The sequence below is a fragment of the Polypterus senegalus genome, chromosome 6 (assembly GCF_016835505.1).
Source record: "Polypterus senegalus isolate Bchr_013 chromosome 6, ASM1683550v1, whole genome shotgun sequence".
Taxonomy (NCBI): Eukaryota; Metazoa; Chordata; class Cladistia; order Polypteriformes; family Polypteridae; genus Polypterus; species Polypterus senegalus.
In genome coordinates, this window is record NC_053159.1 from 108,338,261 (window position 1) to 108,482,439 (window position 144,179).

General features: G+C 36.8%; 1 protein-coding gene across 2 annotated transcripts; it reads right to left on the bottom strand.

The window, feature by feature from the left end:
• Positions 1 to 10,641: 10,641 nt before the first annotated feature.
• Positions 10,642 to 117,367, bottom strand: tbx4 (T-box transcription factor 4). 2 transcript variants are annotated; one of them, XM_039756730.1, is made up of 9 exons: positions 117,285 to 117,367; positions 106,466 to 106,612; positions 98,551 to 98,645; positions 47,927 to 48,046; positions 40,916 to 41,063; positions 28,365 to 28,517; positions 19,588 to 19,676; positions 19,152 to 19,375; positions 10,642 to 15,228 (listed from the first exon to the last, which is right to left on the bottom strand). In XM_039756730.1, exons 2-9 carry the CDS (start codon positions 106,607 to 106,609, stop codon positions 14,570 to 14,572), a joined length of 1,632 nt encoding a protein of 543 aa, XP_039612664.1. In that variant the 5' UTR covers positions 106,610 to 106,612; positions 117,285 to 117,367; the 3' UTR covers positions 10,642 to 14,569. The 2 variants fall into 2 exon arrangements, with proteins under 2 accessions (XP_039612664.1, XP_039612665.1); XM_039756731.1 differs by lacking the exon at positions 117,285 to 117,367 and adding an exon at positions 113,176 to 113,370.
• Between the last annotated feature and the right edge of the window lie 26,812 nt (positions 117,368 to 144,179).

A 144,179-nucleotide genomic window follows, 5' to 3' on the forward strand; every position in this document is an offset into this window, starting at 1 on the left:
AAATGTTGTACTGTTGGGGTAATGATTAGCCCTTGACTTCTATTAGAATGTGTGACCTTTTCAAACATAGCCATCGGGATACAAAAGCCTGACAAGGATAGCCGTTCTTGGTTTTTGCTAGATGTTCTAAAGTGTAGCCCTTTCAGGGGAAGCAATCTGAAGATGGAGCGACACATAAGTTAATCCCAGTAGGGACACCTCGGGAGCAGTGTGGCTTCTAGCCCCTGGTAATGTATCAAAGTTGAGGTAGCTAGCCTTAGCCAGTGTTGAGATATTCTTGCTTTGTATTTATGCTTATCTGTGCTAAGTGAATGTTAAATACATACATTTTGCAGGACATATGTGGGAATCAAGGCTAATAGTTTGGTCATTTCCAGTTTTAATTTGTCTGCGAATATAAAAAAAAACCTTAGAGGTTAAGGTGCCTTTCCTGGACACTTTTACACCACAAAACAGAACCAATCATAAACAACAGACCCTTCACAAAGGTATCTGATGACCCAAATGATTTAGAAGCGCTGCTACCCAATCACTTACTGCTAATGACGTTTTTCTAAAAATGAGCATAGCACCTGTATGTAACACATCAGCCGCTGTAAGTGTAAGAGATGACGTGTTGCAGGATTGGTCGTAAGATTTGTTTCGCCGAGTATAAGAGACACATCTTGCCTGTAGGGGTAATCTTTAGACTCAGTGGTTTGGATAGCAAGGTTGGTATAGTGATTTCTCTTAGTATACCAAATAGTGGCTTGTGCTTTGTTTGTAAATATTTTCTTGCATATAAATAGATATTGATATCTTCTAATAGTAGCAGTTTTGGTGATGGACGTATTTATACAGATTTTAAGTTTGCAGTGCACTTTGTTTTCCTTGTATATACACTTTATTTTCTTGTAAATATTTTTGTGATTCTTTGGACTGTTTTCTATCTTTAGGAAGACTACCGTTTTTTGCATACACATTTTTGTCTTAATTGTTAATTTTGGGATTGTCAAAATTCACTGTAAATATTATTCACTATTTTTTGATTGGGACATTTTTTGGGTTTTTGTGCACCTGTAAATAAACCCACTTTTGTTTTGGAAAATACCACATCTTTATGCCTGTGTCTCCATGTCTGAATTCTCTCAAGTCTGATCCCATTCGGTCCCGAACTACAAGACGCCCACTGTGTAGTCTGGTGCCAACCTTGCCACTACACGGGGTATCACAGGCAATAGCACTAACCGATGTGCTTCCAACTTTTATATTGCGTATCCCAAAAATATGTCTCTGTAACCTATTATTGCTTCTTGAATATCTCAAGTGAAATTTGTTATCCTCTTCTTTGTCTGCTTTAATAAGTGAACTATGGTGTTCCACTTGTGTCCACGTAGGTTTTTCACCAATTTGTTGTCAATGATGTGCATATTAGGTTAATTGACACTTGTACAAATTGGTAATTGTGAATGAATATGTCCTAACTGTGATAATGATGGCATCCCATAAGGTACTTTCCCAATGCAGGAATTTTTTTTCAGAAATCAGGGACTTTTTAGAAACTCAGGAGCTTTTGTGGCATTCCCACTGCAGGATCTCAGGCCATTTGTAGTTCCTGGTACTTTAGTTAGCTCCTACTCCAGAATATGTACTTTTGATTCAACCAGGAAGTATAGTGGGTGATGAATTGTGCTGATTGGTTGACCACAAGCATTGGCATCAATTTACAAATTTCTTAATAGTTTGGACTTTGGAGAGTTATCAGTGTAAATCGAGCATTGCACTCACACTTAATAGCTGCCTCCCTGCTGTGCCGTGCCACCACATAGAAGCGATAATGAGGGGAGGGAATCTGTAAACTCCTGAATGTGCCTTGTTTCATTTCTTCTCTGAATGTCACATATTTTGCATAAAGGTTATAGTTTGTGTTGTGCGATAGAAGGCAACACACGAAAACGGCCAGGGACCATGAGTGACCCTTTGGTTCCTGAAAACAAAGTTCCTATGGTGAGAAAGCACCTATACATGGTTGGTTCCTTCCTTTTTCCTGATGTCTCTCTTTTAAGAACAGTCCCACATGTGGTTTTATAATAGAAAAGCAAATGATAGATAGCTGTAGATACTGTATGTCTGCACTTCTTGTTTAGGTGGGTTACATTTCAAATCACTTTCAGACTACAAAGATGGTATGCTTGCTTCTATTCTGCTTTGTGATTTTCATGTATTTTGAGGTGCAGAAAGTCTTGGAGAGCATCTGGTTTAGAAGGCTGACGTCCTTCAACATATGCAATAAGATGCTGCAGATGTTCTATCAGACAGTTGTAGCGAGTGCCCTCTTCTACGCAGTGGTGTGCTGGGGAGGCAGCATAAAGAAGAAAGACGCCTCAAGCCTGGACAAACTGGTGAGAAAGGCAAGATCAATTGTAGGCATGGAGATGGACAGTTTGACATCTGTGGCAGAGCGACGGCTGCTGAGCAGGCTCCTGTCAGTCATGGAGAATCCATTGCATCCACTGAACAGTATCATCTCCAGACAGAGGAGGAGCTTCAGTGACAGACTGCTGTCACCGTCCTACTCCAATGACAGACTGAGGAGATCGTTCCTCCCCCACACTATGTGACTCTTCAATTCCACCACCTTAAATTTTAACATTATAAAAAGTTATTGTCTGTTTTACCTGCATTTTTATCACTCTTTAATTTAATATTGTTTTTTATCAGTATGCTGCTGCTGGAGTATATGAATTTCCCCTTGGGATTAATAAAGTATCTATCTATCTATCTATCTGGCTTGGGGACCAGAGGGTTGCAGGTCTGCTTTTCTTGTTTTTTGGATGTCCATAGTGCATTTGGTCTCATTCAGATATAATCAATGGTCTGTGCAGGGGCAACATGAGAATCAGCAAGTTCATATTAGAGGTCGCAGTTCTCGAAAACCTCTTCATTTAAGACAGCTACTCTTCTATTTTGGAGTCTTATTCACATACTGGAGGTAAAGGAAATTGTGAGATCCACTAATGGACTGATGTAATACTGGTGTTTCAGAGCCCAGGAGAAAGTGAGTCTGTTACAGGATCAGCATTCACAGTCAAAAACCTGGATTGTCACTTCGGCAAAAGGGTTATGGAGGACAGGACACCATCTTTTACTTCTGTGGATTTAAAAGGAGCTATTTGAGATGTTTTGGTCATCTAATGATACATTGTAGTAACAGGAAGTGCACAATGAGGAGCCAGAGGGTGCCTGTGAGATGTGCTCAGACTATGCAAGTGAAAGGAAAATGAAAATCAGATGGAAACATTCTCATTTTAATCCTTGAAAAATTGCAAATTTTAATTATATTACAATACATCTGTGTCATTTATGTCTGTATTTCTTATCTACCTTCTTGGCAGAACCTGTTTCACAACATAAGGTGGTGTTATCTTTCTTATAAATTGATATCCAGGATTAAATTTCTTCAAAGAAATGGCAAATGAGCCATAAATAAAATACATTTGGGCTATGCAGGGCTTTATGACAGTGAGGAAAACTCAGTTTAATGCTGCTAAATTCCAGCAGATTTTGGTGCATGTGGATCACATCAGAATTACCCATTAATTGAATTTTTACAAGACATTGAAAGAACATAATGGACTGGATGTGAAATCCCCCAAGCATTTAAAGGCAGTTGGGCATCTTTTGTAAATGGCAATGTGGGCCTTTTGATTGCTTTTACAAGACTGTTGAAACTTAGCTTTGTGCGTCAGACATTTGCACAGTACAAGGCGGTAATGTGAACTTGGTAGCACAGAGGTAGACTGGAACAGGCAGTGCTGTTGTCAGTGAGATCCAGGAAAAAATCTCCTACTAATCTAGCAGACATGCACCGCAAAGGGTGTAGGCAGCCGAGCTTGGCTGTCTTTCAGTGAAGTCTGTTGGTCCATGGTTTATTTTAAATGCTATGTAAGACTGATGGGAACATATTATTTAATTTATACTACAAACAGTGTGAACTTACTTTCTTGTTGTGCAGTCTGTGGCACATGTAACTTGTGAAGTGACAAACCTATTGAGATCATGTTATTCCAAACCTGAAATGCTCTGTTCCCACTAATGTTGAATACAATTTTTTGTGGGATCTGAAAGGGAATTGTTTTCCCCCCTTAGTGATACAAAAAGGTCCATTCCTGGAAAGATGCTTAAAATAAAAGGAGAAAAAGATTAGAGAGACTCTAGTTAATAACCAAGTGTGAGTGCGAAGAGTAACACCATTATTTCTATACCTTCACCTATTGCACCACCCTTGTAAGGAGACCTCTTTGATAGGTAACCAATGTAATGAAGCAAATTAGTTAGTTCTCTCTATTGTTTATTTTTTCCTCATATTTCTCTCTTATAAGACATGCCGTTTTCACCCAGGTCTTTGATGATGAGGGTGGAGTGTCCAGCGATCCATCTTGTGAGTTCCACCTGGGCTAGATTAGGTACAGTATATATTCACTGAGAAGACACCAAACATGACATTGGCACTACTAACAAGTGAGTGCTAAATCTGTTCCATGTTTTATCTGAACATGTCCCCTTAAAGAAAACCCTATGAAGGTTTTGACAAAGCAAACACTCTGCATTTTCATGAAACTCCAATAGACCCCTACATCCACTTCTCATAGATGCATATGTCTTATTCTTAACTTGTGGATTTAGTTTGGCTTTTTTGAAAGTGAAAATGGGTCTGTGCAAAGTGATCTGAAATAATTGCTAATGTAAAATACAAAATAATTGATGGCATAAGTATTAACCCCCTTTAATATGACATATACAAATTATCAGTGGTGAAGCCAATTGGCTTTATAAGTCACATAATGAGTTCAATCGCGATCATCTGTATGTAGCTGAGGGGCTTCATTGGATTGTCATCTAAATGTACCTTATCTTGAAATTCCAACAACTTATGTTGAATTAGTATCCTGACCTAACCAAAGCAATGAAGACAAAAGAACATGTCAAGCATCTCAGTGGAAAGGTGATTGAAAAGCACAAGTCAGATAATGGAGAGAACAACATATCCAAGTCACTGAAAATCCTTAGGCTTACAGTTAAATTAGTCATTAAGAAATTGAAAAAGTATGCTATAGCTATAAATCTGCTCAGAGCATTCTGTTCACAAAAACTGAGTGATCATGCAAGAAGACTAGTGAGGGAGGCCACCAAGAAACCTCTGATAACTCAGAAGGAGTTACAAGCTACAATGAAAGAGGCTGTAGGGACTGTGCAGACAGCAGCTGGATCCAGGTGCTTCATCATTCAAAGCTTTATGGGGGAGTGGCAAAGAGGAAGCAACTAATAAAAAAACCCATAAGACATCTTGGCTTGAGTTTGCCAGGTGGCACATGGGAGACTCTGAAGTTAGCTAGAAATAGACTGTAATGTCTGATGAGATCAAAAGGGAGCTTTTTCCCTATCACATTAAACACCATGTTTGAACATTGCACATTAACAAAAAAATGCACCATCCCTACCGTGAAGCATGATGGTGCCAGGACCATGCTGTGAGGTTGTTTCTTTGCAGTAGACACTAGAAGGCTTGTGAGGGTAAAATGAACGCAACAAAATACGGGACATCCTGGAGGAAAACATGATATGGTCTGCAAGAAACTAGCATCTTAGTGGAAGATTTCTTTTTATTGGCAAAAAAAACAACGTTAATGTCCTAAAGTGACCAAGTCAGAGTCCAGATCTCACTCCAACTGAGAATTTGTGGCTGAACCTGGGAAAAGCTGTTCACTTCTGATCCCCACGGAACCTGACAGAGTCTGAGGAGCTCTGCAAAGCAGAACTGGGAAAAGATGCAGTGTCTAAATGTGCAAAGGTGATAGAGAAAGAGAACTGTGCACACATTCTCAAGACAGTCATGGCTGACAAATGAGCATCTACTAAATACTGACATGAAGCGGGGGGGAAACTTGTTTGATCAGTTATTTTGTGTTTTATGCTTGTGATTGTTTAGGGGCCATCAAAGGGACCTGTTTTCACTTTAATACTAAAGAGTTTTTGTTTTTGTTGATATTGTTGCAGTAATGTGTAAGAAAAGAAGAACTACAATTGTGTAAAAAGAAAAATAATCAATTGAAATGCAATGAAAAGTTTGTAAACATAAATTACTATAGGCAGACATAAATAGTAAAAAAACTACATCAAATTAATATGCAGTGAGACCCCTAATTCCCTTCAAAACTGCATCAGTTCTATAAGGTACACTTTTGTGTTGTGCTGTTTTATTAGAAAGGAAGTAGGCTGCCTGTTCTGGGAGAACTTACCACAGTTGTTCTGCGGTCATCTTGGTTGCTTCCATCTTTCCAGTTAGCCCCAGATAGCCTTGATGATAGTGAGGTCAGGGCTCTGTAGAGACCATACTATCTGTTACAGAACATTTTGTTATTCTTTTTAATTAATATATTTCTTTATGATGTTGGCCTTATGTTTGAGGGCCATGATCTTCATACATAATGATGCTGGGACCAATCCTACGTCTCCCTGATGGCATTACATGATGGATGAAAATCTGGTTGTACTTTTCAGTATTGAGGATTCCATTACATCTTACCAGATCACCAACACCATTTGCAGAAATGTAGCCCCAAACCTGCAGAGACCCTCTGCCATGCCTTACTGCTGGCTACAGGCACTCATTCATGTAGTACTCTCCAGCTATTCTATGGACAAACTGCCTCCTGCTTGAGCCTAACATTTCAGTCTAGTTTAGCACCACAGTCCTTATGTTTTTTATGTGTAGGTAAGTGTTTGTTTCCAGTTCAGATGAATTTTTTATTGACTTATTTTAGTAGCAACTCTTCCATGAAGACCACTTCTGACAGGACTTTTCCAGACTATAGAGGAATGTATGTGAAATCCCATGGTGTCTGTGATTTCTTGTAATTTCTCAATGGACATTACTTTGATGGAATTCTCATCTCCTTTACTCATTGTTTATGGCTGACTACTGCCTTTCTTGTCTTCAGCCTTGTCTAGTTGACCGGGCTTCTTCAGAAGAGCTTGGATATTACCTTGTGCTGATAATGAGAAATATACTGTAAGTACATCTTATTACACAATTATAGTTTGTCTTTGCTGTAAAAGTCACTAGTTACATTTTGAGTGAATTAATTTTAATAGAGGGTTCAATTTCCATTTATTCAACCAATCCATCCACCCATCTTGCAAAACCACTGATGCAGAGTAGGGTTGCTAGAACCTATCACTGGGAGCATAGGGTGCAATGTCAGGAACAATCCCTGGACCAGGTGCCAGTCTTTCTCAGGATGAACACACACTCACAAACACACATTAGGGCTAATTTAGAATCACCAATCCACCTAACATGCATGTTTTTGGTCCGTGAGAGAAAATTAGAGTAGCCAGAGGAAACACACAATATGCAAACTCAGAGTAGGAAGCACCCAGGATATGAACCCTGGTCTAACTTGTTGTAAGGCCCCAGTGCTACTACTGTGCCACCCCACCCATTCAACCATTTTCTGAATATGCTCATGAGGCTTTAGAATTGTGTTTGATTAGAATCACTATAGCTTCAAATGCAAGACAAGAATCAACTCCAGGTGAGCACCCAAGGTGCACTGATGTACACTCACTTTGACTCACAGCAGGCCAACTTAGAGTCTCCAGTGAACTTTACAAGCTTGTCATTTTGATAGACCCATGGGCATGTAGGAAGAACCTGCAAACTCCATGTAGATATTCACCATGTAAAGATCGGAACCCTTGTCTTAATCATTGCACTATCACCCAACCTCTTTACTCTTGAAAACTTTAAAAAATCAAGGAAACCTTTATTATATCATAATGATATACCCCTCTATTAAATAATTTGCTGTTGCTATGGAATTGATATTGAAAAAAATATTGTTTAACCTACATTTTTGCTTGTTTTTTTGACAGTGAAAAAATCTGAAATAAGTTACAATTAAAAAATAATGTTTTTTTTAAAACATGGTAACCTAATTATAAAATGAGCCATGACCATTTCTATGCTATAATATGGTTTTGTGATATATCGAGATTATCAAAGGCAACGACAAACTGCCTACAGCCTTTAAGCTTTTGGTAACAGTGAACTTTATGAAATGTGCAAAGTCATTAGAAATTTTTATAATATAATAGCAGTGGTACAGAGCACAGTGAAATTCTTACTTGCAGGTTTTGCCAACATGCACCATGTCACCACTCTCCAGCACTATGATAAGTAAATGCAAATAGTCCTGTGCCATTTCCCAAAAATGATGAGTGATGGAAGTGATTGTACAAGATGGTTGAGGTCCTTGATGATCCTGTTTTCCTTTCTAATGCAGTGCGTGTAGTATACAGTATGTCCTGATGAGAAGACAGCTGGGTGTCATTAATAGTTTTTTCTTCCTTCATTACGCTTTACAGTTTTGAGCCAATTAGGTGCCATACCAGTATGTTAGGCTGCCAGTGAGGACAAAATTCCACTGTGTACCTGTGGAAGTTAACATGAACAGATGGAGAAATCTGAGCGTTCGCCAGACATCTAGTTGTCATCTTACTGGTAGTGTGTAACAAAACCTTAATAAATGCTTTGTTTGGTCCTAATAAGACTTACAAAGCATCGGTAATTACACTGTAGAATAGGTGTCATGTGTAGTGCATCCATTAGACACTCACTGCTATGTAACAAGATATTAAAAAAGGCTTTGTTAAGCAATAAGTGTCTAAGAGATGCAAGCTCTTACAGTTCATATTCTAAAGTTTGGCCAAGCGTTCACTGAACGAGGTGTGGTCAGATGAATTCCTGTGTGTCAGTGGCCCACCAGCAGACAACACTGTTAATGTGATCTCACTTTCAGTGAATTCCTAAAGTCATTCTAAAACTAGAGAATGACCCCGTCAAACATAGCAAGAGTTTACATGATAATGTGAAGGTGCATATTTTAATAAGCACAGAATTGAAAATGCTTGTTATATTTTCCAGTCAATTAAAAAAAAAAAGACATTTTACTTGTTCCTGTTTCTAAAATAGTAAATATGCGCCATTGACAAACAGAATTGCCATCACAAATGGTAGCTTCCTGGTGGGATACTGGACAGTCTGTAACTCTGTACTCCCCTACCCTTTAATTTGTGGCCAGTTCAACAGTGGATGACAAGTAATGCAGTGCACTCTAAGGCTCCCTGTGGTAAATGAGTGAGCTCATCTGTTGATATGACTAGATTTATTACAGTAGAAAGAATATTACAGCAATGCTGTCAGATAAACTTTCCTGGTAGACTAAAATAACATCAGCAAGCTTACTTAAAAGTGGTCTTGGTGTTTTCTTTTCTTGATAAACCCCTTGTGCAAATTGTTTAATGACAGCACCTACAAAGATAAACCTCAGCTAGAGCATGGAATCCAAACATGGTTCTCCGGGGTGAGTGCTCTTGTGCTTTTCTTTCCAGTATGAGTTTATAATTTATTGAACTAATTTACTTATCAATTAATTAGAAAAAAAGCATTGTCCATTTTTTTAGGAACATGGTTTATATGTGTTCAGTCTAGGGAAACCTATAGCAAGCTGTAAAAATATTAAATAACCAGTAATTGATATGTAATTTGAACATGAAGTGGTTTTTACAAACCAAAGATGTTAGCATGACCTGCTCTTCATTGCAGTGTGTGCATACTACTTTGTTTTTACACAAAAAGCCGTCTGAAATGTTTTAAAACAAAAGTTTCCATCGAGAAGCGTCACAAGTGTGTCTGCCATTGTTACATTACTTAATCCCACAGAAATTGCCACCAAACCCAGTGATCAACTCCGTTTGTCATAACAACAGCTGGAAAAAGTCTGTGTGTAAGCTCGTTCTCAATCACTTGCCTACTGCTGAATTCTTAAGTCAGGTCAATCCAGTCCAAGCTCCTTTAAATTCTTTTTATCCTTAATTGAGCGATTTATGATGGGGTGTTTCATTAAAGAAATGACAAAGTTTTCTTTGATTTCTGAAATTCAGTTTGAAGTTGCCATCTCCTTAAAGTCGCACTCACTTTCTGTAGTTACGTAACGTTAAAGGCAAGTGTGAACTGTGAATCAGTGACGTCAACATAACATAGTGCATTGAGGACTGTCCAATCACGTTACATTAACAAAACTTAAAACAATACTAATTTGCTGCCAATAAATGTAAGAAGGAAAATCTGAAAGTGACCAATTAAAAAGGTGCCTCAGGTCACCTGCTTGTCAAAATATCAAGGACCTACATAGACTCTCATTTGGCCGGTGTCCTTCACTCTGGAAATATAGGTATTCACACAGATTTTTTTTTTTATTCACACAGAGATTAAACAAATACAACTCAAAACCAATTTTTAATGGATGTTGACATGCGCAAACAGCAGCCACGTTGTGCAAATAAAGAAATTTATTTCATGATTATTTCACAGTTCCTAATTAATTTATGTAGATTTTTTTAAAATATTTGGTGGGGGCAGCATCCCAGCACCCAGCATTACAAATACCACTGTTACTAATACTACTAATGCTACCATTTTTTCATGGCATTTGGTATTATATTGTTTATTCACAGCAAAAAAGTGTGCTTAGAAAAAATATTTACTAAACAATTCACATTTATGGAAAATGATTAAGAAAAACAAACAAAAAACAGTAAGGAGAGAATAAAGTATATTTATTAAGGTGATGGCATGTTAATATTCAAACCAGACAAACACACAAACAAATATAAAATCAGTGCAGATGTTACATATACAGTTACGGTATAATGGCAGGAGTTTATATGCTGACAAAAACATAAAAGGTTCATTGCCTCACCAATAAAGACCTTAGGGTTGCAGTGCACCTACATAAATGTATGGTGGGAGTGCGCTTATTCACGCTGAATGGTACAGACAGCATTAGCTGAACAGCCATACTTTCAAATTGAATTCTGCTGTTAGTGTGAAATGCCATTATTTAATATAAATGTTATCATTCAGTAAGTTCAAATCACAGAACAGCTCCTGAATTTGGACACACTACTGTAACTGCAGCTGAATATTCTTTTTTTAGTTTGAAGTCATATGCATCAGTGCAACTATGTCCGTGACATCATGGAGTCTCTTGCAAGGGCCGAACCTACTTGAAAGTTTGGTGTAAATCTTTCATGGCACTCTTAAATGTCTTGATATTTACTACTACACCACTTCTGGTCATAGTCAAAAAATAATTTAAATTAATACTGAGTACTGTAAATAATTTAATTACAAATGCTACCCCAAAAATCTAAACATGTAAAGTAAAAGTCTAGTTAGTTTAACTGAAACAATTGACACCAGCCACCCAGTAAACTTGTCATCAAGATGGTTCTGTAATTCTTAATACCAAATGCTTTCAATGACTACATGCTGGAAAACAGAGAAGTTGTTTTTGTTTGCATTATTATTGTTTTGCGTTAGATTTTTCTTACTGATATTTCGTTTAATTTTTGTCATAACAATGAAAAGGAGACTTGTTTTTTTAATATTTTCAAAATTGCACTCTAAAATATTTCCCAAAAATATAAAATACCTCTACATGAGTCTTTGGGCCAGCTCACACTTTCAAGTGCTTCAAAGTGGGTACAGATCAACAAACAGCCAATCCATGCATCACTGTCTAGGATCAAGCACTAGAAAACATAACAGACATCCTCCTTTGAAATATTACTGATTTAGGCAGCAGGCCTTGGCAGTGCATTGTAGTTGAGTAATTGAGAAAAATATGTAGTTAATGTACTGTACTTAACTGTAAACAGGAAATGAATCCAATAAAGCAGCACCTACGCAATAAAGTAATATAAATATATATAGTAAGTCTGAAGACCAAAGCCGTGAAGGCATTAAATTGAGCCAGCTGACCAGTGACATATGCTAACATCAGACCATCATGAGACTTGCTTGTAACTGCCCTGTAATAAGGGGTTGTGTGCCCAGTTGGCTTAGGTACACCAGACCTTTTCCAGGAACCATGGAGCAACACAAAGTTTATTTTCTATATCATTTTTATCAAATGAATTTGTAACTTTACACTCCTCAAGGCCTGTGAATCTGATGACGCATAAAAAACTTTCAAAACTTGTGATATGTACTTACTTCCATTATGCAGTGTGGGTATAAATATATATACTGTATGCAATTACACATATGTACATATATGCAGTAATTGTCTACAGAACATTGTATGATAAGTGACAAGACCTTCTCAATGTTGCTACACAGCAGAGGTGTCTGGCTATCACACACAATGCTATGTCACACTATGATAACTGCTGTTGTCTCGTGTGAGGTTTCACTATGCTAATTAATGTCATCTCCATGTGTGGATCTCATGATATTTAACACCAAGATAAACATGGGACTAATCACAATTGCATCTAGGATGCAGTTGATGATGATAAGTACTCATTAGCATATAAAGTCATGGAAGACTCACTTATCTGAAATATCACCACCCAGTCAGGGTCATAACCCAACAAACAACCAAGTGCACCAGCTCCATATGGATGTTACTGAATATCATATGATCTGCTAGTCCTTGCTCAGTTAATGTTCATCTACAGTATGTATCTCAGACTCTGGGGTGTTAGAGCGTTCCTGCAACTGCTGTCACTGGCATTGATTGACAATCATGGCATATATGCTGCAATAAGTCATGGTGATCAACCACTGATCTCACCCCAACAAACTCACCTAGTCGTTTTTCCAAAGCACAAAAACATAATCAAGGCATTTCTGGTGTATTGCTATGGCAATGGCAGTACAAGCTTCCAGAGGTCATCTTGACTCTGTCGGCCTTTTCAGCGTATAGCTCTTTAGTGGCTTTAATGAACCAAAAAAACCCCTAAGTCTGACAGTTTGAAAAACTGACCAGGCTGATTGCTCTTGTCCACTTCATGCAAATTGGAACCCTCTTCTTTTTTATCGCTATGTGTATTAGATTGTGTTTTTCTCTTAGTATATATTAGTCACAAGTTGGCATAGTATGTAGAGCTGTTTAATCTTAGCACCAGAGCCATGAGTTAAATTCTTGGTGTGGTCACTCACTGTGTGACATTTCCACAATGTTTCTGGAAGTTTTCTCCAGTTTTCTCCAGTTACTCCAGTTTCCACTCAGATCTCAAAAACAAAAAGATCTGGAGTGAAATAGTGGGCCTTGTGATGGAATGGCATCCTATTGTATCAGTACTGCAGGAATTGACCCTGCATTGAAAAATGTTATCTTGGAAAATGAATGAATGAATGCATAATTCTAGTAATGTATACACATTTTAGTATTTCATGTTTTATTAATTTATAATTCTTATATTGAGTATAATCTAGCCGAATTTGATAAATCATGCTTCTCACTCTGCTCTCAATAAAGAACATAATATAGGAGTAAACTAAAATTAATGAAATAATCAGTATATTTAGGAAGTTATCCATAAAATACATTGCTTCTGCATTCTCAGATGGCACTCCACAAACATTACCAGTGCTCTAGATATTACTCATAGTATATATGGTGCAGTAAACGAAAAACAAATCAATCATCTATCATAACAAAAACCACTGTAGTGTTCTATTATATCAATGTATTTCCTTAACTTTACGTCCCATCTTAGGCATATTAATGAGAATTTCAGTTTCAGACCTGGCTCTGTTTCATTGTCTATCATGGAAAAGTATTCATTCTAGAGGGCAGCACGAAGGAGTGACGGTTACCACAAATGTTACATTCACATAGTTTTATGTTATTACACAAAATTATAACAAAATGATTTAATGGCTTAGGCTTGTTTGGTTAATCAGAAATAAAATTTGCATACAGCCATGTTTTGCATTTATACAATCATTTTCTAAATAAAGCTTTAGCTCACACTCCATATAAATCCATACATACTGATCATACACAGAGTTTTCTAATCTGTTTAGTTCACTGAAGAAGCACAGGGAGCTAAAGCCTGCCCCAGGACCACTGGGTATAAAGCTTGAAAAAAGCCCTTTATGGGACACCATGTGATTTATTTATTCAGCATGAATACTCTATACTTGTGATGAATGTATTTATATATGATGAATGACTTAAATGACTATTTTTATTTCTGTTAAATTATGTTTGAAGTATTCCAAGTGCAAAAAGTCAAAGCTTGTTGACAGTAAGTTTACATGCCTACTTTTGTCAGTTCCAGGGTCTGCATTCATCTGATATATATTGTGAGCAATAATTGAAACATGTTTTACATTTCTAAATAATGATTGTTACAAAACAATTAAAATAATTTATTAAGAATCTTAATACAGTATTATTATCTTTTAACATATTATCCTATTAAGAATGACCCATCTCCTTGGTTTTTGTCTCATCTTCCGCTCTTTAATATCATGAAGTCTGTCCAACTAGTTAGAGTCAAATATACATTTCTGATGCATATAGTGCATTCAAGTTCAAGTTGAGTTCTGTCGTCAAGCTTAATTAAAGCTAATGCTCATCATTTTCCAAATGGCCATTAGAAAGTAGTGCCTATTAATTCATGATTCAGGATGAGCTGAAGGGTGGATGAAGATTCATGTGGTTATTTATTTATCTTCCTTATACCCATCTATCCAGTTGTCAGCACTAGTTCTCAGCCTGGGATGTGGATAGGATGACCACTCCCTGGAAGAAGAAGTACTCTGGGTGTATACTGGAAAATGGTTTGTGTCATTACCCAAACAGGACAAACTTGGCTTTCTTTCATACAGGAGGTGTGGAGCAACACGATTTCTGGAACTTTGGTTAGGAGAAGATGATGGTGTTGTTCTTTGGCAAATCTCACTTTGTGGAGGAGGACTGTAAATGGTCAGGTGGCCATCCGTAGCTGCCTGTGACCGCGACCCTGACATAGGGGTAGCAAGACGAGGCATTACAGAAGCAGTGCTGAAGTGAGTAGAGAATGTTGAATAAGCCATTGTCTCCATCGTCTGCACATTATAGCTTGTGTATGGAGAAACAGATGCCCACATGTTGCAGTTTAGCGATGACAAAGTTGGATGATCTTCTGCTCCAGGGCTCCCTGAGATGTCTCCCTCAGCAGCTGTGTACATGCAGGCTTCACCAGATCCTGCCGGATCATTAGAGTTTGGGTAATTTTGTGCTGCCTGTTCATACGATGCTGCAGGATGACAATAGCGTTCATCAATGATGGAGGAAGTCTCCAAATAAGGACGCTTACAAGTGAGGTCCAAGTGCCTACCATCTGCAATACAAATATTAAAAAAATAGCATTTATTTTAGGCAAACTTGTTTGCTTTAGTACAATGTAGAGAGCGTTTTACAATAAAACCTACAAAAAATTGATTTAAAGCCTTTTGCTAGAGGAAATAGTAAAGTCATTTTATTACTAAAGCATTCAAACTTTATGGCTCCGAACTGAATGATGGCTTTTCAGAGTTTGGACAGCACACTTCTGAACTGTATTCAAACTTAGATCAAGGTGTCTGAATCGCTATGCCTAAATTGTGCAGCTGGATGTCTGTGTTTAAAGCCCACCTCATATCTCTGCAACACAGTAGCTCCCATTTAACATATTTAAACACACAAAATATTTGTGGCCTCTTAAAAAGTTACAAACTATGTAATTTATTAAGGCAGTGAATGCCAGACCAGTGTACATTGTCAGGCCACACAACTGCTCTAGTCAATATGTCCTCCACTTCAATCCCATAGAGCAGAGGTGCCCACACTTTTTCGGCTTGCAAGCTACTTTTAAGATAACCAGGTCGAAATGATCTATCTACATTAAAAATGATATATATATACAGTGCATCTGGAAAGCATTCACAGTGCATCACTTTTTCCACATTTTGTTATGTTACAGCCTTATTCCAAAATGGATTCAATTATTTTTTTTTCCTCAGAATTCTACACACAACACCCCATAATGACAACGTGAAAAAAGTTTACTTGAGATTTTTGCATACTTTATCTGATCATATACATGTGGAATCCTGTTGTAATGAAATTCATGGAACCATAAAAATATTTTGTTACAACAGAAATTTCATTATAACAAATATGAAGAAAATACATATACTGTTGTGACTGTGTTCGCTGGCAATTCACCATCTCTAATGGTAGTGGCACTAGGAGAGCCCGTTTCTGCTCTGTTGCATCTGGTAAAGAGTAAACCGAGGGCAAACAAATTGGTTGTCCTCTGTAGGATCAGGCTTACCGTATAACGTGCTTGTTGCACAATGTTTAGAACATTTCATACCGGGGTTTGGCCTGCTCTTTTTTGCACACTCCTGGTCTGCCACAGTGGTGATTTCAAGCCCGTGGTGTTCTTCAAATCTGAAGGTGGGAGCTAAAGCAGGACGATTGCCCTCATGTTGAAGCTCCTATCTGATGTGCTTGAGTATTGAAATGATAGCTCCTATTTTGAATGAAGTCTTGAGACTGTACCTACTTTCTCTATACAGTAATAAAGTACCTGTATTTTCCTTGGAAACTTGGACTCACCTTCCTGTCTTTCGTGTAAATATGTGACCCAAGCTTGACAATACTTGTATAAAAAACAGCACTACTTAAACTGCAAAAATATTTTGTTTGAAAAATATATGTTAGATAACAACTTTTTTTTAAATAGAAATACGGGTATGAATACAGAATGAAAATGACACATTAGTCAGTCATTTTCCAACCCGCTAACTACAGGGTCACGGGGGTCTGCTGGAGCCAATCCCAGCCAGCGCAGGGTGCAATGCAGGAAACAAACCCTGGGCAGGGCACCAGCCCACCACAATGCACACACGGGACAATTTAGGATTGCCAATGCACCTAACCTACATGTCTTTGGAAGGAAACCAGTGCACCCAGAGGAAACCCACACAGACACAGGGAGAACATGCAAACTCCATGCAGAGAGGACCCGAGAAGTGAACCCAAGTCTCCTTACTGCGAGGCAGCAGCACTACTACTGTGCCACCATACCGCCCTATGAGACATTAGATGTAACTTTTTTTCAGCATAAGCTAACGCCATTTCTCACTTTTTTTGTTCACCACAAAGAAAACTTTGAGAAGCGCTAGAAACTCGAACAGTACAGTATCTGCACACAACACAACTACTTGGTGGAGCACTGCCTCAGAATTTGACTATACCTGTAAGATTTCGCTTCTACACTCTTCTCGAGCCTAGTTGAGATTGCCTGAGACTGGAAATTTCACAAGTTTGTTACTTTCTTTTGGTGTAACAAGAAATAGACAGCCTGTTGCAGGTTTCCCATGATTCGGTGAAAATGTAGGAGCAGCCTTAAGTATTTTTTACATTACATTATTTTCTTCAGTGGCCATTTTTGGTTGAAAAAAACATTTGTTATACTGAAATTTACATTTCATCACATCAAAATCCATTAAACATGATGTTGTATAAAGTTTTGTCCAGGCCAACAAAAAGTATTGATTATTCTGTAAATTTCATTACTTCGTTATTCGCTATAATGGGGTTTGACTTGTATATCATTGTATGTAATTAATTGCGATAATCTCATCTAACATTAAAAGATGTAATCATAAAATAAGTGCTTAAATCATAAAATAAATACACAGTGAATCACAAAAATAATGTAGAATCAATACAAATACATTTAAAATAAATAATGGCATTGCATAAACTTAAAACAATGACCTTAAATCTGAACTTTTAAGAAAATTCAATCTCAATTTGAATGCTTTCCTAAAAGGTAAGTTGAAAAGAAGGCAGTAAGAAAACAAGACCAATGTATTATACGCACCTACAAATACAACAACAAAAAAATCCTAATCCTATGACTGTAGATTTTGAATGCACTGCTAAAGATTGATTTAATTGAAAGTATAAACATCTCCTAAATAGACATACATTAAAATTATGTTAATACTGCACAAATACTATCCTCAAATTGTTCATCATTATCAATGACTTTGTAATTATTATACTCTACACAAGTATTTTTTAACTGGAGCTCCGTAAAAATAATAGTGTAGTGCCTCTGGGTCCTGACCTGAGAGAGAGAGAGAGAGACACACACACACACACAAATCAGGTGGTTGAGACCTGTCTGCAGGGGTGGACTGGCCATTAGGGCATTTGGGCAAAGCCTGGTGGGCCGCGGACTCTGGTCTGGTCATGGGTCATCCGTTTCATGAAATAAATTTTATATACTGGTTACTGTTTGACATTAAAAATAATTTTCTAAACTACTAAACATTATCTGTCTGGTACTGCGATTTATATAGTCCTATATAATATGCCGTATTACATCATCAAGTTGTTTTAGTTGTCAGTACACAACGTTGAAGTGAAAAGTTTGGTCAAAACTGCCTTTTGCTGATTTCTGTTTCGATATGGCTACATTTCAATTAACATATACATTATTGCAATTTATTTTATCTCATATCTAGTATTTAAATTCTTCAGTACTAATAATTAGTTTAGATTATGTATTATGCATTTTATTGTTCTCTGGTCGTTAGCGTGAGCGATAATTAGTGGTTTTCAGCTGCCATTATTAGTATGATGAATAAAGTTATAAAACACAGGATAGAAATTTTTCATATTAAGACGGAACATTTATAGTATCCTAGCCAAACTTGACACTAACAGTACTGTTGATGACGTGGCTGCTAAAAGCAGCGAACCGCGTAAGCTTCTAGCCTACTAGGGTACTGGCACTTGGACATGACATTGACATTTGACATTTACTCTAATAACGTGTAAGCCATGTTACAAAATTTTTATTTTTCATTATATTTTATTTCTAAACATGTCGTCAATTTTTAAGTTGAGTCTAAACAACAGTGTACAGATTAAGTTTGGCACCATTTAAGGTAGAATTCATATCATAGGCTCATAGCAAGTAGCGAGCTGCGTACTCATCACAAATTTTAAGAAAATTACAATGAATAAGGGGCCGAGTGGGTCAACCTCGTCACCTCACTCGTTGAAGGACGCCTGGGCCTGTTTCAAGACCCAGTCCGCTCCTGCCTGTCTGAAAAGGATAGGACTACCTGGAGAAGCCGGCATAAAAGCAGTTCCACAATCACAGTTTATACAGACACAGCACTTAGAGTGCTTGAATTATGCGGCCAGAGTGATTTACTACGCATTGCCACATGTGATTAAAGAAAGAAAACTGGTCACCTGTGCGCTTGAAGCAATGGTACAGCAAGTTAGAGTCCCGAGGAGTTGAGAAAGAATTGAAGGGCAGATCATGGGTGTCCAGGGCACCTAAAGGCACATGAGTGCTGATGTCACACTGTTGACTCCCGCATTGTGGACTGCTGACTGGCTTCCCCAGAAACTGTGAGTGAGCTGAAACAAGTGTTTGCCTGACGATGTTTTTGGAAATCACTGGATAATCTTTGCTGAAAGATAAAAAACGTATTTGTGTTTAATCAAGCTTAACACTTATAGCTGCCTTATGATGGTCAATTACAATGCATTAATTCAATCATCTATCAGGAATGGTTTACACTTCTGTTTTCCTTTCCAATGAAAGGAATTCTGCACATTTTTACAGACTTCAGTACTTCAGTTGACTTAATGCTAAATGCTTGAAGGTGACACTGCTACTAACCTCTGCAGTCGGGATAATCTCATATCACTCTCGTCACTTCCTCTGAATCCTTTAGCAAATGGATTATTTTCAATTTTTAGCTGGGTTATCTGCAGTAAAATGAAGACTTAATGTTAACTTACACAGAAAATGTTTCTAGTCATTTCCCCCCTCAGATTTACCATGCCAATACTAAAGACTTCATTGAAATATTGCATAATGTATTAAATATTTTTTTTACCAATTTAACATATTCATAATGTACTACCTGGCCATTTATCATTTCAAATTATTGGATTTCATATGGAGACAATGATTCCATCCTTCTATTAATTTGCTTTTTAAGTTGCTTTAATGAATAATTGCTGTTATAGCAGGCACATGACAGGCATCACCCAGCACAGGACAGCACTCTTTGACTAGACCCACTTTCAAACATCCACATCAAGTCTTATGTCAGGCGAGTTGAGATTTGACAAATAATCTAACATGCATGACTTAATACTCTAAAAGGAACAAGTAGGTATGAAGGGGAGTCAATATTAACATGCAAACAACCTGCTTCATGCTGAAGGCAACCCAACTGGGAATCAAAAATAAAATTCTTGAGGCCTAGTCATTCAAATGTAAGTAGTTTTATCAGATTTTGTTTTTTTATTTTTCCTGTCTAGTTTGAATGATTTTGACAACACTAATTTAAATCCACTTATCAATGGTGAAATTAAACTGACTGCCTTTTTGATGATACAGTATGTACAAGACACCAGCCCATCATAAGGCACAAATGCCCAAATAATATCCGTTAGAATTTTGACCAGTAACATCATATAACAGTAGGAGTACCATTTATTTCTGGCGTTTCTTGTAATTTAACAATAATAAATAAAGTATTATTTATATAGCACTTTTCTCATGTCCTAAGGACTTCACAAATATTTGAACTGGTACAAAAGGAATAATAGCATGGAATAAAATCAAATTAGTAACACTGAATACAAACTAATGTCAAGCACAAAACAATAAATAATTAATAGGAACCAGAAACAGATCAAGTAATTTGAGTCAGGTTACATGTTGGAATATCAACGTAGATACAGGAATGATTGTCTAGGAATGAGGACTTAACTGGGTTTGTAGTTCGGTCAGATTACAAATGCTGCCCTTTGAGTTTTTGAACATACCTGAAATGTGTGTTTCCAATTTCTGAATCAACAAGTGAGTCTGTCCTCAATAACCAAAATGCCAAAGCTGCATCTTTCGATATCCTGAATTCGGACTACACATTGTACCTGTTGTACCAGTGAGCTGCAGGGTTTAGTATGTGAATATCAGACAGATCTGTGACTTAGTGGTTGTAGATTTTCCAGCATACTTGGTGTAATCAGAATATAAGTTTATATGTCACTGTGCTCTGTGCAAATATTTTAAATCTGCTTTTCTTTTCTTCTCAGATGTATAGCTAACACAAAGCCAGATTTAGAACAGGGGCCCAGCATTTAGAATTGCTAGGCAAGCATCTTAAGACAAGACAAGTTAAGGACAACTGCGACATGGGCAATATGCACTATTTCTGTGAGTCAGCATGAAATTGGATCTTCTTTTCCTTGTTTGGAATGGTATAATTTACCTAAGTGGGGACCTGTACATGGACAAAAAGTATAAAGCCTTGGAACATTGCCTGGCACACCTTTGAAGCCGATGGACGGATGGGAGATGCCGTCATCCGATCCTGAAAATCCTTCCAGCGCATCAACGAAAATGGCAGACTCTATACACTGTGCTCAACTTCGGTGACAGTCTTGTAATGTTTTCCTCATCTGTTATGCCGCATAAATCATCGTTAAAGAAAGCCAAGTTATTTCTTCTATGTGACTTCTTACCGCCGTATTGCTAAGGGAGGGGTATCGCCTTTTAATATTATATCTATATAGTTTCAGGTTATGTAACACGCCACAATTACAAAAGCTGGATTCACTTGGTAGCAGTGTTGGTTTCAAACCCAAAGTTACCAGAACAGACTCTGGAATATTTTGCAATTCTTTTTATTTTGTTTCCCTAATAAAGCCTAAAAGGGTTGTTTGTTGAGGCATCACTCATTCTTACCATGTCTTGTTCACATTTCCCTCAAACAGAACATACCTACATTACAAGTAAATTTAGTAAGTCTATTAGTTTAAAGTCAGTCTTTCAAAATATTATTATTTAGATGTACTCCGTTCAATTACCATTCATATACATCAGGACTATTCAATTACAAATTCAGTTGGGTCAGATTTTCAAACTCAAGAAATTTAACTGGGCCACACATTTTCAGATGCCGGTAAGCAGTAGTTAATGAAAATTTAAAACCAACACAAATGAATGTATTGAAAAACAAGTAATGTTTATTCATTGTTTCCCTTTAAAATTTGCTCACATCTGACCCAGGCACTTCTCAAGGTGCGTAAAATCATAAAAAGTGCACAGCATTAGCAATACCATTTTGTTTACCTTTTGAAATCAAATAAATATTTTGGTCATATATGAACAGGCACATCACAAAGTGCTTTTAGCAGAATAAAAAAGAACTATCAAAGCTATCAGTGCACAACCCTGTAACAAGTGATAACAGTAACTAACACAAATGGATTACAAGGTCTACTGTATATTGAGGGACCAGAGGTTTGTTTGAAATCACCATATATGTGATTAATAGTGCCTCTGTAAACAAAAAGGTGGCAGTATGCATATGTTGCGTTTGGATCAAGTTTGAAGTACTGTAAAGGTATATATAGGCCTAGTGTTAGCACTATACAGTATGTTTTGTTTATTTGATGAAAAAGCATAACGTTTAAAATTTGAAATTAACAAATCATCAATTATAATAATAATTCTTTACATTTATATAGTGCTTTACCTGCTACACAAAGTGCTTTGCATACTCCACGCAGGGAGGACCCTGGATGCAAACCTATGATCTCTTTATTGCCAGGCAGCAGTGTTACCAATACACAACGTGCGTAGGTGTCCTATACTGCATATTGTCCTTGATGTACAAAAATGCCACTTATTGATAATATTTACAGAATGGAGTGTCTTCTTCTTTCGGCTGCTCTTGTTAGGGGTTGCCACAGCAGATCATCTTCTTTCATCTTTCTGTCCTCTGCATCTTGTTCAGTTACACTCATGACCTGAATCTCCTCTCTCACCACATCCATAAGCCTTCTCTTAGGCCTTCCTCTTTTCCTCTTGCCTGGCAGCTCTATCCTTAGCATCCTTCTCCCAATATACTCAGCATTTCTCCTCTGCACATGTCCAAACCAACGCAGTCTAGCCTCTCTGACTTTGTCTCCCAACTTTCCAACTTGAGCTGACCCTCTAATGTACTCAATTCTAATCCTGTCCATCCTCGTCACACCTAATGCAAATCTTAGCATCTTTAACTCTACTACCTTCAGCTCTGTCTCCAACTCATATAACATAGTTGGTCTCACTACCATCCTGTAGACCTTCCCTTTCACTCTTGCTGATATCTGTCTGTCACAAATCACTCCTGATGCTCTTCTCCACCCATTCCACCCTGCCTGCACTCTCGTTTTCACCTCTCTTCCACAATCCCCATTACTCTGTACTGTTGATCCCAAGTATTTAAACTCATCCACCTTCACCAACTCTACTCCTTGCATCCTCACCATTCCACTGACCTCCCTCCCATTTACACACATGTATTCTGTCTTGTTCCTACTGACCTTCAATCCTCTTCTCTCCTCTCTAGAGCATATCTCCACCTCTCCAGGGTCTCCTCAACCTGCTCCCTACTATCGCTACAGATCACAATGTCATCGTCCATGGGGACTCCTGTCTAATTTTGTCTGTCAACCTGTCTATCACAATTGCAAATAAGAAATGGCTCAGAGCCGATCCCTGATGTAATCCCACCTCCAAATTGAATGCATCCGTCACTCCTACCACAGACCTCACCATGGTCACACTTCCCTCGTACATATCCTGTACAACTCTAACATACTTCTCTGCCACTCCCGACTTCCTCATACAAAACCACAACTCCTCTAGGGGCACCCTGTTATATGCTTTCTCCAGGTCCACAAAGACGCAATGCAACTCCTTCTGGCCTTCTCTATACTTCTCCATCAACACCCTCAGAGCAAACACACATCTGTGGTGCTCTTTCTTGGCATGAAACCATACAGCTGCTCACTAATCATCACCTCACTTCTTAACCTAGCTTCCACTACTCTTTCCCATAACTTCATGCTGTGGCTCATCAATTTTATCCCCCTGTAGTTACTACAATTTTGCACATCCGCCTTATTCTTACATTTTCGGCACCAGTACACTTCTTCTCCACTACTCAGACACCCTCTCACTATCCAAGATTCCATTAAACAATCAGGTTAAAAACTCCACTGCCATCTTTCCTAAAAACCTCCATGCTTCCACAGTATCCATTTTTCATTCTCTTCATAGCTGTCCTTACTTCCTCCTTGCTAAGTTGTTGCACTTCCTGATTCACTATCTCCACATCATCCAACCTCTTCTCTCTCTTGTTCTCTTCATTCATCAGCCTCTCAAAGTACTCTTTCAATCTGCTCAACACACTCTCCTCACTTGTGAGTATCTTTCCTTCTTTATCCTTTATTACCCTAACCTGCTGCACATCTTTCCCAGCACAGTCCATCTGTCTAGCCAATTGGTGCAGGTTTTTTTCTCCATCCTTAGTGTCCAACCTCTCATACAACTCATCATAAGACTTTTCTTTAGCCTTCGCCACCTCTCTCTTCACCTTGCACCTTATCTCCTTGTACTCTTGTCTACGTTCTGCATCTCTCTATCCCACTTCTTCTTTGCCATCCTTTTCCTTTGTATACTCTCCTGTACTTCCCCATTTCACCACCAGGTTTCCTTATTCTCCTTCTTCTGTCTAGATGTCATGCCAAGCACCCTTCTTGCTGTCACCCTTACTACATCTGCTGTCCCAACTGTTTGGTAACTCTTCACTACCACCTAATGCCTGTCTCACCTCCTCCCTAAACTCAACCTTGCAGTCTTCCTTTTTCAACTTCCACCATTTGATCCTTGACTCTGCCCTCAATCTCTTCCTCTTCTTGATCTCCAACATCATCCTATAGACCACCACCCTGTGCTGCTTAACTACACTTACCCCTGTCACCACTTTGCAGTCTTCAATCTCCTTCATATTGATTCTCTGCATAGGATGTAATCTACCTGTGTGCATCTTCCTCCACTCTTGTACATAACCCTACATTCCTCCCTCTTCATAAAATACGTATTCACCATAGCCATGTCTATTCTTTTAGCAAAATCCACTATCCTCTGACCTTCTTCATTCCTCTCCTTAAGACCATACCTACCCATCACCTCCTGGTCTCCTCTGTTCCCTTCATCAGCAGGTCCATTGAAATCCACCCCAAATACAACATTTTGTCCCTTGGGTACACTGTTTATCACTTCTTCTTTCTCATCCATTGCACATCCAACTTGCGAGACATATGCACTAACAACATTCATCATCACACCTCCAATTTCCAGCTTCATAATCATTACTCTGCCTGACACTCTTTTCACCTCCAAAACACTCTTGACATACTGTTCCTTCCGAATAACCCCTACTCCATTTCTCCTCCTATCCACACCATGATAGAACAATTTGAATCCATCTCCAATCTACCTGGCCTTACTCCCCTTCCATTTAGTCTCTTGCACGCACAATATATCAACCTTCCTTCTCTCCATCATATCGGCTAACTCACTCCCCTTACCAGTCATACTGCCAACATTCAAAGTTCCTACCCTCAATTCCACTCTCTTTACTTTCCTCCTCTCCTCCTGCCTCCGGACACGTCTCCTCCCTCTTCTTCTCCTTCTTCTTCTTCAGCCAACAGTAGCCTAATTTCCACCAGCACCCTGTTGGCTAACAGTACTGGTGGCGGTCATTGTTAACCCGGAGCTCGACTGATCCAGTATGGAAATTTATATCGTTGTCCGCATATTGATTTGGCAAAATTTTACACCGGATGCCCTTCCTGACGTAACCCTCCCAATTTATCTGGGCTTGGGACTGGCACAAAGAAACACACTGTTTTGTGCATCCCCTGTGTACAGAATGGAGTTCAAGGTGTGTAAATACTTTGGAAGGTGCGCATCCATCTATACCATGTTAGTGCTGGTCTGATTCATTGGTAACCAAGGTGTATATATGCGTATGTGTGTGTGTGTGCTATTTTCTATGGATTCCTTCTGTAATCCTTTCACATATTTATGGTAAATGCATATTGAATTCTAACAGCTACTTTATGATATGCATTATTTCACACCACTTTGATTTAAAAGCTTATGTGATTGGCACGTCTTCATTGCTTGAATTTATTAGGTATATATGTTGTACTGATGCTTAAATTACTTTTGTACAGGGAAGTCTCTATAACATTCATATGAATAACATTTTTAAATTAACGGACTACTGTTTATAAATAATGCATTACTTAGCAATACAATTTTACAGGGCAAACACATTAGGACCCAGTTAATCCAGACACCAATGGTACAGACTTTCAGTTAATACGGACTGAATGTTCCATTGTAGGAAAAACTCCAATTATTAAGAAAAAAGATATATTTAAGGTGTTATAAAAATAACTTATTTATGTGTATTTTCCTGCAAATTGTGCAATATATTTATGCCCATGTGTACACCTTACCTTATTTTTTTGTGTTTTTTTTTCTAGGTTGGGTTAACATAAGATGCCAACAAAAAGAAAGTGTTACAATGTTGATGGAACAAAAATGTGTTGCTTTTTTCACATTATTGGGGGAAAGTTTACAAAAGATTACTTTTGAATTAGGTGTGGCAAAACAAACTGTTTCCAATTGGAAAATATATATATACTGTATATATGTATACTTTTTAAAAAACTATGCTTATATTAAGTTAAAAAGTGTACTAAAAAGTAAAAAATAAGTCTCTCATACATCACTCATAAAAAAAATAAAAGCATGGGCTCTTTTTGAATGTTGATTGATGAAAAGTGCCCACGCTTTTAATTTAAAAGTGATGTATGGGAGACTTATTTTTTACTTTTTAGTACACCTTTTAACTTAATATAAGTGTGGTTTTTAAAAAGTATGTTTTTATATTTATATTTTCAATTTTTTAGTCTTGAAAATTTTTCAAATATTCTCGAATGAAATGTTCTAACCGATGCTAATGCCATCTATTGCATAATATTTCTATCCTTTACTAGCGCCTTCTATTGGTGAAACCTTGAACTATTCTTCATATGAAAAAATAATTTCTTAATTAACATGGATTAATTGATCAAATAGTGAAACATGTTATTGATTTGTGTGTTGTCATTGGAAGTGAGTAAGTGTGCAAAATTTCAAGTCATTTGGACAATAGGAAGTGGGTTAAATATCGATTACAAGATTTGTACCAGACAACAAACAGGTGAAGTTAACATAAGTGTGGTAAAAAATTGCAAAGTAACTAGAAACTGTAAATGAAAACTGAAATATTAAAGATAGCTTTCCAAACTTTTACTAATCCACACTGAGTGCAGTCTTATCAGTTCTAGATTAAAAAGGCTCTACTGTAAATTTATGCCACAATGTACAAGAATATCTTTGAGTTCATAAACACAAAACTCATGCTTTAACTGCTTACTTGGCTTCATTATGACATCAGGGCTTCGGACACAGACAAGGACTAGAGTTGCTGGAACGAGGTGGTCTAGATGCATCAAAGAGTGTTTTCCTCATGTAAGGACATGAAGTCAACTGTACTGCACCACACACAGGGGAGGTCTGTAGAAGAATGGCCTAAGACCACACCTCAAGCCACGTGACCGAGGAAAGGCCTTTGAAAGAAGCTTTCACAAGGCATGAAGGCATTTCATGTCTGGCTACAGGTGAGAAAAGAACTTTGGAGGTGTACTATGTGCATTAAATGGGACCAAAACCACAGAGAACAAAACAGTCAGCCTGACTGTCTAAAAGAGATACTTTGAAGAGCTATGTTCGAGTGCCACTGCTATTAGAGAAGCCTTGTAGGCTATTAGTGGCGCTACATAAAACATTTTATGTTTAACTAAAATGGCATGGGAGTGGTGTCAATTCTCTTCCTGTGGTTGGAATGCCCTATAGAGCCTCCACTTGTTTAGACCTAAATGCTATAGATACAATTTCAAATACTATTCTTGATTGTATTAATATTAAAACAAAATGCCTGATACAGTGCATCACATTGCAAAATTTCAGACACAAAAACATTTATGGCCAACGCTAAAGTTAATTGTTTTTTTCAGTTTTGTCAAAACTTCATATTTAAAATTAAAATACAGACTATAAGTGCTTTAAAATATACAGCCATTTCATAAAATGTTAAACAAGAACATATGTTAGACAGCCTTTTCTGGAAATCACAGCATGAAAATTCACAAATGTTGACATATAATTTGTTAACAATCTTTTTATCCCTTTTAACAAAACTGGATTTTAATGAATCCTATTTTTTATGTTTTCATGGCTTTATGCTTTCATTTTTTCAAACAATTTCAGCAAAATCTGTTATAATCAAGTCCTCAAGTTTTTGTTATAAAACAGAAAGCTCAAACAGTTGATGGGCATGATCAAACAATGTCTTTTTGCAGAGTGTTATCTAAGATGAAATTTACTTACACGTCGCTTCATTCTTGAATAAACTCTTAAACGGAAATGACAACACCTTGAGGAATGTGCCTTTTTAAAAATTAGACTTATTGAAGCATAAAAGTTTTCACCTTGTGATTCTGATATGATGTTACCGAGATGAAAGCTGTCTCATGGAAAATATGTGTACAAAAGGCCGTGTTCTTGGAGCTGAAGCCATTGTTCTCGTCGGCTTTCACAATATGGAGCCGTGGCTGATACTTGTGCATAGAATTGAGAATAATCTGGAAAAAAGAAAGAATACAACAGTTGCTCAGAAAGTTGAGATATGGAACTGAGGAATAACTAAATTTCAAATACTTTTTCACACAGCAAACTTTAGATGTACATTACAAGTCACTTGGCAGTGCAACTGATAGCAAGTTGCATACTATAAAGGCCCACCAAGTTGGAAGTGAGTTACGTCCCAAGTGACAGCACCACACTGGCAGGGTACAGAAACTAGACTTGCCATTATGATGACACAGGAGCCAGTTGTAAATCCTGCACATGTGCCAGATGTGGAAAGAGGATCAAGTACAGCAGAGAGATTGAGAGTGATAAAGAACTACAGTGTGGCTGGAATTATGTAATGTCCTCCCAGGATGCTACAGGGAGGACTGACATCCTATTTAAATACCAAGGAGGGCTAAACAGGTATGGGGGTATCCAATGAACAGATTTTTAAAAAAAACAATGTGATCTTCAGTGTATAGTGAATCAAGTGGCAGAAGTTTGGGAACACAAAGTGATTCATCAGACGTTTGTAAAGAAGTCAAAACAAACCTCAAAGTCTGAAACTAGCAACCTCAGAACAAGAAATTCTTAAGCCTTTTTTTTTTTTTTTGCTTTCAAAATCAAAAACAATCGTCACTGGGAATCTACAATCCATCACCCTTAAATACAAAGGCCACTGTCATGTCAGAAAACAGTATTTTTCCAAACATAGAAACAAGCAACATGCTAACATGAACGAAGCTACTGTTAATGCAACAGAAAATAAAATAACATAATATATAAGGACAAATCAATTTTGTGTAAACAAAACAGAGGCAAAGTCCCCAAATGACCAATGGGAGTATGTGGCCAATATGTCAGGAAGCAATGACCAAGTTGCACATTTAGGGGTAAACTTGTAGAGAAGAGCCAAGCAAAATGACACCTTTTATTGGCTAACTAAAAAGATTACAATATGCAAGCTTTCGTGGCAACTCAGGCCCCTTCTTCAGGCAAGATGTAAACTTGGAAAGTACAACAGGAGGCCAGTACTATCTTACATAAAGTAGGAATTTCCTTGCTAAAAATTCCAGCCTGGATGTCTGCAGTTTGGTTTCTGCCAGTGGCATCTATGAATCCACAATGAATGAATTGCAAAGGTGCTTAGCACCTGTTCTTTAACGCTTTGATCAACAGGAGGAACCTATATGCTTCTGTTGATGTCAGCTGAGCTCTGCTTCCACAATACATAGCATCAACAGCTGTAGTGAACATGCCACTGCACTCCACCCACCCACCTATTGTGCAAATCCTACCGACTACACCAAGTGTATTGTCATGGAGTGGTTGGAACACGTTCTGCAAGACTGAGAAAAAGGCAGGAATTATTTTGGTAAGGATCACAAGGTAAAACATTAATCAGAAAATGGCTAAGAATTCGTAACCAGAAAGTCAGAAAACATGACCATCAAAATTGAAAACTAAACTCAAAGTCAAAATATTGAAAACAATACATTTGCTTACCAGGAATGCTAACTAAAGAAATACATGCAACTCTTTTTTGTTGTTCTTGTAAACTCAAATGATTTAGGATGTCAAATACTGAATATTGTATGATTATTTCTGAAGCAGTACTGACCGCTCAAGAAAATAGTGATGAAAATAAACTTAAACAGAAAATAAACAGAATTGGAATCTACATGCATTAAAACCTAATATGAACCTGAAAAAGCCCACCAAAGTACCACAGGAAAGCCAAAAAATATTTTCAAATGAAACTAAATTATAGCAGGACACCCCACAATGTATCCGAGTCTAAACATTGCCACTAGTGGGCAGTTATAAACCTTATACAAGTTACAGAGGCAGTGTGAGGCAGCTCCTTAATGCTTAATATACCACCCACTCTATGATCATGCAAGGTGTGTCACTTATTATCAAAAAAATCGACTTGGTGGGCTCTTTGTGATTTTTTTTACACTTATCCGCCCCTGGTAAATTACTGTGCACCTCCAATGCCTATGATGCTTTGCTTATAGCTAAGTTAGATAATAAAAGGCAGTACTTTGTAATATTTTACATAACAATAAAATGTGTTTTCCCCTTTGCTTTCAGGCATATATAATGTGGTATGTTCCCAGAGCCCCAGTCTACACTACACCCTGGAGCATTTCATGCAGCCATCTTGCAGACAGGTGACCCTTTTTTTCTGTCACAATATTGTAATGTGAGTACAACTTATACTCCCATTCTAAAGATTAGAAAGAGAAATACTGTACACACAGTTAAAAACCAGTAGAGCAACAAAATTTGAAAAGAAGCAACTAAAATGAACATATTTGAATCATTAACACCGGGGAAAATTCTAAGAATCATTTAGAGTCATCACAGACTAGTCGAAAAGGAAAAAGTGTCAACATTTTTCTGGTTTAAGAAAAGCAGAGGACATAGAAATATGCATTAGTCAAAATATTACTGAATATGGAAGAATGTTTACTGTTAATATTGCATATAAAAAATAATAACAAATACATAATTTATTAGACATAAAATTGCTTTGTTTTTGTCCTTTAGTTTCATTCATGTCATCCTATAAATAAAACAGAATGTCTGTGTGTGTCAGTGGCAGAAAACTACCAGTTAAAAATTTTGTGACTATATTAAGGCAGTCTGTAGGGAGTGTAGTGCAAAGCTGAAGGGAGATGAGCATATTCTGCAGATAGCTGAATGTATCCAAACATCGCTTAAAGTGGTTATTTAGAGATACAATGTTAAAAACACTGCAGAACTTGATTGTTAGACCATGATGACTTCTTTGTGACTATCAGAATTATCAAGTTTTCAAATGCATCACAATATTAATGTCTCTGAAAAAGGACTCAAATTTGGAATGGGAAAAAGGCATGGGACTTGGAATGCTGGGAGTGAAATGAATAAGAAGACAGACAATACATCCCTAACATTTTCAGACCTTCTCAGTCCAAATTAAGTTTGTGAGGTGCTGGAGTCTATGCCAGCTGCACTGGGTGTAAGGTTTGAAACAGAACTGAATATGGTACAAGTTCATTGCACACACACACATTCACTGTCATGAGCCCACTTTACTTTCACCAATTAGCCTAACAGGCAAGCCTTTCACAGTGGTGGGAGATAAAGCCCATGTAGGTGAGGGGCACCTGTGCAAACACCATACAAGCAACAACCAGACAGGAGACTGAAGCACAGGATTCAGCATCCATGAGGTGGTAGCGCTATCAGCTGTGCCACTGTTTAGCCCATGAGGCATTTGGGAATTCAGGATGTAGGAAATAAAAATAATCTGCATTTTCTATCAGAAGGGACAATTATATTATTCCTGAAGATATTTTTAATTTTGTTGTTTAATATGATGAATAAAGAGTGGACTGGGAGCATCTAGGAATTCTTCAGCAGAGATAAAGAAGGTTGCAAGGGATAGGGTAATGTGATGAGTTTAGCTTGGCATGTTTACTCTAAGAAGATTAAATGGAAACAAAAAAGTCTTAATGAGGAAAATTTGCTACATTTCTTTATTTATCCTTTCCAGTGTTTAACAAAAAATACTGCTTTTTCGTGCATTTAAGAAAATGCCATGTACAGTATTCCCACTAGCAAGCTCTAATGACGTGTTGAACCGCTTCACTTTCCAATTTATTTTGCTGTATGTGTGATGTTGGGTGGATCTCTATCATTAGCAGACAAGAGACTTGTTATTTTTTCACGCCTGGAAGTAAATTCCAGGTTATGCTCTGTAAGAATGGAAGCAGTAAAGATTTGGGGTTTGGAGAAGCCAGTTCTCTTACACCTTTTTTCACTGCTGACACTACCGTATCTAAGAGATAGTAGCAGGTTAATGTTGCTTTCTCAGTCCAAAATGAACTCTGATGGCAGTTTTTCCTTACTGCCACTGTTATGCACTTGTGAACTGTTCATTTTAACAGATTATCTCTTTGTAGTTCATAGAGTACTGTAAAAGATGCTTGTCGAAAATACATTTAATGCATCATGCAATCATTTATATGGGATGACATCCAGCAGCAAGTGCAGATTGGTGGCATCTTTCCAGGGAAACAAAATGCAGCATGTAACTGTTGATCTCAGTTTCTGAAATTGGCTACTTATTTAAAGCTGCTTGATGATAATAAATACATGCAGAGGACTAGCAATATCTTTATAGACCTTTAACTAGGATAGCAGACCAAAATTGCCATTCCTACTTGTGGAGCACAAAATGGGTGAACATAAAACTGAGAGACATTATTGGAATGCCATATTTATAATGCACGTGACATAACATATCTGGTGAGTTTGAACTGTACAGCTTAACCAGACATAAATGATGCCCTCCTTAAAATTCGTTATAACTAGCTCTGTCTCGTTCTGCATTCACTTCCTCATCTCGCCTGGACAACTCAGACTCATTTAGTCAGGTGCATTCAACCTCAAGGGCTTTGCTATCACCATAAAAGCCTCTCAGTCTTTAGTCCTCAAGCTGCCATCAAAGCTGACACTTAAAATACTACATTATTTATACAATCGCACTATTCATTGATTTATCCTGGAGCATAAAGGAATACAGCAACCGTGAAGTGTGCTTAGATCCTCTGCACAGTGTCCAGTCACTTCCCCACCAGATATGTGCTTGTCACTGCAATGTCACCATTCACCTCCAGCACAAACACCGGTCCACTTTGGAAATCTTTCAGGTTAATCCACTTGGGACTGTTAGTCAAAAGAGGTTTGTGTTGTGTTTGTAGCAGCAAGGGAAGAAAATTTCTGTAGGGCTTTTCAGTGGCCCCAGCTGACCTTGAGGTGACAGATCTTAAGGACCATGCAGGGCCGCCCTTTGACCTCTGATTACAAGGCATCAGCCACAGATGATTACCGCCGCTTTAGTCTCCAGTCTTAAGACTGCAATTACACAGCAGGTCTGCAAGTCTTTAAACAACTAAACAGTTACATTTTTATGAGCAGATCAATGTCAGGTTTGCTGCATTATTAGTTTTTTTTTTTATTTATACATTTGTGAATGGTTGTATGCATGTTTTTATTTGTTTGATAATATAAGAATGGCAATGATTGAATCAATATTTTAAAGGTTAAATACACTCATTCTGTCTTTCTTCTATGTTACAATGGAATCTAATTGAGTACTCCTAGCATTCGCCTTGCTCTTCTTTGAAAATGTATGGACCACTATGATTCTTAAACCACAATACTTTGTCTTCATTTCTTCAAATAAGTGCTTATTGTAAGAGTTGGCAGAACTGGGCGTCAGACAGCCCAGCCCTTGACTACTTGTCCTAATTATTGGTCTTATCATTTCGAAAGCATGAGACTCATCTTGACAGTCAGACTCAGCACTGGTCTTAGAGGCTATGAACCTAATGAGGTCTTATCTGACACAATCAGATGGGACAAGTACTCAGAGGCACCCTTTGGGCTAAGCTCACGTCTACCAAGTTGTTGAACCTTTTAATGGTTCACTGGCTATCCTCAATTTTGACTTGTGTAGATCTATCTATTTACTGAATTTACTTTTTTCATTGCAGGTATTTTGTTACTTCATTTTAAGACTGATGGAACACAATTCAGACTACAGTACATCGAACAAATCTAAATCAATTCTTCCTTCACTCACTTAGTAAACGTATGTAATTTGTTGAGGATTGGATGAGTTTTTACTTGCAAAGATTACAAGATTAAAGTTTCTAATCAAAACTCTTTCAGCTAGACATAATTTATCTGCTGTTCATTTATGATGAATAAGACTTCAAACGTATAGATTTCTCTTTCCTTATATCATAGTAAATTCATTCATGTTGATTTTAGGTTGTTCCTTCATTGTAAATCTATCTTTCCATTCATTTGCTAAACCAATTTGATGGTTGTGTGAAGTGAGTGTTTATCACACTTCCATCAGGCAGGAAGTAACACTGGACGGGTCATTACTCCCCTCCAAGTCACTAATAACTGATTAGTTTATAGAAATTGTAGATTGTACAAAGATCTCAAGGCTGTACAGTGGCACATATGGTAGCCCTAGAGCATCACAGTTCTTTTCTGATTTTGGCCTGTGTGTAATTTGGATGCTTTCCCCATACCTGCAAGACTGTACATCACCTATGGGTATTCCTCTTTTGCCCTTTTATCCTATTGTTTAAACATGTCTTTTTAGTTTGGTTAGTGGGTTTTGCTTATTTCAGTGGGAGAATGTACTATATGTCGCTATGTTTTGACCAAACAATGCCATGAATGAAGATTCCACTTAGTGCTTTTATCATATGGTCCAACTGTTTAACACTGAAAACGCAAAGCCTGTGAAGAAAGTGGAAGGATAGATAAGCTAAGATTCTAAGGGGATAAGCACTTTTTATTGCAACATTACATTTTTCTGTTTTTGATATATCCTTTTGTGTTGTATTTTGGCCATGATGTATTTGTAGTTAGTGTGTAGCATGCTGATTTTATGCATGGAAGTGGTTTTAATAAGAATAAATCCAATTAAATAGAATAAGCATAGTCACAATGGAAGTGGAAGCTCTGGTCAAACAGTCAGTTCTAATATTTCAGTAAAACTCCCCAGTCTTAAAGCTGTGGTACTAGAGATGAAATAAAAATGAAAAGTTCAATCACTGTTATGCCCCTAATCTACACAAACAAGTTAAGGGTCTGTTGGCTTGGTCAGGCCTTTAATGTCTGGATAATAAAGCTTAGCACTGTTTGGGGTATTGTACAGCTTCATTTTATTCATCAGGTGTTTATTCTTGGAAAATGAAGCACACAAACAAACCAGCATATGCTTTGTTTGTTAGAATCCAATAACTGATTATGTTCAATAATTCATTCATTTTTAAATGTGAGAAGGCTGATAATCAATTGCAGGGCAGATTCTTGCCCCTCAACAAACTTTCATGATTCCAGGTTTTTGTCTTCCAGAGATTAATTTTTGGTAACTTAAAAAAAATATAATGCGCATTTTTAATCATTGTTTTTATTTTTAGGACAGAGATGTCACATTGGCAACATTTTTAGACGTTGGGTTCCTCTATTTAGTTTTTGTTTCTGATGGCTATGGTCATGTTATTTATAATTAAGTCTCTAATTGCCAGTCACATGTTCAGGTGATGTAATCACACATTCATTATTTAAGGTATTGGCACAGTTATCAACAATTCCTAGCTTAAATAAACTTGCTTTCACAACTCTTTATCTCATTTAAGAGTCAGAAATACCTAAAAAGTACTTCCAAAAAGTGTTAGGACTTTTCATGTGTGTTTTCTCAATTTTTTTTTTGTCCTTTTGCATTTTGACCTCCTATCTGTCCCTTATCCGCACTTCATCTCCAAGTCGTTACTCTTAAAAAAAAAAAAACTGTCAATTCCTCTTTCAGCACATAACAGTCTACTTCTTTTGCTAATTTCTTCTACTGTTTTGGCTCCTCTTATGTCTTCTTTGGTACCTCATTTCACTACGGAGACCATAGCACCCACAATTACACATAAAGGGCCAAAGTAGAACTACGAGCAATTAATTATACTCTGTCATTCACTTGTTTATTAATTTTTTTTTAAATTAGTAGGGGATCAGAGCTTACTTAATCTGGAGCACTGGATACACAGTGGGAAATTACCTTTGATGGGACAGCAGTTAACTGCCAGACTCACACTCACACCCAGAGTTTCTTACAACTGTTTTGTAGTCTTGGTTTTTAAGATTGTCATCATCATACTTTTCGTTTTGGTTTTCTGGGTGTTCTGGTTATCAAGCTGTCATTTTCCAAATTTTCATCCTGGTTTTTCTGATACTGAAGGAGCTACAGCATTTGGTATCATTTGTCCTGTGTCATCTCCACTAGACTTTGCCATTATTAGGATACAATTAAGGGAGAATTAAGGGAGATAGCCTTTTTATTAAAGGAGAGACTCTCAATGACCTTAGAATTAAAGGTTACTCTTTACAATATTTAGGTTCTAGACTAAAACACACAACTACAATTTTGGTTTATTAAATTTCATTCATTGTAGCCATTGTACCATCTTTTTAGGTTTCATTTTCCAATGTTATGTACAGTATGCAACTTCTGTTCCCAGAAGGTAAACCTTTAATATAGTATATTTTCTTTTGGAGTAATCATTCTCTTTGGTTTCACCATTGTGATTATATTGAGGGTTTGTGAGTATGCTGTTAGATGGAGTGGCATCTCATGAAGTTCTCCTCTCTGCCCTGGGCCCAGTTGTTCCAGAATAGACTCCAGTTCCCTCTGAACTGTTTGGACAAAATCAGGTTACACAGTAGAGTCAAATTAGAGCCATTGGTTAATTTAATTCACAAGCTTTTGTGATGTTAAAGGAGCCCAGAGACAGCCAGGATGAGCCATAAACAGAGGGTGACAGGGCTGACATTTGGACACAGACACTTCGGTCTTTAAGGTAGCAGAAACACTAACCACTGCTCCACCATACCTCCCTGTAATCATATAATTCAAAAGATCAAAAAATCTTTTTTTTTTGTAGGATGAATAGTCTTTGTAGGTCTAACCAGTGATTTGATGTTGTGCCTTGCGTGAGTGGAATTTTAAGGGTTGGGTTCACCCGAATTTTCTGTATCAATGCTGCATACTTCAGTGTTGCTTATGTCCATTGTTCAAATGTTGTTTGCTCTAATGGAGTATACTGTATCTTTCCAATGTCATGCCAGGTCTTACATAATTTTTCATGCATTAACACATCCTAATGGAATTCACATGGTGACTTTCCCCATCTCTTAGTATACTTTGCATGCACAGTTCCCAACAGTGTGGTTTACTGTTTGTTGTTCTCTGTGTCAGGATGGCCTGTCCTGATATTGTGGTTATATCTTTACCTTTATTGACAGAGTAGTATTCTGCTCCTGTTTACTTAATAAGATGCCCTCATTATTGCTGTAAGAATAGAAATATTGCAAATTGGTTGGTTCACAAATTTACAAAACCACATGTAAAGATTTTTAGATTCTTTGCATACCCTCATAATGTGTTTAGTTCATTTGATTTTGTAAGTCAAACCGCAACATACAATAAGGTAACAAATAGGACCGTCACCCATAAAAATCTGGTGTTGTATGTCACCTGGATCAAAGCTGCTACAGGTCTCCCTGAAGCTTCAACCTGACATTCCAGTTCACCTATCATTATTACTGAGAGAAGACTCACTGCAGGGGTACTGATTCCTAGTCTTCTGAAGACATATTAATTGGTAACTAACTGTTTGTGGCTCTGGCCTTGGCTCATTACAGCATTTTGTTATGTTTGAGCCAACAGTGCTTTAAAGATACACAAGTGAAAATGTTTACCTTCTTTGTAATGGTCAGTTGTCAGCTGTAATTCTTTGCTGTTTGATTTTTCGGGGTATATTTGATAAAGCTTTCTTGTATCTGCTAAAAAATGTACGCACATAAAATAATTCCCTGAGTTTAAAACCTAATATAGGTTTTAAGACAGCTGATGAGTCCAATTCTAGATCCACTAAGTGTGTAGCTGGCCTAAAAGTGCAAGTTATGAAGCACTGAGTTCACTGCTTTTGTTTGGGATATTTACATCTGAGTTTAGGAATAATTTCTACAGAATCCTTTTCCATCTGATATCATCTATCATGTTGGTTTACCAAGAAGTGATGTCGCTCCTACATTTTCTTATGTTAAACCTCCATGAATATTTTTTTTCTTTCATTTTATTGGAGGAAAATAACATTCCATACAATCAAATCAAGCTTCCATCCATCCATCCATTTTCCAACCCGCTATATCCTAACTACAGGGTCATGGGGGTCTGCTGGAGCCAATCCCAGCCAACACAGGGCGCAAGGCAGGAAGCAAACCCCAGGCAGGGTGCCAGCCCACCGCAGTCAAATCAAACTTATATAACGAAAAAAAAAAAAATTCATGCAATCAAGTTGAATTTAACAAAACAGAATTCAACCCCCACCTGAACTCGATGAATAATTAAAGCTGGGCTCCCAGTCATCACATTGTCTGCCTCTGCTGCCCTGAGACTTTACTGTCCGCCTTTAGAACAGCCACACCCATTATTTGCAGGAACGGATCATTTGTCCCTTTAGCATATGATCTGTTTAATGGCATAGAACAGGTCTAGGCGAGCTGTATTGCATGTTGTCTCCAAGTGACCTTCTTCCTGTATGCTCCTTTTTATTTGAGTTTTCTATTTTGTTATTAAGTTACAATATATGCAGTATCAACCATTTAGATATTATCAAATTTATCATGAAATTGACACTACTACGTTACTGGGAAGGATAAATTAAAAGCTCTATTGTACATAATGCAATATTGCATCTTGTATATTAAAGACCATTACAAAGACTGACAGTACTTTAGCAGAATAAGAGAAATAGTTTGTGAAAGTGCACAATAGGATTCATTTTGCATGCTATAAATGAGCTTCTATACTAAAAGGTCCTTCCTCATGTGATTTTCCTCTGGCTATCCTAGTTTACTTTCAAAATATGCAGGCTAGATTGACTCTAAAATGGAGTGATGTGAATGTGAATATGAGGGTACAAACACCGCTGTCCTGGGTTGGTCCCACTCTTGCGCCAATTCTCCTGAGATAGACTGTGTCTTCCAAAATTTTATAAATATAGCTTTTTGAAAGAAGTCAAAAAAGAACCTAGAACATTTTCATATCTGTTTTTTTTTTTGCAAATTTGGTGAATTTATGAGCAACTATACTGTGACTATCACAGCTTTACCATGCACACCTGCTTATCATGGTGAGAGAAGCAGAGATTATTTTAATGGCAATAAAAAGTAGACAATACATAGCTAAAATCAGATGTTATGGGACAAGAGTGTAATGACCAAAACTGTTAAGTAACAGGCATCAGAGTCAAACAAAGCCAGAAAATAAAACAAAAATCTAAAACAACGTGCTTTCTAGTTATTTTTCAGCAGACTTCTCATAATGAAGTGGGAATGCCCAGTCGTCACAAAGATGTCACAGGCATGTAGCCGCACTCCTTGTGCACATATCCACAACCACATGGTGCCATATTGTGTAAACTCAATAATGTACAGTTCACTGCAAAAACCTAAATGAAAATTATAAAAACAATAGTGAAAAACTGTTATGTAAGCCATGACAAATCATAATTACATAACTGTCCTATCCTGAAATAACATGCTTGGCCTTGACTGTTTGCCAGGACAACACAGACCATTTCTTCACTATATCTACCACATAGTAGCTGTACACAGTTAATTTTCATATATGTTTCTTCAGCATAAATAAGACATTCAGTATATACTGCATAAAGCTGTTGATGCAAAGAAAATGCCAAGGATAATGGTAATCAGTCAATTTCTTATTCCATGAAACCATTCAGTGGACCCAACATCCTTTAGCAATGATACCAGAAATTTTCCTTTTGATATTTCTGCAATTGTTTCCATACATTTGCAGGCATAAATAGAATAACATAGCATTCTTAAATCTGTTTAACCTAGTCACTAGGGAACAGCAGCCCACCACTGACCACAAGGCCAGAAAAAGCACTGAACAGGGTGCTAGTCTACATGTGTGTACATACACATATGTACACACACAAGCACATGGCCCCAGATCAGCATTTGTTTGAAAAGAAAAATGAAACCAAAGCTAAACAAAGTCAAAGACTCAATGAACAGGAGATGACGTACTGATTGGAATGGGCAAAAAATGAAATCAGAGAACATGCTAGAAGTTAAAGGGAAATCAATACAAAACAACAAATCTCAAAACCCGAAATATAAAATCAGCCTTAATCACATGGCAGAAGACCTAGTATTTATCTAAGAACAAAATTGAAATTCTTAGAGAGTGATTTGTCTGAGTTTCATCAAGAAACTTGAATATCAATGACACTGCACTGCCATCTTAAGTATTGGAGGAGCTTTGACATAGCATGTAACAATGCCTCAGTCACATGACTGGCAATGGGTCTAACAACCATAAACAAGGTCGGCATAGCCATCAAAGTGACATAAAATTAGTAATGGAGGACAGGAAAAATATACAAAAAATGGTGTTATGATAAAGAAAAAAAAAGTCAATCAATCCATCTCTCTATCTTCTAAACCCTCTTTATCCCGAGCGGGGTCACAGTGACGCTGGGCCTATCCCAGCAACAATGGGGCGCAAGGCAGAAGCAATCCCTGGACAGGGCACAAATGTAATCAATACATTTAATAATTTTTAAACTGCACAAAAATAGGCAAAATGAATTCATAATTAATATATATGTTCAAAAATCAACAATTAAGGCAGACTCATCTTACAGCTGCTGTAAATCTCTTTTCATCTCTGAGACATGATTTCACCTCAACTGCGACAAAATGTGTCATTTGAAGGGTTTATTTTAGAGTAGCTACTTACATGACCAAAGGGATCAAGGTGGTTGTTGGTGAGCTTTAACTTTTGAAAAGAAACCAGTTGGCGCATCCAATGCATTCCTGTAGCTGGAGAATCTGGGTGGACATACAATCGCCCTGGCATTGCTGGTTCTGCCTTGCCTGCAACCATCCTGTAACAACACAGTAACAGTAAGCGACTCAGTCTAACACAGGAGAGATAACACTTGTCTGTTTAAGAGTGTGAGTGGGAGAGTGAGATGCAGTGATCATACATAGCTGGGCATGTAACTCTACAACTCCTTCTTTTAGGTCAGTCCATCAGTCTTTAATTTACATAGTGGGGCTGTGTGGACTCAAATCTCAGCCTGGCCGCTTTCTGTGTGGAGTTTGTGTGCTCTCACCATGTTTGTGAAAGTAATCTAGGTAGCTGTGCCCCTGTTGAACATCAAGAGATGCTACCATCACAACAGGGGGTCAATTAAGACTCTGTAAGTAGTAGCATAAGCTCCATTGTGGGGTCTGAGGTTTACCAAGCCATTAGGGAACAATGTGTTGTAGCCTTTCAGGGCTACTGGGGAGGACAACTAGCCCTCTGTGGTGCAGCAAAACGTTTTGGGACACCTGGTGCCACTAGGGGAAGTTCTACCCATGTGATAGCTGTCAGCCGGAACCATGGAAGTGCTTAGGTAAGGAGTCTGTGGCACAGTATAAAAGGGCCTTGAACTTAGAGTAGGGGCACAGTTGGTTACAAGGGTACAGCTGACCGAAGGGAGGAAGGAGAGTACTGGAAAGTGAGGTGGGAGAACAAGTGAAAAAGAGCAGCAGGAATTTACTGCCACTAAGCTAGATCTGGAATGCAGATGTGTTTGTTATTTTTGTTCATTTGTACTTTGTTCTTCCCCAGTATTGCTTATTCCATTTTTTTGTTAATAAATCCCCATTTCTTTTGGTACTATGCTCCTTCTGATTGTTTGAGTTTGGGGTTCACAAAGGAGTGCCCCCTATATTGTCCACACTACCATATCCTAAAGATGCTCCTGTTAGATTAGTTGGAGACTCTGAACTGTCCTGCTAAGCATGAGAGTGCCTTGTGATAGACTGGCACCCTATTCAGGGTTGATTCCTACATATTCCTGATGTTGATATGAGAGACTCTGCCTCTCCAGAATCTAAAAAATAGGATTAAGTGAATTCAGTGATGAATTGATATATGTACTGTATATAGGTGTGGACACCATTTCAAAGTCTTTTAGCTGTAATTGTAGAAATTCTCCTACAGATATTTATGCAAATTACCCCATAGACTGATTGACATGCCAATAAAAGTAACACTCTCAAACCTGCTTCACCCAAATCAGAGTCATGGTGAATTAAGAATTGACCTAACTGATCTTTGGGATGTCAGAATAACTGATAAAAAGTACTTCTAAAAAACATGCATTTGATTAAATACATAAATTAGTTCTTTTATCTTTCTGCTACAATATTTCTTTTCTTAGAGGATTTGATATTCCTTCTGAATAGTTCTGGAATCAAAGAGATGACTTTGTATACACAACATTCAAACTCATAGTCTGCAGTTGGTGTAATGTGGCCATGCAGATCATGTGGTTTCATGATTATGTCCTTGCTCTCCACACTAGAGCACCTCAGGAACAAAATGTCTTAGGGCAGGCTTGACTGCTTAATTGGCTGTTATTTTCTGAGGCAGGTTGAAAGCTATTATAAGGGAGGGCTTGCGGCAGTCCGAAGAGAATGACATACAGTACCATATATCTCATAAAAACTGCATGACACAGTGAGCCTGAGTCAGGGCATTTGGGAGGTCATAACACATCTTCACTATCAATATTACTCTTAGAATTTGCTTGCTCTTATTTTAGATTTATTTATAAACAAAATAAAAAATACACACTTAATATATTTGCATCTCTGATTCACCTTACTTCTCAAGAAGATGAGTGAATATAGAAAATGTATGGATGGATTTCTTTCAATAAGCATGCATTTCCCTATTCTGTTTAATTCATCTGAACCAAGCAATAAATTATGGGGTACTGTATGGGTTCTATTTTCTTCTGGTTGTCCTTTCAAATCAGTAGTTAATCAAACCACACTTTAGCTATTTATGAGTGTTGCTTTGTAGTTGTTAGTGCTGCTGTCTTACAGCTTTAGATTCCTTTGTTTAAACCCTAAGAATTTCATATCTTTACATCAGTTTTTTTTATTTTGTTTATTCTGGTTTTCACTTCCTCATCTGAAATTATGGCCATGTATGAACAACTCTGAACGGATGTGTTGAAGTACCCTTTCAACAGATTGATGCCCTGTCTAGTGTTGTTTCTTAACTTGCACCCAATGTTAATCCTCCGACCCCACAATTGCATGTTTCAAAAAGGATGAGTGGATGTGCGTGTTTTTATTTCACCTATTGGACTTGTGGTGACTCCATACTGGCTGCACATGTTTTCTTTATTGATTGGTGTGTATGGTAAATTAACTGACCCATTTTTGGCTAACTAGTGAATATCATTTTATCATCACTTTTTCTAATCAAATCTTTTAGATCGTTTCCAGCTCAGAGACTTCAAGGACAAATCTTTTCTTTTTATGTATGATACCATACTTTTGTTTTTTTCTGAATTTCTAATGCAGACTTGAGGTTTCTCCTCTGAGGGCTGACAGGAAAAACCAAGGTGGAATATTCATAATAGGAAGGCAAAATGATTGTCCGTCAAAGCCAAAATTAAACAGCAAAACTCAAATTGTCTACCCAAATAGTCAATCACTGAGAATTTTAAATAGGGGTCTGGCATTTTTTTTCTTTTTTATACAGAACATCCACAAGTTTGAACACTGAAGGATGTTTGATGCCAGTTTAAGTACCAGAACCATGCCTACTAGCAACAGGTTGGGACATAATAAAATCAACCTTCAAAACTGGCAACTCCCATTAAAAACCAAGTTGGCACTGCACCATTCCAAAAACATAAAGGAATAACGAATTTGCAAGTCTTAAAATCTTTGTGAAAAATGAAAGTGAAACCAAATTACTTATATTGCAAATCCAAATTAAATAATAAAGTGTTCACAGATAAAAAAAAATCATAAACTGGTCAGTGGGTGTCAAGTTGTCAAAGGGTTGCCATGAGTAAAGGTCCTGCTAAAGAGGTAAAAGGCTTTTGGACCTCTATAAAAAAAGAAAACTCATGGTTTGCTTGTGTGCACGTGTGAGAAGACTGGAACCAACATGAAACAAATTAATGTGTCTCTGTGAACGGTACCTTGGACCTTTGTATGTTAATCAGGTCATTATTGTTTGTAACTAAAACTTCTGATAACAACTCATTGAGAAAGAGTTATTGGTGTCTTGGAAAGAAGGTCAGGAAATCAAATCAGCTAATGTATCAAGCAAGAATGTGGCACATTGAAGACATGCCTCTGTTGAGAAAGAAAATCTTTGGCCAGATGACATTTAGACCCTTCAGTGGTGTCACATGCTCCCTAGCTGCAACCATGTTGATTGTTTAAGAACAACGCTAGATAGAACAGGCAGAAAGCCAGAACTGTTTGCTAAAGGTATCAGTGATTGAGATGGGAGGGACAGTGGTGCTGCCGCTGACTTAGAAGTGAATGTTCTGGAAGTTCAAAAATCCTAGTTTTTTTAATTGCATAACTATATTTAACCAGAAGGGCTTATTTAAGAGTAACATTTGAATTTGTTCACCATAAGAACCACATTAGTGCTTTCGAGGACTATTGTGAGGAGGAGAACCTGCTAAACCACAAGGATGATTCAAGAAGAGCCACTACAAGTGAGCTACAGGAAGGTCCAAGTGTTATGATTAAGACAGGGTTCTCCTCCATGGTTCATGTTTTAACTGCTACTTTTGGCCTTTTTTGTTCATTATCCTTTGTTGTTTTCCATTTTTTATATAATACTGTATTGTATTGCTCATTTACTATTTGCTTAATTGTGTATTCTTTGTGTGGTTATTGTTCAGTATTTATGTATTTCTTGCTATTCTCCTATGTTCCTTGTGTTTTGAGGGTGGATCCCAAGAGACATGGCTGCCTGGCCATCATAGTTTAGGAACCAGCCCCCAGCCCAGAGGAAAGCTGGGAATTAAAGTTTGGGGTAGGTCATATGAAAGTGTATTGGTGGTTCAGTGGTTTTGTGGAGTATTGTATTTTGTTTGGTTGTAATCTGTTTTTTTTAACTATAGTCTTTTTCTGTTTTGCCCTGCTTCTTATAATTGTTCCTGTAGATTTTGTATTTGGACTAGTTTGCTTTGGATTGGTTTTTAGTAAACTACATTTTCCTCCTTTTTTTGAATATGTTGTTATTTATATTCTTTTAACAGTGTACTCTGGTGACTGTGTATTACTTATGCTTTTGGATTTAACAGCTGCCTTTGGCACGATAGACCATGAGATCTTCATCTCCAAGCTGGAGCAGTGGGTGGGCATCATAGGTTTAACTCTCCAATGGTTTAGGTCCTATCACTCAGATAGAAGTTTTTGTGTCAGCATTGATGATTTTACTTCCACCTCTGTTGCCCTCCCCTGGGGGTACCACAGGGCTCCATCCTGGGACCTCTTCTGTTCTCCTTGTACCTGCTGCCACTCGGTGCTATTTTTCGGAAACACGGTATTTTCTTTCATCTTTATGCAGAAGACTGTCAGGTTTATTTCCCTCTGAAGCGCCAAGGTCCATGTTCTGTCCAGCCCATGCTTGATTGCCTTATTGACATAAGGAGTTGGATGGCATTACATTTTCTAAATTTTAATGAGAACAAGACAGAAGTCATGCCATTTAGACCCAATAGCACCAGCAGGATCCCCTGCATCGACCTTTCCACTGTTGCTCAATTTGAGAAATCCATGATCACAAATTTAGGGGTGAAATAGTCATGTGAAAACAGTGTAAAATCTTGCTTTTTCTAGTTGAGGTGGCTGTCAAAAATCAAGCCTATTTTGTCTAAGTGCAACCTTGAAACAGTGATACATGCTTTTATAACATCTCATTTAGATTACTGCAATGTCCTTCTTTTTGGAATTAGCCAGGCCTCCATTGCTCACCTAGAGCTGGTGCAAAACGCTGCTGCTCGATTTTTAACTGGCACAAGAAAGCATGAGCCGGATTACCCGGATTTTGGCTTCCCTTCACTGGCTTCCAATTAGTTTTCGAATCCATTTTAAGATCCTTGTATTTGTTTTTAAATCTTTTAATGGTTGTCCCCCACTTTATTTGTCGGAACTCCTGCACCCTTACGTACCGTCTCGCTCTCTCAGGTTAGCAGACCAGATGCTTTTATGTGTTCCTAAAGCATGATACAAACTTCCTTGTGCTCAAGCTTTTTCAGTTGCAGTCCCAAATCTCTATAACGATTTGCACGTTAGGCAGGCTCCTTCGCTACCTTTCTTTAAATCCTATTTAAAAACACATTTTTACTCTCTGGCTTTTAACCCAGTATGATATGTTGGCTATCTGTATACTTTTTTTAAGAATCTTTTCAGTTCTTATGTGTTTATGTGTTTCTGTTTCATTTACCCTTCGGTTTTGTGTGTCTGATATGTTGGGTTTTCTTTTTTTTATTGTACAGCACTTTGGTCAGCCTTGATGTTGTTTTTAAAGTGCTTTATAAATACACAAATAAATAAGTAAATACATTTTTTCTACATTGTTGTGAAAAACTCCATTAAGTTTCTTTGTCAGACATGTCTGTGCAGGATGGAGTTTTACAGTTCTCCCCCTTGTGAAGCATATTTGTTGTTATTTTGGGACTTTTAAGAATATTTTAAACTTTTGAATCCAAACTCCATTTGGCTCAATATAGGCCAAAGCCAGCCTATAAAGTGGGAGTTCAGGCTGCCTTGGAGTGTTGCCAACTGTATTACACTATGGGACATTTGTATTGTGTGCTTTATGATTGTTTTGGTTTAGTTTGACTTTCATTGTATCTTAATAGCTTAAAATTTTACTTTAGGGAAGAGGAGGATTGTGCAGCGTGCAGGTTTAAGGCCAGCTAATTCATCTTCAACCCACTGTTGGTTTAGCCATTGTCTGAGCCCTGGTTTAAGAAAGTTTATCTCTTTTTTGGGTAATGTCTTTTTTAAATTATTATTTTACATGTGTTTTGTTGCTTTGCAAATTTTGTATTAAATATTGCTTTGTTAAAATATTATTTAGTATTTACATATTATGTAAATAGGCCAACATACTACAGACAGTCATTGAGTGTTATATGGTCAGAATCATAATTGTAAGTATTATTTGAGCTTAAAGTTACCCTCAGGTGGGGTTTAAAGGTCACCTCTACGCAAAAGAATTTGAGTCTAGCACCAGGAAGAAGGAACACTGGTGAAAAAAATGGCCAAACTGAGAAAGGGAGACAAAGAAAGAAGTGGGAGGTGAGAAGGGCAACTATGACAGAGTGCCTAGGAGATGGGTAAGTGGGTGAGGCACTCCACCAGACAGCAAGAGTAGCCGCCCATTTATCAAGGTCCAGTGGGGCAGCCAGCTTTGTTTTGGTATGTTTTCCACTAATTATTTGATTCAATTCCCTTTTTCTTTATCCCTTTGTATGTGTGTTTTATAAATTCTTAAGACGTATGTGACCCTAGTTTTTAATTATGTGTTACAAAATAATCTGTTGTCTCTCTTGGGTTAAGGTGCATATTTTGTGATATGTAGTTTCTGTTGTCTTTGGCAAATGGTAATCATCACACATATCCAGAACATTTCTGAACTCTCTGAAAGAATATAAAATAAAACTCCACCGATGCCAAGTAATCTGACTATGAACAGGTAAACTGGTCTTAATACCAGAAAAACACACCTTCAAAATTTGAAATATCATCTTCCTTAAGTCCCCGTGACCCTGTATTCGGATTCAGCAGGTTAGAAAATGGATGGATGGATGGATGGATCTTCCTTAAGTATTATGTCTTTGACCAATAAGAAATTATTCTATAGAAATTAAGCTAGATCAAAGCAATTAACAGAAATAAAAACATAAATGAGACTTGCCATTTGTTGTCACAGAATTTATAGCGATGTTCATCTGCTTGAACAATGTCAATAAGTAGAATATATTTTGTTTTCGGATTCATTCCAGACACTTTGATCTTGAAGCTTGGAAACATCCGTCTACAAAAAAAAATAAATGAGAAGAATTTCTAAATTTTTTTGTTATGCTTTATAAAACCAGATTTACCTTTTGTGAAATTTCAATAATGGATTTCTTCTTTTTTAAACCAAACTTTATTCAAGTGCATGATGGTAAGAAATATTTACTGATCTTGACTTTGCTGATGATACTGTGATCATTGTAGAGTCAATGGAGACTCTGATTGGGGCTCACGAGAGACTGAAAGAGGAATCTGGATGTCTAGGCATGTGACTGTCCCGGATAAATACCAATATCCCTTTAAGTGTGTCTTACTACGGAGAGAGTATCAACCTTGCTGAGAGGTTTACTTTCCTCAGCAGCGACATTCATGTCTCTGGTGGCTCTTCCTATGAAGTCAGTAGATGGATTGAGAGAGCATGGGGGGTCATGAGATCGCTGGAAAGGGGTGTGTGACGCTCCTGATATCTATGCAAAAGGACAAAGGTCCAAGTCTTTACAGTCCTGGTGCTCTCTGCTTTGCTATATGGTTTCAAGACATGGACACAATCCAGTGACCTGAGATGAAGACTACACTTCAATTGTCTCTCTGGAGAATCCTTGAGTACCATTGGTTTGACTTTGTGTCGAATGAGCGGTTGCTCATGGAGTCCTGAATGAGGCAAATTACCTGCATTGTGAGAGAGCGTCAGTTACAGCACTACAGCGATGTGGTGCGAATCCTTTGAGGGTGATCCGGCTCACAGGATCCTCATTGCTGAGGACCCGAGCGACTGGACCAGGCTAAGGGGATGCCCATGTAACACCTGGCTGTGGCAGATAGATGGTCATTTCCAGAGGGTGGGACTGGACCAAGTTTCTGTCTGGGGGGTTGCCAACCAGGATCCTGAGCTATTTCGTCGTGAGGTGGGTGCAGCAACACACTGTACCAGTGCATGCCCCCCAGCCTAACCTGACTTGTAGTTTTTCAGTCTCTACATGGTAGCCTCTAACTCTTTACAATCCATCCATCCATTACAAGGTCATGGAGCTGGTGTTTAACTTGGCAGCTTTGTGTTCAAGGCAGGAACACTGTGACCCTGGAAGGTTCAGGCAAATGCACAAGTACTGGGCGTACTTGCTCACAATGAACCTGAAGTCACCAATCAGCCTTACATTTACATTTTTGGCATGGGGGGGGTAGGAATGTATACACAGAGAGAACATGTACTCCACAGTGAAGGGTCAGCAAAACAAATTTCCCTAAATACATGAAACTGAAATGCTAACCACTAACCTAATATATTGCCTCATTTTAATATCTGAGAAAGAAAATAAATATAGTAAATATGGGACAATTGATTGATTTTTTTCTTGATGAACATACGTTTGATGATACCATATTTAATCACGAACATTTCAACTGTTTTTTTGTGGCTTAAAATTCTTGGAGGTTAGCAACAATTAAGATTTTAAATATAACTAAATACACAATGAGAGGCTATATTCACTATATTTTCAATTTCACATGCCCATAACATGCATACAGTTTGCTTGGTATATATCAAAGTTAACATACAGTGCCATTTATCCAGCGAAAACTTCCATGTGAAAAAAAATAAATGTATTATAGGAAAATATGGCATTCTGGTTTATTCAAGTTTATTGCAGCTTTCAGGCCTCATGCATAAAACTTTGCTTGGATTCCATATTAAAATTTGTTTACATTCAAAAGTCAAAAATGTACAAAAAATTGGAATTATTAAGCCATACTTTAGCCACACACCACACCAATTTCCTTTATAAATCTCAGATCAACTTAGAACTACTGTATGCACGCATGCACATTTTGTCTCCTCCCACCTCCTCTAATCAGTAACCATATATGGCATAAAAAAGAATATTCATAATCTAATCACCATATAAACTGAGTCACATTCCTGAATGACATCTTTACTACAAAAAAGGGAGAACACAGAAAATGAGTTACTGAAGTGGAGAACTACCAAAACATTATTTTTGTTGGTCTCTCTGTGGGAGTCACAAATAAAAGAAATAAAAAACAAGAGTGAGCAAGTGACAGCAGTTGGGTGGAGAGAGCAGTAGTAGTGTGCTGTGATGCAGTGCCAAAACTACCACCAGTGCTATGGGACCCACGAAAAGTATTTCAACTGACAAGGTGCTATAGGCACAAATGGAAACACAGCGTGGATTGACCCAGGCTTTATGAACAGAACTGCAAACTATTCACAACATTCTTACTGAACTTTAAAAAAAAAAAAATTATTTTGTCAATATGTTGCAATACATAACAAGTCTCTTAACATTTAATATACAACAACAAAATGCCTTTGAATTGCCATTGTGTGGATGTCCTGAGGGAAAGGGTCTGGGTTATTCATGTGCTCATTTTGATCCATTTCCAGTGGAAGTGTCAGTCTGTGTTTCTGTGCTGTGTTGTGTAGCACTACACAAGCCATCACAATGCAGCAAACCTTTGTGGTGAAGGACAGCTGTATGCCCAATGAGTCCAAACACCACCACCTACCTTTTCAAGAACCAGTGGTCCATTTTATCACTGGGCATGTGTGAGAGTGACTTTCATTGTCTCCTCTCTTGTAGTGTTATTGGTAAGTAGTGTGAGGAGCCAGGCTCCGAGAGGATGCTATCCCTGAAAGAAAGATTATACAAGTTGTGCTGTATGTTGTACAACATAACTGTCAACAATGATGACTGGCTTATAGGCCTATTTAGATTTCCTCTTGAAGTTGTGTGCTGAATTGGAGCCCAAAGACCATCACACACAAATCTTGCAATCCCTGTTGCGTTCCAGGTTTTAACAACAGTAAACTGACAACTGGTAGTTTTCAGTGTGAACTGGCTGACTGGTCTGGAATCTCAAAGTCATCCCTGTCCTGTGTCATGCCATCTATATGGGATGGTATAAAGAAGATACTGCAGTTTCCTGGCACACATTCATAGAGCTGTCAGTTCAATTGCTGTTTTTATTTGACAGTTTTGTAAAGAGTTTAGATCAATTGCAAAAATAGAGATAGATAGATAGATAGATAGATAGATAGATAGATAGATAGATAGATAGATAGATAGATAGATAGATAGATACTTTATTAATCCCAAGGGGAAATTCACAAAAATGGTAACATGCAAGAAGCAAGTCCTCTTGCTTTCATGGAGCTTTTCATTTAATGCTATTATGGACATTTTCATGTAGCTCTCTCTCTTCCCCCAGTAAAAAATGTTTTATTTTTCATTTTCCAATTAAGAAAAAAGAAAAGAAGCCATCTGTACATTGTCATCTGGGGTTGAATGATTGCATGAAATACCAAGGTTGTATAATTCTTTGCATTGCTTATATCTGCTGTTCTTGGTTTTCACACAATTAAATACAATTTTTAAGTGAAAGCCTAAAGTCAGCATCTCTGTCTGATTGTTACTAGTGAGCCAAGAAGACAGATAGTTCACTCCTTGTTTAACTGTGGTCTCTTAAAGGCATTAGTAAATGTTCTTGTAAAACCATCTGTTTGCTGTAAACTGGGTCAAAGTAAAAGTTTGGGAGTAAAGACAGCCCTAATACCATAGACTTTCCTAGAACTGAATATGCTGAACACAATATGGACAATCAGATAGGTAAGAAGTTACAAATAACAGGTACATATAGTAGCTAATTTTGATATTTCTTCCTATCTCCATTAAGAAATAAACCCAAGTTAGTTGGTACCTTTTGTGTTGGGTGCATGTCATAGGTGATTTAAAAGCATGATAAAACACATGGTAATAACTTTAGGTTGATTAGATCAATAAACAGCTCCCATAACTGTACTCCCCAACTTTAATTTTCTGTACCATCCTTATAGAACTCAATTGTGCTTTTTGTCATCTCAGTCTGTAAAACTGCTCTCATTTATACATGAATTCATGCTTTCAAAGTTTGTTTACTTGTGTTATTATATTAAACTAGCCGAAGCCCGCCGTAGCATATGGCAGTGTAAGAATAGGAACGGAAAATGGTGAGGAAGGAATTCTGTATAACAAAGGCTTAGGAAACCACCGTCACAGTATAACGAAAATAGCAAGGAGCGAAACCAATGCCAATGGTCGAAAGAGTACCTTCCTATAGCAGGCTACAGAAAACATAGACATATTTAGATAGACGGCGCATTCACTGTGTTGCGTCCGCACTATTGCGAGTGGTAAAAGTGCCATTTAAACTAATACAGGTAGAAGTGGAAACTGGGTTTTCTGATGAAAAAACAATAACGTTTTAAACAGTATCGTTTACATACAACAGATTTTGGCGAATAGTTTACATGCAATTATTTATATCCATTTATACACTAAATATGGCAATTATTAAATAATAATAATTATTATTATTATTATTATTATTATTATTATTAAATAATTCGTCCTGTACAAGTAACATTTCTCAGACTGCTTTCTTCCATCTCTGAAACATTTCTAGACTTCGTCCTGTTCTTACGCAATACAGTACTAAAGTATTGGTTAATGCCCGAGTCACCTAACGTATAGATTACTGTAATGCTATTCTATCTGTCATCACACAAAAACGTATCCATCACTTACAATTTATTCAAAATTCTGCTGCCAGGATAATAACCTGCTGTTCTAAATCCACTGGACATACTACACCTATTCTCTCTCAACTTCACCTTCTCCCTGTTAACTACAGAATACAATACTAAATACCACTCTTAACATTTAAAGCTCTCCACAACCTCATTGATCTCCTGCAGACTGACACTCCTCTCGCTCACTCAGATTCTCATCTGCAGCTGTACTTGCTGTACCACATATCAAACTCTGTGCTATGGGAGCTCGAGCGTCTCTCATAGTGCTCCTCAACTCGGGAATTCTCTTCTCTCTCATATACATCAGCTCGATTCAATAAAACATTTTAAAACTACCCTCAAAACTTATCTTTTCAAACTGGCATACCAATTGTGAATTTTGCACTGTTACTGCCAGTTATTTTTGTTTGTTTGCTAATTATTGCTGTTTGATTCAGCCTTCTCTTTAGCCTCGAGAGCAACGGTGGACGCGGAAGGTGGATTAGAGATGGCGGGCGGGGCTCTGTCATGCTTCCCCATGACGCGAGAGGAGGGTTAGAGTGGGCAGGCGGGGCTCTGTCGTGCGTACCCCATGGTCGGGCGACTTGGTCGTTTATATATATATATAGAAAAGCAGCCGGTATCGAAAAGAACAATGAAAAGTCAACGTGGCTCTGAGGTTCATATGGACTGTAGCAGAGACGAAAGCGACTGAGGCTGTGTTTGGTGAGGTGTTCTGTGCGGGCAGTACGCATGCCTCGAGAGCGAGGGTGGACGCAGCAGGAGAGTTACAGTTGGCGAGTGGGACTCTGTCGTGCATATCTCATGACGCGGGAGGAAGGTTAAAGTTGGCGGGCGGGGCTGTGTCGTGCGTATCCCATGGTCTTAGAGTTGGTGGGCGGGGCTCTCTGTCTTGTGCTCACTGTCTTGCGTGCCCTTAGTGAATTATATATATATATATAGATGATTTTGAATTTTGCTTTGTTTCTACTTTCCTTTCCTTTGTAGAGCACCTTCAGGAGGGCACTGTATAAATAAATGCAATTTGTTTAACTGAATAGTTGGTGCTACTATATCTATATACTCTCCAGATAAATGAACAAAAAAGTGTAATGGAATGGAAGACAGTTGGCTTCTCTATGCAGGAGAAGACACAGTACAGGTGACTTTCAAAAACTGTTAAAGGAGAGAAGGATGTCAATTGCCAGACTGCAGATCGGAAAACCAAACCCATTATTATATATTTTGCTAACAAGAATGGTGGATCACCACAAAAGGCTACATTAAAAAAACATAATTTAAAAACAAGCACCTTAGTCTGTTTTGTACTTAAAAGAATTACAATGTAGATTATTTATAGGTTTTAGAAACAGTCTATTTGGCAAATATAAATTAGCCCAGTATGACTTCTTATGGATGTGTGCAATTGGTATGGTTCCTGCCTTGTGCCAAGTGCTCCAGCCACGGTGACCTTGAATTGAACAAAGCAGATTAGTAAATGGATGAAAGAATAAATCATTTAAAGAGGAGTGAATAGCGATCTAGTGTGGAGTTTGTATATTCTTCCCATGTCAACTGGACTTTCTCTAATTTTTCCCTTTTATATCCCATGTTAGTTCATGTTAGACTAATTGATGACAACTCAACAACTTTGATCCAGTAAGAGTGAATAAGAGTGCCTGTAGGGGAGTGCCTTGTGATGAACTGACAGGCCATCTCAGGTGCATTTCTGCCTCACACCCAATGCTATTGTGATAAGCCCCAACTACCCACAACTCTGTAATGGAGAAAAGAAGTTTAGAAAATAGATGAAAGGATTAACACCAAGATACTCTGAGGAAATCTCTCACAACATGGCATGGCGATGCAAAGCTTCATAGCTAAAGTGACCCAGCAAAAGCGGATTGAAAGGTGTCTCTGAAGCAACTTAAACCTGATGACAACTGCCGATAAGACCTGCTTTAAAGCCTGCTAATAGAGCGACAGTGTGTCATTGTCACAGGAGGTGTTTGTTCTTAGGCAGATGTGCTAAAGATTACTGATGCAAAGCCATTTAATCTCAAACTTAAGTGAGATTAGGGTCGCAGAGCAAAATGAGTTCCTGTCCATGTGGAATTATAGTGACCACATAGCCATGGGTAGGCCAGGGGGGATGGAATTCCATTAGATAAAATAAATCGGAAGCAGAATCTGAAGTAGGATGTTGTATTTGATTATGTAGGCTCCTAACACCCTTATCCAGAGCAACTTACAAGATGCAGACTCAGTATGACTATGTATTTGTTTTTTTTTTTTTTCAAAAGGAGCTCTGCTAAGGTTCACAATGTAAGTCATAGGTGGGTATTAAACTATAACCATCTTGTTAAACGTGCAAGGCCTACACCACACATGTAATCAGAAAATGCTTCCTTAGACCAAACTCTAACTTTTTCCTGCTATAACATGGCTTTCAATACAAGGCTGGTTACTATTGTGCAGGATAGTTCCAAAATTGACAGTGGCCTGCAATTCAAAAACAGGTTCATGGAAAAAGATGAAGGACAGGACATTCTCACTCATGCATCCACACACAGAGACACAAACACACACATTCATGGCCAGTGTAGAGTGGCTAGTTAACCTAAAACACACACATTTGTGGTGTGGCAGAACAAGGACATACAGAGAAGATCTCAGAAAGTGTGAGCTGTGTTGAAAAGGGCAAAGGACTGGCCACACAGGTCATACCTCAGTGATTCTCACCTCAGCTGATCCATAACAACTTGAAATACAATTCAGAGAAGTTTTGGTTGACTGAAGTTAACAATTGTAAGTACATTTCCTTTTCACTATAAATTCAACGTTCTGGTGCTCATCATCTTTAGTCAACTGTCATCAAACTGACAGTTCATTATTTTTATATAGTGTCTTTTAGTAACGAGCATGTCTCAGTAAATACATTCAAAACAGTAAATGCAGTATAGTACCCACCATTGCCAGTATAAATAGACTGGGAAAAGCTTTCTTTTGGAAATTCAACATGGCTAAACACAGCCCATGATGAGACAAAAAGACACATTCTTAGACAAATGTTATAATCCAGCAACACAATGAAACTTCTTCAGATTAGTTGAGAAGCAAAGGCCGTGCATATCTATGGGGTTTGAGACAGCATTACAGCCAGTAGAAAACTTTGTACTACTTGATGGGAACTGTAGTCAGTGGTGGATGGGTTGTCCTCCTCCTGTTATAACTGCAATCCTATATGTGACATATAGTCTGTATTTTAAGTCAGACCAATGGCAAAGGACATATAAAATTTCCTGTAAACTGGTTCAGCCTTTTTTGCATTAATGAACAAACGAACACATCCAAATGGCTTATGATTTTATTCATACAGGTTTTCCTAAAGAGTTTCTCCAAGTTAACCTACAAGATCAGGATAGACTACAGCTGTTCACAAAATTGGTTTTTTTTTGGACCATTGACAGGTTGAATTAAATTCTACTGTATATTGAAAAGGGTTATTTAATGGTAGATCATAAGGTTTTTAGCATTCAAGAATTTTGGATGGACAGGACGGTTCTCTTCCAATTCAGGTTTTAAATTCATCTTCAATGCTTATCTCTATTACTAGGACTAGAATTTGAACACTACACAATATCTATCATTAAAATTTACCGAAAAATTACTTAAGAAGATACTTAAAGAACAGTTTTAATACGAACCGGACATTCTGCCAAACATAGCATGTTATTTCCAATTTACATAATTTTCTGTAGTATGGCCTATTTGAGATTTAAAGGCCTCCATGGTTCTGCTTTCAACTATAATATTTGGTAATTTGTTCTATGAATTCAGTGGCCTTATATAAAATAATTGCTAACATTTGGGCAAATTCTAACTTTAAGCAATTTCATTCTGTGCTCCCTTATTCCTGTCCTCCATCTTATATACTTCCTATATAACATTTAACACTTTTATCATGTCACCCCTCGATTCCTGTTTGTGCAAAATGAACAGATTCACCTCCCTTCCTCAATCGGTGGTCTTCACTCATACCCAGTTGTCCTCAATCAAACCTGACTACACAGGAGAGCATCATAAATCTCTCTTTTTACTACCTTATGTACCATTCTGACTTTTTAATTCTTTCCGCTCAAATCATAGTAATAATTTTAAATGAAGTTTATGACATTTCTCCTTGTAATCAGGTACTGGTTCTACAATGCTCCTCCTTTTTACCTTTACTTTACTCATATAGATATATTTTTCTAATTTTCTTCTTAGCGAACGGTTTTACATGGTCCAGAAGGAGAGGGTTTTTGGTCCTTAAAATGTGTTGCCCTCCTCGAAAAGCCCTTTCTTGAATAAGTTAAAGTTGTGTTGTAAATTTCAGAGACATTTCTTCCTCACAAGACGTGATTTGATTAGCCCATAAAAGACACTTCCAAAATAAATACTCTTTATCTGTATTTTTACTTTTTTACATTTATTCCTTGGACATTTTATTTGTATTATTTTTTTTTCAAATTGTTATTTTGATATTATTTTTTGATATGCTTTTTAATGACTATATCTTAACATTCCACCGCTCCTTTGTTGCCATCTTTTTTATTGTTGAACATATATTTAATTTTCAGTATATTTTTAGGGGGTTTCCTGTACTTTTGCAGTGTTGCTCTTCACATTTGCCCCTTCTCCTGTCCCAATATCTTGAAACACTGACATTGTGTATTCATTGGATAACAATATTGTGTCATTAGCATACATAAGCAATAGGGTAAAGAGAAATCATTATAACACAATTTCATTGCATTTGTGATGATTTTAGGCTAGTAAGATTAGTTCTGGGTCTAAATGTAATTTACATGGTTATAGCTTAAGGAGCTGAAAAGATAAAATAAATAAATACATTTTAACAATGTTGCTGCCACCATTATTCTAAGCTACCCTGCAAACAGGTAGCTTAAGTCCTGAGCTACCCAACAGCATATTATAGCTGTGTTTTTATTCAAGTGTGAAGCTGTCTTTTCACTCATAGTTAGAAAACATTCCATTTTTTTTCCAAACATGTCAAAGGTAAAAAAAGAGTTCCTATGTTATTTTCCGAAATATCAGACCTCAAAACTTGATAAGAGACACATTCAATAGTAATGATTCCACAACAAGCATCTTTGAGCACTTACCATAATGTGCTGACCAGTTCACATGGTACAACAATTTGAAGCCAGCATGTAACTGCTGTTCATGTTTATAAGGTCATATCTGTATGATAAATTATTTTGTATGAATTTTGCAGATTCAGGATAGCTCTTAGGAAAATGAACACCAATACCATGGACTGACATGTGACATCTGGGTTGTTTGGTTCTCAGTTGCTCACAGTGTCCCAAGGTACTGCAAACTGTCTCATGCCAAAATTGTGAATGTTGTAATAGTGATGGAAAAGAGCATGGCAATTTGTTCCGTCAGTAACTAAGACACTTGCTTGCACCAAGATCTACATGCATTGAAGTTATATGTCTTTTTTCTTTTGTTGGCAGTTACCATGATGGCCTAGCCATAATGCCCCTGATAACAAACCTAAACACTCACCCCAGTCCGGAATGGGGGTAGGCTGATCTGTATCATGTCCCTCCAGGGTTGAAAAACACTTCAGCTCCATCCCTGACATTAGAGTCATATCTAATGTTTCATCTTTCGGTTGCTCTGATATTTTCATAAACTATGCATTTGGCAGAAGTGTTGTACATCTTAACATTTTATTTATTATCCCCTTGCTAATAGAGAATGGCTCACTGATTTATAGATCCAGAGGATCCAGTTAATGTGGTTTGCGTATGCAATATCATCTTCTTGAAGTGTAACAAGTTAGGACCACCAGGAAGAAGAAAGAGGGGAAGTTCCCAGGAGGAGTTGGAAGAAGTTGCTAAGGACAGGCAGGATGAGCAAATCTGTCCAGCTTAATGAGTTATCACTTTAACAGTCACCAGAGCATGTGGAATGAAAGTGAAAAAAGTGGTCTTTTACATTCCCTTCTACTTTTAATTTTTGTTATGAAGTTATCAAACATTGTATGAATGCTATAGCAAATGTTTATTTTCCTTGAAAATGTTAGGGTTTTGCTTCTTTTAGCATAAATACTATTACCATTCACACGTTTTGTTTATTGTTTTCATTGGTTTGTTATTATACCAGTTGTCCCCACTTGTCTTGATGTAGTTGCAGTTTGTGATGTTGTCTTACCATAGCTATTGGTGTCACACTTCTACATACATTCTTATTTTTGCATCAAGAAAACATAAAAAAATTTCAATTAAACTCATGCTAAGAATGCTCTTTTGCTAGTTAAGGTTGGTATCCACCTTACTGTTTGTTATTTATTTCAAGTTTGATCTTGGTTTTGCCCCTGTCCTGCTGAAAGACCCTTCTGACTTGCCAGTTATCAAACTGTCTTTTCCTGTTCATAACTTTATTTCCCATTCATAATATATTCCCAGAACAAACACGACATTTAAATACAGTGTACATAATAGATGAAAAACGCACATACTCATTCAAACATAACTCGACATAGGAGTGTTTAATACTGAATCAGTTTTACTGTTTATTCGTCTTTCTAATAAGTAACTTGGGCTTGTCTGATTTTCAAAGGTTGGTTAAAATCGGGATAAGTGAAGAGAGTGCAGAGAGGAATAAGTTCTAGGTTGATGGTTGTTGACTTGTCTAAAATTTCAGTTCACTTACATATTGCATGAGGCAAGGCAAGCCGTACTGCAATAGTGGGATCTTTCCTGTATTTGGCAATTTGATGTGCAATGACACCGTGCCCTGAGTGCCTGATGGCTTGTTGCACAAAAACGCTGGGTTATTTTTTTGTGAAGACTCAAATTTTCATTTCTTTATTTAAAAGCATCAAACAATTTCCTTCTGTATGTAGTATACTTTGTTTCCAAATCTCTTTATAGTAGAATGCTTCATGATTTCATTTGGTAGTACCACACCGTACATAATGCACAATAGCAATTGCTTGCTAAGCTTTACAGAAAAAGTAAATCTATACCTCAGAAAATCCAGGTTGTATGCTCTTTTAGCATTCCTGTTTGGTTCAAGAGTAAGAAATGAAATTTCTGAAATTGATACAGAATTAGAAGGGGAACTTGTGCCCTGTGTTGGCTGGGATTGGCTCCAACAGACCCCCGTGACCCTGTGTTCGGATTCAACGGGTTGGAAAATGGATGGATGGATTATAATGATGTGTAGTGACATAAAATTACATTTTTTGTTTTATTCTGAACACTTTCACATACAGGCTGAAGGAGTAAAGAACTTCAGAAAGGTGTATAAACATTTACACTAGACTGTGTAGGTTGAAAACCAGATAAAGATTTTGATGATCAAACATCACAAGTAAACAAAAAATTTGCCAAAAATACAAAGTATTAGATCCCCTTTTGCAAAACTTTACTTTTTAATATGACGTGCATTAGAAACAAAATACATGAAATTAAGGCAACAGTAGTGGCTTCTTAATATAATCCAATCAAACATTTCTAAAATCCTGTTTTCCTTTTGTCATTCTGTGGTATTGAGTGTGCTTGCAAAAATGAATTTAAACGATTTTAACACAAGCCTACAACATAGCAAAATTGAAAAAAGTGAGAGGGTCTGAATACTTGCTGAATCCACTGTACTTTAGGAATTATTAAATAAAAGCTAAACAATAGTGAAGTAGAGGAATATAAATAGCATACATCTTTTAGGAATGACAGACAAGGAAGAAGAAGGGAAACTGTGCTACTATATATGAATTATAATATATTTAAGCTCATTAAATCAACAAAAAAGAAAAAAAAACACATGGAAACCACTTTGGGTTAAGTTACTAAGGAGGAGGTCTAGAGATTTAGTGGTTGGAGTTTGCTACAGTAGCAAAGCCTATTATTTAATTAAAATCGTGACAATTGGATCTTCTTTATCGCATATGCCTGTATGTATGATTGATCACGAGGATTTTAACCTTCCAGACATTGATTAGGATGCCTGTCTGAAATACAGAACCAGAAACTGAAATGGTACTCATGGCAAATGACTGTTTCCTTAACGCAGTTCATTTCAAGTTCAACATAGGTTAATGCCTGAGTAAAGATTGTTTTTTTTCTTCCTGGAGACAAAATAAAGCAAACAGAAGTTATTTATCTTTTAACCAATAGTGATTACAAAATGGATGCATATTAAAATCACTTGGAAAAACACAAAATGCACACCAGAACAAAGTCTTATAATTTGCATAAAGCAAACTTTATGGGGATGAGGTGCTATGTAGAAAACACAGAAAGAGAAAGTAAAAACTCTGTAATTATAAATACTAGATAATGTCACTTCACAGTGACCCTTGATTGTGACCCGACATTTGCACGATAGACATATGCACGCCGACAAAAACGCGCCTTCAAAATCGCGCCGACAAAATCGCGAAAGTTTCATTAAATATGAATTACTAGTTTAAAGCATATATAATAATGTTTATTTTAGAAGTCAATATTATGAGACGCGGCATGCCATCAGCACGGCACCCAGACAGTCCTTAAGATCATGCCCTGCATATGTAGGAAGAATTGCAGCAAGGGCGTCCCACTCTCTTGGCCTCTCTTGAGATATTGTCGTGGCGATTTTGTCGGCACACATTTTTCGAAAACCAGTTAGCGGGTTTGTCGGCGCTCATTTGGTCGCGGTTTTGTCGGGTCGCATATGTCTGTCGCGCTTTTGTCGGTGAACCACTCTTGATAGTGAAACATCCTGATACAGGGCTAAAGCAAATATATTCAAAAAATAAATAAAATAAAAAGACTAAAGAAATTTTCAAAATGAATGAATAACATCATTAAGAATACTTCATTGTAAATATCACTCTTCAATAAAACTATAAGGCATAATACCAGACACCACTGCAAGGGATCAAAAAACCTTTAAAAAAGGTTAAAGAAAAAACAATTTCCATTTAAGCTAAAACAGATGAGAAAATGTTTTTCCCATACTACTCCTGCAGTATAAAGATAGCAAAGAGAAGACACTGAAAATGAGAAAAGCAAACAATTAATGAAATAGTAACAAAGTATTTTGTAAAAGAAGAAATAAGTGGTGGTGGCTCAGTGGCAGCGCTGCTGCCTCTAAGTAAGGAGGCTTCCCAGGTCCTCCCTGCGTGGAGTTTGCATGTTCTCCCCGTGTCTGCGTACACTGTAAAAAAAAAAAACGTTAAATTTACGGTAAAAAACTGGCAGCTGGGGTCGCCAGGATTTTACCGTAAAAAATAAGGTAACAATATTTTTTGGTCTACGGTACACTTTAAAAAATAATGTTAAATTTACGGTAAAATACTGGGGTGGGTTGCCAAAATTTTATAATAAATAAGGTGACAATATTTTTAGGTTTACAGTATAATTTTGTAGTAAAAGCTATTTGGTCTTTGCAACAAACTCCCACAGAAGGGAATTTTTAACCATAAACCAAAATTTAATGTTGTGTAAAAAATATGACAATCCATAAACAATATGTACCGACAGGGTCAAACCCCAGTACATAGTTTGCATCAGTTAGTTAACAACAACCAATAAGCAAGCATGTGCCATTTAATCATACACATTGAAAACAATTCAATGTTTAAGAAAGTTACACCACGTGCCTGGTAGGGAGGTAAAGTTTTCTCTTTTGTGGTGTATGGTGTCCTACTTATCAAATACAACCCACCATAAATCAGCTTCCATAACCTCAAAAAACCTTCAGAACGTGGGGAAAAATAAGTCTGCTAACTTAGGTGAAGTTTTTTTCCCTACTATTCAAAGGTATGCGGTTCACCAGGAACAATATTGTAAAAAGGGGCGTGTCCTTATGCAAATATCGTAGCCGGTTTTACTTTTAACAGTGATTTACCGTTTTACATTTTACGGTTGTTTACCTTCGTTATTTAATAGTTTTACACTGTAAAATTAACAGATTTTTTTCAGTATAACTGTAATGCATCAATAAACGGTATTTAGCATATTTTGAAGGTAGAAAAATATTGATTTTACAGAGCTTGGCTGTAAAAAATAATGAAATGTATTGTTTAAGATATAAAGGTAATTTTCAGTAGAACATAAGGTAACTTTTCTTTTTTTCAGAAAAGGTCTTTTACCTTCACCATTTACAGTATTTGTACCGTTAGATTTACTGACATTTTTTACAGTGTAGGTTTCCTCCGGGCACTCTGGTTTCCTCCCACAATCCAAAGACATGCAGGTTAGGTGCATTGGCGATTCTAAATTGTCCCTAGTGGGTGGGGGTGTGTGTGCAATGTGGTGGGTTGGCACCCTGCCCGGGATTTGTTCCTGCCTTGCACCTTGTGCTGGCTGGGATTGGCTCAAGCAGACCCCGTGACCCTGAGTTAGGATAGGATATAGCGGGTCGGATAATGACTGACTGACTGAGAAATAAGTGGTGTGCTTCAAGGAAAAGTAAAAACAAACTCTGAGATTACAGATTTACTAAATAATTGTTATAGGTTTCTTTTGCCCTTGACATATTAATTTCTAATAACACCCTCTAACCTCATGGGATTTTAACAGTTGTATTAACAGAAATGATGAATATAATTTTTAAATCTTTACTAAGCATATTCCAGTAGCCACTTGACGAGAAAAATATCTGGTTAGTTGTTTATGTGACTTTAACCCATAACAACAGAGAAAAAAAGGATTCTAGTAATTATATACCAATAAGCCTTACTCCTGTACTATACAAAATCATGACAACTACAATAAGAAATAAGAAAATACTAAAAAAAAATATACTAAATTACAGCAAGCATGGTTTATGAGAGTAAGATCTTGTTAAACCAATCTATTAGTCTTCATTGAGACGGTAACAGAAATAGTAGACAAAAACAAAAAAAAAATCAGTTTACTCAGACTTCAAAAAAGATTGCATACCATTCCACCCCATTGATTCATTTTTAAATTATAAGCCTTTGGCATCAGTGGTAATTTGCAAAACTGGATTTCAAGTTGGTTAATAGGCCATAAATAAACAGTACAGATAAAAGGAGAATTTTCCACATTTGGTAAGATCACCTGTGGGGTCCCTCAGGGGTCTGTCTTTAGACTGTCACTTTTTCTGATTTAAATTTACATTGATTCTGCTTTACATTGTATTGTCAAAGCTGTCGAATATAAATCAAGGGCTTAGACTGTGCAATACTATAGTGAGACTACATCCATAGCACTATATACAGTTCTGCTCACCACTCTTACAAAAAGACATAGCAGCACTGGGGGCTGTACAGAAGACACCTCATGTAACAGGCAGTTACACTCTTTAGTCCTGAACAGAAAAGGATGAATAGGAATCTGATGAAAGTCTTCAAAATTTCCAAAGACATCATAAAGTTGATCCAAAAGAAATCTTTCAAATAAGATGAGACTCTTGTACTTCAAAGACCCCAGGGAAAAATAAGGGGAAGTGCATTTAAGATTGAAACCAGGAAACATTTCTTTATGCTGTGAGTACCAGCTTGTGGAAACACAAGAAAAGGCTTTATACAAGTTTAAGTATGTAAGCACTCATCCACTATGAACAGACAGAGCTGGTGATCTGGACTGAAACCCCTGCATTGTAAGAGGGTAATGAGAGGAAGATGTGTGCTTCATCAGCTCAGAGGTGATAGGAGGAGCCATGAAAAGAACATAACAATACATAAGGAGTAAATTTCAGAGTTTCTATATACTTTAATTTAGTAATTAGCCTGTTATATTTTGTTTCATTAGTTTTTTGTTCATTTCTGTTAATGGTAAATCTGGTCTGATCTACACTCTCAACCACTACAACTGTGGCAGCTGATATTTTTCAAAGTCTTCTACAGACTTCTCTTAGTAAAACCTAATTTACTCAGTTCCATATGTTATTTAGAAATTACTAAGTATCTATTGTTCAAGCTCTTTCCACCTCATCTTTTGGTACAGGCTTCTCCCCTCTTCTCACTGTTTGAACATTGGTAAAGTTCTACAGGAAAGAGATTTATGGAGGCTTCCTCTCTGAAGTCTGTATCTCCTCTCCCGAAACATAGTCATAGAAAAAGGCTTAACTACATCCCTCAATGAACCCTTGAATTGGAAGACAAGCCTGTAATTCCAGTCTTATTACCCAGAAAAAGGAAGAGAAAGAATGAGAAAGATGGAAAGCCTCTCGCTGATGGCCACTGTACCCATAAGGAAGGATGGAAAACATTTGACTAACTTGTACCCTATCCTGTTAATAAATGGGACACTGTGTACTTTCAAAACATTTTTCTTTTCATTTGACATTACATACAAATTTCACATGATAAGCTTTATTGCACTTATTTCCTTTTGTTGCTTTATTGTTTATATCATCTTGTAGTCAGTTTCTTTACAAAAGCTGTCCTAGATTTCACCATTTAAGGTGCTATATTTATTACTCCAAACATATAAAATTGACATTTTCCTTCAAAGGTTCACTAATAATATTTGTCAATAGTGGCTTTTTCATATGAAACCAAGTTAAAAATAGAAATGATTTCTAAAGAATGTGCATTAGAGATAGAAAATAATGACAGGGTTCAGAGAGTGTGATGGATACATGCTATCCTACTAGCCATTACTTTCAGGGGCAGAAAAAATTATCCAATAATTCATGTTGTGTCTATTTATTAAAAATGGTTTGTGCATTTCATCTTTTAAAGTGCATTCCCATGGCTTTATCAGCTATACTAAAGCCCGAGCTGTAAATAAAAACCTACAGTTGCTTTAATGGCTTTAAAAAACAAGCCAAAGAATGTGCTGGGCATGTGCTTGTCAAGCCACAGGCCTGTTCATTAAATGCACTGTGCATTATGAGTGTAAAAAAACAAAGCCCTTAAATTTCATCACTATGTGGCAAAAAACAGGTTCTGCTCAGAATTTTACAGGCAGTCATTGGTATTGTAAAGATCCTTTTGATGGTGCCCATGCATGAATGGCACCATAAATAAAAATGATGGCAAGGGTTAGGGATTGCAATCCTGTTCAGTATTCTTCACATAGTGTTCTTTGCTGAACAGTCATTCACAATGTTTACACAGATTTACAAATATAATATTGCCCACAGTAACATACAAGCACTTTGTGTGTCAGTGTGGAAGACAGGGCCATCAAGGGGTCATAAATCCTGTAGACACTCTGGAAATGAATTCTCTAAGGGTACCATTACAATATAAAAACCACTGGAGGTCCTCCAGACCACTAAAGACTAAAAAGGATTCATAGGTGTAGTCTTTCTCTGGCAAGCTCTAATTTCATGAGGCTCCTCAACAGTCTTAATCATGATTGTATGAGTGAGTTGGAGGGGCTTAGTCCATGACTGTACCTCATGATGAACAGGATTGGTTCCTGCTTTACTTTACTCTGTGCTACATAGGTATAATTGCCTCTTAGATTAACTCCACTCTTTGCCAGGTTTTCATCTCTGTTCCATGTAAATTAAGAAGATCTTTACAAGTAAAAGGACATAACATCTATAGCTATGATATTGTCAGAAGGCTGAAGGAATCTGAGAGATCACACAAAACAAGGACCGAGCCAGAAGGTGCACACAACGATGTCATTAGGCTTTGTAAGAAGGCTAAAGCACAAATTGTCATAAGTATGTAGATATGCTGTGCCTCCTCAAAGTAAAGACTGTTGTGAATCATATTATTTTGAACCCCTAATCAGGTGGTATGGATTTTCTATTATTATCTCTGTTGTAAATGATTTAATTATTTTCATAATTATTTTGAAGATTGTTTAACCAATTGTGCCATTAGTTTGGTGCATTTTTTTACGGCTGTTGCCAAAAGTGTTGATTGATAGCTAAAGCCATTGCGAACACATGACTGACATTATTGTGATGCATTTCATTATCATCAGTCGACTATAAAGAAATCGGGAGTGGTCTCCTCTAGACTTTCTCATATACTCAGATATGGGGATAGATATTTGAGGAGTAAACCACAAGACAATGATTATATTTTTATATTATGTACATTAAAGTACCATCAAAAACAAATCAAATCAAATTAGTAATATATTAAACAAACATTATAAAAGTAAAGTTGAATAAAGCGGACACTGCAGCTGCATGAATAAAAGGTAAAGTACCACTTCCAGGTAACTGAAATAGCCCAAAGGTTCATAGAAATCTAAGTTTTATACCTAATACTTGCAAAATTTGGTTGGCCTAAGTGAAAGTGTACTCAAGTTATCATGTTTACATGCACACACACACACTGACACATAGAAATAATTGCAAAATTGTATTTTTGGACTCAGGGAGGTCTAAAATGTTGGGATTCATCAATATTTCAGAATTGAATTTTTGGAGGATTCCAATACTTTTCACATACTTTGTATACAAGAAAGTCAGGGAGGTCTAAAACATCGAGATTAGACTTAAAGAGATTTAATCACGCCCACGGTCCACTCACCTCTCATACATGTGAATACTATTGTCAGACACAGTTCCTATGCTCTCAGCTCTTATAAATTTGTATGTTTTCCTCATTTTAATACAAGACATACATTCTAATCGTTTCCTTCAATGTAGTCCTTTTCTGGACAATAATCTTAAATGTTCTAGATGAAACTTCAACAACTAAGCAAAGAAGAAAGGGCAGCGCGTTGAAAACAGGTCAAGCGGAGGCAGAAATAAAAGAAAAAGAGTAGAAGGCAAAGTAGAACGTCATAAAGAGGTTCAAAAACGTTGGCACAATACACATGCAGAGCAGGTTAGAGATTATGAAAGTAATAAAATTCGAAAGTCTCAAAAACTTATAGTAAAGATTGCATTAGTGCTAACAAATGAAAATTATAACTCAGTGAAATAACGAAACAGCGAAAAGAGATTGAATATATGGACATAGGTGATATGACAGAAGTATGTAGATATTGTTTGGTTTTAAAGTTTAAGTCAGAGACTTGTAGATAGTCTAATTCGTGTTGCCATCAGGGAAAAGTAGTGTTTCTTCCCAATGAAGAGGCGTATCCACGAGAAATAATAGATTTGTTATTTGGTGAAAGTGAAATCCAAAAACAGTACAGGCAAAATATCCAAATCTACAATAATCTGTTCGTGTTCACATCATTCAATGCTCAAAATGTAGATTTACACAATTCAGGACCATATGCTAAGAAGACCTATGGTCCTGGAACAATTAAAGCTACTACTAGTTTAATTTCAAAGAAACCACAATTTGGTCAGGATTATATTTATGATCCCGGAGAAGCGATGCAACATAGAATCGAAAGAGTTAAACGGTCGCACATATTACAAATTCTACAGCCAATAATGGATACAAATCCATACGTCCAAAACTATTGCACTTTACACAAAATTTATCTGAAAAACACAGACAAAGACGTTTTCTTGGATTTCTATATGAATTCGAAAGAACACGCTCACATACTTAATAAACCTACACCTGACGAATTGTCAGCGATAATAGTTTTGAAAGATGGAGATATCAATCACAGAGTTGATATTTATGTTCATCCAAAAGCACAGCACGATTCGTCACAAGCGGCAGATCCGGGAAATGACTAGTGCATAGGGCCCACATGAGGGTTCACAAGCGAAGCGAGCAGGGGGCAGAGCCCCCTAGGTTTTATTAAAAGAAATAAGGTCAAAGACAAAAAGAAACAAAAAATAAATTTTAAAACATACACAAAAGACACAAAGTAAAAGCAAAACACACTAAGGTTATCTGTCTGTGTTTTTGAGTCTCCTGATTTCACTTAATGCACTTTACATTAGCCAATCAGCAGCGCATAAAATATTAGTTCATGGCAATGAAGAGATACCACTGTCCAATCCAGTGGGTGTAGCTACGCAAAATGGATACATGACATTAAATCACAAAATCCACTAGATTTTGGCACGTAATAAATATTAAGCAATTAGGACCAGGTAGACCAGATATTTCTACAAAGCAGCAATTAGATGTTCATGGCAATTTGACAGAACATTTATGTGGCCAAGTTCATTAATGCAATGAATATGTGTCAGAGTTACAGAGTGGGCTTCACTTCCCAGCAGTCAGTTGAAGTGTGCTGGGGTTAGCAAGAGCAGATCTTGATCAATGCAGTCTAAGCAGAGTCGGCTTTCAACAGACACAGACGACTAGAGCGGAACTGCTGTGGTCTTTTGCACATAATATCTACGTGTGCATGTGCCCTGCTTTATGGTCAAAAGTACAAGATGGTTTGGCTTTTATTTGCGTAATCATGTGTGTTGATGATTTGTCTGCTTCCAATACACATCTCCTAAGTAACAGAATTCTCCATAGAATATTTTTTGTATTTCTATAGTACCAGAGTAAGATTTTAGTATTCAGCCAGCACTGAGCAGTAATGGGACCCCCAACTACTGTAGGGTATTTTGCAGTAATTGTGAGGTATAATAAGGATTGCTAAATATTGTCATATCAGGATTTCCCAATGGGGAATAGTGGGGGTGTTTTTTTTTTATTATCCTGGCTCTTCTTTTACATGCCAAACAATAGAACTAGATGGATAGAGTCAGAGGCCTGCAAAATATAAAATGAAGACCAATGGTGGAGTTTAGACTCACATGGGGATAAAAACTGAAGGCGATACAAACTGAAGACAGCAGCAGAAGGGCAGATTGTGAAATGCATAGGAAAACAGAGTAACGATAAGTACCTCAAAGTAGAAATAAATGAGATACTATAGGGACCATTTAAAAATAAAAATAAAGACTAAATGGGCATCACATGTCATTTACGATACCAAGCAAAATAGATGAGAGAATTGTGATCAAGTGTGAGACATGACAGTGGAAACATGCAGTGTCTTTTAATTGCCATTACTGTGTTCTGCAGATTAATGTCACTCTTGACTCAGCTGAACATTAGATTGTCACTTTACTTGATGTTATTCATGTGTGGATAATTAAAACCATGGTGTTAGAGGCATAAGTGCTGACTTTAATGTAAATAAGTATTGACCAATGAAATTAGAACATTAGAACAATACTGATGAGAACAACATGCTCTCCAATCCTGTTCTTCTAGATTCTCCAAAATAATCTCAAATCGAGATTTGAAGGTCCCTAAAGTCTTATTCTTTATTACAATTCTTGGTCATTTTTCTGTGGTTAATCGAAATCAACACGTACAGTTGTTGTAATTGTTATTGTTTTTTGTTTATTTATATATACGTTTGAAACATATTTTTGATCTCCTTTATACTGTATGTATGTGAATATAGGTTTTAAAGGTTGCAGGATTCAATATTGTGGTTACTTCTATTCTAGAAGGTTTTTTAACTATTTTTGTGAAGTTTGTGATGGTATGGCAGAAACATTTGGATGTTGCTTCCAGTGTCAAAGGTGTAAAGTTCTTTGCAAGCAATTTCTTCCTATATGAGTTTGTGAAGAAAACTAACAAAAGAATAGAATGTGTTTATTGAGTTAGTGCTTCTAGTTAATGGGTTCTGATCTAAATATGATTTTGGTTTGTGATTTTAGCTTTACTATAGTTTTTAATTAAACATACTTTTTTCGAATCTATGCTTGTTTAAAAATGTCTCTTTCATCTTTGCAGTGCTTGAACACTAGCAGACTGCAAGGCTTGATGAACACTTGATTTAGGAAAGCAAGAAATGCTCTTCAAACAGAAAAGTCATCTGAGGTTTTCTTTAATTGTAAGCAAACCAATATCTTATACAAATAATTCATAAAGTGGAATATGTTTCTTTTCTGTAATATGGGGGTTTCTCTGAACATGTTAATTCTTCATATTTACATCTGAACTGGGATCAATCTGATTTTTGTATAATGTCTTTTAAAATGATGACATAGATCAAGGCTGCAACACTTTGCAAAACAGCCTGGCTCTAAAAAGGAATACTTAAACTCTCATGAGAAGTGCCTTAAGAATGAAAGAGTAGTTTCATGAAATAAAATGCAGCAGCAGATTCATCTAGCTTCTGTAATTTAACTGTGTGTTTAACCTTTAAAGTCCAAGGTATCTTTCAGCAAAAAAGTGTCTTCATAATTCAAGCAGTCAGTCCTTATGACAGCATCAGCTGTTTCTTGTAGTTATCCCGTGAGTCAGGTCATTATGATTGATTTTTGCCATTTCTTGAAAATACTTTAGAGATCAAAGGCACTCTTGAAGAGGTCTCTTTTTTTTTTGCTGTCTATTGAAATCTTAAAGCCCTTATCACCAACGCCAGCCCATCATGACACACTGTATATAGACGCGGCATCATCTACTTTGAAGCTTGGATTAGACGATGCCAAAGCCTGGTCTCGTAATAACAAACAATACAGGTTCAACTGGAGTTCTCCTCAGAAGTTCATTTGTCATCGTTGTGCAGACACAGCCATGTCTGGCTGGGAGTGTTTGTCATGACCTGCAGCAGTCCAGCCAGGTCCCCACACTCCTCTCCGCTTCTTTGTGCTGTGTTGAAGCTGTAGGTATCTGGTAATCCGCCAACTTGCAGTATGAATGACACAATGTAGGCGACTCGGATTAATTCCTAGCCTTCTAAATTCATCTTTTTAATATGAGAAAGCTTTTGGAATGCTTTTTTGTCACATGTAAAAAAATGGCTCATGTCTGTGGACATCTTCACATTGCCGTGTCTTATAAATTTGCTTCATTGTGGTCAGAAGTGTAAAATTCATTTTCTTTACCTACTTTATATCAGTTCAGCATCAGAAGCATTCCCTGCTTCTATCCATTAAACCTGCTTAACCCAATTTTGGGTTGAAGGGGACGGATTGCCTCCTGTCCTACCTTATCACTGTCCTTGCTTTGGGCACAAATCATGACTGATGGTGAAGATTAGGGCACTCTGACTCATATACCTGCACATTTCATGACCTAACTTGTATGTCTTTTGGAATCCAGAAGGAAAACCTGAGCAAAGCCTACACAGACACAGGGACAAGTGAACATCATCAGTGTCTTGACAAGGACTCAAATCCAGGACTAAACACAGAATTGGCATGTCTAAATTCTGTTTTGCACAGATAAAACACATTGTGAACTAAATCTAATCTGCATTAAGGGATTTATTTTATTTGTAACCGCCTAGTTAAACCTTGCATATATTTATTTAACTTTTGGGATTAATTTCAGTCATACTGTACTGCTTCTTTAACTTGAGGAGTATGTACATGTTATCAGGATAGGTGCTTAGATATTATTGTTATATTTTAGTTATGAATATGTGCATAGGCTGTGACACTGAGGAGTGCTATACAAGAATAATCTGATCTGAATTTATTTATTGAGTTACAATTGTAAACTTGGTGGCACAGCGGTTATTGAGGCAGCCTCATGGGTTCAGAGATTTGGATTCAACTCACAGACTAGTCTATAAGATGTGATCATGTTGTCTCCATCTTTTTTTTTGCCTTTCTCTGTGTTCTCCACATTCTAAATGGTACAGGTTGGTCAACAGGTGATTGAATAGTACGTTGACTCCATATAAGTTTATGTGTGTTAATGTGGGTTGCAGCCTATTCAAGAATGAGTCCTGCTTTACACCCGAAGTAGGTCTTTGCTACTTCAAAATGGAAAAAGCAAGCATAGAAAAAGGAAGGACAGTATGCCAATGATTACAAAGACCACATGCAGTTTGATCAGCATCCCTAATTTGAACAGAACCAGTGGATGCATGTCCATTGCATGGCACACTCACTCATACAACTTTGCACTGCTGCCTTGCACAGCAGAGTCTTGGGTTCACATTCTGCCCTTGTCACTGTCTGTGAATATTCGCTACCAGTCTATGTGGGTTTTTCTCCAAGAAGTTCAGTTTTCCATACAAACATACAAAACGTTAAGTTAATTTGTAATTCTATGAGTGAGTATGAGACAATGGTGATCTATAAAAAAGTTATTTTCTTCAGTGACATGCACAGACCTTTTGGCCAGCAGTGGCTCAAAACTGGAGAATTTCAAAATATCTATAGAATTTTGAATGAAACTTTAGGGATATTATAGCATTCATAAATGTGATGTATTTTTTCCAATATAACACAGCTTAACAAGATGAAAGAGCAAATACAAGAACTAGTTATCTAGACCTTAACAGCAATAGTCACAGCACATCAAATCAAGGATTTTTTTTCTTCCATAAAGTGCATATTATAGGTCAAATATTAAGGAAGCTCACTAGAACTGATCATTTGGCACCATATATGATCATTATTTTTGTGTATTATACTTTCAGCAAGAAATTACTGAAGTATGATTTAGAACCCTGACATGCAATATAAATTGATTTTAATTTTAGTATACTGTACATATTACAATCACCCAGTAACAAATACAAAAGAAAAATACCTTGTACAGCAGTGTTTTATAGGAAACATTATAATTTTAGTTCCTGCTTAGGAAAGGAGTGAATATAAGAAAAACAGAACAATATATATCTATATATAAAGATAATAACAACATGTTCACTCATTCAGACAGAACACTTAATACACAAAGCAAATAAAACTGTCCAGAAATGCATCCCACAAAAACTGTCCCTTGCTTAATTCATGGTCTAAGCATGCTAATACTGCCTTGCACATTCAGCTAGAGTTCAATGTCATGCGCCATTTTTTTAAATATGGACATAACATACTGTTATTATATTTACCACTAATTCAGTAAGATTGTTACACTTTGGTCTTTTAAAGATGCTTAACCTGGCTTCTCAGCAAGGGTTCTCTTGTTAAAATTACTAAAAAAGAAAAAAAAACATCCTACCTTCCTTTGCTAGAGTCTACAGTAATAATGAATGCAAGACAGAGTCCCATTTTTAGACTGGATGCCAGACTGTCACTCACTCACATACACGCATACACACTGCATAGCATTTCTGGAGTCACTTGTAAGGAACAGCATGTATGTTTTTGAACTGTGGGAAGAAAATGGAGTCTGAATGAAGACACAGATACAAGGGTGGTATACATTCAGGGGCCTGCATCTACTATAAATAAATATTGCGTAAAATCACAAGTCATTTCAGGACATGTGGTGGAACAGTAGAACATAACTTGTGTTTGCACATTATCTCTTATTTAAAAAGCATCTTTCACATGTTAACAACACTCGAGTGAGCCTGTCCCAAAGTGTTTGAATATATGATTGACATCTCTCTTCAATGTTAAAATAATGTAATTGCTCTGGTCTGCACCAAAATCCTACTATGCAAAAATTGATGTTCTTTATAGATTTGATTTGTGACATTGGAATTTCTGTACCGCCATCTATTTCCACAAGATAATTAGATTCAGTGAAAAACAGTTTTAAAAAAATGTTGATTTTTTTAAAATATGTTACATTTGTATTTTATGGTATAGGTATTCTTCAGGCTTAGATTACTATTTGAAGTATATTTTGAGCTGAGAAATGGTAGTTTTCCTCATTCATTCTTAAAATTAGATGAGATGGTAGCAACTTAAAATCAAGTATTTGCTACACACTGTTTGCTCTCAGTGTGTTATTTCTCTCTTTCTGTTTTATTTAATATTCAGGAATTTATATTTAGACAGTTAGAAAGACGCCTTTTTATTTTGCAAAAGAGAGAGTGTTGTTGTTTAAAAGCTTTTCACAGAAAAATGTATGATTATGTTCATCCATTCATTGTCTTGACCAGGTAAGGGGGAAAACAAAAGAGTAACATAATACACACCATTTATTTACTGAAAGCAAAAGCATATGCCACAGTTTTCTTGGGAATACAAAGGTAGAAAACTACAAGGAACTAGTTGAAGAGTTTATCTCTTCCTACTGTGAGGGACAGCCGGGTCCCATGCCCAGCAGGAACGCCCCTGCTGCTTATGTTCCGGGGGAGCCGCCATGGACAGTCCAGTACCTCCCCCGGGACGCTTGGTGGCAGCCTCCCTGGCCAACGGTGTTTTCCCAACCACCCGCAGGGCTCCATGGGAGATGAAGTCCTCCACAGCTTGGTTGGGGCCCGGTGTGGCCGCTAGGGGGAGCTGCCTGCTTCCCACAGCCCGGCTGGACGAGCCTGCAGCCTCACCCGGAAGTGCAATTAGGACCAGGTGGTTAATCACCTGGAACGGTTCCGGGTGGGCTATAAAAGGGCCCAGCCACCACCACTCGGAGAGCCAGAGTTGGGAGGAAGGAGACGAAGCTTGTCTGGGAGGAGTGGTGGAGCGAGGTGGAGAATTGTGGTTTGTTTTGTGCTTTGGGACTGTGTTTGGGCTGTGTGGCACGGGGAAGACGTGTCACACAGCTGAAGAAAAAATAAAGCCTGTGTGTTTTTATACACGTGCCTCTGCGTGGTCTGTGCCGGGTCGGGCACTATATAGCGCCTTTTACACTACCAATCACATAGGTGCAACATGTCTTTGAAAATTCACATTCAATACTCTAATGGATCATGGCAGTGGTCTCTAATGGACACGGGGAGAGGTTTAACCAGGACACTCCCCAAATGGAGAGACATTGTAATGGAAAATGGAGTGAGTCTATGTTAGCAGACATCTGTGGGTCATTACACTGTCAAATATCTTCAGAGGATTATGAGAAGTAAAAACTAGCAAGCTACTTCTTTTTACAAGTAATTATATTTAAAAAAATTATATGTGTGATTTACCATTGCTTCAAGTCCAAATAATTAATTTTAAAAAATATTAAATTTTTCCTCTAACGTAGTTTGTTTTAAACTTTTATCTCTCAAAACTGATGTGATAGAGCAATTCCATTGCCAGATTTGGATTCAGCACCCTCAAGTCTGCAAAAGACACTTAAAAAGTTTGACGTGAACGTTAAAAAATTTTTTTTCAGACCAGTGTTGTTGCGTAAATTAGTACAATGTACTATGAAGGCTAGGGTTTTTGGACAGTCCTGTCAAAAGGAAATCATTGGGGCCGTGATCTGGGTTCAACAAATCAACAGTTGAGCTATTCACCAAAGAGTACAAAGTGCACAACAGCATTGGCTCAAATAAATGAAATGTGTTATGGAATATACAAGTCAGTATTTCTACAATTAATTCACTTGGTGGTGAAGACTTGATTTCTGCTTTTTCATAAGGACAAAGCGACTACTTTTCACAACCTGGTGTAGGTATGTGTTGCTGTCTGCCACACAATAATAACAAAGGAAGCTATAAAGAGATCTGTACAATTTAAAAACAGACATTCAATTATAATCTACAAGTCTATAATTTATGTGATATTATACTTTGAATAAAATTGTCTTGCTTTCTGTTCCTGGAACACCTTTCATATGCTTGACTACCCAGCTCTTTTTTCATAGATGCTTGTAGTACTAGGGTGTAATCTTTTTAGTTAGCCAATAAAAGGTGTCATTTTGCTTGTCTTCTCATTACATTCATAGATGTTGAAAGGTTGTTTTCTGGCATTTGTCCATAAACTTAATTCTAACTGGCGTTGATGATGCTCTGTATAGTTATCATGATAAAGCATATCCTTTGGTTGTGCCTAATACCTTGCAGTTTCCACTAAAAAATAAATGTATACCAAATACACTTAAAAAAGCCAATTAAAGCACTATACAAAGTAACACAAACAAAACATCTTAAGTCATTTGGTCCTGATTTCTGTCAAATGACTGGAAGATCTGCTTTTCATATTTAGCATCTCCTGGACACATTCATCTTCCATCTTTGAATGTAAAACTAAGCCGCAGTCACACAGAACCGAAAAAAGTGCCTCATACAGGCTCAAAAGAACTTGACTGCATTTTAAACAAGAGTGGTACATAATAAGGACCTTTGTAACTAACATTTTTTTCTTAAAAATTGCATAAAATATACACTTTTCACCACTATGCTTTTCCAGTTTCTCCAATTTTATACATCGGGCTTAAGACAAATCTTTAACCCACAAAAAATAAAAAATGCTTGAGTTCATAAGCAGAAAATTCTGTACAATGTGAAAAACTCTTATGGGATAAAGCTCTTGGATAGTGGCTGAAAATTGTAACAAAGAAGCTAGAAAAGCTGCCGTCATAATCAAAGTCAAAGTATGCGGCTTGCATAAAAACATTACAGCTATCTTCCACATCATGCTGTCTTATAAAAACAACCAGAAGACCAGTATTTATTACACATTTATTGTGGAATTAACATCAGTAATTATTAAAGAGTATACATCTGTTGGATTAATAAAAGCATATTTTCTAAAACAGGTTGGAATAATGGCACAATAGTAAAGCTCTACAGGCTAAAAGTTGTAGAGTGGATGATCCAGACTCCCGCTGTCTGTGTGGTATTTCTCTGTCTTGTTTCCTCCTGCATACTAAAGACACGCTTCATTGGTGACTAGGTGTGTGTGCCTTGTGATTGATCATCACCCTGGTCAACAGCAGTTCCTGATTTGTGCTGCTCAGGTCAGCCGCTATCCAATATTGAACTAAAATGGTATGAGGATGAAGGAATGATTGAGTTCTGATACACACAGTAAGAGGTCAGAATTTCTTGCCTGCTGTAGGCTTAAGAATTCTACTCCACCATACATCTGGAACTAGTAAACCAGTTATTTGGCTCCGTAAAAGTCCTAATATGATACTAAGATTTCTTTTACTAAAGAAGCATTAAGAGCATTTTCTAATCTGCTAAAACAGATGGATTTAAAGCATTTATCTGAAAAGATTACTGCAACTGCTACTCTGGGCAGGGGTCCAGTAAGAAGGTAGCCTTTGTCTATATTTAAATTAATTTTGTCCTGTAAAATACTGCCATTATTTTTCATGAGTTCACAATTACTTTGTTATATCTACCATATGTCTTAAACTACATACATTTTCACAAAATAAGTGTAAGCAGATTGAAAAAAAATTTCAATGAACATCTAAATAGAATTTTGCTTAATTTTAAATTTAGACTGTACTTTGATTTTTGTACGTAATGTATTATATTTGAAGATTTCTTTAAATTATATTATCTTTTTAAAAAATTTAACAAAAGTCCACATACAATCAAATAAGTCTGCCTTCATATATTCAAAGGAATGTTATAACACACTGCATTATTTGTCATGGACTTGCAAACTTTCATAAAAGAAATTTCTATATAACTATAAAAAAACTAAATAAAAGTGATACAAAAAGTGTGGTAGAATTACAAAAAAAAAAATTAGCACTTAATGCTTTTGAAGGCCTAAATTAACAGGCTACATTTCTGGCTTTGCAATGTAATACATTTAATTTTATTAACTTTTAACACTGAACTACTGTAAGTTGATTACAGATAAATAAGACACAGAAGTGCCTCTTATAAAACACATCTACAAAGCAAACGAAGTATCAAAAAGTTAGTGATGGTCCTCAGTCAACTGAGCTCAACACTGATATATACCTTCCAGGTCCTAAAGAATTTTTAGCATCTTCCTCTAGCATAAATTACATTTTCTGCAACTTTAAATAAAATGGCACATCATTTTCCCACCATGTCATGATAGGTATAACTCTTCCATCTGAGAAAGGTAAGGCAAAATGCTCAGTGTAGACAATAGATTTCTCATTAAATTTAATGAATAGTCAGCATATTCTGATATATATGTAGGCTTTAGGGCATTGTATACATCAGTGTAGTTTGCAATTAAAAATGGATATGAACATGGGTGATCAGTAAACCTTTTTACAAATTTCTGTTTATGGCAGACTTCAAAATATAAAGACAAGGTTGTTAGATGGATTAATAACTTTTACATTAACCTATTGTGACAGAGTCCAAAGGTATTTGTACTCCATACTATCTAGAACTAACTTGAGACTACTGGTAATGATAAGTGAGTTTAGGAAATTGATGGATGGGATGAATTAAGCATGCTCTTCCTATGTCTGTTTGGTGGAGTGGTGGCTCTGAGGCTAGGGATCTAAGCCAGCAATCAGAAGGTTGCTGGTTTGAATCCTGTATACACAAGAAGTGATTCTACTCCATTGGGCGTTTCAGCAATGTCCTTAACCTGCAATTGCCTCGCCCTGAGTTTGATGTTAATCTGCATTGAGCCATGCAAGCAGGTCATTCAATTTATAGGTAAAACCTGGGGGTTGGTAGCAGGATTGGAACTCCAACCACCATTATAAAAACCTCACGCTGTTCTAGTGTGGTACTGAGGTGTCACCCGTTGCACGGCTACACGTGGGTGGTTTGTCATGTGGTGGGTGTAGCAATGCGCTATAAATCAATGCATGCTCCCAACCTTTTCTTATGTGTGCATGAGCTTTTTCTCAGATTCCTAAAATATGCAACCTAGATTAAGTAGTAATCCTAAATTTGACATTTCTGAATGGAGATATGTGTGTATATGTGAATGTACCTTGAGAAGAACTAGCACACTGTTTGGGATTTGTTCCTGGCTTGTGCATGATGTTGCTAGAATGAGCTATGGCTTACTGTGAAATGGAATAAACAGGTTTAGAAAAAGGATTGATGGAAGGAGAGATGTCTATGTCTGAGATACGTAGAAAGAATTCATCAATCATCTCAGCTAATAATGTTTGATCTAATGCTGCTGTATTTGATTTATGAAAAGCATACACTAATTTTGAAACAAGATGTTGGAAGCATCCATTTGAGATTCTGGTCCATGCTGACATGAATGCATCATGCAATTTCTGTAGATCTGCCAACTGCACATTCATGCTTCAACTCTCCCGTTCTACGACATCCCAAAGAGTTTCAATTGGAGTCAGATTCAGAGACTAGGATGGCCCCTGAAGAATTTTCATGTTGATGAAGAGTGTTTGAAATGACTTTTTCCTTGGTGACATCGTGCATTACCATTCTGAATGTAGCCATTAGAATAAGGGGTAATTTGTGGTCATAAAAGACTGCACATAATCAGCAACAATAGTCAAATAGGTTGTGGCATTCAATAAATTATTGATAGGTATTAATAGGCCCACACCCTTACACCACCACCACCAGTTTGAACTATTAACACAAGGCAGGTCATGGGCATGGATTCATGCTCTTTGTGCCAAATTCTGGCTCTACCATCTGTGTGCCTCAGCAGATATTAAGATATACAGTATCAGACCATCCATCCATTATCCAACCGGCTATATCCTAACTACAGGGTCACAGGAGTCTGCTGGAGCCAATCCCAGCCAACACAGAGGGCAAGGCAGAAAACAAACCCTGGGCAAGGCGCCAGCCCACCACAGACATCAGACCAGACTATGTTTTTTTCTAATCTTTAACTGTCCAGTATTAGTGAGCCTGTGCCCACTGCAGCCACATCATCTTTCAGTTTTTAGCTGACAGGAGTGAAACCCCACATGCTCTTTTTTTGAAGTTCATCTGCCTCTCAATGTTTGATGTATTTATCATTCTGAAGAGCTTTTCTACTCACCACAGTTGTACAGAATGATTATCTGAGTTACCATAGCCTTTCTGTCAGATCAAACTAGTCTCCTTTGACCTCTCTGTGCATAAAACTGCCGTTCACTGGATGTGTTTTGTTTTTTACACCATTCCGAGTAGATTGTAGAGACTGTTGTGCATGAAAATTCCAGAATATTTGCAGTTACAGAAATACTCAAACTACCCTCTCTGGCACCAACAATCATATCACATTTTAAATCACTGGGATCATATTTTTTTTCTTATTCTGGTGTTTGATGTGAATATTAACTAAACAGTATCTGAATAATTTTAAGCATTGCACTACTGCCACATGGTTTGCTGATTAGATAATGGCATGGATAAGTAGGCACGCAAATGTTCCTAATAATTAACTCAATAAGTGTAGATCATCCATGTAATGGACAAAACATTGGGAGTGACTCTAGGAAGTGTCTTAATCCAATAAAAATGAAAGATTGGAAAATGCCTGCTCACAGAGCTTTGTGACGGAAGGATACTGTCAAATCACGTAATTGCAGTTCTCTGCTGTAGTCCAAATACTTTGAAGTGGCTAAAGCACTGTGTCTCTGTAATCTCCAGTAGTAATATATACTTTAATATGCAGTAGGTTCCATCAGGAATCTTGCAGTTAATCTGCTACTTTACATGACAGTTTTACTGGGTTGTTAAGGAAGGATGTCTGGTACCTCAGTATCCATAAGATACCACGTATGTCAGTTGTGGCACCTGGATGGTACTATTGAGTCAAACTCAAATGCTGCCTATGTAGCAATAATAATTGAAAAGGAAAATATATTCCTTTGTTCAGAGTTTTATAGGAAAGGTATATGTGTATGTCCAGTATCTCTATTTTAATCAAATACTACCTACGTTCTACAACTTCTTGTTGTGCATTATTCATATTGCATCTTGTATCATGCCTCAATGTATTCATTCATCTCTAGAGTAAGATGTACGAGTGAATTAATTGGAAATGTGCGTGCGTGAACATCATTTTCCACATGTGCGTGTGGAAAATTTAATTTGCATTAAATAAAATTGGCCAATGCCGAAAATGGGTGCAGTTCACAACAATCAGCCAATTGTCAGTAATAATCACACCACAACAATATATTATGGAATAGTTTTTCCAAAAATAACACCTCAAACACTTTGGGTCCATGCCCCCTGCCCTAAGTAATTCTTTGGAATTAGCTGACACCTCTACAATATGTGATTTTAGATGTAGCAAGCTTTCTGTGAGCTAAAGGTGTGAAAGTCTCATTTGAAACAGGCCATATTGATGAGTAATTGACTTGCCCACACCTTTTAAAATAAATGAATATATAGTATTTCCATTTTCATTTGTAGTGTAAAAACAGGAGTGGCATAGGGATGGAATTGAATGGAAATTCGGTGATTAACACTGAGAGATGTGGTAATTATGTGTCTAAGTTACATAGATCTACAGAACTCATTATGAGAGAGCAATTATAGAGCCAGTACAGTTACATAATTTTATTTGACTTCAACCTGGCCTCCAACGTAAATGCAATGAAGAGATTTTTTAAACATTTTAATGACTTCACTTTTTTCCACTCTAAGAGGAGGAACAACTTATTTGTTCTAGTAAAAACTACAAAGGTTACTAGAGGAGCCGTAATCATAGGTGCACTGAACCTTATTTTTATGGTTTCTTTTCTTTTATGTCCATTTAATGTTGAGTGGTAAAGATTTTGCAGGTCTTTCATTAAGGGCAGAGCTGCAGAACTGTCAAGTACGTAAGCAGGATTCATTACGTGGTAGTTGTTATGTCATTTAATATATTAATAGAACAAAATGGAACTCTTAATCAAAACACACAAACCAAGTCCAAAAATAGAATTCTTTTGCGTGAGTTTTAAGTCTCTTGAAAAGGTCTTTCTCTGTGTAGTGTCATGTAGGTAGGTGATTGTGTCCTAGTCTTTCTGGGACAGATTTTAAAGGGACATGAAAAAGGGTGTGATGGGTGCACAGAGATTTAACTATCTGGCCTTCTCCTTTTTACCCAAGAAGCCAGACAAATGTCGTCTTCTGCTACACCCCTTCTGCCTCCTGCAGGACAAAGCTCTCAGAATACTCAACATGGCATTAGTTCAGTCCAAACCAAGGTAAGAGATAGCTGACAGTGATACAGGTGCTGTCCGATGCACTTTTCTTTGCATTTAAAAAAACAGGGCTTTGTGTTAGATCTCCAACACTTTGTTTTGAACTTAGTCTTTTTCTGCTACAGTCATCAAAGTCTGGGTGCTTGACTGTGTGCCCAGCCTTCTTTAACAGTGTAAATGAGTGCTGAGGTCATGCTCAGTGCACTAGTGCATCAAAAAATATATTGCTGATGACAATGAATTCCCTTCAAGAATATTACTTTCTTATAGTTTTAATTTATAGATATTGATTTCTGCAGTATGATGAACTTCACATAGTGTAAAGGTCAACATTGAATGAACACATAAAGTGGGACTACTTGGAACTCTTTCAATTGAAGTATATATTTTTTATTGTGAATTTAACACTGAGGGATTTGTTGTGCATGTCCCTTGTAACATGTGAGCATCTTTGTATCCACTCCAAATCATTGTGTCCAGCAGTTTGTGCCTGTTCATAGTGGAATTGATACATGTTTGAAAGACAGGTCTTTTTACTTTTTTGTTATTTACAATCTTATTCATAATTTGGAAGGTTAATGGAAAACATATTTCTATGTATAAATTAATTTCCTCACTGATTATTTTATGCAGATACATAACTGTGATAATGTGCATAATTTCTAAAAGAGATGTTAACTTTGTTGATGGTGCTTTAAACAACAGAGGAAATCTCTGCATTACTTGTAAAATGCGCAGTAAGCATGGTTGAGTAGTCAGGCTTTTGACCACAAGGGTGTCTTTCCTTCACAGTAGACATGATTCATTTGAGCCTTGTTACATAAGCATTATCATAAATGTGAGGTATTGTAATACAGTTTTGTCTGGCAACATCCAATACATTTCAATGCAACCTCCCTGCAGCAGATGAACATCTGGTAAGGCATGTCCATCCCAGTTGCATTTAATAATAAACAGGGAGACCAGTGTCTTCCTAATGTTGTGTGTATGTACAATACAAAATTTGTCCTCATCTACAGAGATGCAAATATGTCTAACGTTAAATCAATCTTAAGGTAATGTCCTTGTGTTTTTAGGTTTGCTGTGATGTATCAAATGAAGCAAAATCAAATAAATGCTAGCATGGATTTATAAAAGGAAGATACTGCAGTAACAATCTGTTATATTTTTGTGACTTTCAAAATGTCTTTAAAATAGTCCCACTCCACATATTACATTTCTAACTAGAAGCTCTAGGCATCTGAGGTAAACTGCCAGACTGGATCTCACTTTGGTTAACCAGCAGGAGACATAGAGTACAGATAACAGGAGAATTCTCCATGTGGAGTGAGGCTGTCAGTGGAGTCCCTTAGGGGGTCTGCCCTTGGACCATTCCTTTTTCTGATTCATGTTAATGACATACTGTAGATTCCAGCATAAAACTGTGAAATTTTGAGCAATTTTCAGATGATGCTAAAACTGGAGAGATAGCAGATACTGAGGAGGCAGAAAAATTAATTCCACAGTCTTTACAACTGGGCAAACACTTGAACAATATAGATTAATGTAGAAAAGTGCCAATTGCTGCATGTGGGCAAAATGAGTATCAATTATAAATACAAGATGGAAGACAATGTCCTACAGGAAACACACTCTGAAAAGGATTTAGAGGTTTATACTGATATTACAATGTCATTGTCTAAGCAATGCACAGATGCAATAATAAGGCAAACAAAATATTACAGTAGGTTATATCATAGAAACATCTATCCACCCATCCATTATCCAACCCGCTATATCCTAACTACAGAGTCAGGGAGGTCTGCTGGAGCCAATCCCTGCCAACAAGGCAGGAAACAATCCCTGGCTAGCCTACTGCAGGGCGCGCTCACACACACACACATACACACACACACACACACACACACACACACACACACACACACACACAAACTAAGCACAAACTAGGGTCAAATTAGAATCACCAATCCACCTAACCTGCATGTCTTAGGACTGTGGGAGGAAAACAGAGTACCCGGCGGAATCCCACGTAGACACGGGGAGAACATGCAAAATCCACTCAGGGAGGACCCATCATAGAAACAGCTGAATATAAATCAAGAGATTTTATGCTCAGACTATATAATGCACTAATGAGAAAGCATCTGGAGTATTGTATGCAATTCTGGTCACCATGGTACAAGAAAGACATAGCAGCACTTGAAGCTGTGAAAAGGAGAGCAACTAGGTGTATCCCAGGACTTGAAGACATGTACTACTCTGACAGACTCAGAGAATTAAATCAGTTTAGTCTTGAGCATAGGAGACCTAATCCAGGTATTTGAAAATCCTCAAAGGCATTGATAAAGTAGATCTAGCCAAATTCTTTTGACAAAATGGCTAATCACGTAATCAAGGACGCCAATGAAAATTTAAGGGAAGTGCTTTAGGACTGAAGATGTAAGTGATTCTTTAATCAAAGAGCTGTGGGAATCTGGAACAAATTACCGCGTCATATAGTTGAAGCAGAAGCCTTGAAAACTTTTAAGAAGTATCTGGATGAGATATTGGGACAGCTTTTCTATCAACTAAACAAACAAGCTTGATGGCCTGAATGCCCTCCTCTTGTTTGTCAGATTTCTTATTTTCCTATTATTACATTCTAAATAGGCACCGAGGTTAGTGTTATTGCCTCACAGCTAGCTCTGGGTTTGAATTTGTGTATTTGTGCTCTCACATCTCAAAGACATACTATATTTGTTCTCTCCTTACCATGCCCTTGTTGCCTATGATACTATTTTTTGTAATGTCAGATTTCTTTGAAGAAATCCTAACAATTAAAATACATCATTAAAATTCCACACATTGCAAAACCTCTAAGATAGTTATGGCTAATAAATGGTTATCTTTAATTTTCAATATGAAGTTATCTACATGTCAGTTCCACAGAATGTCTACTAAAGTCATTGGGCCTGAACTACCACTATTGAGTGCTGAAAATCCTGGATGTCTACGGTTCTTTGACTCTGCTCAGTGGTAGCTCAAGTGATTTTTTTTCTGATTGTGCTATTTGGGTGCTTTCTCATTCAGTGGGGTAGCTGACTTCTCAATCTATCAAAAACAACATAGAGCAAATGGTTTGTGTCTTTTGAGTGTTTTTAGCCTGTTTAGAACTGTTTTTTTATACACTATCCATGGGTCCATGAGATTATGACAATAAAATAAAATAAAGTAACAAAGTAAATTATTTTGTCCCTTCAATGAAATGCCAAACAGTAATATAATACCATACCACATGAGAAAAAGTCCAATCACTTAAGTACTATATTAATTTTATAGACTAAGTGATCACAACATACCGCAAATAGACTTGTTAAAGACTGTCTTAATGAAACCAACCTAAGTACAATAATTCAATGAAGATTAAAGTACCAGCGCAAAGTAACCATGGAGACCACTAGCTATTACCATACTAGTTGGAATTCTTTGGTGACTCTGGGAGACATTTTTATGGGCTCCTCTACAGCTGGCTCTAAAGCTGCTCATCAGCATGATGGAATGACATGTCATACTGTTGATGTCTCATCTTCAGACTTGTGCATCCTGTCAATGCCATTACAACATGATCACTTACCATTTTATGTTTTCTACAAGAACAATCCTTTTGTTATTGTGGTTTATGGCAACAGCATCATCAATTAATTTGCTGTGCATTGCAAGTTGGTCTTCAATTGTGAATGGCCTGCAGTGTCAGGTTGCTGTCATGAGGATCAGTGCTGCAGTTTCTCAGATAGTTTTTTAGACAGCAAATGCCAAGAGGAACTCTGTTCACAGGCCACAGATGTTATAGACACTGTCATCAGGATATATTTCAGTTTGTACAAATCCAAAAAGACATCATTATGGTGTCATCAGCAATTAAAACATTTGTTTTGTCCTTGTTATTCTTTCCTTTCAAGTAGATGAACAGCTTCTAAAAACTCAGTTGCAGGGTGAACATTTAGACCATGCAAACAACATTAAAAATGTGTGCATGGCAACATACATATCATGTTTGCAGGAAGTCTTAAAGTTTTTCCTGTACCCCCATTATTTTATATGTGACTGCAGTCCCGATAATGCATTGACAGACACACACATTTATGTCAGTCTTACAACGACCTAGTGTCTGCATCCACACCATGCGCTGAAGTGTCAAAATTCCTCATGCATGACATTGCTGTGCAAATAGCGCACTACCACTGACATTTCTTACATCTTAGTTATGCCCTTACATTTATCTACCATAACTGCAAAGTGAATGATCTCTTTAATTTCCATAATTTATACGGCTCAACACCATATCTGAATGCTAGGGTATGTGTATGTGTATTTGTATGTGTATGAGTTTTTGTCCTTTTTGTGATCTTGTGATTTAACCCCATACCAGGTAGTATAAAGTTTGCTTTCCACCGTAGCTGTCATGTATTCCTTGTTTTTTGCACTTTCATTGAATGTCTATTATCTATCACATTGTTTATTTTGAGCCTTTTTGTAATATAAATTAATTCCATGCCTCCCTTGAAATTTAGTGTTATCCAGATACATTATGTGTTCTAAAAGAAGCAAAGGTGTTAAACTAATTAGGAATATGAATGCATAAAGTGTGAGTTTTACATGATATTTATGATTATTTTTCTAAAGTGCCTACATATAATAAAATACCACATCTTTGGTTATAGAATATTCCAACCAAGAAAACTAATCAAACCTACTGTGATTAAAGTTCCTTTGCTGGGGACCACATTTTTCCATTGGGTATTTCTGGAGAGCTGGATGACAACTAATATCATTTAAGTCAGTGGACCGGCCTAAGCTTGCAGAATACACTGTTAGCACTAGACAAAGAGCATCAAGGCGATTCTCTTCTCTCTCCTGTTCTTTTTGATCCTTTTCCAGATCACTTTCTGGCACTTCTCATCTGCTGTCACCTTCTTCAATATAATCTCAAGCTGGCATCATCACTAGTTCAACTTCCATGGTAGAATTTCAAGGTAGAAGCCATTTAGATGGAAGCAGAGAACACTCCTTTTTAACACTTGTACTGTACGAAACTAGATGCTGCTAGCTAGGTAATTTTGCACACTCACCTTTTCCCCCTTGGAATATTATAACTAGTTGGTTCTTAAGCTACATATTAAGTTTAGAGGTGCACATATGAACATAACATAAACAATGCCCATTGTGGAAGCTGCACAGATCTACAATTAAATTGTAAACATTTTTGACAGTGGTAGCCCCAAGTCCTGCCTGAATGAAGACTGTGCAGTGTTGTTTGAAGCTTGGGAGGCATTGTGGCACAAAAGTTAATACTTATGCCATACTTCCCCTGAGACCTTGGTTAAAATCTTGGTATCTGTGTGGTCACCCAATACGAATGCGGGTAGGTATGTGCTGTGATTGAGCAGTGTCACATAGAGGCTTTAGCTTCTCAATCTCAACACATACTGTATCTAACTTAAAGCCTTTAATATTTATGGATTCTGAATATATACAAATTAGCAAGAGTATCACCATTTAGTGTAGCTCTGCAGGACATGGTAAACCACTAATGATCCTTGAGTGACAGGCACAGTCAATTGTCATTAAATCATAAATGTATTTGGTATAGTCTATCGTTTTATGCAAATATTATATTATAGACAGAATTGCATAGCACAATGAACCAATATATCTCATTGTTAAATCTGCATAACTGAACCTACTGGAAGTCTGAGATTTGTAAAACAAAGAATAAAATGAATTCACAGCATGGCTTTAGTTATGTGCAGATAAAGAAATGTGCATTACAACAGAAACATTTAAACGGAAACTTTTGAATATAACAACTGCTTATAGCTTTTCTAAAAATGTACAACAAAAACTTGAATAAATCTGATAAAAATAATAAAAATGTGACATTCCAGTTTATTAGTGAAAGATAAAACTGAGACATTCGATTTAGAGGACATTAATATAAACAATAAGCACTCAAAAAATGCTATAGTTTAGTTTAAGAAGTGTTTCTGGATTGGCGTTCCACCCTCCTCCTGATGGTATAATAGTTCATTATTCATTGGGGTGGGAGGGTTCCCGCTGCACCACTTTGTAGCAAAGAGTATCATATTTAGCCAAATTCCTGGGTGGTAGTGGTGGGGAGTTCCATTCACACCTCAATCCATCCTTCTCTTTCTAAACCATCTCATTCTAATTTAAGGTTTTGGTGTTTCTGGCAAACATTGGGTGGAAGATGGGAACCGACCTTTAATGGGGTGCCAATCCATTGCAGAGAATCCTTTCGTACTAATTAAATAACATGCCTTTTTAATGTGGATGGAAAACCAGAGTAAATATCATACAACCATGAGGAGTTTGTGCACACACCACACAATGAATAGTTCAACATTCCTGATATTTTATTACTAAAGTAGGCATCGCTTTCTAAAGTGACTAAACTTTTTGTTGAAAGTTTTGCAGGTTTGAATTGGAGGGAGAAAATGCCAGCAGACTGTATGCATTCTTCTTTAATTCATGTTCCCCTGCTGGTTTCAAATGCATGCAGTGGTGCCCCCTTGCACCCCCTCTAGCACCGGCAGCACTATCGCCTATGCTTATTTAGGATTAGGCATCAGTGCTCATGTCTGTTTAGGCCTTATTATTCATCTCTGTGTTCCATTAAGGTTAGGACCTATAAAATGATGAATGCCAAGTTTCGGAAATGTGAAAGAATTGGCCTGGGCCAATAAAGTTAAAAGCACACATGGAGATAATTCCACACGTGTAATGAGTCTGAGGAATAGGAAGGTACAACGTAAATGATGGAGTCCGACTATGCTAAGATTTACTTTGGATTCAAAGAATACTTTTTACTTCCAAACTCAGCAACTGTGAAGCATCTTGACATCAATGGCTTGTATATTGTCTTCTCAAATGCTTTGATATAAAAGCTGCCATTTGATATGTGGAACAGGTAGGGTCTCTAGAACAGTCTAACATTAGCATTAGGCAAACCTTGAAGTATTACACGGTGTCCAAAGTAGGAAAGAATTCTAAAAAAAGGAACATGCACGCATAACTCTTACAGAGGACCCCGTTAAAAGCTTTGGAAGCAACATAGTACGGCTTTTTCATAAAAGCCGGCTTGTCCGTTGCTCAGCTGAAGAAATTAAAAAAGCAAATGCTTTAACTTATTAAAGTGTGTGTTAAGTGTTAATGTTGCTTTGGCTTTAGGATCAAACAGTAGATAAATAAATATATAAATAAACAAGAACATCTGCAGGACTTGTATATTGGTTACTAAAAGCTCATTCTAAACAAGAGACAAATTATTTCTCAGGAGACATGCCTTGAATTAAGCACACAAGCCAGATTCTAAAAATGAAAGAGTTTTTCTTTTTTGTTTGCAGTTTCCAATCTGCACCACTTAAGCTGCGTTGGCAGAAGTGGAGTTTGTTCTGGTTTTTAAGTGCTTGTTAGTTGGGGTGAGGGAAATCCATCCTGTTTGACATATGGGCTCATTAGGAGGCTTGCCAGGGCTGTATTAACACCCTAAGACATTATACTGTATATGTTACTTGGTTTTATAATCATTTGAATATTTTCTCCAAATTGCATATTTTGAAATGGTCTAAAATGTATTGATTGACTATGGTATTAACAATGCCTTAAAAATGTCCAGAAATGACTAAGTGGACAGTCCTCTTATGAAGGTTTACAGTGCCCCAGATAATCATCATTAAGTCAAATTACCTCAGTTTTACAGGGACGTTTATGTGATTTGAGAGAGGGACAGTTTTTGGTGGACCCTTACTTTGTCTGACCTGCTACAACTGCTCTAAATCTGAACTCTTCACTCAGCAATCTGTCAGGAAGACTTGTCGTTTTGATGCCTTATTCCTGTGTTGTAAATCCATTGTAATGTGTGAGGTAGATTCTCAAATAACAGTTAACTTGACTTTTTTTATGCTGTGCTTCCCCTACCTTGGGTGTGTACAAATTGTAAATCTCCCACATATGTTACAAACAGCTTTGCATGCAAAAATATTTACTTCATTTAGAGAGCATGAGAAGAATTCACAAACTAGAGGTCTCAGTTAGGATATTGACAGCATTACTGCAAAACTAAAAATTGCAGTGGGTCACTTTGTTTAAATATCACTCTGCCATTTCTGATAAAACCCACTGGCACTTGTGTCACTCCTATAATCAGCAAGTAGACATATACAACAGAATCACCAGTTCCACCACATTGTAAACAGGTTACAGTCAAAAGATGTTCTGTGTCTTAAAAAAATAAACATCCAGAAGTTTGGGCTTTGAATAAATATTCAGCATTGAGCAGCTCATCTGTTGATGCTGAAAATAAAGGGTTCATAATTGTCAAATCTATAGTCTCAAATGTTGGAATTCCAAGCAATGAAAACCCAGCAATTCAAGTTAAAAATAGGTTTCCAGGTATCAAGGCTTGTAATACTGAAAATAAACTGTTCAAATTTGTTGATGATGAGATTGCTTCTTTGATACTAGATACTGACACTAATGAACATTGTTTTCAACAATCTGACTTATAGAGGTGCTTCATTTTTGTGTGCACAAAAGTCAGAATTTAATTATCTGGCCCATTACCAATCATATATGAAGTGTAGACTGCTCTTGTCTTTCTATTTGTTACAGATCTGGACTGCATCTAAGGCTGTATCCTATGTAAATAATGGGGATGCATTTTAGGAAAAGTGCCGGATGTTGTAACAAAGTTAGATCCCAGTGAAGTCAAGTTTACTGGATGGGAACTCAATTCTTACTTTTTTATCCCAAAATATAGCCAAAAAAAAAAACTCTTCAGAGCATTATCTAGGCTCTAGTTTTTTGATCGTAGACTTATACCTTCAGTAATTATGTGTGCACATCTCAGAAAATATTTCAGAATCATCACCATATACAGACTATGGTTCAATATCAAATTACTGTCAGATGTTTTGGGGTGCCTTTGTAAATAACTTCTTTTAAATTGAAGCTTTCAATTTTAAAAAATGGCTCCTTCACAGTAAAGTATTTTAAAAAGTGATCTCATAAACATTTGTTTTTTTCCTTAGGAAATAAAGCTGTTCTTGTTACAATGCACACAGCACTAAATATGACAACATTTAAATTACTCACATTTTTATCAGGGAACATTTTGCCAAAACTTGATTTTCAAGGACTGCTGCAGTCATTAAAGTTCAGTTTTTATATGATGTATATGATATGTTTTGGTGTGGAATGGGTTTATATGAAGGACGTGGTCATGGGTTGTGACTTAAGTTTAATTTTGTTTGTGTGTGTGAGAAACATGGGGGATCAGCACAGGGCCTGGTGAGTGTTACAGAAATTCACTATGTGAAGAAAGGCATACTTTATCCATTTACATGTTTGACGTAGACAAGTAACAGTGAAAAGAATGTTTTTTCTTAAAAAATTCACTCAGAGCAATTAAAATCAGAATGTTCAAATCACATACAGGCACCCAGGACCAATTTCCTATTCAGATACATCCATTTTTTACTTTACTTTATTTTTTTAGGAATTAAAACAAAACACTATTATTAGCAAGTGCTCATAAATCACTGCACTCTCACTGCATAAACAGTTGAGGATATACCATATGTGTTTAAATGAGCCATTCCCAGGACCAAAATAGGATTTTTACATATTATGCTTTAAAACAGGTGTCTAAGTCAAATCCTGGAGGACTATGGTGGCTGTAGGTTTTGTTCCAAACTCTTTCTTAATTAACATCTAACAAATGGTTGTGCAGCATATGTTCCAGGAGAGCAAGCATGGGAAACACAACATCTCCCCCTGGATGCCAGCTGGCAGCTTCCCTGGGTTGCAGCGGTGCCTCGGAGGTGAAGGTGAAGAACAATAAAAGTTTTCTTGGTTTTTATACGTGCCTCCATGTCCATCTGTGTCGGGTCAGGTGCCTATATAGCACCTTTGTTACATGGTATACATAAGACCCAGTTCTTCTGTGTTAACTTTAAGTGACATTCTTTTTGGGGTGAGAGACCTGTAGCCAGACAATAATGAGATGTAAAGCCATACAATAGATGACCATCTAATTAATCATGTTTGCACCAGAGTGTCCATCATACAATATCTGTTTCAATAAAATATCTGAGATGAAAAATGTGAAGGACTGAGAAATATTGATCTGATCAGGGTCACAAATCATGTTAATGTTGCTCTCAGAAAAAGAGAAAATTAAGAAGCTTCATAATGTTTCATCAACAGTTCGAAAGGGCATCTAATTAAGAAATTAGTTACAGAAAAAATGGTGGACCCCCAGAAAATGAGTCTGTCCTTGAGATAGCTGGTCAGTTATTGGCTAACTCCGCATCTCATTATTGTTTTGCTGCTGATTAAGGAAAAAGAAGAGACAAATTAAATTTAAGACAAAGAAGAACAATAGATTCCATTAGCAGCACTAATCGGTTAATAATTAAGAAAGTAATAGTAATAGTGACAGCCTTCAGCAACTGTAGCCCTCCAGTATCTGAGTTTAACATACTTGCTGTAAAAGCTATGAGTGGGTTGTTTTTCACATATTTTAATGTCTCATTTTTTGCACACATTTTGGACAGTCTCATAGCAAATTATTTTTATATAAATCACAAGTACAAAACTATTATGACAATGACAAATGATGAATTCTTAATCATAGAAACTACAGATTTACATGTAGGGGGATGTCTTGTCAAGGAAGAGTGATTTTTATGTGAATTCGCTTATGACATTCTATATATAATGAGTGTGTCTGTGACATTAGTGGCCTGACTGAAATTCCACAATCACAGAAAACAGCAGTGGACTGAAAGGCATATCATTTTCATGTTAGGTCATGCAGAAAATCCTGATCCTGCATCTTCTTGTCCAAAGATCATTTAAGTTAAATGCCCTCCTTAACTCTAAATAGCACAGAAAATTCAGAGAGATCCTCATGTGTGTCTTCTGCTACCGTGAGATGAGTATTTCTTCTCATCACAATCTCTAAAACAACAGTATTATAGTATAGCTTAGCAAGGTTGTCTAGCCATTAGTTAATTTTTTCCTAGTTGGTATGGTCAAGTCAAGTATTAGTTTACCAACTGGTTTACTCACTATAAATAGTAAATTCATATTTTTTTACGTTGTATTTAGAACAGTGAGAACATTTAAACAGCTAAAAGCCCTTAGGCAATAAGTGTGATATTTGTATATCTTTAGCCTATTAAATAACTGGAAGCACAGAACTGTTGTGATTATTGTCTAACAGCTTGATAGTCCTGTATTTTAATCAGAAACTATTGATCATTTTCATTATGGAAGTTGTATGTTTTCTCTGTGTTTGCTAGGATTATTTTAACTACCATAGTTTTCTTTGCACATATCAGACATAAAAGGGGGTGTTCAAAATTGGGCCTGTGTGTATGTGTGCATAAGCGGGGTCTGTGATGGACTGGCACCATGTCCAGGGTTGGTTCATGCCTTGTGTCTAATGGTGCTGGGACAGACTCTCTCATAACCTTGAACTGAATTTAATTGGTTTCACATATAAGTTTGCAAAATTATTAAGTTTCAAAAGAAAAATCAATATGTAAAGTATATGCTTTTTTTAGGAAACAAACAGTAGTATGACACCAAAGGTATTCTGTTCACAAATTGCATTCAAATTGAACTCATAAGTCTGTGACTAGTAATGTGCATCAATTCTCAACATGGGCATGTAACATTGGACCAAGAAATACATTTTTATACATCCATCCCGGTAAATCTAATGCATAGCCATATTAATATGTGTGACTGAGACACCTGCACATGTCCTGCTTCAGGACATATCTACTTTCAAAAACATCCTGACTTGTCACCTTATTTTCTGTATTGTGAAAGAACTGCAATGCTATCTTCTATTTATTATTACTGTAATCTGTATACTAAAATGCTAAGAGGTGTAATTTCCACAATGCGTTTGCCAACTTACACTCAATCAGAATTCAAGATACGGTGGTATTTGAAATCTTTATTATCAAAAAACAGTGCAGAAAAATGTCAGAACTTGAACTGGATTCATGTTATTAAGCTAATTAATAAAGTAAAAATATGCTCTTTTCACATCTACGCTCCATCTACAAATTTAGTAGGGGGCACTGTATTTTCATGGTGAGTCGATACATGATTACAACACAAATAATCCTATCAAGAATTTTGCCCTCACGTTTTTTAAGTGGAAGAACTTTTTCTTCAACATCTTCTACTTACTTAAACCCCACCTAGGAATGAAAGCTTGATAATATTCCATTCAGATAACACGATTTTGCATGGCATACAATTGAATTCCAATGAAGATGGGCGTGTGCTACATCTCTGTTTGACACCTTTTGCTTTAGTTTTTACAATGGGCATCTTGCTGTTAACCAGTTCTCTGTCTTGGGTTGGGGTTTTTACTGTTGTTTAAGACAAATGAAGTTTCTTGTATCATTTCAAAATAAATAAATAAATCCAATGGATATAAGCATGCATCAGTAGAGGTCTTAAATAAGTCAAGCAAGGATAAGCAGAAGCTGTATACCAGAATTGTGAGACCACATCTGGAACAGCAAGTGCTGAAGTTCATGACAGTGCTGACATTTATACAATGAAGACTAGATTAACTGCAGAATTGTGCAGTTTGAGCTATGTGAAATGACTGAAACGGTTTGAACCTTTTCATCTTGAACACAAATACATTAAGAGGTAACGTAGAAAAGCAGTAAAATAATCAGTAATCAATATGTCGCTGTGATTTGTGTTTTTAAACAATGTGTAGACATACTGTATGTATTCAACTTTTACTCTGTTCACACACTCAGATGTAGATTTTGCCTGCATTTATTTACACACACAAAATATGTAGCTTGTACTAGAAGAAAAAATGTACTCAGAGTGAAACAATGTATAAGCGTAAATATCAAAGCATAGCTGTGTAAAAACAAGATTCTTTTATAGTTTTTTTACACAAAATGTTCCAGAATTCCATTACAGAAAGAGGAAAGCTCAAATGGGTGTGTAAATTAATTAATAATTTATTAGATTGATTTTAAAAGTATATTGCAATAAGATGATAGAAAGTTAAGCAACCATACACTTCTGGCTATCTGCATTGTAAAGGTTTAAAATGTAGGCCAATGAACATTGCCGCTCAGTCTTCGGAATTTTACTTTAGACTAAGACATCTGAACATCGCTAATTAATAAAGAGCTCAGCAATAGATAAGAAACATTACATGTCTGTCTTACAATTTTTCCAGTTGCTTTAATGATGGTCTGCCTTACTGTGCTTCAGTGGCTCTTTGTCAATTTAATCCTGCAGTAAATGTCAAATGTTTTTCTCTTATGGCTGAGTATTTTAAATTTTGCCATCTGCTTAGAATTGTGTGCTTCACAGGTTGATATTAGGGGGTATGAAGAAAAGAAACATTTTTTCAGGGAGGATGTGCTCATTTCAAATGTAGTTACTTTATCAAAAGTGTTCACAGTTATGAAAGGAGTTAGTAAGGTGATTATCCAGTGTTACTCTGAATGAATTCCTCATCAAAAAGGCAAGGACATAGATGTCAGATTGCCAATTTTAAATATGACACAAATTTTAAAAACAATCTGTTAACAAAGTAAACTATAGCTGTAGGAAACAAGTTTCCAAGTAGAGTAGATGTGAGTAAAACCCACAGTGTCTTAATCAAAGTGATTTAGGCATACCATAAGTAGATCATTAGGGCAATAGTTGATCAAATTTGATTGGTACTGATTTCTAAACAGAAGGCAAATGAACAGTTGTAATTCCAATTTCTACTTTTAAAACTAGGATATATATATAGCTGAAATACCAAAATCAAACAGAAAACATACATTTATAGTCAGTATGAATGCCTTATCAGAGCAGCAAATTCACACACTTTATTTGCATTTCTTTAGAAGTGCTTTGACTTTTATAAACTGTAGCAAAGTTTAACTAAAGAAGGTCAGATACTCACATGTATGGTACATGTACAAAATAACATCACATGTGTACAAGTGCAGGCCAGTGACTCATATGTCACAGTATTTGTACACTTTCATACATCAATGCGCTCAGAACATGGAAACATTTACAAGTCATCAAAAACATTTAAATAGCAGAGATGCTGTAATACAATGCTCAACATAAATAATAATATACTGACAAGTGCTATCCTAGCCCAAATCTCTTATTTAAATATTTATGTCATGTTCCTTTCAATGTGACATTTAAAGAAAAATCTTACGATTCTTTTTTTTAATTGGATAAATAAAAATGCATTGTTTTATTTCTTAAAATGCAGAAACAATACAAGTATTTAAGATATTTAAGTTTGTAACATAAAACAGATCTACTGTTTAGCTTTTTACTTTTAGTAAAAAATCAACTTAATTTACTTCAATTATTTATTTTTTAATATTCCCACTTATTTAAAACCTAAAAAAATAATGTTTTTCTCCATAGTATCTTCACAAATAGACAGTGTAGAAATTGTTGCACTACTAAGCCAGAGTTATGTTATTATTTTTTAGCGTGTTCTGATGCTGCTAGTATATGAATGCTGCTAATGTCTAGTTAGAAGTTTCTTTTGTTTGTGTAAATCCAACAAATGTGCTGAATCCAGGCGCCAACCTATGTATTGAACCTCATCTTTAGCATGGCTGACGGTACCTTGTCCTCTAACTAATAGCTAAAGGAATGTCCCTCTTGCTAGTGACAATTAATAATAACTCTTACCAAATTATAGATAGATAGATAGATAGATAGATAGATAGATAGATAGATAGATAGATAGATAGATAGATAGATAGATAGATAGATAGATAGATAGATAGATTTAGTCATGATTACTCTATTTATCTGACTGTTAGAACAATATTATTAGTTTGCAATTGTCTCTTGGAAAAAGCATTTAATATAATGGCCATTGTAAGCAGCAAAGGTAGAGCTATATTTTTTCAAATACATTTTGAAAGATAATTAAGGAAATCACAGATATTTTCCATATCAGATTATTAGATAGATTAAGTTAATTTGCATTGGAAAACAAAAATCATTATTGACTGTAGGAGCAGCTGTCTGAAGCAGATGTCTAACATATAAACCAGTTACTTCACCTATCTGACAGCCTGTTTTTAGAATTCAATGCCTTCAAACATATAGAGAATACATGCTAGTACACTGATAGATGAGATTATACTAAAAGAACAAACATGAGAACAAGTAAACATTTGTTCACCACGAATCAAAAGTAATTGTTTCATTTCACTGATTGAATTACCATTGCATTTTAAACACAATTCAAGCGGTAAGAAATTATGCAGCAAGTTCTTTCATTTTTCTGGAATTACAAATCTGTCTCTTTATAAAACACATGCACTGCTGACTGTATAATAAAAGATTATTAACTTATGGAATATGTCCAATCCAACCCACTAGTTTCTCTTTTTCTTCTACTTTCTGCTGCTCCCTTTAGGGGTCGCCACAGTGGATCATCTTTTTCCATATCTTCCTGTCTTTTACATCTTGTTCCGTCACACCCATCACCTGCATGTCCCCTCTCACCACATACATAAATCTTCTCTTAGGCCTTTCTCTTTTCCTCTTTCCTGGCAGCTCTATCCTTAACATCCTTCTTCCAATATACCCAGCATCTCTCCTCTGCACATGTCCAAACCAACGCAATTTCGCCTCTCTGACTTTGTCTCCCAACCGTCCAACTTGAGCTGACCCTCTGATGTACTCATTTCTAATTCTATCCATCCTCGTCACATCCAGTGCAAATCTTAGCATCTTTAACTCTGCTACCTCCAGCTCTGTCTCCTGCTTTCTGGTCAGTGCCACCATCTCCAAACCCAACCCACAAATTTCTAAAAGATGTAATTTTAAATCAAGACATATCTGTCAAAAGTAAGCAAACTGTGGTATATGAACTGGTGGTGTTTCACCATTCGAGTGAGTCAATGTCAGCTGCATATACCTTTGACTTTCTTTTTTAAATACCCCACTGTTGGTTGTCATTTTATTCTTCAAAGTCAATATAATTTTATTTTATAACATTAAAATATGCTTCATAAACACCTAAAGGCACAATACAGTAGGAAATGGTCATTATGAGAGGACAGGTTGAACTAGTCTTTCCTCAGAACAACTTCATGTCATGTTAAATATTTTTGAAATATAGCACTAAGTACTAAATATGAGTCAGAAATTACTGCAATTGATATGTGTATGCCAATAAAAAACAATGCAATGTATTCTGCAGTGGAAATTGCAGGTATACATAAGGCTATTAAGGCAATACACTGCATCTTGTTTCACAAAAAAAAACACTCATTTGTATCCAAAGTTCATGCTTTCAGCAATCATATTTTCCTCTTAGTTTCATCCCAATACAAACCTGCCTGCTTTTGTAATAATCATCTCCGTTCCCACTTCATGGAACCTCTTCCATAGATCTTTCTCATGAAGGCACACCTTGATGTTCTGAATGTTCTGAAATAAAAGAATAGATTAGGGACACTTTCCGAGTTACCAGACAATTGTATATAATTGAAAACAGCACCATTAAGCATGTTTATATTAAAAGAAAAAGTAAAGAAAAAGACAGAATTTCAAATGTCTAGCACATTGGTCTCTTTGTTTGGAAAATGCAGTGATATTTGTTTTGTTTTCTCTAATAGCACCAATTTATCTTAGATGATGGATGGAGTCCATCAGCTTCAGACAGATACAGTTAAGAAGGTCAAGGTTGACATTTTTTTAAATGTTACTTTATGTCACATTTCTAAGATTTGTTCCAGGATGACTTGGGATTTTGGTGCAACCAAGTGAGTGCTGAACTGGCAAGTGGTAGTTGTTGAGACCAAATCTATAAATCAAAGTAAGTATTTTGTTAGCTTGTCTGCAAGGATAAATACCCAACACAAATCATAAGAAAATTGGCAGACATAGTTGTTTACCTGTAGTAGAGACACTGTGCACCTGAACCAAAATTACAAGTGTTAGATTTACCCCTATGCGATGCCCATTACCATGTCCATAACCACCTAAGGTAATATGGCCACTGGCACAGACCATGCAGACCAAACTCTTCTGTCTGTACTTCTGTGCTAGTGCAGCCTATTAGCTCATCTAGCATCTCTTCTGTAATTGGTCATAATGGAGTTCAGGGATTTTATCCATGCACCCACTTTCCAAACCTACTTCTTCCATTTCAGTAATACAGCCTGCCCTGATAAGTCTGAATGCAAGTTAAGAACCAATAGTGCATCAGTGGGCATAGTAATGCTGAAACACCCCAAGACATTCATACTGCTCCAATTCAGAAACACCAATTAACCTGACAAGCACATCTTGGAAATGTGAGAGGAAAGTAGACTACCCAGACAAAACTCATACCAACAATGTGTAACATGTTAATTGGACAAAGGCAGTGACTGAGCTTGGATTAAAATCCACGATTTTTAGAGTTAGGAGGTATAATGAGGGCTACCACCCTACCATGTCACCTAGATTTCCATCAGTTACCACTTAAGGCCCTGCTTCTCTGCCACATGTTTATCTATGGAAGACTGTCACAACATCTGTGCTGTTCTTCAAGTAGCGGCCTAATCAACTTTCCTCCTCACTTTAATGCAGTGGCTCTCAAACTCAGTCCTGGGGACAGCATGCGGCTGCAGTTTATTTATTTTTTGTTCAGATCAACTTCTGTTTTTTATTGGGCTCCTAGCTTCTTTCTGAGTTTCTATGTTTTTGGATCAATGAATAAATTGCAAATTATAACCCATGTATCAAGCATCCCAGTTTATCATTATGAATCCGTAGCCAGTCATAACTTCTTTTGTAAATAATGAAAACTGCTGAAATTGTCGGACAGTATTTTCTACATCCATACTTTGAGAATGGAGAGAGGGATCTCTGGGACATGTTGGTAATATTGCAGCCTGGCTGTCCTTCTTTCACCCTTTTTGGTTTTTTTCAGCAATAAAGTCTTGTTTCTATATGCAGAAGATTACAATACAATGCTATATACTGCATATACTGAATAGTTATATACAGCAAACAGTTAACTCTTCCCATATATTAAATTGAGCAATCTGAACTTCTCTGGCTTTTCTGCTGTCAAAATCCACCAATTTATAAATGAATTAGATTGATTTTTTTCTTATGTACAGTATCTTTATGTGGATTTGACATGTAAGAAAAATGTGGAACTGTTAATCTTAAAACTGCAAGGTACATTACCAGCATTTGGCATAACATCAAGTTTTAGAAAGAGTCTGTATGAGAAATTAGGAAATTATTGAAGTAGCAGAACAGCATTCCAGATCATTCCCACTCACTTCAATCTCTCCTAACCAATATATCAGATCCATTTAAATGAGTTGCCAAAGCAAAGAGGCAGAAGACCAATATTTTCCATCTCTACTCCTAAGTGATGACATGTACTCTTAGGACAGAACTAGTGGTTTCTGTTTTTCCTCTTTAAGAAGGTAGGCAACATAAAAGTTGTCTGTTTTTCATATGTAGGACAGGTGACAGTGACACTGAGAGCCACCTAAAGGACAACTAGCCTGGGGTTTTTGTATTTTGAAGCTGGCAAGAGTGTTTGAAATGAAGGTTTACTGGTCAAAAGAAAAGAGGCAGGGGACATTTTTTTGAATATTTTCTGTTCTTCCTGTAGTTTGTGTCCTCTTTTTTGTGAATCTCCCATGTGTATATTTTAATATTAAAAAAAGAACTCCTTGGCATCATGGACTGGAACTTTGCTTTGCTGACATATAGAACGCATAATACATGCTGTCAGTTTCCTCCGGGTGCTTCGGTTTCCTCCCATAGTCCAAAGACATGCAGGTTAGGTGCATTGGTGATCTTAAATTGTCCCTATTGTGTGCTTGGTGTGTGGGTGTGGGTGTGTGTGTGTGTGTGTGTGTGTGTGCCCTGCGGTGGGCTAGCGCCCTGCCCGGGGATTTATTCCTGCCTTGTGCCCTGTGTTGGCAGGGATGGCTCCAGCAGATCCCCGTGACGCCGTGTTAGGATATAGAGGGTTGGACAATGACTGATTGACCGACTACATGCTGTAGACTGTGGCGCAAATAATCTTGTATGATATGTTGCTTTCTGGATGTGTGGATAGACTTTTGACCAGAGCAAGACGGATCTAGTTGTTATTGTCCATGTTGCAGTAAATGACACACATAAAGGGCAGGATGTCAGCTCTACAATTCAAATTTAAAGAGTTAGGTTCTAAGCTGAGGAGAGGAATTGACAAAATAGTGTTCTCTGAAGTTCTTCCTGTGTCATACAAAAAATCCAGATAACATTAAGGGGATCAGAACGATTAAGATGTGGCTAAAATCTTGGTGTAGGTTATAATAAGTTTACAGGGTATTGGAAGTTCTTCTGGAACAGATAGGAACTGTTCTGCCATGATGGATTACATTTGAATAGGAGTACCAACGTATTGGGGAGATATATGAGTATGTTAGTTCAAGGTCATTTAAAATAGAGAATTGGGGGAAGGAGGTTTAAGACAGGCCGGGTTTATAATTTGACATGAAAAAACAAACGGTTGTGGATTAATAATAATAATAATTCTTTACATTTATATATTGTAACATGAGATACACACAGTAATTTAATTTCTAGCCCAAAGGTAAAGTGCAGTATAGTAAAATAAGTAATACATTAAAAATTGCTTGCTTTAATGCTAGGAGTATTAAGAATAAAATAAAGGAGTTGAAATTATATGTAGCTACACATAAGCTGATATAATACAGATGACTGAAACCTGAAACATAGATGGTTACACATTGTTTAGAAATGACAGGCAAAAACAAAGGGGTGGGAGAGTCGCCATTTGAGGTAAACAGAATTTAAATATGAGGCTTTTTCATTTACATTGTGGATCACAGCTTATTCAGGATGTCTGGATTCAACTAGATAGCATTAGGGATTGAGGCGTCATATTAGGAGTGTGTTATAGACCCCCAATACAGAAAAATGTTTAAATGTACGTCTTTTTTTAGTAATATTAAGAAGACACATTTAAAGGGGAGTATTGTAGTTATGGTGGACTTTAATTAATCAAAACCTAACTTGACTAGACGTACAAAAGGCAGAGCATAAGTGCAGGAGGTTTTGGATGTTACTGCACTAACAAAGCAGAAGCCTGTCTAGATTTAGTATTATATAATAATCAGGATAGGATTCAGGAGATTTATGTGATTGAGCCATCAGGATCTAATGTCTATTAGCAGATTTCACAGTGTTGTGGCAGAGCGCATATTATTAAAGCACAAACAGTTAAATTTGATTTTAGTAGGACTAACTTTGAACAGATGCGGCAAAGCAGTCTGAAAACCAGAGATAAGTTTTTGAGTGTGAAAACAGTTGAGGAGATGTGGGGCTGGTTAAAAAGTATATTACATATACTTTTGGACAATTTCAACCCAAATTTTTAAAGCAATAAGAAATTAAACAAAATGATAAATAGAGATCAAAAAAGGAAATTACAAAGGAAACAAGAGCTGTATAAGGCATACAAGACTAGTTATTCCAATGCTAATTGAAGGGCATAAATGAGCAACAATTAAAAACAATATTAGGAAGGCTAAAAGACAGTTGGAGATAAATACTGCAGAAAATATGAAAGGTGACCTAAATTAGATTATTTAATTATTTTAGCTATAAAAGAACACTACAGAAGGAGGTGATGAGTATTTGGAAAGGTTACTTAGAATATACAGACAGTGGAATATTAAAATGCTTTGAACTTGCACTTTAATGAAGATTGTACATATGAAGAAGTCGATAACCTCCCAAAAGTAAAACAAACTAATAAGGAGGTACTTAGTGAATTAGAAATTATAGAGAGAGAAGTAGGCTAAAATCTAACAAATCACCAGGAACAGATAGCATTTATCTTCGAGTGTTTAAGGAAGTTTGTGAGTGCATATTTAAACCCATGGCATGTATTTTTTGAAAATCACACTGTAGAAATTCCTAGAAACTGGAGGCTAGCAAATATTATCCCATTGTATAAAAAGGGTGATCAGGCTGATCCAAGTAATTATAGGCCAGTAAGCTTAACATGCATCACAAATAAATTAATAGAAGTAATTATTAAGAAACAGAATGAGCAGCACATGTCTAGAACAAGAGTATTGGCAAATACTCAACATGGGTTCTGATGAGCAAAGGTCATTTTTCACCAATTACACGAGGAAGCAACAAAAGAAAACAATCAGAGAGGTGCCTATGATATTATTTATCTATACATGTAGATTTGCAGTGGGTTTTTGATAAGGAACCACATGAAATATTGGTGATTAAACTAAAAGAAGTGGGAATTCAGTGCATGGTCTGTACGAGGGTACAAATTGGTTCAAACATGGGAAGCAAAGGTTTGTAATGAGGGGAACTTCTTCAGAATTACATGATGACAAAAGTGGTGATTCTTAGGGATCATAACAATCCAGACAAAAACATAATCATTAATATTGTTAAATTTACAGATGATTCCAAACTAGGTGGAAGGCCAGATACTATAATGTAGAATCATCTAGCCTCCAGGCGTGGGCAAATTTGTTGCAGGTGAAATTTAATGAAAGTAAATGTAAAGTGTTACATGTAGGAAGTAAAAATGTTTGATTTGAATACACAGTGAGAGATCTGAAACTTCCAAGTACTCATTATAATAAGAATTTAGGGGTCATGATAGATCCATCACTGTTTACATCCAGACAGTGTGCAAAATTGACCAAGAAAATTAATAGTATGTTAGGTTATATATCATGATATGTGGAGTACAAGCCAAGGGATGTTATGTTTAAGTTATATAACGCGCTAGTGAAGCCTCATCTGGAGTACTGTGTACAGTTTTGGTCTTCAAATTACAAAAAAGAAATATCAGTGCTAGAGAAAGCCCAGAGGGGAGCAACTAAGCTGCTTCCAGGTCTAACAGATATGATCTATGAGGTGAAATTGAAAGAGTTGAACTTTTCAGTTTAAGCAGAGATTAAAAAGGGGACGTGACTGAAGTGTTTAAAATTCTAAAAGGAATTAGTAAAGTAGTACCCAGTTATTACTTTAAAATAAATTCTGTAACAAGAACATGGGGATGATGGTTGTAAACTTTTTAAAGGCGCATTTCCTACAAACATTAGAAAGTTTTTTTCACACAAATAACCATTGGCACATGGAATAAATTGCCAAGTAATGTGGTGGAGAGCAAAAGTGTACACTGTCAAAATGTCAGTAAATTTATAAAAAATATATATTATTTCTTCTTAAAGCGTTGTTTCAGTAACACTGAAGTTTCGATATTTACATAAGGAAATGCCCCTTTTTACCATATCATTCGTGGTGAACCACATGCCTTTGAATAATAGGGAAAAAAACTTAAACAAAGTTAGCAGAATTTTTTGAGGTTATGGAAGCTGATTTATGGTGGGTTGTATTCGATTGTTTCCTTATTGATGTAAAATGTGTAGTGGTGTTTGATCCTGACAATATTTTCTAATGGTTTATTGATTGGCATATTTATTAAAGTGCATGGATTTCAGGTTATTATTAAACTTTAACTTCTATAAGAATGTGTTGTAAAGAAAAAACGGTTATTTACTACAAAGTTATACCATAGAGCTAAAAATTTTGTCACCTTATTTTTTATGGTAAAATTCTGGCAACCACAGCTGCCAGTATTTTACCATAAATTCAACATTATTTTTTTACAGTGTAGGGACCTTCAAATCTCAACTTGTTGTTTTAGACAATCTAAGTGGACAGGATGGTCGAGCTGGTTGGGCTTATTGCAGCTGTTTAATAAGCAGACATCAATGTGTGTTTCAGTGCTGTTCATATGAACATGCAAGTGATTCTCAAAACATCTCAGTAGTCCTGAATCTTAGAGAGCTAGAAATGTAATGACAGAATGAGCCTTGTGCAGTGGGGATACACCGAGTGAGTCCAAGAAAGCACTTACTGTATCTTACAGCAGAATTATTGGGCCAGAAGGGCCACCAAGATTAAGGGATGTACACAATATTTTGAAGATTTGTTGCTAAGGTTACCAACTGAGAAAATGCAAGTCACTCAGAAATATTGCAGTTTGATTGTGCAAATTGTAGCTGTGAGAGAGGAAATGCCCTGGACATTTCTACTTTGGCAAAATGACTTGTTACTTTATAGCATTAGTTACACTGTCTGTACGTTTACATATTCGAAAATATTTTTTTAAAGCATGCCTTCTGCAAATTCCTTAACTTCCCCCTCACTTCTCAACAGGAGGGCTCTTTTACAACATTCGGTTTTACTGTAAGCTAAAGCTTGGCTGGTTGATCTAAAATAAAAATTACACTTGTAATTAAAGGGCCCTATGCTACAACTGAGTCTTTTTAGGCTGTGAACCAGAGAGGTGAAAAATGCTATAATCTATAATAATAATCTAATATAATCTAATTTAATATAATTTAGCCACATGTAAGCACATCCAGGAAATTTCTTTTTATTTGTATTTTTTAATACAGCCTGTTACTAACTATAGAGAACACTTGTCCATCATTCCATCCACCCATCTCTTTTTTAAATCTGCTTTTTAAAAGATTGCTATGGGGAACCTGAGTAGAGACTATCCTGACAGCAGCACTGGGTGTAAAGGTAGGAACCAAGCTGTGAATGAGACATCAGTCCATCTCAAGACATAATCAGATACACATGTGCACTCACTCACACCAGAACAACAATCATCAAGTATTTTATGAACACTTTTACCTTGTTTTTAAATCGTAAGAGGAAACCTGCGATGGATAATGTGGAGAGTATGTAAACACCATGCAGATGTCAACCAGGTTTAACCCCAGGATCTGGATTTATGAGGTAGTAGTGCTGAACCAGTTGTGGACAGGGTGTGAGTCAATCAGAGGGCACACTTGTACACACTCCATTCCAACACGTGTTTTACAATACAGTACATCAGAAACATAGACACAGGAAATACAAACACCCCACAAGCAGAACCCATCATAGGGAAGACCACCATCCACTGTACTATCATGTCACCCTTCAAAATAATTAATTTTCAACCAGGCATTCATCCACTGAACACAGATACTACAGAGTGCATACCAAAATGCAGTTCCTACATGAGTCTGACAAACAAAGAAAAAACAGGAGAAAAGAAAAGACAAAAATTAAAATCTCCACATGTAAAACTGAATTTAGCACAGCATGGTCAACAGAATCTAGGCAATATCCTTTCACTTTAGTTTATCAAACTGGCACCAGTGTCCTTTTCCTCTTTCTGATTTTACCTGATCTGGAGCATCTTCTTGGGCAATACTTCCAGCTGTGGCTGCGTCCAGTGGTGTGGGATCAAATGGAAGATTCTGGCATTGGGATGGTTTGGCTGCAGTGAAGCCTTCATCACTTACAGCTGGAGATTTTTCCTGCAGCATCGCCTAAACATAAAGCACAGGAGTTTTAGAAAGAGTAGATGATTTGACTATAAAACGTAGCAATACCCATAGAAGAAAATTAGCAATGAATGTGTCCAAACGACTTCAAACCCTTGAATTTAACATATGTAAGACCAATATTTTATACTTTTGATGACACTGCAAGAAATATCCAGCTCACGCAGCAATTAAAAGTGGAAAGTGAGTCTGAACAATGGATGAGCAACAAGAATCCTTTGGTAGACTAGCATCTTGTCATTCTTGAGCAGAAGCTGGTAAAACTGAAAGTGTATTGAGTGAGTTTTTTATTTAGAATAGTATATGCCACCAAATAAGCCTTTCTTACAACCAATCTTCTATCTGTATCTAAAAGTAGCATGAATTATTATCTTTTGAAAGAGCTTTCTGCACACCATAGTTACTCTTACAGACTTGAATCTGTTACTGAATGTGCTATGGTGTATACACTATCTATCTATCTATCTATCTATCTATCTATCTATCTATCTATCTATCTATCTATCTATCTATCTATCTATCTATCTATCTATCTATTTGTCTGTCTGTCTGTCTGTCTGTCTGTATAATTTGTGGAATTGCTATAGGGAATATCCCACATTACTTCTTGAATGCAAGTATTTTTAAAACTGAAATTACAATTATAACACTGTGAATATACATATACACTATAAATTTTAAAACGCACCTTGTTGCCTTTTGCATTCTTTTTATATATTGCTAGAACACTTTCTTTAGGAAGGGTCAGTTTCCTTAAATTCACCTCTCTCTAACCTTCATTTTCTGACAAGCCTTTCTCCCTGCCAGTGAGTTGTTGTCTGTTCTTTGCGAGTTTCAAATGCGTACAGTCAATAATCAGGTCTATATTATTTTGTCTATCAGGTCTCAATGCCCAATGGTAGCCTCTGGGACCTTCACGTCACTGATTTTCATTAATCTCTAATATAGCTTTCAGGGAGTCTTTATAATAATAAAAAAATGTATTTGTATAGCACCATTCCCATGTTCAAAGCACTTTACAGATATACAAAATGAGCAATAGGGCATATACAACTTTAGATACAAATAATATCCACATAAAGCACTAACTCTGAATTAGAATAACAGATCCTTCTTAGCACATGTACCTATCAAGTCAGTCCTGACATACTGGAAATAACATTTTTCTGAAGTCCTAGCTCTAAAAGTGCCATAACCACCACTTACCACTGCATATAGCCTAAAGGCAGTTGATTGGCCTGACAAATAACAGCGTTATGAGTGTGCATTTGTGTCACTGTGTTGAGTGATTGTCATGCAATGGAGATAGTCTTAAATTTAACTGATACAACTGACTGAAAACCCACATCCAATACTCCTGGGTGTGTGTTTATATTTAATCACAGAATATTTAAGATTACAGTTATAAATGTAGACACGTTTCCTAATAATTATAAAGTAAACATGTTAAACAGGATCAAATATGTATAATGGCTGGCATTTTAGTCTGCTTCCTCCTAGACAACAATTCTAGAACCCAGCACTATCCATCAAAGGTCAAATTATCAAACAGTTCACTTGTGCTAGAAAAATAGGTCTGAATTAGAGCCGGGTCACTCTCTATTTGTAGTTAGAATGTTCCTTTTATGTCCCTATGGGCTTTTTTCAGTTTACTCCAGTTTTCTTCCTACATCCCAATTATGTCCATATTAAGTAAATGCATACATTTCATTTCACTTTTTACAAGTGGGCTGGTGACCTGTTAATATTGGTTCTTGCCTTGTGTGCAAAGCAGCTGGAACAGACTCCAGCTCCCTGTGATGTTAAAATTCTTATTAAGAGATTTTAGTAGGTGAGTGGTATGATGGAAATAGACACTATTTTTTTCAGGACAACATGAAATGAAGCTTGAACTACTCCTCCATAAAAATATTTTTTCAAAGTTTCAACCAAATGTCTTCACTCTTAAAAAATAAAGGTGCCAGATTGGTCCTTCAGAACAATGACTTCAACGTGGTGGTTCCAGAAGGAACCATTATTAATTTAGATTTGTAATAGGTTTCATAAATAATCCTGTATTGATGATAACAGATTTTAAAACACCAGTGACTCATAATTTTAAAAGGATTCTCACTGCTTATGTTAACACAGGCCAAGTCCAGGTTTTCTTAATCAGTTAAGTGTCCTGCTAGATAGCCTACAATACATAAACAATTCATCTTTTTTCTACATTTTAGAAAGTTTTCAAAGCAGAAAGAACAAACTTCATAATCAAAAAACCATTCCCAGAATGAAATGGTACTTTGTCAAGCAATGGCTCTGTGAGGAAGCACACAACACAGTAAAGAACCATATAGCACCATTTGAGAACCATTGTTTTTTTTAAGAGACCATCCATCCACATTCTGAACCCAGTTATTTCATTATAGGGGTCACAATGGGATGGAGTCTAATGAAGTGCAATGCAAAAACTCATAATGTATGGGGTACACACTTTGATTGTGGGTCAGTTTTACAGGCGGAAACCTGAATAGCCAGATTAAACTGTGCAATCAAGGAGGGTACAAGAACTTGACATATTAACTGTGGACAAGCTGGGAATTGAGTATAGGGTCTTGAAGCTTTGAGACAGCAGTGCTCACCATTACGCAATCAAGCATTGACACCAAATGCATTTGTACATGTTAATACCATAGGGGTATGAAGAAATGAAATGACAGATAATCTGTAAACCTGGTGACAAATAAGAATACACAAAAAATGAGAGACTCTAGCAAAGTCAAAGGTTGTTGCATAATTACTGTTTCTTTAAAAACAAAGCCAAACATTAGCGTAAAACAGTGCTTTCTGGAATGGCATTAATCACTAAGATGTTAATTCAAACCATTCAATAAGGTATGGAGCCATGGAATTCAGTAAATGGTTAAAATAAATATTTATACTTCTTATTTTATGGATTACCTTCATGTTAGTTGGCATAACAATGTCAATTCCATTGTGAAAGGTCATAGTTTAGAACAGTGTTCACAGAGTTTTAGTTTAGGGAAAAAATGGCATGCCTTTGCAAAGTGTACATTCTTTAGGTATCTGTTTGAAAGTTTTTTGCTTTGTTGGTGTGTGTTTTTTTTTTTAAATACAAATACAGTACAACTGCTTGGACAAGGCAATGGTCCTGGAAAAGAAGATTTCACACAAAGGCTGAGATGAAAATTTAACTGGAAAGTTTAGCATGTAAACACTGTGAGTTCATGCTCTTAAGATAAAAGAGGAAAATGAGACCCTTATAAACTCCTGCAGACACTGGGAAAAACCAATAAAGATAAGAGCTGACAGCAGCACCGAGACTGCTGCACATCAAGCACAAGCTTTTACAGTGAAAAAGCACCTTCTGCTCAGTGGGTATGACTAAGTACACCACATAAGGTTTGAGTTTTCGTCTGCACCCGACACAAAGACTTTAATGTGCAGTTTTATTCCTGTTTCACGCTTGCATGTCTCACTTTCCTGAAATAAGGCATTCATATCTATCTATCTATCTATCTATCTATCTATCTATCTATAAGGTTGTCTTTATATTGTACGTATACACACACGTATATATATATATATACAGTATATATATATATATACACACACACAAGTAATTGACTGAGTTCATATGTGTTGTGTTTTGTAACACAATAGATAGATAGATAGATAGATAGATAGATAGATAGATAGATAGATAGATAGATAGATAGATAGATAGATAGATAGATAGATAGATAGATAGATAGATACCTTTATAAGAAACCACGCACTTCTATCCGATTAACAATAATGGTTGGGCCTTGTACTGGTGTATTTTCTTTGTCAAGGTGATAAAATTAGCTGTTGTTTTTCCAAATATGAAAGTAACAGTGGGAGCTTATAAAAATGTCAGATGTGCATTATCCTTTTTATATTTCATATTAATTCTTTGTTTATCCTAAAAATGTTTGCAAACCCTAACTCCTATGTAATTATTTTAACTAATAAAGAAGCAGGATGACACATATAATCAATGACTTAATTTTACAAATGAATAACATCTATTCTTTAAAATCATTCCTCTGTAGGGTTTTCACATATTCTGCATCAATACTTTGTCTGTATTATTAGTTTAGTAAGACAGAGTGCAGATGTAGTGCAAAATCGAGCCATAAATGAAAAAGTGCCTTGTTGATTTTTCATCCTAAATATTGCATGAAAAGAAGTAAATTAACAAGGAAAAAACAAAAGTAAAAAATGAAATTCTATAAAAATATATTACATAATTTCTTATTTGTTAGAATGGATTATCAAAATATTTATATGTTGAGACATTTTCACAATATTCATTTAAATATTTTATTTACTTACTCTTTGTGCAATTTTAATTGAATTTTACTAGTACCTTGTGACCTTTTAAAGTAAAAATAACAACAAAAAAAACTAGAACAGTAGGACATTTTATATAAAAAGTGTACTTTTAGCACAAGATTAAACATTTTTCTTGGTTTAATCAATCAGTTGGTTTTTATTTTTGTGGCATTTTAAGGAGCAAACATCACAAACCCTTACCAAAAAATTAAGAGACACAGTATAAAACTTACTGCATTTCAGACATTTTCAAAGGAGCTATAGTGTTCTCTGAAGGAACAAAAAATTTGATTAGTTTATTCTGATAAATTAATAAAAAGAAATAGCTTCACATTAAAAAATGTTTCTATTCCCTTTTGTCAGACTATTGAAAGCACATGTGTATTACAGGATATTGTTTAAAAATGAAAAAGAAAAATCAAATGCATGCAGGAGAAGCAGCAGGCCTGTACTTCTGGCCCATAGACTTTCCATTAATTTGATTTACAGTCTCCAAAGACGGGAGTATGAATATACTATGTGGGAACCATGAAAACACTGAAAACTGTTTTCTGAATATTTCACAAGTTAGATAAAGACAATAATTAAACAATATGTTTAATGCAACATCTAGCTCAGAGAGTTACAGGAAACTATTTAATATATTTTTTTAGAACTGTGTTCTTCTTTAGAAAGCCATCTACCCAAGTTTTTTTCCCTGGACTTTTACCACAAAAAGCGAACTGTTTCCGCTCAGTCAGAAACCAGTGGTGTGCTCCTTGTGCGCAGTCTGTAAAACAGGCTCTCTTTCAGAGGGACACATTTAACGTGTTTGTGGTTTCATTGCTTTCGTGTTTACAAAAGCTACAAAATATAATCTTCTTTCGGAAAATAATTTACATAGGTAAAGATGACTTTTGCACTGATCAGAAATTTTCAGATTGTTTTTGTGGAAATTAAACATAGCACATCATTCGTCACTGCACCCACATAAACCAGTTGTAAGCTATAGTAAGGTAACACAATTCAATTTATATTAAAACTTAAAACTATTACAAGGTTAAATAATTTAGCTATTAGAATTACAAAAACTCTTCAAAGAAAAACACTTTCTGATTGCGCAATGCGATTTTGTTTCACATAAGCATTTTAAATTCCATGTAACATATTTGTACCCTGATCTTATTTAGTATAAAGCCGTAATTTTGTTAAGTAAATTTTGGGATCATTATTTTTATGTTAAAGAAAAAAGAAAGAAAGGTTATAATACAATAGTATTTGCAAAAAACGGTACAATTCATTTGAATATCTCTATACTAAGTTAGAAATTACAGGACAACAGTATTTATTGACCAGATACAGTGCATCTTTTTAAACCGGTAAGAATCGTTGGGTTTTTTTGGTACATTCGTTTTATATCGATTTAAAAATGTGTTCGTATTTTATGTAATGTTTTGTGATAATCCAATCATTAGTTAATAAAGGTTATTAATCGTACCTTTAAAAGTTTGATAATATATTCATTGTAACTAATTTAGTTATAAACTAAATATATATCATCAGAGTAAATTTAACTAAATTATTGGTAAACATTCTTGTTATACCTGATTTATTAAAGATTATCAATATTATGGATATCTGGATTTAATCAAACATAATACATTTTCCGTACAATTCCGTAAGTGTCGGATTAAATGTTTTCGTAAACTCCGTATTGACGCATATTATATTTGACTATCATAGTGATCCTGTATGTTCATACGAGTTTGATGCTGACGATGACGATTATCAGTAGTAGTGATAACAGTTCGCCCCTGCCTGCCCTTCATTATCAGAGCGGTCTCACAACAGGCCCCAAGTGCACACGAATCGTCCCGTTTCGTTTTTTGCAGCCGAGAGCTGCATATCATACCAGCCCTTCTTATCACAGAATGACTCAATGACAATGCCCAGTAACATGACATGAGGTGACCAAGCAGAGGGACACATGCTCCAGATGAGCACTGACGAGATTAACAAGCGCAGGTCTCTACCCATCCACACCACACGTCCACGGAGAACCCCTCTAAGAGATCCCGTCCATTTTCGTCCAAATGGTAGACACACCTACAGTATTGCAATAGTAGAACTCTGTTTTTATATTTCTCCTTGCGCATTAAACACAATAGTATGATTAAGATCAAAATGTGCCCGTATTAAAACATTCTTACCTCATGAAATCTGATCCTCCATTTCAGTAAAAATCCACGTAGTCTATGAGTGCAATAAAAAAGCAAAACCGAATTCGATTTTCGGAGCCTTTCTGGAGCTAGTTATAATTTGGGAGCTAACGGTCGTCTGGGGTCCTGATCTTCAGTCCGCATATGAGTTTTATCACGAAACAGCTGGACCACAAAAAAGACGCTCCTCACGTCCTCAGAAGTAAGAAAAACACCCCCGTGAGTTCTTCTGCCCCTACCCCTGCCCCCTGTTCTTGAACTGCTGACGTTGCTACTGTCAGTCACTGATACACTCCCAAAAAGTGAGTTCACGTCCAAAAATCTCTGGCAAAAGTTACAAGCTTTGCCTGCGCAAAGTGCCGAAATCACCGGAAAGCTCCAACACTCGGAGGACTAAACGCCCAAACTCAGATCTATGTGTAGGACAATATATCTTCTCCTCCTGGGCTTAACGTTTGTCATTTTGTGACATCCGAAAACCAGTGATCACTTTTCAGACTCAGGTCCTTTGTATGCACTGGTCCTTTTCTTTAATAAGAACTGCAGGAAAGAAATCTTCTACGTGATTATGATGGCAAGGGGTTGCGCTTGAAATACACAGGTAACTAACCCTGGCTTACTCAAAGGAGAGAGGCAACAGTCGCGTTCTCTTTTAGAGTCCATTGCGTTTACTAGTAGGCCGCACTGTCTTCCTCGAAAGAGAATTTGAGGACTTCTAAGACAAACTGTTACTGTGATTATGTATTTTTCTACCATGCATATTATAAGTGACTGTTTGGAAAAGAGAGATTATCATATCAAGCCTGCCATTTTCCTGTCACATCAAGAGATTGCTATATACTCGCTGCAGATTGGCCATAACTGCATCCAACTGCAATACAAGAAAATAAATATTTACTGTAATTATCATGCCACAAATCAGAGAATAGCTTTCCATAACACTATGGTAGGGTTTTGGTAACACATTCATATGGTTACATTGGGAAGACGCCACAGGACAGAGTACAAATCTTGTTCCACAATACTATATATATATCAAAAATTATTTTAATGTTCTAATTGCGCTACTGCTACAATGTATATATGTTCTAATCTCTCCTCAACATTCAGAACATTATTTCTTTGACCAAGTATATGGAAATCAATGTCCTTTCATTATATCAAAACGCAAACTGGCCACAGTTTAAAGAAAAATGATTTGTTGAATGTTCCTCTATTAATTAACACAGTACGTTTTTCATCATTACAGTTAAATGCAGAACTTTATTGAGCAGGGCCAAGCAGGATTGCAAATAATAATTATTCCTGGAATCAAGAGCAGTGAAATTTGAATTTTTTTACTTAATGAAAAACTTTTCTTAACCCATCATAAAAATGCATTTAGCTTCTTTGTTTAAGTATTGCACTTCAGAAATGGCATATCTAGTATGGCACAGCAGGAATACTCAAGGGCAGTATTACACATTAAACATGACGGCAGTCCATTGTGAAGCATGCATGCGCCCACATAAAAACACAGTAAGTTTTGCTAATGACCATGCAGGCTACTCGCTGAATGGAGAATTAAAGGCACAGTACAAAAACTATGAAGCCGAAGAAAAAAATCACAATCTCACTTTTTAAATGCTAGCATTATTTAACATTCAATATATTGTATGTTACTAAGGAAGCATACAAAAGGTCTAAGGCAGGTAGCATTACCTTTCCTTCAATATGAATGATGTAGGTTTATAACTCAGTGAAAGAACTTTTGTTTCCATCTGCATACTGTTACTTCTAAAAGCTTTGTGCAGCTTTATGATACCCGTCTGAAAGATTTAAAACCTTATGTGAACTGGAATATCATTCTTCAGTTGCACAATAAATAACAAACTAACACTAAAGCACTTACTGTATGAAGCACCTTCATAGTGAAGAAATTGCTGTCTGTAAGGCCTCAAAAATAGTTAGCCCATCAATATGAACCCACAATGAATTTTGAACACTAAGAGTGAAATTTATCAGTAATATGATCTGCTATATGAGTTGCTAACTTATTAACAATAAAATAGCACATTAAAGTTGACTGAAACAAATCATTTTCATGTTATACAACATACATACCTGTGATGCTGCCACTTTTTAAAATGATCTCAATAAGAGTTCTTTATTTCTATATTATTATTCTCAAAGTCTGTTTTTAAATAATTTAATAATTAATAAGTACTAAAATATATCCACTTCTGATTTGTAAACTAATCTAATGCATTTTACATTTTGGCCCATGCACACACTTTCACTGGCATATTGTATAAGAAGAGCCATGTTTCTGAACATTTATATTTATTCACAGTAGTCAGCAAACTGTGAATAATGTCTCAGTGTATATCCCATTTTATTGCCTAAAATATTCCAAAATAAAATATGAGTGTCGGTGAAAGTAAACAGGTCTAATCGCAAGGTTAAAAGACTAATAAATTACCAGAAGAACTGGATTCTTGAGAAAGTGATTTATGTTGTTGGGGACCAAAAAATATTGGAGAAGAAAGTAAATACATACACACATGAAAGGGGCTTTTAATTGAGTGTTTTAGAGATATGAGAGCACGGCTAATTATACTCATATATTTATTTGAAACCGTTAGCCTTCAAATTAGCAAGGTTTTTTAACAACTATGACAAACCTCTAATGTTTAAGCCGCATCTTATTGTTTTGTTAATAAGAAACAAACTATTTGTGGTTATAATATGATTATTACTTGTAAATATGGTCACTTGTTATACTGTTTTGGCTACACAATTCGCAACAATTTTAAGAAATAAAAAACTTTAACAGATCTTTAGACTAAAGTTACTTTATATCATTTTGGATACTGTTTCTCGGTAGATTACAGTCACTAGTGATATTAATTTTACTCATTATTATCAATACTATTCCTATATTGTTTATGAACAGTTCCAATAACTTACTGTAGGATGATGGCCTCGTCTCTCTTCAGATTCTTTGAAAAATAGAGTTTAGGTTTAATCACAAGCATAGAAAATAGCTACAGACTTCAGTTAAATATGGTTGAGGGTTTTGTGGATGAATTTAACTGCAAAAAATAACAGTAAACACAATGCAGGGGCACTAAATGTATATTTAAATAAATGTTCTACAATTATTAATACTACTACTAATAATAATAATAATAACAATAAAGGAGGTAAAAATAAGGATTTTACTTTTTTGAATTAGAAATTAATAAATTAGTTAATTAATTTTAACAGTTGTAAGCCATAAAAACTAAATTTCTTGATTGCAGATAGGAGAAATACAAATCGATATATATTCGCTGTTTCAAAGAGACAGCAGTTACCTTTATTAAATCAATGTGAGTTTGACATTTCTAAGAGAAAAACGGACACCAACTATAGCTTCCATCTTATGGTAAACGTCGCGATGACTTTTTTTTTTGGCTCTCATTATGATGCATTTTCTGCACTTAAGGCAACATCAATGTTCATTTTAATGTCAAAGCTAAAGCAATGAAACTACTTAAAAGTCCACTTGCGTTTAATTACTTGTATTTTGTTTCACTCAACAATAAACTGTTCACTAATAATAAGCACAGGAGGAATGCGTCTGAACAGTTCGAGGGAGCGGCCGGCTGCAGTATCCTGATTGGCACAGCCAGGGTGCCTCCATCACCAGCATTTCTTCCCAGCACTTGGACAACTGGTCGCCAGTCCTGCAGCGAATGGCCTACACAGCACCGACACTCCTAGTGACGAGGTTCGGTTGACACTTATTTGCTAATGGTGATCTTCGAGAGTCTGGTGCTCCATGAGCTTTGAGCCACCAACGCGTGACAGGCTGAAACTCGCTACCCTTCTGGTGTGTGAAGAACCCAAGAAAAGGGAAGGAATTAATGAAGGTGTGAAAGCAGCACACTTCAGAAGCAAAGCAGGCGGGCAAAGAGGCCGCTTAGCACCATGCCATTAAAGCGTCACCCTCGCATACACCAGGCAGCGACATACACCTCAAGTTCGACTTTATTACATTGTAATCTTACGAAGTTTGTAAAAACTACAACAGTAATTATTGCACCTGGATCAAAAACAGACTGGCGTGATCTTACCTTGTGATTTTTGCGGTTTCTCCAATTTATGATGTTTAATTATAAATGTATTTCTCTAACTGAACAGCACAAATTCTTTACAAGTTTTTTTTTTTTCTTAACGTGCTGATAGAAAATGGCTGAAGCTTTAAGGGGGCTGATTTTAAACGCGATTTCTGAAAGTGAATTTAAACTTTATTCACTCCCACTGTCACGTGGTTTAAAAATTAGGACCAGGAGCAAAATAAACTGAACGGAGTTCAGGCTGATAAGACAGCTTTATTGTGTATGTGTGTGTGTCTGTGTGTGCGAAAGAGAGGCAGAGACAAAGAAAAAGAGAGAATTCGCAGATTAAAGTTTAATATTAATCTCAAATGTATATGGGAATCAAACATTATAGTGGCCTGTGTTAGTTTCTGGTTTTCCGACGTATATGTAAGTGCGTGGTGTAGCATATTTCTTGGGATATTTCTGAGTAATTCGACATTGACTATTTAAACAAAATATTAAATATCAATGAGCCTAATCAATTTCATTATTATTTGTTCATTATTCATGTAGACTCTGCGCGTTTTCCTGTCTATTTTTCAAGTGGATCAGAGTTTTTTTCTGACTCCCCCAAGTACCCACAGTGAACGTGACGAAAAGATTCTTCAGCACACATGTTATGAATCAATCCGTTATCTTTTGGTTTAATTGGTTGATAATCCTCACAACACCTCTACTTATATTCAGTTGCCAGCGTGCGTATCTACTCGCTTTGTGATGTGCTTTAGTGCAGTGTTTATTTCAACGGATCCTTTCAAATGATCATTAACAGGTGATCTAAAAAAGTCGTCGGCCATAAATTAATAAAATTAAAATAAAAGGAAAAATTAGAAACAACGTTACGACAGGAATGCGTGACGACGGTTCAGGAGCAGATAAATACTGTGCTTTTGATCTTGTGGTTTATTTTTAGCGACTAAGCACTCTATAAATGTTTAAACGTCATAAAATATACAGAAAACAGAAGTTTCTGCACAAATGCAAATAATTTCTTTAAAATTATGGATCCGTGTAAAGATTAGCAAATTGTATTTTAGTAGAATCTCGAAATGGAAAGCAAAATCTTCTCGAAAGTTCAAGGACATTTGGAGCAAACACGATTCATTCCACTGCGATCTTTTAAAGGTATCAATGTATCAATGTGAACAAGAGAAATGCTACTCATTTCACTCGTTATTGTTAAAATTAAGAAATAAATAAATGAATGCCGTTTTGCGCATTTTGTGTTAAATGACTTACCTTCTTTTAAAAATAAGAGCTGAATGTGGTTAAAGTTAATCCATTTACAAGCCGAAACTGATCCACTTGTTGCTTCAATTTATTTGTTTTCTTTTTCTGAATATATTGGTTCGTTTCTAGTATTTACTATATCTGTTTATTTATTAAATTCACACCTTATATAACTGTTCAATCATCAGAGGTCGTGAATTGTAGAATCGGATTGATTTTATAAGTGCAATAGACAAATAAAAAGCAATATACAAAAGTTGCCTTTTTAAATAGTGAATTATAAAGGTTATGTATGTGCCTTTCAGAGCAATGAGTGTTATTTTTTATAATTAAGAGACAAAATATCTGTTATTTTGTAATAATGTATTTACAATAAAATTCCTGTAGGAGATTGAGGGCAATACAATATTACAATGGGTACTAGCAATGATAACTCTAATGAGGGTCACACGAAAAAAAAATATTGGGAAGATTTAAACCCAAATTTAAAGTGAGACTGTATTTTAACTATGGCGAAATAAAAACTCTGTAATAAGCCACAGATATATGATGAATTGTGCTTGTTTTTGTTAAATCTCCATACCCACCTTTCGTGCGACTCATTTTTAACTCCTCTCCTCTTAATACGAAGCTAATATCAGTAAAATGCTTTCTTTCAATAAGACCCGTCGCTGAGTATCACAGACTTCTTCGTTAACATGAGCATCGCAAACGCGAGGAAAGCCGACGAGATGCCCCCGCACTCCTCTTGTCACTTGCGCTGGTAAGTCTCATGATATTAGGGGGCTGCTCGTTAACTTAAGGGCACAGTTGTGCCGCCCCATTACAGAATGCGAAGAGCAAATGTGTTAAGTGCTTGAATGGGGCATGCTTCTCGTGTCTTGCGTTGTCACTTGCGACTTTGTCACTGTGTACCTTTTGGATATCAAGGTATTTGTTTTCAAGTGCAATAACCTTAAGCTTTCCGTGATTTGCATTTTGACTTCGTAATGATTTTAAATTTCTCTAATGAAATTTAACTTTGGATAAGTTCACAAAACTTTGATTATTAGTCTAGAGTCATATAAACACAGAGCACTTAAAATAGTTCAGTATAAATTAATGTTCCAATAAGTGTCTTGCTCTTGAAGCTGCAACTAAGTGGGCGAGTTTATCGGCAAGACATTTACGCTACCACAAATAATATATTTTTTTTATATTTAGCTTTAAGCAAGAGACCAGTGAAGAGCAGTAGTAGATCCTTAATCATGTTAATTTTTAATAATAATGTAATTTTTTTTCAAACAGTCACTCTTTGTGTTTGTATTATATCATGTAATATTGTAATTCTTTGCTTTGTTGTGTATTTCATTTTCATTAGAATCTGTGAAGTGGAAAAAACATACTCTCTCTCTCTCTATATATATATATATGTGTGTGTGTGTGCACGTATGTGTGTATATATATATATATATATATATATATATATATATATATATATATATATATATTGAATTCCAGAAAGTTAGTTTTTACAGTTACTGATGTAAAACAATAATGTCCACTTCACAGGCAACTAGTTGTCCCAAACTTCCCCACTGCTGCAGAAGCAGTGAAAGAGTGGAAACAAAAACAGAAGTAAAATGTTTTGCTAGAATTTTAATTATTCTTTAATTTAATTCATTGATTGCAAGATGTTCTCCTCTTGAACCTTTCAATAACAGCTTCAAAAGGAACCATAGAAACGAGGATTTTGCAGACAAGACTTATTGGGTGCCACAAGTTTAAGGCCACTAAAACATATTCTCTGTTCTTTAATCCATTATTAAATCTGCTAAATCCAGATAACGGTCTCTGGGACAAATGTATTTCAATAAAAGTAATATTCAAAAAATAGTTATTCGACCATATATAATTCAATAAAATAATTTTCTTTTTTTACTTATACCCATAAAGGAAAATTTAAATCCAGCCAAACCAAATTTATATGTAGAATGTAATTTTGGTATTTTTCTATATTTTATATTATTTCAATTCTAATTTTTTTAAACATTTGTCTGATACACTAATAGAGAGCTTTGATTACTGAATATAAAACAAAACCATCACTTTCACCGCAACACATTCCAATAGTAAAAACACAGTCCAGCTACCACACTGTCAAGAAGTGATTTTATTGCCACTGTCTAAAAGATCTGAGATGTTATAACCAAGCTATTGAATTTTAATCTTATAGTCAAATTTCACATCTTCCTAGTGAGGATTTGCCTTTTGTAGCTTCAGTGTAGAGTAACCTGGAGCTAATATGTATAAAAAATTGCAAGCGAGCTAGATATTAATGTTCTCATGTTCATAATGTTCAGATTAAAATTACCAATGAAAACATACACTTTCTCTTAACACCCTAAAACCCCCCTCCTCCCCAAACACCCAACACACTGACAGGAAGTCAATCAATAAATTTATTTTTCTCATAATGCTCCTTTCTTGGAGCACACAATCATAAGGCGTTTTACTAGAATTTACTAGAATTACAATTGTTCATCAAGAGTTACATAGTGACTCTTTGGAATAATGATGTGATGAAGAGTAAGGAGAGTTTTTATATTTTGAAGTAGAAGAACAATGGTCAGACTCCAACAAGTGTTTCTTAGCTAGATGAAAAATATTTTGACTACTGCATAGAAATGATTTTCAAAACTCACAGTGCTTCCATGAAATATTTAATTTTGGTTGCAACAAAAGATCAAAACGTTTGCCAGGAATTATTAAACTAAAAGGTGTCACAACATGCAATTAATTTGTTGTTAGTGTTTAGATGGTAGAAGGTACTGGATGTATAATACATGACATTATATAATGGAGTCAGATTTTCTGTATCTAATATATACTCAAGGCTGATCGTCATAGCAGAACTGGGTATCATCTGTGAATAGTATATGAGGTGTCATAGTAATAAAATGTAGATTTCAAGCTGTCAAAAGTAATATGCTTCACGTTTGTAAGGTGGCAATAAGATCAAGGCATGCAAAAGTGAGAAAAAACAATGCTTAGACAAAGATATGCCAGTATGCACAGATATTAGATTTGGTAAGTTTAAAAGTTCAAGTTGGTGTTCATTCATCCATGATGAGAAGGCAAAGCCATGCATAGAGACTTGAACTAAAACCTGAGAATTAAAAGAAAAAGGCAAAGGAAGATCTGTGCATTAGAGGTGGTACGTGAATCAATTTGAAGAAATTAAATGCTTATGAAATGAATGTAGAGTGAGAAGAGAAGTTAGCCCATGCAGCACTAATCCTTGAGACAGCTGAAAAGGAGAGGACAGAAGGTTAGTCCATAATATAAACATGGACTGGACTTAAAGGAAAATTTTGGACCAGCCTAGCACATTACCCATTATTCCAAGCTTTTGGATGGAAATAATAAACATGTATTGGCTAACTATATGAAACGCTGATTAAAAGCTGAGAAGGATACAAACAGAGAAGAGATAGGGAGAAGCAACTTGATCAGCTCTATTTCTGATCAGAAGTAGAGCAGTCCTTCTGCAATTGCCAAAACAACAAACACTGAAGATAATATTGTTGGTTGTTGTCTGAGAGAAAGGTTGACAGTTTTTTATGAATTATGCATTTAAGTAATTTTGGCAGAAATAGCAAGAGTGAGGTAGGATGATAATGCTCAAAAATGAACAGATGAATAATGAACAAAAATGAAAAGAGAGCTTCTTGAGAATGAAAATAACATGAGCCTGCTTGAGGTCTCCAGGAAAAATAAAAATAGAATAGATATATGGAAACAGAGAAGGAGAAATGGACTGAAGGAGCTGCTGATTCGAGTGCACAAATGGTGGGTCTGTGGTTACAGTCAGAAGTCACAAGGTTAGGCACAGGATAGATGAAAGAAAATGAAGAGTCCATTATTGGTGAGTCAAAATAATACTACATGTGGAAGCTTAAATTGTTTATGAATATCAGAAACCTTGTAAAGTGAAGATTGAGGCAAAGTCATCAGTTGACATGGATATCTGGCTGGTAGCAACAGGAGGGTTCTGCATACACTTCAAGGTAGAGAAGTGTCAACAAGGATTCCTTTCATAATTTTCACTGGTGTTTTTGGAATATGATAGAAGAAATACTTGGAAAAAAGAAGACCGAACTGACTTTTCCAGGATCATCAGGAACGATTGTTGTTTTTCTTTCACAAACCACTTTAGTCTACCTGAAGTTCCCTTTAGGCGAAATGGAAAATAGAGGTTAATGAGGGCTAAGGAAGAGAAGTGCAAGCTGGATGTAAGACCATAGAACAGTGAAACATCAGGAAACATATACGAGGAGGAGAGAATGAGAGTTGGGCAAAGCCATCTAGATGTGGAAGTACACAAAACAACAGTAAAGACAGAAGTGCACAAAAAAAGACAGCTTACATGACAATGGAAGGGGTGCAGAAGAGGGAATAATTGCATGGACTGAGATTTGTAGAATAATAATAATAGAATAATAGATTGGACGCGAGGAAGGGCAAAACTGTAATAGTGAATAATGTAATAGTGAAATCAAGTTGATATTTAGGTGAGTAAATAGGGAAGATTTGGAGAGACAAAAATAAAAGTAGGAGGGGAAGCCAGATGAGACATAAGACTCAAAATATATGCTTAGGTATCTAGTCTCTAAAAAGATGATTGCATCTAAAACGGGGAAGCTGATGAGGGATAGAAATCAAGGACTTATTGTGGACCTAGAGGATAAAGGAAAGATGGGTGAACAACATGTAATTCAAATTAAAGAAAAGAAAGCACACAAAAATGATGGGGAACAGTGAAGATCTTTGTAAGTGATAACAAAAAATGAGCCGCACTCCAATATGTCAACTGCTAGAAAAACTTCTCTTAAGAGGAGAGTGCTTCTGGAGCTTTTGAGTTAATGAGGTGATCTAAGTTTCTATTAGATGTAAATCAATAGAAAATTTCAATGCTAAACAATAATAAAGTCTGCTTTGTGAGAAAAGGACTGTCAGTTCTAGAATCCATTTGAAAAAAAATGTAAAGAGGAAAGGACAACAAGGCAGGAGTAATAAAAATCAGACTATGAGACGGGAGTTCTCAATAACTTGATGAAAACATCACTGAAAAAATAATAATAGCAAATAGACTAATATTTTTCTGTTCTCTTAAAAATACCAGAGGGGCATGATTAACTGGTAGTGTCAAACTAGGATTCATAACACTAGAGCATTGTTTGATAAAGGAGGCAAAGTACTACTTACTCAGTCAATATCTCAATGGTTATATACACAATAATTACAAAATCTGATTTTTGGTTACAGATTTCCCCAGCTTATCCACTTAGCCAGCAAATAAAATTTACTTTAGATACTATAACAAGCCGCTAATTAAAAATATCAAGAAAAGGTCACTACTACAGTTCTCAATGCAGTGCTCAGATAATTCTTTACTGACTTGATAATTTGTTGTAATATAAATTTTGCATGATGATATAGGCTCAGTTCCAGTCAGTATAGCAAAATTATTTCCTTTATGATGCAAAATTTTATTTTTTTACAGATCTGGGCTTAATTCTATTCCCCCTTTTTTGATGTAAGCTACAATTATAGTTGCACAATGTGTGTGGGTTGGACATCAAGGCCATGGTAGTGATTGTCTTATGTTTTTAATTCTGACGAGTGAAACAGGGCTATGACACTGCCACCACAGAGTCAACAAGACTTTCTGGCTGACAAATGATGAAAGATGTTCCCTAGCTGGGGCAGTTGAGACCATTTTGCTCATTTAAGGATGAAGACAGGTGAATTGCCAGAAAACCAGTACCCAACCACTAGGGGGCAGCCCATAGTCCCAGAGTGGGAGAGTTGGAACTCTGTTGCTCCTTGAAGGGAATGGGTAACTGAAGAGCTTTTATAGGGACTTGGCATTTTAAGGAGTGTCTACAATGAGATCTAACTTGCTTTCATTGTACCCAAAAAGGGCTGCATCAGAAGTAATTTTGGAGCTTTGAGATGGGAGACAGATTTGGACAAGGGCTCACTTATTGGAGAAAGAGAGGCCAGGGCAATAAAAAAAAGACTTGGGGTTAATAAAGAAGAGTGCGCTACATGGGTCAGACACCCCATCTGGTAAACAGTAATTCATAATATGTGATGCCCAAATCCACTAGTCTAGTTTCTTGTTTGTGTATGCCTTCTTTATGTATTTTGAATTTAAGATAAAACATCTTATTTTCTGCTTTGGGTGGCCACAATCCATATATGAAGAGATGCTTGAAGCCCTCTGCTTTGCTAATAAAAATATTATTGAAACACTAGGGGGCTTTGCCTGATGCTCGCTTTGCTCGCCAACCCTTTTCCCCTCCCCGCCATTGCTATGTGCCATTGTGAAGAGGGGGGCTGAATGCACCCCAAGGAGACGCAGCCACTCCTTCAAAACCCCTCTTAAACGGTGATACAATGGGAAACAAATACAGTTTGTTTTTTAACTCCTCTCTGCTCGATCAGCTGCTGGCTTGCTGCTACTACCATGCGATCTTAACTTCATTCGCATACCACTTCCACATACCCCCATAAACCCCAACCCCCAGCGCTATACGCCGTTGTGAAAGGGGGGCTGAAAGCACACCAAGGAGATGTGGCCACTCCTCTGAAACCCCTCTTAAACAGTGATACTTTGGGAAACAAGTAACAGTTGTTTTGTTTACCTCCTCTTTGCTCGATCAGTAGCTGGCTTGCTGCTGCTGCTGCTATGCCACGTGATCTGCATTTTGTGCTGTGCTTCGAACGTTTAAAAGCCTGTACAGAACCTGAATATTCAATTTTTTCGCTGTTCCGTAATTTCACCAAGTAATATTTTCAGTTTGTTTGTTAATGCAATCTTTACTCTCATGTTTTGAGACTTTTGAATTGTCCTACTTCCATTATCTCTAACCTGCTCTGCATGTGTATCACGGGACTTGCTTCCAAAGGTTGTAGTATGACATGATTTGTCCATCTCGCAGGAAATGAAAGTGTCTCTCTGTCTCTCTTCAAAAGATCACGTTGTCCGCCAGATTTTCTTTTATAATAGAGAGACGAATACTTTGTCTTATCATTATTAGCTTCTCAAATATGAATAGTCTGGTTGAGTTAACTGAGTTACTCAATAATCCGTTATTTTAGGGCAGGTTAGAGGCTGTCTTTTCCAGAATATATAGCTGAATAGTGAGTGGCCTTCTTGTCTCTAGTAAAACTTCTTTCAAAGAGAACTTAGAGACGAAGAGGGCTGCTTGGTTGGATATTTCAGCAAGTCTTAGTCCAGAAGAAGGTGATCCTGGACAAATCATATGATTAGGAAATCTTTGAAGAGTGGCAGCTTCAGAGCTGGACTCTTGGCTGCAGTATCAAAGTTGTCTTAAAGTTTAAAATTTATTTGGGGCAAGTAATATCCCTTCCAACCACTAGCAAGCAGACTGGTGGCCACCAACATGCTAAGAGATTCATGTGACTCAGGAAGTGAAAGGATATAAATAGTTGCTCAAAGGGCAGAACATTTGGTCTGAACCTTTCCTTGAAGGTGGATTAACAGTATTGGAAGAAAAAAAAAAGATTTCAGATCTTAGGCATCTGGTATATTGATATGGTGAACCAGAAAATTCTGTTTAGTAAGATGTAAGCTGGCAGACCATTGTTTGCTGTGTTGGCCTACTGTGGATCCTCAGTTTATGCCAGATAATTAAAATAAATCCATTATGCATTATTGAACCCTCTTTACTCTGGCAAATTCACAGAAGAATGAAAGGCTATGACAGCAGAACAGGACATTAGGTAGGAATGAATGGGCAACCATCCATTGCTACACACAATTATGTACACCAGCAAAAGTAAATATACCAGGGAAAGTTATAGTCAGCAGTTAAATTAACATGAATGCCTTTGGGAAACAGAAAAAACATTAGACAGTGCAAAAAAGTCAAATAAACAAGAGGAGGATTTGCAAATTTCATACTGACAGTGACTGGAATGCAGGTTTTTGGAACCGTGAACAACTGTGCCATCAAAACCCCCTATTTAAAATAACGCTTACTTTATCTGCTAGGCTCATGACTGTCTTGTTGAGGATAATAGGCTGCCCCTAGAAGTCATAATGATTTATTTTTTTCAGCTAACCACCGTCATATTACTCAAATTCCTGGAAGTATTTTTTAACAAAACAATAATCTGTGGACAGTTAACAAAGAGGAGTGTAATCAACAAAATATGCATGTGAACCATTAGAAAAACAGTAAAATCCATTTAAACTTTAAAGAAGTGAAACTGCAAATAGTTTGGGCCAAACGACTAATTATTCTAAACTAATCCTTCTGGGCCTAACTCACTAGCCAAAATGTTCTGTGTAAGACAAAAATTAAGAAAAAAACTGAACTTTACATCAATGATATTTCTGATCAACTAGTCAAATTGCTTAAATGGCTTATTCCATTTCTAAGATCATAAAGAGCAGGAGCCTAGTTCTGGGCTCAAGGCAGAAACAACCCTCCACAGGACCTCAGTCCAGAAAGACTAATGATGTACAAATAAGATGGGAAAATGTTGTGGTAAGAAAGTGATGATTTGGAGTGCATTTGTATTTAAAAATTAAAATAATAAAATACTATATATTCATAATAAATTACAACCAATCATAAAGCTGTTTCATTTCAGTCTGAAAGTCAGAGTTGTTATTCTCTATATAATCTTTAATAACATACAGAGACACAGTGTTCAATTATTGCTATATAGTAATTATAAAAAGGTTGTATCCCTAATATAATGGGTTATCCCACCTCCATGCTACAGAGAAACTTAACTGCATATTTAAAGACTGCATATGCTTTGAATGCACAACCCATTAATTTTCATTGTGTTGCTTCTGATGTCACCTGACTCTTGCCTTAATTTAATTTCTTGGTTTTAGCTAGTGAATGTCTTTTTTTCACATTATCCTACTTCTTAGTTTCTAACCTTCTTCTTTTAGCCCCACCACCACTTCTTTTAGCCCCACCACCTCTTATTTGCTGCCTTGTTGAGTGGAGTGCCTTTGGTCCTTACCTGTTACTTCAGGTCATTGCAAAAGGTGTTCTAAACAACATGGGGTTAGCAATTTGGGTGCCTCTTATTTAATTATTCTGCTACTCGTTTTTATTACTAATTGTTGAGAATCTCATGTTATGACAATTTAAGAATATGGTGAGTTGGCAGCCTATATGTGAACAGTTGAATACAAAAATAACCGTAGAGAAATCTAACTCAGAGAAGGAGTGCATACATGTTCAGAAAAGTCTTCATTGCAGTTTTGATTTCAGTCCACCACTCTGGAGTGCCATTCATATGGCCAGGATGACCTATGACAGATCTGGGAAATGTATATAAATTGTTCTACTGTGGAAACCAAATTAGAAGGAGAGAGTCATTGAAGTTAATGTTAGAGTCACAATGATAAAACTGGCAGTTGGGGATTTGACCATAAACATTGTATCAGCTTACACCCCAGTTTCTGTAAAAAAAATCAAAACTGCTTTAGAGGATTAAGTGGGAAGGATAACTGAAAAAGAGAAATATTTCCAAAGATGAAACCTAAATGGCCATATTGGCAAGACACCAAGGGTCTAATTTCTGGAACTTTGCATGGATTCAGGCGTGATTCGAGTGTAACAATATGTCAATTCAAAAAAAAAAAGTCTAATGTATAAGTAAAAAAAAATCACGTTTACACAGGTCTATGCAATTTACCCTTAATAAATTACAATCATCTTATAAATGTGCATACCTGAATGCATCTCGAACACTGCCCTAAAACATCCATGTGTAGAGCATGCTGATGAACCTCATACATATGCAACCACGATGATGTTATTGGCTGGTAGAACAGCCTTCCACCTGTCATGTCGAGACCCCACTAACAGCATTCAAGAGTATCTGACTGCAATCTGCAGCTGAGAGTGCAGATCCAGATATTGCTGCAAATTGCATATGAAAACTGGATGTAGTGCCTTGCTGGTCAGTTAATAGCTTCCAGCACAGTGGGCATGAAGGAGTGAAGCTTGTCTGAGAAGTGACAACAGGTAGCCGATATAAACTGACAAATAACCAACAAAGTTCTTTAGAGCAAATACGCAGCATTTGCTGTCTTAAAAGGGGAACTAAAATGCAGTCTGTACATCATATTCATTATTTCTGAGGTGTCAACACACATTATAATAACAGCTTGGTGATATCTATTATTATGCATGCAAGTTGTCATTTATCTGGTTTGGCTGCTTTTCCCTGCTTGATCAAGGAAGTCATCATTTCCCACTTCCTCCGAACTGTTGCATATGCATGGTTCAGAGTTGCCATAAATATACATGTTCTCCAATCAAGTTCCAAAAGAGGTTTGAAATGTGTGTACGTAACTTTCCATGCAAACATCTGCACTTATAAAAGAAAACTTGATGGGAGAACATGTGTATATGGCATATTATGGCAACTCTAAACCATGCATACTCAGCATTTTAGTGGAACTGTGCATTCATAGACAAAGAAAAAATGCATGTAGAGTGCTCAGGGAGGTGGACTACTACAGTGTCAAGAAAAGAGGGTGCCAGAAAAAAAAGTGAGAATATTCCAAGAGATGTACATCTGAAAGTAAATGTATTTGAAAGTAAATGTAGGTTTACATCAGGGGTCAACTCTCAGCCCATATCTTTTGACATTGGTGATGCATCAATTGAAACTATCAAAAATGCAGAGTTTTGCAAATTACTCTTAGGCAGGGACTTAGCCATAGCAGCAGACTCAAAAGGTTAACTACAAAGAGAATGAAAGTCCCTAGAAAGCAAATGATTAAGACTAAATTCTTAATAGAGAGAAGTTATGCTGTGCAGTAAAGGATAGAATGAAAGATTTGTAGAGAAACAAAATGTAGAGTTAGCACAGATGAACGACTTCAAATATCTTATCTCAGTGGTCAAGGCAAAAGATGGGTGTGAAAAAGTAATATTGGAGAGAATTAGAGCACAATGGATACCATGGAAATATATTGGAGGAGTTCTCTTTAGGAGAATGAAAACCTACTGAGGAACTCCTCAAAAAGACAGGGGCCAGATGTATTATGGAAAATATCAGAGAAAGCAGGAAGAAGTGGTTTGACCATTTGTGCAAAGGGAGGACAATCAGAGTTGTCAGTGGAAAGAAGAAGATGAAGAATTAGGCAGAGGTATAAATAGAGAGGCTTTGTGGAGATTTGAAGGTGCTGGGTTTGTGGGCAGAGGATGCAAATGGAGACAGAGGATTCAGATGGCCAACCCATAACAGCTGAGAAGTAGTATCAAGAAAATAAAGAAGAAAACTCTAAAGTACCAGCGACTTATATGAATTTTTCTTTTCAAGTATAATCTGTAACAAGTTTCTTTATCACAGAGGGTTGACAGTGGATGACAGGATATCAAAGGAGAATAAGATAAAGAATGAGGATGTTAAAAAAGAAATTAGAGAATAAATTACTATGGTATCAGGAGAATCTTTATAGAGCATAACCCCATGGAATACCAGATTACAGATAGTATTCCACAAGCCTAAAAAAATAAATAATAATACTAAATACTAAATCTAGTAAGTTTTCCCATCTTGTTGGTGCTTTAACACACCATGTTTAATTCTATGCCAAGATCTGAAACACATATTAAATCTTCTAATGAGTATTACTTGGACTGGTCTGTGGCACATGTAAAACTTGTGAGAAGATTAACTTGTCAGTGTTGCACCTCAGTTTAGCATTTATTCCTTTAAATTTGAATTGCAGATCTGGCAGCCTGATCTTATATACAGGTTTGTCATTTGTTCCAATTTGGAAATGACAACTGGATCGACCCTTGCTCTGGAAGAGCCTGCCCACCATTCTAGGGATATTTCCCTGCTGTGTACCAAGATACCAAACCGTAAGAGATTATCTGTTCCTGGAGCAACAATGAGTTTCAATCTCCCTAATGACCACTATCCCCCACCATCACTACTTCTGTCGTTCTGGGAACTATTTTTGAGGTGTCCTATTTGGGCTTCTCATCTCTATTTATCACCTCAGAGTTTTCAGAGTCAACATTCATCTCCAAAAGGTCCTGAAAATGATTGCACACCTTCAACTTTGGAATTGATGCCCCAGGACAGTGTGCACATCTTGCATTGTGCTTATGTCCAACATTAATCCACCTGTTTTATCAGACATCTCCTCTCATGACTCTTTGGAGGTGCATACTATCTCCTTAAAGGACAATTGGGTAACATCGGCCAATTCTTTAATACAATGTATGCTAGTTCCTCCTCAAGTTCGTGTTCTTTGGATTAACTTGTATCCCCATCAGATATAGGCCTCCTGGATTCAGGTATTTTTGAAGTACGACTCCAAAAAGTCAAGTGCAATGCAGCACTTGATGGGCACCTATAGCAGGAACAGTGCTTCTAGCTCTTTTACTTTACTTGTCTCTCTACTTTTCTTGCTCTGCACAGAAATCTCCCTGATATAATCAGTGGAGGCAAGACTACAGCAACAGTGGCCTCCAAATGACTCCTGTTCCATCCACCGTTCTGTTGGCATTCACTGGAACACACTGAGCCTGACTCCATCTTTCCTTCACCTACCTCATCATTCGTCATCCCTAGGAGAGCATGATCGCTCCTGCACCATTAAATTGCATCTGCCTATGCTCCTCAATGGGGCTTCCATGACCATGTTGCCACTTTCCACCAGCACTGGTTGTCAAACAATTCTCTCCTCTCTTTCTTTACTCAGTGATTTTGCTTCCTTAATTTCTTCTCCTTTTTTTACTATGCTACTCAGTCTCCTTTATTTACTCTGAGGGTACAGTTGAGCTCTGCCTAATGACCCACATTGCACCAATGAGGAAACCAGCCAAGCTAATCACACCTTCATGTGCAAATGAGAACAGACAGCTTCCTCACTAATGATTCCAGGACCACCTGGCTCCACATGCACCTACACCCACAGAGTTTGAGCACACTGTTTTTATTTTAAAAGTCTGTATCCAGCCATGGACCCCAAACTCACTTCGCCACTGTGGAACAGCATCAGGAAGTGCTCCTGGGTCTGGCATAAAAGAAGCTACCCGACTTCATCCAGGCGAGCCAGAGTTGGGTGGATGTGGACAAAGCTTGCATGGAGAAGTAAAAGGAGAGGAAGAAAGGAAAAAAGACAGAGAAAATAAGAGGAGTTGTGCTTGTGCAGTATTTGCACATTACCTGTAGAGGTATTCGTGAAAATAAAACATTATTTGAACTGATACATGTGTTTGGGAGTTCACGTGTGCCCCCTACAGGTTACAACATATAGATATATGCCAATGGAGTACCAAGGGACTGTTGCTCTTTTACATTGCTCTTCTAGGTAGCTTGCCATCCTTAAAGGGGCTGTTCACTGTTGCCACACTAGTTGGAACTCATATTCCTTTTTATAGTCTCCCCTGTAGCAGACACTGAAGCTGTTTATTTGCATGATGAAGTGCCAGCTCATACTGTTGGTGACCCATCTCAAGGCTGATGCTAGTGCTAGCTCTCCCTTTGTAGTCACTGTCATCAACAACTACTTCCAGCTTTTTGTAACAGCACACAAATTGTTTGGGACAGTAGGGTGGTCTTCGTATCCATTGCCGTTGCATGGCTGGTGACCAACACAAATCAGCAGAGGTCTTGAGTACTTTGTTGTCATGTGGTGCAGCAGGAGCATTAAACACTGCATTTCTGCACAGTGATCTGTTCATCAGGTCACCACAGGCAAACCTCCCTAGTGTGGAGCTGCAGATGACTCTTGGCTGTCTCCCTTTACTGAACTGAGAATGGGAATGGCATTCCATGTCTGGATCTCAGCTTTGAGACTCTTCCTCCATGGCTGCTATGTATCGCCTCTAAGATTGCCTGTGTCCTTTCCCTGTTGTGTCTTATCGCTTGCCCTGCTTCACACTACACACCTGGGATCAATGGCAGCTACACTTTTCCTTAGCTTCATGAGCCTGAAGCTCGTGAAGCTGCGGTGAATATTGCTGCTGCCTTACAGATCCAGTGTCCTAAAATCGAATCCCACATTCATTTACTTTCATTATAGAGAAACTCGTCCATTTTTGTTTCATTGGAGTATATTTGTAAACACAAACATTGAGTGAACAGTATATGTGCTGTATTCATTTTAAGCAATATCTCTTTCGGAGCCTCACAACAGTGCTGCTTTTAATATTCTGAGTAGTGTGACTCTTTTTTATGTGGAAGAGAATAATGACTTTTATCACATTTTTTATTTTTATGTGAGAGGAGCAAGCACACTTGATGAATTCATTTTGGAAAGCAAATGGACGTTTTCCTGGTGTTTTGGTAATCAGTAAGAAATTTCAATGTATGCGCAGTTAGATATTCTCAGAAGTTAGTCCAGTTTCATTTGGCATATGGTTCAGCAATTAAACTCTAAAATTTTCAGACAAAGTGGACCACAATGATCAGGCTGGATTGTAGTGGAATCCAAACGAAAGCAGCAAAGACAGACTCAGTAGTGGGGGTTGGGTCTTCATCACAGAGATATTAGAGGCCTTCTTAAATTAAATACAATTTAAAACCCACAAGATTGCAAGGCTCAGTTCTTCACCTAACATGGGATTCTGCACTAAATTTTGGCAAGGTGAATCTGTTTAGTCTGTGCTAAACGTCTCAATGTGAAACTCACATTGGCGGTCTAATTAGAGATGTGTCTCTGTAAACTGTATGAGACAGACCTGGCATGAGAAAGGAGACCTTTGCCCACAAATCCACCACTGTTTGCGAAAGCCACACATCAATGCACTTTCAAAGCTGTCATTTTAAAGAAAAGAGTTAAAGTACACTTATATTTGTGTGACTCTGAATAATTCAAAAATGCCAAGCAAGTTCACTGTAAAATCATATAAAATAAATTACATGCAACTAGTAAGAGATGTACAGACTTACAGTGTAAAAGCAGACATTTTGTCTGTCCCAAACTGTCTGAGTGCGAAAAAGTGTTGACTGAAAGAGTAGAAATTAAACAATTCAGTGCTGAAACATCACTGAAAGAGAATTCAGTTGTAGAAATCCTTAGGATTAAACTTAAATGTTTGTGAGGCACTTTGCATATGATTTACAAAAACTCACTTTAAGGTGCATAGACATAAAAAAAAAAAATTTTTTCCCAAACCATTACTAGATAATACTAAATTTGTTTCTTAAGCAAATGTAGCTCTTAATGTACAGTATATGCTAAAAGAATTGTTCAACAAAAGGCTCGAAAATGAATTCACAATGTTTCAAAATTGTGATGATTATGTGTAAACACAATTATTTATTCTTCTACAGTTTAAAATGAATGAAATTAAACAGAAAAAGAACTGATACCCTGTTTAATGTCCAAAGAAGAAATGAAGAACACTGAAAGAAGCAGATGCTGACACCAGTGTCGATAAGTGAGGCTGCTTGAGCTTCTGTTGGGTAAAGAGGTGCATCTTACTGCAGAGGCTGTTCCCAAATGAATGAATTCTTCTGAGAAGTTTTTAGTTTCAGTACTGTGGAAATGGAAAAGAACTAAACCTAACACTGTCCTATGGGGTGTTCTCCCCTACATTATAAAGGAAACCAGAAACTGGTTTTGTCACATTCTCCTCCATGTTTCTTTATAGCAACATCCATGAGACACTCCCAATGTGTGACAATAGTAAAAAGTCAAAGTAATAAAAGTTTGTAATTTTGCATTTTTTAATTTTCTAATTTTACCTATAATTAAAATATAGTATTAAAGTTTGCTTACTCTGTTCAGGAGACTCAAGCTGGATGCATAGAGAACCTTTATGTTCACAGAGGAGAGTTCCAGATGCTTAAAAATCAGTTCTGATTTCTTTCAGGAGAAGACAGGAAGCACAATAAGCCCAGTACATTCAATGGGACAAACAGAGGGAAATTCTGTCCCATGATGTCTTCTCCAGAACCCTTGTGACTTCTGGTCAGGTGATATCCAGGGAAGATAAAAAGGGGAACATGTCTCTAGAGGCTAGGAGGCTTAATCCTGAACAATAGGATATTACCCTAGGATAAGGGAGCTAAGCACTTTGAGCTACATTTTTTAGTATGAATATGTGCTATATAAATAAATGTTGATTGATGATTGATTGATTAAATAGTTTATTTGTGAGAACTGTATTATTGGCTTATTAAATGACTGGCTGAAACATTGTCTTTGAACTAAAGTACTGTACTTAATATCTGCTTTCCCCACCCATATAGGAAATAAATACAAGCCTTCCAAATCCAGGGATGGATAGGTATTTAAGAAAGATGTGGTCTCAACTCTTTCACTTGTCCTTATTTCAATATATATTTGACCACTACTGGGTACTCAGAAAACCATGAGGTATGACTTTTTAATATTTTTTCAGTCTAGATATTCTACCACCTTTACCTAATACATTGTTTTTGGTCATTTAAAACCATGACTCACAGTGTCTAGTGTTGTATCCTCTCTGGGGTGCCTAAAGTAACTAGAGTTCTTCCTTCTGTTATGATTGGGTTCCCTTTCTTCCCCTTTTTCACACATGGCTATAACCAGAAGTGGTAATCCTTATCTTTCCCTGACTTCTTTGGGTGCAGTTGTAATCCTTCCCTTCTGGTTGGCCTGCCTGGCACTTTTTTGCCTACCTACAACAAGAAGAGAACAGTACCTGAAGTATCCAGAGCTGCTCTCTAGAATATTCGGCAGTGCCAGATTTTTGGGTTCAAATCACACACTGTGTAAAATATAAATGACCTCCTCATGTCTATGCTGGTTTTTCTTGGAGTTCTTCTTCTTCATTCTAAAGACTTGTGCTAGGTTCCATATCAGTGAATGCAGGTGTTTGTGTGACTTTTTTTTTTTTTTTGCCTTACCTTTCTCACCTCACAGTTCTTTTTCTGTTTGTCTGTTACAAGTTTGCCTTAGTGATTCCCGGGTTACTATTTTGTGGAAGCTTTTATTATTTAATTAATTTATGCAGTTAGTGAAGTTTAATGTTACAGTATATGGTTGATGCCAACTTAACACCTTTTTGTGTTTGAAGCATTTCTCAGCTGCTACCATTTTGTAATGTTTTTTCTTGCTTTCAGCCATATTATGTACTACTGCCATCACAAGACACACAAGTCATATTTCTAATTGAGTCATTAAAGATGGCAGCATAAATATCCAAGTATTCCTGCAAAGAGAAACAAACTTGTGCTGGTGGTGTCATGATTTCTCTGGATCATCAAGCACAATAATGCCCTTAAACACAGAGTCTGAGGCCAGACCTCTGAAATTGAGCCTCAGTCCTTTCTGCCTGCAGGCGCTAATCCTTAGAAAGTCAAAAGAGGCCTTTTCTCCTGAATTTGGCCCCAGGTCTTACCGAGGCCTAGACTACTAAAATGGCCTTTCTAACCCAAATAAATAGGAACAAAAAAGAGGGAACCCCAACTTAACACAATTCTTAATAATCTTCAAGGTGGGTTCTCCAACTTTAACCTCATGGTGGCCCCTCCCTGAGGTCAGGTCAGGTCAGGTTGGGGAGCATGCACTGGTACTGAGCGTTGCCATAACCACCACACATTAAAACAGTTCAGGATCCTGGTTGGCAACCCCCCAGGTAAACATGCGATCTAATCCCATCCTCCAAAAATGACCATCTACAGTGCACCCGGAAAATATTCACAGCACATCACTTTTTCCACATTTTGTTATGTTACAGCCTTACTCCAAAATGGATTAAATTCATTTTTTTCCTCAGAATTCTACACACAACACCCCATAATGACAACGTGAAAAAAATTTACTTGAGGTTTTTGCAAATTTATTAAAAATAAAAAAACTGAGAAATCACATGTACATAAGTATTCACAGCCTTTGCTCAATACTTTGTTGATGCACCTTTGGCAGCAATTACAGCCTCAAGTCTTTTAGAATATGATGCCACAAGCTTGGCACACCTATCTTTGGCCAGTTTCACCCATTCCTATTTGCAGCACCTCTCAAGCTCCATCAGGTTGGATGGGAAGCGTCGGTGCACAGCCATTTTAAGATCTCTCCAGAGATGTTTAATCGGATTCAAGTCTGGGCTCTGGCTGGGCCACTCAAGGACATTCACAGAGATGTCCTGAAGCCACTCCTTTGATATCTTGGCTGTGTGCTTAGGGTCGTTGCCCTGCTGAAAGATGAACCATTGCCCCACACTGAGGTCAAGAACGCTCTGGAGCAGGTTTTCATCCAGGATGTCTCTGTGCATTGCTGCAGTCATCTTTCCCTTTATCCTGACTAGTCTCCCAGTTCCTGCCGCTGAAAAACATCCCCACAGCATGATGCTGCCACCACCATGCTTCACTGTAGGGATGGCATTGGCCTGTTGATGAGCGGTACCTGGTTTCCTCCAAACATGACGCCTGGCATTCACACCAAAGAGTTCAATCTTTGTCTCATCAGACCAGAGAATTTTGTTTCTCATGGTCTGAGAGTCCTTCAGGTGCCTTTTGGCAAACTCCAGGTGGGCTGCCATGTGCCTTTTACTAAGGAGTGGCTTCTGTCTGGCCACTCTACCATACAGGCCTGATTGGTGGATTGCTGCAGAGATGGTTGTCCTTCTGGAAGGTTCTCCTCTCTCCACAGAGGACCTCTGGAGCTCTGACAGAGTGACCATCGGGTTCTTGTTCACCTCCCTGGCTAAGGTCCTTCTCCCTGATCGCTTAGTTTAAATGGCCGGCCAGCTCTAGGAAGAGTGCTGGTGGTTTCGAACTTCTTCCTCTTATGGATGATGGAGGCCACTGTGCTCATTGGGACCTTAAAGCAGCAGAAATTTTTCTGTAACTTTTCCCAGATTTGTGCCTTGAGACAATCCTGTCTCGGAGGTCTACAGACAATTCCTTTGACTTCATGCTTGGTTTGTGCTCTGACATGAACTGTCAACTGTGGGACCTTATATAGACAGGTGTGTGCCTTTCCAAATCATGTCCAATCAACTGAATTTACCACAGGTGGACTCCAATGAAGCTGCAGAAACATCTCCAGGATGATCAGGGGAAACAGGATGCACCTGAGCTCAATTTGGAGCTTTATGGCAAAGGCTGTGAATACTTATGTACATGTTATTTCTCAGTTTTTTTATTTTTAATAAATTTGCAAAAACCTCAAGTAAATTTTTTTCACGTTGTCATTATGGGGTGTTGTGTGTAGAATTCTGAGGAAAAAAATGAATTTAATCCATTTTGGAATAAGGCTATAACATAACAAAATGTGGAAAAAGTGATGCACTGTGAATACTTTCCGGATACACTGTATCTGCCACAGCCAGGTGTTACATGGGAGTCCTCTTGGCCTGATCCATCCGCTCGGGTCATCAACAATGAGGATCCTGCAAGCTTGATCAACCTTGGGGAATCGCACCATATGGCCATAGTGTCATAAACTGATGCTTCTTCACATTGCAGATAATGTGCCTCATTCAGGACTCCTTCAGCAACTGCTCAATAGAAACAAAGCCAAACCAACGGTACCCAAGGATTCTCTGAAAAGACACAGTACAGAAAGTGTCCAATCTTCATTTCAGGTCACTAGATAGTGTCCATGACTCACAACCATATAGCAAGACTGGAAGCACCAGGATTCTAAAGACTTGGACCTTCATCCTTTGGTATTGATATCACACACCACTTTCCAGCACCACTCACCCCTTTCTAGTGACCTCATGACCCCCCCACGCCGAGGTAAGTAAACCTCTCGACAAGGTTGACACTCTCTCCGCAGATGGACACATTGCTGATGGCTGTGCCTAAAAGGTCATTAAATGCATGGATATTGGTTTTTACCCAGGACAATTGCAAGCCCGACTCAGACACCTCACTCAATCTCTTAAGAGCCCCAATCAGAGCCTCCATTGATTCTGCAAAGTTCACAGCATCATCAGCAAAGTTAAGATCAGTGAATCTTTCTTTACCAACAGATGTTTCTCAGCCACTGGACCCCATGACCTTTCCCAACACCCAGTCCATGCAAGCATTGAACAGAGTAGGAGCAAGAACATCCCCTTGACAAACCCCAGAATCAATTGGGAAAAACGGAGAGGTTCTTCCTCTATAGGTAGATTTCTTTGGCGTAAAACCGGACTACTCCAGTTGCTGGTAGGTGAGGAAGTGATCACGGATTCTATTGAGGATGACCCTAGCAAGGACCTTACCCAGCACAGAGAGCAGAGTTATCCCCCTGTATTTATCGCAATCCAGGCGATCACCCTTCCCTTTCCAGATATGAATGACAAGTCCCATTTTCCAAGCAGTTGGGATGACGCTCCAAGTCCAACGATGCAACTCAGGGCACTGTAACCAGGATCCAGCGATATGCACCCCCTGACCTTTGCAAAATCAAAGAGCACTTTCACCAGACCCGTGGGGATTGACACAATCTTCATAGCCAGCCCTGTCAGTGCCAGTGGTTGCATGAAGTCATCCATGACCAGAGCAGTGCCACCTTGCGGGCACCCATCAACCACCAAGCGAAATTGCAAATAAAATGTCTCCTTTACCAAGACATCACTCATTATGGTCAGACCATACACTGAGACAACAGACTGAGAATACGCTGGTTGAAAGGAGTAATATCAGATACCATCAGAAGGAGCTGATCCGCCACAGCAACAGCTACTCCCTGAGTATGACAGCCATCAGAGCAACCAGACCAATAAAAGGTTTACCCACCTACAGAGATCTGGCCAGTCCCAGGTCTGCACACCTCAGAGAGTGTCGACACTGAAATGAGGAGTTTACAAAGCTCCTCCGACAGCAAGGAAAGATGATCATCATGCTGGAGAGACAAGAAGTTCCACTCATCTACCTGGATGGGCCGCCTCAAATTGGGACCCGAATGCTGCCACGCAGCATGCTATGCCTCAGCACCACACTAGTTCTGATCCCCAACAGGCCTGAATCCATTGGCTCTCCAACAGTTTTGACTCTTCCAGGGATGAGGCTCCCAAGGGCTTTCCCCCATCTCCTTCATAATGCGAGCAGCCACATATATGGAACAGGGCAAATAAATACAGTAAGTACATAAAATATAAATAAAAATGTAAATATACAAAATTATCGATATAAAAAACAATGTTCAAAGCATAGAATACTAGGAAATAAAAAAACATAATATTAAAAACAATATTCAAAAACAAAGATAGAACAAAGAATAAACATTTTTATTATAAAACAAAACAAGTATAGTTTTTGTGAATTCTTCACAGTGTTCATTTTTTTCCTGGCTTCAGAAATTTGTTTTGAATATAGTCAGGTGTAATTTCTAATTTATTGAACTTGAGGATTCTGAATATTTGATGATTGTTGCTATAAATTATTGCTACATTATTAAAATTGTTACATTTTTTAAACTCTTTATATTTGTTATTTGCACGAATTCCATTTTGCTTTCATTATGGCTACCAGCATTTTGTGTTCCTGTTACCACGATGTATCACTTGGTTGCAGAAGTTGTGTCAAGTGATGCAACTAATATAATAATATATAAGCTGATAGCATGCAGTGCTCATTTGCCAAGTTTTCTCACTCTTTCTCAACACATTGTTTCAAGTTAATCATTTAAAGCAAACTGTAATAACCCGACTGCTTCAAAAAATCTCAAAAATGGTGCAGACTTCAAAAATAAAAGCCATACCTGCACTTCACACAAATCTAAAAAAAGAAGTATAGGCTTTACCACTTTAACCAGCCTATCTCCAAACTCAAGAGGCAGATGCATGGCTTGGACAGGCCCTATAGCATTTCCAAACCTGTAATAATTGTGAATTTATGATTTTTGCAGTTTAATTATTAAAATTTTGAGTTCTGGATTTTAGATTTCTGCTTCTTCATATAACTTAACCATCTGTCCCCTGTGGTTCCACCCGCATAGTAGTGTAACCGGAAAAATTTTAAAAATCAATAAAAAAATAAAACATAATAATTTGTATTGAGAAGAATTTATATTGATGGCTTTCATATCTGAGGGTCTCTTGATATATAATATTTTTGGTTTTGCTGTCAGGGTGATAATGTAGCTGTGATCTCTTTGCCAAAAATGTAAAAAGTTGGCAAGGCATCTCTGGCCAAGAAGAATGTAGATACGTTCCAACATCAAACGTTGCCACTGTATCTGATCATGTTCAACTCTGATGAGAGAGCATCCCCCACATGGGGACAAGAGCACGTGGCCGTGATATCTCTGCCAATGAGCAGGTACCCTTTAAAACACACATAGCTGTGATCTCTCACTCAAAAACATCAAACGTTACTCTTTAACAATCTCTAGATGATAATGTATGCTGTACAAACAGGTATCACTAGCTAAGCGGAGGCAAGGTACGCTCCAACACATGGTGAGAGGTAGAGCGATTCAAACAGAGACTGGCACATGAGTGAGGATGGCCCTGCCCAGCTCCCCACCCCCTTGGCCCACAGCGCATCTCTCGGATTCGCACAAATAAATCAGTGTTGCAACCGGACTATAATAGCTAGTGTGATGAGAGCATTCGCAAAATCAATCGGAATGTTCAAGCAAATTATAGAAAAAAACCTGATCTAAATCTGTTAAGTAGTTCTCTCCTGAAAAGTGATGTTGGATTTTATATATATATATATATATATATATATATATATATATATATATATATCTAGTATATCCACTTTAATAAAACCCCTGTGTGCATCCAGGTGTCCGTGTGTGTGTGTCTTCTGGTGAAGTGCGTATGTTCAGGGCCGCGCATCACAGCACCATGGATGCACAAAAACTGGAATCTGGGCACACATTGACTGGCCCAGCCGCGGTCGCGTATGATAAGCAAATAAAGCACACACACTGGAAGCTGGGCACACAGTAAATGGCCTAGCCACGGTCGCGCATGATATGCAGATAAAAGACATCATTGCTGGGGAGAGTGCTAATTGGGTAGTCGCAACCGCGCACATAAAATCCGTTGCTGGGGAGATGCCACACATACAATAATCAGCTATACGCCACCACAGATTAAAATACTTGCTGGGGAACTGCACAGTTACTTGCTGGGGAGACACCACAGGCACGATTATAAGCAGCACGCCACACATTACATCAGTTGCTGGGGACACTCTGCTGATTGCCCACTGTTGTGACAGAAAATTAAAGTCATATTACGGACATCAAAACCAGTATTACTGTCAGAGAAAATTACAGACATTTTACGGAAATACAAGCCAGTATTACTTGTGAGAGAAAATTAAAGGCACACAATACAGTGACGCATATTGCAGCCACATACAAGCCAGTATTACTGTAAGAGAAAATATTACGGACGTATCTACTAACAACATGCCACCCAAAAAAAGGACACGTCAAGTAGGACAAAAGACACAGACAATCAAATCCTATATAAGCAACATCTCCTGGAAGAACGGTCAGCTCAACAAGTAAACATCAACAAAAGAAAGGCTGAAAGACAAAGAAAAATACGAGAAAATAGATCGATTGAAGAAAAAGAAAATGACTGTCAGAAAAACGCTAAAAGAGAAAGACTCAGAAGAGCAAACCTTAGAAAAGGTTGGCATTTACTTGCCAGGACCTGTATTCAGCCATGGTCAGTTTTATGTTGCATTATCAAGAGTTAGAAGTTTTCCAGATGTTGTTGTCAAGGTTGTAGATGGTCCTGAACAAAGCAAACTGTTGCCAAACTCAGACAGAATATTTACAAGAAATGTTGTCTATAATGAAATTGTACAGAAAAATTTCATGAGGTAAAAAAATTGAAAATTTTTCCTAAATATCCTCTTCAGATATTGTGTCTTACAGATTGTTACAAAGTTTTACACTAAGGCAATATTAATTATACTTACTGTATTGTCATATACGTTTATATTTTATTTTTATTATTATTTTACTTTAGGCTTCTTGCAAAAATATTTTGATAAAAAAAATTAAGACAGCAAACAGAATGAGGTCAAGGTCCTGTGCCATTTAATATAGACTGTTCCTACTAATGTTTATGCACTACTGTTCTAGCTCCCGTTATTGTAACGGCCTTAATGTCTAGTAGATATATGTACTGTATGTATATATATATATATATATATATATATATATATATATATATATATATATATATATATATATATATTTCATTTAAATATTAAAAACTTTGTGCTAGGCCATATATTTTAGCTTCCTGCATTTTCTTGAAAATCACAACAGTCACTTTCTCTCTTCTGCACTGGTGTCACTGTCTACTTTGCTTTCAGGGCACATTGCCTTATAGACCTGACCACCATCTCAGGTTTAGTTGCTGGCCTGGACATTGCTTGTGTGTAATTTACATGCAGTTCTGATATTGACATGAGTTTCCTCCTGGTATTCCCAGTTTCCTCCTGCACTCCAAAGACATTATTATGTCTAACATTATTTTTGCACACTCTTTTCACAAAGTGATAGTTTTTTCAAAGTTTAAAAACATTTTTGGCCTCTAGACACCTTATGTGACTAACCAAATAATTAAACTAATTATACAGTCAGGTCTGCAAAGATTATTGTTTAGCCAGCTGGTGATAACTTCAATAAATTGCTTGTACTAATGTGTGTGATTTCATGGATCAGTACCCAAACAAAATAGCTCTGGTGACATGGACTAATAGCATTTTGAATAATAATTTTATTCTGAGGTAGTTAGCCCTGCTCCCAGGAGAATGATAGTTTTAGATGATTTTCATTCCAACAAGGCACCAAATCAATGAATAATACATTTTATTCAAATACGTTTTACAAGGTATGCCCTTTTTGACATATGGGATCATTATAACACATACCAGGGACTATGTTAATACCCCAAACCTTATACTATATCTGTTTTTTTTTCACATAAAATAAAGTTTAATATGTTTAAGTTATCCTCCACTATCCCAATTCCCTCTAGAAATCTATTCAATGTCAAAACCCTCTTAACATGCCTAATAAAAACAAGCTTCTCTTTCCAAAGGCTGCAATGGCCCTTGTAAAATTAGCATTAGCTTTCTTTTTCATAGACTCTTTCTGTAGTTCAAAATGTGGTCTGCTGTTTACATTTGGAAATATAGTCAATACCATAATATAAATGCACTCCCAATGCAGGAATTTTATAATGATGTGACAATCTTAAACCATACTGCTTCATTCTCACTTCTGTGAATCTGAAATAGAAAGTTTACAGATGATAAGAAAAAGGTGCACTAGCAAAAAAGTACTTTTCAAACTAATAACATTTCAGTTTATTTTTGGAACATAATGTTACTGATCTCTTTGCTGATAATACCACAATAAAGTGCAACATAGAGTTTTACAATTTTGGCTTCTAGCTTTCATTTTTTAGATTTTAGAAGACACTTATTGTATGCACCACTTAATAGTATTATACTGGTGTCACTTACCTTATTCTCTAAATTATTGTATTAAAATATGCAACGCTGGACATTGTTAGCTGATCTGCCTACCTTTACACCATGCTAAATCTTCTGGATGTTACATTGCTGTTAACATTAAAAAGGTAATATACCACCAAAACAAGAATATGCATATTTTAAAAATGTTGATGTATAATGATCTTTAATTTTTTTCCA

Coding starts and splice junctions, on each gene's coding strand:
- tbx4 (XM_039756730.1), bottom strand. CDS start 106,609: ATGCTGCAGGAAAAATCTCCAGCTGTAAGTGATGAAGGCTTCACTGCA. Junction 48,047..98,550: donor ATTATTACAAAAGCAGGCAG/GTTTGTATTGGG, acceptor TTTTTTTTGTAG/ACGGATGTTTCCAAGCTTCA. Junction 19,376..19,587: donor AGATTATCCCGACTGCAGAG/GTTAGTAGCAGT, acceptor TTTATCTTTCAG/CAAAGATTATCCAGTGATTT.